The sequence below is a fragment of the Mugil cephalus genome, chromosome 7 (assembly GCF_022458985.1).
Source record: "Mugil cephalus isolate CIBA_MC_2020 chromosome 7, CIBA_Mcephalus_1.1, whole genome shotgun sequence".
Classification (NCBI taxonomy): domain Eukaryota; kingdom Metazoa; phylum Chordata; class Actinopteri; order Mugiliformes; family Mugilidae; genus Mugil; species Mugil cephalus.
Window position 1 is genome coordinate 11,202,373 of NC_061776.1, and position 134,156 is coordinate 11,336,528.

A 134,156-nucleotide genomic window follows, 5' to 3' on the forward strand; every position below is an offset into this window, starting at 1 on the left:
TTTATCAATTGTTTTTCATGGAGTTGATGGGGGTCAGCGTGGGGTAAGCAGACCTAGGGGAAGGCACAATATGGCTGGGAAGGGCACTTTCATTTGCAAAGTGAAATGTTTTTTTGACCATTGTGTATCAGCCTCGCATTAACAATGTAATGGGAGAGGGGCAGGGAGCTTCGCTAGTCATGTCTGGTCAACTGGTTTCGCTTGTTAAAATTCTCACTTTAAGTTTCTCTGGTGAAAACCTTTAATGCAAATTTTCCTTCGGGGTTCAATTACAAGGGCCGAGAAAGCCTTGTGTTTGTGTGAAGTATGCTAATGGCCATTTGGTTTAGTGGTCCATGCTAACAGCCATTGACCTCTTCAGCCCCCAGCAGGGACGACATAAAACATTTAAGCTCCTTATGGGCTCTTCATGCTCCACAACTTCTTCTGATGAGATCATTTAGCTTACCTATACAGGAAAGGAATTGTTTATTTATAGTTTAATAAGTGACTTCATGTTTTATTTTTCTGTCACACCCATTTTCTGAATTCCTCTTCTTTTTTTTTTCCCTCCTCAGGCAGTGGATCACGACATAGAAATCTTCGGTAACCATCATGCACGTGTCTAACTGCCAGCAGATTTGTGTCATTTGAAAAGACGTGAGGAAGAAAAAGAGACTCGGAGGAATACAGTAACTCGGTCAGCAGACAGAAACGACGTAATCCAGTGTTTAAAAATGGCCAGCACCCAGACCAGTTTGAAAACCGCTTTCAAGGACTTGAACTCATTCAAGGGCAACATGAAGCGGCTTTATAGGGAGAGACTCGAAGACGCGCCGATTAAGAAACGGGTGATGGCAGAGATCCACCTGAAGCGGCGCAGCCTGGATTCCTTCCCCAAAACTCCCAAGGTGAAGAGGGAGCACATCGAGGATCTGTGCCACGACTCTGACATGGATGTGGAGGGCCGAGCGGAGCTGCACGTGGTGGGCTCTGCTAAGGCCCTGGACCTGAGCCCCGGGCTTAAACACACACTGGCCCAGTTCACCCTCAGCAGCCAGAGCTCCCTCGGGGGCCCAGCTGCCTTCTCGGCCCGCACAGGCCTCGAGCCTTCCCCCGCTGGCATGCCCCCCCTGCCCTCCCCTCCCGTTTTGGGAGGGGGCCCTCTGCTGGTGCCCTGCGACAGCTCCACTGAACTCACCCACTCGCTGCTGGAAGGGGAGTCCATCTCCTGCTTCGTCGTTGGGGGTGAGAAGCGACTCTGCCTCCCCCAGGTGCTCAACTCCGTGCTCCGTGACTTCTCTCTGCAGCAGATCAACACCGTGTGCGACGAGCTCTACGTCTACTGCTCGCGCTGCGACGCCGAGCAGCTGCACATCCTCAAGGTCCTGGGCATTCTGCCGTTCAACGCACCTTCCTGTGGCCTCATTACACTGACGGATGCGCAGCGGCTGTGCAATGCTCTGCTGCGTCCCGGGGCGGCCTTGCCTGCCGACCCCAGCGGTAAGCTGTCGGCCCACGGCCTGCTCAAGGAGAGCGAAGCCAGCTTCCAGGTGGAGCACCAGTGTTTGGGGAAATGCCAGGGTCTCTTTGTGCCCCAATTCTACACCCAACCCGAGGCGCCCTGCATCCAGTGTGTCGAGTGCCAGTTGCTCTTTTCGCCACAGAAGTTCGTCATGCATTCGCACAAGTCGCCCGATAAGAGAACCTGCCACTGGGGTTTTGACTCAGCCAAGTGGCCCTGCTACCTGCAGCTCGCCAGGAAGTATCAGGGGACCCCCGAGGAGCCCAAGCTCAAGCAGATGCTGGACGAGGTCAAAGAGAAGTTCCACTACCAGCTCAAGAGGTCGCTAGACAAAGTAAGTCCACTTCCGAATGACACCTGTATCAGCTGTGGCTTTGCCCTAAAATGCTGCAAAAAGCCACTTTTCTTCACCATTCTTTGAATAAACGTGTTCAAACGTTTATTTAACCAGATAATAACAAATAGTACGTTTCAGTAAGTGGCTGTCTCGTTGCCAGTTGACACGTCTTCTCTTCTGTGTTGCTCCTTTCCCGTGTTTTGCATACGCAGCAGGTTTTGGATAGACTACTTTACGCCTGTTGTTTTCTTAAACCTGCGCTGACCTAGTGGGTGTATCTGAGGCCTGGGACAGGTGGTGACATCTGCCTGACCAGGTCTGATCAGATGAGGCGAGGCCAGCTGGCCACAGCTGAAGGGGAAGTGCATCATTTGTCCCCTCAGGTCACACGGAGGTCAGTGGGAATGTCACTGGACAAAAGGCCAATATAGGAGGCTCAGGAAGAGACACTAAAACTCTGGTTGGAATTACATGTCAGCAGTTGTGTTTTTTTACGCCTTTTAACTAACAACTAATATTTTTTTTTTTATATTTCCCTGGGTAACTGGAATTTGTCTCATGCTGTCCAAAATTCATGACATGTTGGACTGGTTGGATTTACGAATCCTGCAAAGAGTTTCTTAGTACCTTGGACAAAATACAGGCGCTGCTTGAAATCAGAAAATGTCTAGATGTAGTAGAAGTCAAGGCTCCACGAATGGAACATTGTGTTAGTGACCCTTTTTACCTCCAGGCAAGTCTGAAATTGAAATTGCTTCACTGCTTTACTACTAGTTATCTCTGAAGGCCAGAATGCTGCAGTTTTCTAAAGAGGATGGTTTTGCTGATTCTTTTTATTATTCCTACGTGGAGGAAAAAAAAAATCATGTCAATGCAATATCGAAGCCAGAAGGGCAGCGAGCCTATTGAAAAGTCAGCATTCAGAGGGTGAAAAGCTCTAGAACCGGTTTATGTCTCATGACCTCCCTCTGACCACAGTGAACCGCCCTCTTTGTATTGTGTTGTGGGTGAAGGTGGGGTTGTGTTTTTGTCTGCTCGGTGTAGTTTGTTCACACACACAGATCCACAAGTGCAGATAATATAGAAAGCTGCAGAAAAAGGAAACCTCTGCTGTTGATATTGATTTATTTGATCAAAACAAGGGAGCTGGCTACATGTCTGCACAGGTGTGAGAGTGTACATTTCTAAGACACACACACACGCAGAGTATACAAACTGTTTATGTAAGATAGGAAAATTATTTCCCCTTTCCTGTCTGCACAACTTGCTGTGTGAATGTACCGGAAATACCGTCTGGTGTCTAGTCTGGCGTCCTGACCACATTCCCGTCCCGCCTCTTCCCAACTGTCCTCCTCTTCTTCCTCTGCCTCGGTTTAAGGTATGCGTCTTGGAAGACGCAGACATTCTTTTCTCAAAGACATAGACATTTTAATACACTACAGGAGACGCACAAAGCACACAGCAGCGTGTGCAGACCACAGACACGCACACACACGCGCGCGTGCGTATGAAAATATATGTAAAGTCAACGTGGATGAGACACCTCCAGTCTATGTTTTCATGTGTGATGCATTGCCTGTCTGTTTGCGTAATGAGCAGCTAACCGGAGGCCTGTGTGACACATCTTCTTCTCTCTCCTGTCTCACACTTTGCCAGGCTCTCTGGAGCCTCTGTCTCACTGCAGTTTCAGGTGCTCTTTTCTCTTCGTGGTGTGATTTCTCAGTCGCAGTTTTCTTTCCGTTCTGTAGTTTTCTTTTTAATTTTCGGTGGAAGTGACTGGATCTTACCTTGTTCTGCTATTTGCGAGGCCGCGACTCTGGTGGAAAGTGTTGTCAAATCCATTGCGACAGACAAATTTCACACGGGAGCTCGGCTTGTGTAGACACACACACACACAAAGTCACCAAATTCCTGGAAAGATAACTGCATGGGAGACTAAAGGAAGCAGGTGATTTTGGCATTAAAAACGGGATGAGTGGCGGATGTGTGAGTGTGTGAAAGGTCAGCGGCCAGAGAACACTGTGACCTTGCAGTGTCCTGCTTCACTCAGTCAGGACGCAGTAGTTCCCCCTTCGAGCCCAACCACTCTCTGTTTGTGCATTTGTGTAATGAAAGTGTGTGTTTGACAGAACAGGAAGTGAGGCAGACGGACATGTCTCTCACCCTGAACATCCTCCAGACTCTCAGTGTCCAGCCGCCTCCACTGCACTGCCTGTGTGACTCATACTTTCCACATCCCAGTGGATGTTAGTGGAAGGCCGGCCAGGCAGCTTATAGTCACACATGCTTTTTAGAAAGATGGCTCGCCTCAGTTTGTTGGTCTAACCCGGAACGCAGACCGCTTTCCCAATGGCTCTTATTTACACACAGTGTCAATGTGCACATTTACAAGCCGTTCATAGTTTTTTCCCGAGAGCTCTGGGACCCCCTAGAAGAGAAGAGACACAAACAAGGAGAGCCTTCTGGAAGTTTTTTTCCCCACTTACTCCAATGGCTTCGAGTCCCATATCCTGTTCAGAGAGTGTTTGGTTTGAGAAGGCGCAGTTAAAAACTCCAGGACTAGTTGCTCTCCATAAACGGCGCTTTGTGGCTGGAGGCACTGCTGCCCTGTCTATTGATCCCTGCTGTGTAAATACAGTTTGCTAGACAGACGCCACCAACAGACAGCAACACGCCGAAAACCTTATCACAAGATTTACTTTAGCGTTCGGCAGACAATGAGTTCATTTTGCCTTCAGGGGTTGATACAGACACTTGTACTTTAGACTGAGACATCGCGTGTCGTCATATTTTTTTAGTAGGTGATTTATTTTTTCCCGACGAGACGGGAAATGACAGCAATTTAGATATCATGATCACCCCCGCCGACTTGTGAAATCACATTACATGTCATCAGAGGGGGTTAGCAACAGTGAATTACAAAACATCTCAATGAAAAAAATCCCCTGTTATTCTGAACAGTTTGTCCTGTAGTGCTTAAAGATACAGGGGTACGCATGTTTTGAATTTAAAACACAGATCACTAAGGACCTCTCTCGAATTATTGGTTTCATGTAAAATTCATAAATGTGTCTTCAAGTATACGTGCACGTACATGTTTGAAACTGTTGTCTCAAACTGAGAGAGGCGATATTTTAGGCATGTTTCTGAACCCAGGCAAACACAGCCCTGACTTTGTGAACATAGCAGCATGTTGCTTATTTGCCTCATCCTTGTTTGTGGCGTTGATCTGGCCCAGAGTCAGAAGTGTCAGACGGAGAGAACAGCCTTCCTCTGTCTGTCTCCCTGGCCAGGCTGACACAGTGGCTGCGGCACAGACGGCAGACAGCTGCATCTCTCTGGCTTCCTCTATTTGCTATTTGGAAACCAATGACTTCATTACCACAGACCAGTGCAGCTGCGCTCTCTGGCTGTCTCCTGCTCTGTCTGCTCTGTCTGTCCGTCTGCTTGTCAGTCATTCTTTCGGGCTGTATCTAATTGGATTTTGCTGGCGTGCTAATCACTCTCTGTGCTTCTGCCTTTGCTGTTTCCTCCACTTGCCTCTACTTCTCCCTCTCTATTTTGTTTCTATCGTCCTCAATCATCCCACGTCTCTTGGGTTCCTGTATTCACACATTTGACTTGTGATCTTCTGCTGTTGCTGCGTGCGTCTATAGGCGTTCAATGCCCACCCCAGGCCCCAAACAGTGAACAGTAACGAAGTAAGCATTCAAATGACCCAATAAGTCAATCGTTACATAAGCAATAAGACCACTTGTGCGCGTCTGCGAGGCAGATGAGAGGAAAGGCCAGCGGGTATTGATTGGGTCTTCGACCTTGATGGATGTGGCGAGCTGCTGGGTGACACGAACGCTGAATAGAGAAGGAGACAGGCGCGAGAGAAAGAGGAAACAGAAGAAGAGTGAAACGAGGAGATCGGTTACAAGGGCCACAGCCGATGTTACATAAGTTCCTGTCTGTGTTCAAACATAACTCTCCGAAAGTTAACCTTAACTCTACTTGCGCTGTCTCCTGCTTTCATTTTTGTCTGCCCAGACGAGCTCAAGTAGAGTCGGGCAGACACAAACACGGTGTCTGTGGTCAGAAAAGTCCCCCAAGGAGGCACTTGGGCAAATGAGGAAAGGGTGGAGAAGAGAAGTAAATAGCATGAGTCTGAAAGGAGAAAGATGACAGGGTAAGGTCAGTGTGGAGGGGGTCTGGATGTTGTTTCAGCCACAAACTGCTCCACACGTTGGTCGCCTTCCATGAAACAGGCCTTGTCCATAGCCATTAGGTTGTGACAGGGGGGCTTGGGCCCCAGCTCTTTCCCCCCCGAGTTGAAAATTAACCTCCCCAAGACCTGAGCTGAACCACAAACCTAGCCTGTAGCAGCCCTCTTGATTGGCCAATCACATGCCTGCTAGGTCACATTTCCCCGGCTAACACTCGTTTATTTGCCCCCCCCCCCCCCCCCCCTTCCTCAAACCAAGGCACCCATACACATATTTCTATGTCTGTTTGTGCATTTTCCATAGAACAATTATCCACTTATACTGAATACACAGCCACGTCTTTGAACGCTGGCCCGGAGTAACCTACAGACTATCGTAGCGGCACATAGTTTGGTGTGGGAGACTGTTCGTGTTCCCAGTTCACAACAAGCCATGCCTTGGGCAGTGTGCGCTGCCTGTTGTAAAAGGCTAAAAGGGGCCCCACAAGGTAGGAGGGGCTGAGCTGAGGGGCCTCTGGTATGTCACCATCAGGTCAGTGCCAGTATCACAGCTCCATAACAGCAACGCAGTTCACTGGAGGAACGCCAAAGTCATTATTTCTCTGTCTTTGTCTTAAATAGATAACAATCCTCACAAGTTTTAAGTTTCACACGGCCAGAGGCCCCAGCTCCAGTTCGTTTTACCGCTTAGATCAGTCCGGCTGCAGCTCACAACCTATCTTCTCTGCTACGTTAACAAAAAAAAAAAAGAAAAAGAAAGAAACGTATCATTGCTCGAGCGGTGAGAATTTCCCACCACAGCTGCACCTTGTTATTTCTGACAGTTTCCTTGTTTGGGTTCTTTTCTCACCTCACCACCAGAAGAAGAGGTTAATGTGCTGCTATGGGACTGATGTGATATAACCACAGGAGCACAGATAGTCCTGTCCAGATACAGTGGAGCCTCAGCCACGTCTGCCAACAGCCTCCTAGACTAAACAAATTGCCTAAGTCCCTCCCAGCTAAATGTCCTGCGGACTTTAAAAAGGTCCTGGAGGCTGACGGCGTGTTTGCATGTTCACTACGCTCAGACTCACCACCCCCTCGGGACGTCAAACCAGTTTGTTGCTCGCGAGGAAGACGCGAGTGGGAAAAGTGAAAGAGAGGGGTATATAATGGTCTACGAGTTCAAACAAGACTGAGTGAAGAGAAAATTGCTCGGATTGTAACACGTCTGACTCGCTTGCCTGGGCTGTTTTTTCGTGAGAGCAGAATAATGAGGAGGCTTGGTATTAATTAATCGACGTGTTGATGAGAAGATTAACCGTCCAGTGTCTGGTCTCCATGGGAGACAGTCGGACGAGCAGGTTGTGTGTGTGTGTGTGTGTGTGTGTGTGTGTGTGTGTGTGTGTGTGTGTGTTTGGGGGAAGGGTATAGTGGGAGGTATACTGTAAAGGAGCTGTGGGACACTGCCAGCCTGTGCATGTTGTGCGCGAGCGTACAGAGAGAGATCGCGTTTGCATTTGAAAGACTCCTTCTGTGCCGCCTTCCCGGTGGGAACGGTGATTAATGAAGATATAAATGGAGAAACCCAGAGACAGCGCTTTCCATAGGAGCACCGTATACACACAGCGGACTCACACACACACACACACACACACATCATATAGGCACTTAAACTCCCTCTCTCATATTTTCTCCCACAGCCCCAGTGTCCCAGACAAGGAGATAAACACAGGATATCAAAGGCGTGTCATGAGTCCCACTGGGCCGCCACCCGGCACATCCACAACACATTAAGCCCAGTCACTACACTGATCAATTATGCATGTTGCAAACACGGGGAAAAATCAGGGGAAAATAGTCAGCCCTTACTATTAGACGAATCCCCATCTCTACGCTTTTCTAGTAATTTGTTCGTCTGTTTGGTAATGGCTCGTCATTTCCATATGGAAGCGATTCTGCTTCTGCCCTTTGATTTGTTGCGTGTTCCTTTGTCAAACGGCCACACACGCTCAACTGCGCACGGAGTTAAGTGCCGCCGTGCCTATGACTAGTCCGGACCTGCACATTAAATGGAAAAAAAACGTCTGCACCGATGCAAACCGGCTAAACTTGGATAGGCGATCACTTGCCCTGTCAGTCCTCTATTTTTCAGTCTCACCTTTGCCCCACTAACATCAAACAACCTCCGACTGTTTCTTTCCCTTCCACTGCTGGCAGCCTCTATACCCTGTAAATCCTTATCTCACCAGGAGTCTGAGAGTGATGTTGCTCAGGGCAAGGTTGTAAAGTTAGCAATTGGGAAATGGGCCGCACCGCCGAGGCTGAAACAAGTGACATTTTGTGCTTTGCCCAGTCATCCGTCTTTCTGTGTGTGTGTGTGCGCCTTTGCCAAATGTGTTTATCTCACCGTTATTCCCACCTGCAGTGATGCCGCTCATGGGAGTCATCCGTCTCCCTAATATTTCTTAAGGCAGAGACACACATGCAAACGCGCTGTCTTCTTTGCCTCATATCCCTCAGGGAGTGAAACCAGCTCATCTAGATTCTGTAAATAGAGGACTCCTGGATCTGGATTTCCCTCTGGATCCTCGACAGCCCCACTGCAGCGCTTCACAGCATAAACTAAGTAGTAGGCACTCCGCAAGGTCATTGACCTTCAGATGCAATTCATTACTGAACAACTTTCATAAAATATATGACGTGTTTTTTTTTTTTTTATTTGAGTATACTTCAGCTATGGAGGACTAATTAAAGGGTTGTATGTGCTGAAAGTGGCGACTGCACTTCAGCATCCTTGCGTGCGAGCTACCAGACAAGTCTCTCCTCAGCCATCCCCAAGCAACAAAGTGGTGTGTGTGTGCGTGCGTGTGTGTGCGGCTCTTGTTGAGCATGTGGCACTTCTTCTCTGCGTGTCCAGCTCTTTTCTTTTTCTGGCTTCAGCTACTGCTCTCATGTTAAAGCGGCCTTGCTGCTGGGGGAGACTTGGCCCTCACGGAGTCTTATTGCCCTTGACTTTATCCTTTTGAAAAGTGCAGCACTGCCTTGTGGTTTACAGTCTGGGTACAGTTTAACTAGTTCCTATGACAGGCCCTCCTCGCTATGCCAGACATTTTCTTTGTCATCACTTTCAAAATGTCTTGGCTGGAACACATCCTGATTCCTGATGAGGCCATATGTAAAGTAGATCTTCGTAAGAGTGACTCACGTAGAAGGAAGAGCTCTAGCCTTCGGTCTAATGATGGTTCATTTTGGCGAGGATGCTTTTCGTTCTGTCTCATTTCAACCAGGAAAAGGAAACTTGAAATTGTCAAATCTTTTTCTGAAAAAATTTAGATTTTATCCTTGTGTCATCAGAGGAGGATTGACGGGAAAGGCCGGCGTAAACGATGACATCCCCTTATTAGAGAGAGGACATGCAGAAATTCACACAGTAGCACGGGACGCAGATGACACAGTCCAGTGATTAAAGGACAGCAGAGGGTCAAACACACCCAGACAGACACACACATACACAAACAAAACCGCTGCCAGCCACTTCCTCCCCCTCGCCACGCCACCCCTGTCCTGCAGCGTGAGTCACGGTGCTCCATCCGTGCTGCGGTCTGATCTCCACTCATCAGCGTCACCGTGGAGCCAGGTCAAAGATTTATCACCGGCCTGGTCTCTCGCTCAGTCTGTTTGATCTACGTCCAGGTGCGTTCACTTAGAGCTCTGACTCAACCGTAATGAGATTTACCAAAGCCAAATGTCCTTTTTGTGGGCTGTTGACGAGCTCGCCTCAGACTCGTGTGTGTGTGTTAATGAAGGAAGTAGTCTGGTGATTAAGTTGGCTGTAGCTTCACCTGTCGTATAGACAGGTGAAGCTGATGCACCGATGTCAGCACAGAAAGGATGGAAATGAGTGACAGCCTCGGGGCCAAACGCTGGTGGATTTCTGTGTATGTAGGTCTCATCCAAAGTTTGGGGTTTTATTTCAATAATTCACGTTGTGCAAGATTAAAAGTAAATGAAACCAGTGAAATTTTCAGTCCGAGAGTCATTGCGAAAGCAGAGAGAGAGCGACCATCAGAGACTTGCTTTGAAAACCAGTGCTTGTGACAGTGAAAGAGACGGAGATGGAGGGAGAGTCATGGTAGTTGATGGATTTGCATTACAGGAGCTGTGTGTATGTGTGTGTGTGTGTGTTTGTGTGAAGGAGAGACAGTCAAGCCTGAGGGGCTAGGACTGCAAAGCCAAGCTGCCCGTGCAGAGAGGAGCACTAGAGGCTTCAAACAAGCTCCTGCATGTAATATGGATGAGACCGGAGCTCCCTGCAGAACAGTCAGAGGACCTAGGGCCTGTTTGGATTTAACTGTCTCTCTGTCCATGTGTCTGTGATAGATTTCACCCCGCGGGATGATTTGGCCAGGTGGAGGTTCCTCTTTGTAGTGCTGTGGCTGTATCATGGATCACCCTCCTTACCCTATCTCCCCCCCCCCCAAATCCTCGCCTCTTACCCTTCTCTTACCCTCCTCTGGCCTCATGGCAGACAGGGCCACCCAACCGAGCATTGACATATACTGCATTATTCCACAGTAAAACAGAGGAAGACATAAACAAACCACAGATCGATATATGGCCGCGTATACGGTCCAGTAACGCAGGGTCTTTCTCAGGGGCGGCTATTAAACCTCTCAATGAAACACCCCTCCGACATTCGGAGCACATTTCCTGTCTCCTTCCCACTAGTTTAGATTGTTTAGACTTGTTTCGGTTTCTGTTTTTCAACTGCAGACATTAGCCCGAAACTAGTCATGAACTGGTGAATTATGTTGAAATAATCGCTCTAAACGACGGCGCTTGTTGATGCAAGGTGTCTGTGAAGTATAATTAGCGGTTGAGTAGCTGTTTGAAGCAGGCTTCAACGTGCATTTTTATTGGACGTCGTGTAAATTATGGCAAAGAAAGAGGGTTGGGCAGTGTCTCCATTTTGTGTTTCTCTCTGCGTAGTGATAGCAGTGCATTGCTGGCTTGCTGACAGCCTCTCTCAGCTTTCAGTCTGCTTAGCAACGCTCGTCCTCTCTGCAGCTCTCTCACTCCCCTCTGTCTCCAAGCACTCTGATTTGTTTCATCCATTTGGGTTGTAAGCCAGGTTCCCTCAAATTGAAGGCCAGGCAGCTGTGTTTTGGTGGTGGTGGTGGCGGTAGGTCTGCACGTCTGCCCTTAATGCGGATCAATACCCTACCTCCAAACATGCATGCAGTGGTAGCAAGAGAATAGATTTACATTATCCCGCAAATAAAAATCACGCATGCACACACGCCACGCATGCATCCACTGACCCAAATGAAGCTCACATGACGAGTACAGTCATCCGCAGACAAGACGAGGGCCGACTGGCCTCATTCTCGGTTGATGCGTCCTCCCGGGAGCATGAAGTGTGCCTACTCATGTCTGTGTGCGTATGTGTTGCACGGCACTCTGCTTGTGGTTGACTACGTCACCCTCCTCCTTCATCGCTGTTTGATGGAGCCGTTGTTTGATGGGGGGTCTGTTTACTCTCGTGTGCGTCTACGCATCCCGGGCCTGGCTGACTCACATAGGTGAGCCACAACAGCTTTGGTAATTAACGATGCGGAGGGGCACTGGGGAAGGAAAGCGGAGCGCGCACACACCAACACACATTGAGCTGCTGGGATGGAGAGATAAATGTTCGGATAGTGTCGCCTTTTGAATGACAGGAAATATGTGCACATGTAGGACACTTATGACAGAGGCCTGGGATGTGTATCATTCATCTGATGTCGCCTCTCATGCCACCACAGTGTCACTTTAATATGAATCTGGTGAGAGTTTGTTGGAGTATAGCTGCGCGGAGGCCAATTAGATCACATTTAAGACATCACAGAGCCTACTCTGCATAATATGTCTGTCTCGTACACAGCTGAATCATATTTCCTCTCTCGTAACGATGTGTGATTATGGGTTAAAATTACATTATTTAGCAATACGCTTTGTCTGTTCAGGGCTATTAATCAAAGAGCTGCAGGCTGATGATTTGAAGCGTGACATAATTCAGCTGAATTTCCTGCCTCTGATGCAACGTCTGTAGGATGTCCAAGTACAGAATGTTTCATCGTTGGTGGTGCAATGGTGTCCGATGGAATCGCTGATCTATTTGTCATAAAGTCGTGTCAAATGTAAAGTGAAACTTACCACTGATTACTCAACTTTTGACCACCAAATTCTTTTTAATTTCATTTGTATTTGAGAGTTTATTTTGAGGTTATCAGTAGGTAAGTAGTTTGACTCATAAATTAAGCACAAATGAAAAAAAAAACATTCATCTTCTCAAAGTGTCAAAGTGGATATTTACTTATTTACTAAAAACAAGGAGTTTATTAAATTGGATATCTTTGGGATTTGTCACCGGCAAATTAATCAGTTTGAGCTATCCGACAACCTTAATATATACTGTTTTATAGATGGTGTATATGTGTGTGAGATGTGGGGTTGGGAATTAACTTAAGTCTGCGCGACTTCCCCGGCATATTCCAGTCAGACAATTTGTCCATTCATGAGGTAACATTATTACAACCCTCCATACACGCGGCTGTGAACATAGACTGGAAGCCGCCACCTGGGAGTTGACTGTGAAACACGAGAAGTGGAAGACTGCGAGAGGGAGATGAATAGAAAAATTGATCGGGGCGTCTTTCATGTGAAGGATCCCGGAGAAATACAGTTGCCGGTTTCCAAGTGAAACCCCCCTGTCTGCCATAAAGCTGCAGTAGGTGGACAGTAGATTGTGCGTTTATTAGGAGGGTAGATTCCTCACCGTCGCTTTTATAACTCGCTTCATTTTTTTTTTTTTTTTTTTTTTGCCGTAGACTCCCATTAACTGTTAATCCGCTGGGTCCCATTGGTCCAAGCTATCTGTGGATTGTAAAATGGCTGACTGGAAGTGCAGCTAAGGAGGAAGGAGCTCAACATGTCAGCAGGGAGGGGAGAGGCTGTGTGTGTGTGTGTTTGACGTGCATGTGACGGCTGTCTAGACAGAGTGCCCATGTGGCGCAAAAATGTACTCCAGGCCTGAAGCCAAGGCAAGTCGAGAACGAACCTGCCCTTATCTGCCTGCGTGTGTGTGTGTGTGTGTGTGAGACTAGTCTGCCTGATGCTTATCAGTGGCTTGTCTGGCTCGGGTTTTTGTGTTTGGAAACCGGGAGGAACAGGTGTGTGCGCGTCTGGGGGAAGGCACAGTCACATGTTGTCTCTCTCTCTCCTATTTGCCCTGGCTGTCTGCCTTTTTTCATTATTATTTCCCGTTTCCCTCTGTCACCTGTTTGTCTAACCGTCCACCTGTCAGACCTTTTCCTCGTCAGTGCCGTGCTTTGTTTTATTGTCGGCTTATCTGTTTACTCAAAGTCAGAAGCGAAAGGAAAGTTAGCCAAGCGGTATTCCTGCGGGCGCGGATGAATCGATGAATTCAGCCTCAAGTATTCTTCGTTAATCATAGACAAAAAAAAAAGAAAAAAAAGTGTTTTAGCCGCCCCACTTTGCTGCCTCCTTTCCTCGTGGGCTGTTATTGATTTGGCTGCTGAAGCAAAGTGTGGTTCCTGGTCCACGGATAAATGGCTTATTGGATTAAGACCTCTAAAGGCCTCCGGTGGCTGTGTGTAGGGGGGAGACCACCAGAGCACTGGGCCCCAGTAAAAACCAAAAGACAAGCAGAAAGTTGAGGCTTTTGAAAAGGATTCGCCACAAATTCTTTGGTAAAAAAAAAATGTAATTTAAGAAACAAACAAGCGTCTGAATCACACCTTAAGGCAGCCGAGACTCTTTGATATCTCGCTGTTGCTTGGTTCAACCAGGAAGTATCTGTGTCTCTGTATCTCTAGCTTGATCTTTGGCACAGACGACTGCAGCAGTACAGGATGTGGTCTAGAAACAGACAGGGTGTGACTGACTTGTCTCACTGAGCGTCTGAGCATGTGTGCTAGTTCGTTTCTCGCTCGCCGTCTGAAGCAGAATGAAAAGGCACCCAAACAAAGGCTGTTTACTTCCTCCTGTGAGACGAAAAAATGGAGAATAACCGGCACTATTCTGTCCTCCTTTGCTGCCTCCTGGTGTCCCCGGGAGGGCGGATGGGTGGTCCCTCAGATTCTGTGGTGCTCATCCTCGGGGGTTTGTTTGAGTTTTTTTAAATCTGGCCTCCGACACCAGGGTATCGAAAGACGTGTAGACCCACAAGAGTCAATGAGGGTACGACTCGATTTTAATGACGCGCACAAACACGCAGCTTTAAGATGAAAGGTCAGAACGAAACTTGCCACACTCTTTATTGTGCCCTAGATAAGGTTTGCGATTAGACTCGCCGAGCATAGTCTGTGTGTGTGATTCAAGTATGCGTTTTATATCCTGGGCAGGGTTTTACAGTTTTACCACATCAGTAGCCTTTTCTCTAAAGAGTCCTCACATGCCACCAGCTTAAGGAGGAGCGTTACAATCCTGCCGATAAACTCACGGCTAACGATTATTTGTATTATCCCGTAATTTGTCTACAAAATGGCGGCCGTTGGCGGTCGCCCGTAACCCAAGGTGAGGCTTTCTGTCGATAAATGAGCGGTGCTGTTTTACAGCCTGTTCTCAATCGTGTGATTCTCCAGCTCGCCGGGACAACAAGTTCAGGTTGAATTCACAGATCGCCCCGCTGAATGTGTTTCCTTTTCGATCCTCCATTTTTTAAAGTCTGTTTTATTATACATGCGTGGAGACAGCGCGTGTATTTATAGCCAAGAGTGGCTGTGTGTGTGTGTTTATACGCACTGAGACGGCAGTCATCTGGAGAGTCCACGTGACCATAGCGGAGGGACGGAGGGGAGGAGGAGACCTTGACCTTAGACTTGTTTGCCCTCTGTGTGGCCGTGAATGAGTCTGTGCTGATGGTGACGACGACGAGTCTCAGGTACATATAAATTACACCAAGATGAGACTAAAAAGAAAAGTAGACTCCGCTCGTTGTCTATTAGGATGAGCAGAGACTGGCAGGAGCTGAAAGAGACTCACTTATATACTCCGCCGTCTTCTGCTACAAAGAAACTGGATGGCTGTCAACTTATTTTCAAGTTGAAAGCCTCGAAACCAATCTCCATGAATGATATGGCGGTGCTTTGCCAGCGCAGCCAATTATGAAACCTCGCGCTCTGAGCAGAATTTAAACTAATGGCAAAGTGATGAAGCTTAAAATAACTTTTATTTCAGATTCCCATCTGACACGACAACGTCAACCTCCATTTCGGTTTTAAACTTAAAAAAAAAAAAAAACAGAAAAGAAGCAGGTCATGTTCCTGGTGTAAAGTGGATGTCAGTGGTTCGCTATAGGAGGCACGGATCCAGCTCACTGCAGAAACACGGGCTGAAGTGCATTTACACTCTTCCTGTGTTTACCAGACTGTGTATGGTAATGTACGGCCGCGGACGTCTGTGTAGTAGAGTGTCTCTTGTTATTGTTGGATTTAACAGCACTCAGGCTACACACACACTGACACACACACACACACACAAAACACTCTCTCTGCTCCATTAATGCGTCTGCTGTAGAAATGTCACGTGTGCTAATGGCCGGTGGACTAAACCGAGGCTCTGGAAATGGGTCATTGTAAAAGTTCACTTGGCTTTTTTTTACACGGTGCGTCTAGAACGGCGCGTTTCGTGTAGTGGTGGGGTGAGGTAGCTGCTGCTGGTGATTAGGAACAACGGGGCAGAGTTCATCCGAGCGAGCGTGTGGAATGCTAATCCACATTGTCATAAGGCGAGCTTCAGCCTGACAAAAGGTTGGAGACGTAGTGGGGGTTAGAGGCTGTTTGTGTGTATGTGTGTGTGTGTGTGTGTGTGTGTGTGTGTGTCGTTGAATCACCCCAGATAAGAGAGGTGCTTCATTATTGCAGATTAGGACCAAATAGCAGCGTGGTGTGTGTTAATAAAGCAAGGTGGGGAGTAGGAAGGTGGAGCAGACAAGACAGGAAAACAGCATTGAAACATTTGCACCCGCGCACATTCATTAAAGAAGAGAGACACAGAACAGAGGGAATAATGAGCAGGGGTGAGTGTGTGTGTATATATATATATATATATTTATTTATATATATATGTGTGTGTGTGGGGTGGGGGGGGGGTGTTAAGCTGTCAACTGTCAGGTAAGCAGAAATTACTGGAAGAGACGGGCGACCATTAGTGGAACACACACATGTATGTATGATGTGTGTGTGATCGATGTGTGGACGCACATGCACATACACCCATAAGCATTTTTTAACACCTTCTATTCTTCTATCTGTGTGAGGTCCTTCCTAGATCCTGGCTTATTTTCTTTCACCTAAACCAGGTCTTTAAACCGTGGGACGGCCCAATTTAAGACACTTATAAATACACTGACAAAGGTCTGACTGGTCGTCACAAATACAGATACACACAGTACTTTTACATGCACGCAAAAAAAAAAAAATAAAAATACTGCTTAATAATAATAATAAGAAATAGTTCTCCTTATCCGATTAACACACCCAAATAATTGGAAACTGATTTTCTCCGACGTGTATACACCTTAATTGGACTTTAACTGGACAACACGTGTGCGCATGCGCCACGACCGCTGCATTAGTGTATAACCCCGGAGCAAAAACCTCCAAGAAAGTCGGTCACAGAAGAACAAGGTAAACAGAGTCGGCAGAAGAGCCACACCATCTTATCTGCACCATAAGTAGCCACCATCTGGTTGTTGTTTGAAATGCCGCTCTACCACACTCTTGTTTATTATATGACATATTAGGTCAACCGGAAAAGGGGGTTGTATTAACCTGCTAAAAAGACTCATATCGCCACCTAATGTTCAGTTATTTGTTGTTTTTTTTTCCGTTGCATGTAAACTGGGACAAGGGCCGCATTCAGACAGTCAAATGTTCGAGCTATATCTCGATTGTACTGTGCACGGAAACGCACTGACAGATGCGGCTGCCTTTTAATGAGCTGTCAGTCGTCTTGGTAGCGGAGCATCTGCAGTCGTGGGGGTCGAGCAGATAAAAGACCCCCGCATGACCTGGTGTTAATGTCGGGTTGGCCCTGTGCTCCCTCCATGTGTGTGTGTGTGTTTATCTGACACATGAACAGCTGGGGGGGATTTGAGATTAGAGTAATTCTCCAACACACATATTCCCACATAAAGTGATAACCTTTACATTGGAATTAATCCAGACTCACCTCCACACAGCGCTGCAGTGCTTGTATTCTTGTTTCTGTCAATTCTCCTCCTACTTTTCTGCTCCTTCCTTTCTAGCTCTGCCCCGTACCACCACCACCATCATCTCCCTCCCCCTCCCTCCATCCTCCTCCTCCTCTCTGCTAGCCCCTCACTCCCTCCCTCCCTCCCTCCTTCCTTCCTTCCTTTCAGTGCTGCAGTGCTGCCTTCTGGAAAGAGGAAAAAAAAAAAAAAGGAAAAAATACCAACCACAAGCACTCGTGAACGGACGAGCCCCCTTCTGTATACGCACACAGAGACACACCTGGCTACGCATATGGCTCCAGCCTTTTAAATTTACATCTACGCGCTCGTTGGCCTGCATCCTTACAAATAAGGGACTGTCCCGCTACCTACAGCGAATTCACACACAAATCAGATGCACGGGATTTTGCACGGAATTTTGATCTTCGCTAAAGCAGATACCTACAAATATTGGGAGAATTTATAGTTTAGTCTGCTGAAACCGGAGACGATGGCCGCCACGGGTCTTAAAATTGCTTGTTTTGTCTGGACACGACAAAAACGTGAAAGATATTCAGATTAGAGAGGCAGACACAAGTGGATATTCGGCGTTTTATCGTTGCATTATCACATAATGAAAGTAAAACAAAACGCAAAAAGTATATCAAATCACAAACAATCTGGATGACCACGTCTCTACAGTTTGTTACCGTAACATCTGTATTTCATTCCTTATCTTGTCAGTAATTTGTGTTTATCTTGTGTGGTTGGATCCGGCTTCTTCCAGCTCCCGATTTTAAACGAATATCTTCTCTTTACACAACATTTTTAACTCAATATTACCAGAATATTTAGTGTTTTCTTGTTGAAATATAAAGATATTTTAGTTAGTAGTACATAGCTGATGAACGCGATTGCTAATATGATGATACGTGGCTAATGCCTGGTTGTCATAGTAATTTGCCGCTGTTGTTGTGAGGCTGCTTTGGCCTTCTAATTATGGCATTTCTTAGCGAACGCGGCGCAGAGAAAAATCCTTTAGTCCGGCCGATGAAAGGTCGTCTGTTTAGTATTCACTGTGTCTGACTGTGTGTGGATAAACGTTTATATGGCTTTAAGAGGCTAGTAAGTCAATTATTGATGCTTTCTACCTTTTCTGTCTCGCTTCTTTCTGCTCTGTGCTTTTGCAATTTTCTCGTCACTGAATTCTTCTGCTTCTGCATTCCCTCTCCGCCTTCTGCCGGTCGCTGCGTTGTGCTGTATAGCAAATTGCGACGCTAGAAATTCTCGTTCCTTTGGTGCCCATGCTACCCGTCGGTTCAGTTGAAGGTGTGTCGGTGTGTGTGTGTGTGTGTGTGTGTGTGGAGTCAGGCCCGTCTGTCACAGATAAGCATCAGCTCCCATCAGCCTGTGGCCTCTCGCTGAGCGTGTCACGGATTTGCTCAAAAACAACACAGACGCACAACTAGAGGCATCATCCGCAGTATTTACCGAGCGCACCGACGCTGAGAGGCTACCAAGCTGACAATGAATCATAAACACACTACTTGCACATATATATATATATACACGTTCGTGTTGAGGTTGAGGTTAACTCTAGCTGTGCTGCATGTATACAAATGAATCACACACATGCATGGAAGTGCATAACTACAGACCTTCTCCTTGTGTTTTATTCATAGGCCGGCTCCAGCGGGCTCATTCAGTCCCCTACTCATAGATTTTCCCGCCGCCCTCGGTTTCCCCAGCTCTGTATCACGGCCATAGCTCACTTAGCGCTGTTCGCTTTTAATGCCATTTGTCTCCATTTTCTATCTCTGGGACGTCGTTCGTCTTTATTTCCTATCGTTTAAATGCCATTTGTCTCCATCCTTCCCCTCTGCGACCGCGTGCCACTTGTAATTTTTCTCTCTCCTCTTTCTTCCTCCTGTTCCCACGCTCTCTGACAGAGTCGGTCACTTTAATTGTTCGGGGGTAGTCTAACAAATGTATTTTGTGGCGGCGCGCTATATCATCACATCTCTCTTTGCTGCGTCGCCTTTAACCTCGGAGGGGCGTGTTTTTTCGTCTGCCCGTCTAACCGCTGCGTCGTCTTCTCCGTGCGTTTCAGAAGGCCGTGGAGGAGGAGGAGAGCCAGGTGAGAAGATCCTCGGTGGATCTCTGCTCTGCTGGCGACAAGTTGGGTGATGCCGACCCCGCGAAAAAGGTCAGTCCCCCTCCCCGTGTGTGCGTCCTCCTGCCACTCAATCATTCCCTGCTTCCCCTTCCCCCCTCCACTACACACAGGTCAGCTCTCAGGGAACGGAAACACCTCCTGCTCACCCATTCACAGTGACACGCTTCTCCCCTCCAGCCTGTCAGGAAACAAACTCATATAGCTGCTCACGCTCCCCCCAAAGCCCCACCACCACCAACTTTACATGCAGCTCTTCATCATGATTATCTTTTTCTCTGACTCCCGCCTCATCATCCTGGTGCCTGATAGATGATCCCTCATTCACATGCATGCATGCATATATTAGCTTTATTAGATTACAGTACAGCACATTATCATTCTCTCCTGCTGTTTCACTCCAGGCTTCCGTGTGTGTGTGCGTGTCCGTGCATCTGGCTGCTATAAGTCATCTATTGCACTGTAACGTTGATGCAGATCAATAGATGCTGATGCAAGATCTTCTTCGCCATAGCAGCACCTTAAAAAGACGACAGCGTTGTGTTTACGAGTTTTGTGTTTTTTTTTTTCCTCAGGGGAAAACATCTCCACCTACTCTGATGTTCAATCGTCTTTTCTCGGACATCAAGGAGGAGCCAGGACACCCCACCCTGGTCCATCCCAGGTACTACACCTTAATGACCTCCTTTTAACTGCACAGATACACCATCAGACTGTCTGAAAAATGGAGAAGTCTGTACGTACATGTCTTCCCCACAACCCAAAGACATTTAGATGTAACTATTCTTTAACCACAGAAAGCGACGATAATTTGATTATCAACATTGTTGCAGGTTGCATTACTGTTATAATATTAATCGGCCAATTAACTGTTTCACCTCTACATCGTTTTCACCTTATCAGTCTCTGTCATTAGTTAAATTAAATTCTGTTAAGTGTGTGAAATATAATATGCGGATTTGGTTCAAGCGCCCTGTCAACGATCAAAAATGTAGTATTTTGCATTTTTACTATTTTCTTTTATAATAATGCATCTGGCCGCCTCTCGCCTCTAGTTTTACTCCCTAATTCCTGCGTCCCTCATTCCCCGCTCCGCCGCCTCCCTCCCTCCGTCTCTTCCGACTCTCCGTTTTCTCCCACCGTCCCTTCCGTCCCCGGGCGGTACCAGCCTTTGTTTGAATATGGCCCTTTGACGGCAAACGCGGTAATCTGACCCAGATTAAAAGTCTGGAATTAGATAGTTTATGGCGCCGTAGCTGCATGTGACCGCCTTTGACGTGCTGCCCGTGCGGAGGCTCGCAGACATCCAGCCAGACGAACCGGGGAAGATTAGAGCCCCGGTCACCTGCCGGCGTCACATGACGGCCGCACAGACTGCGCAGACCAGTTTTTTGGAGTCTGTATTTTGCATCACAGCATCAGCAAACGAAGAAATCCCCAACGCTCGGCACCGTGTTTGGGTTGTTGCACACATCCATTAGCGTGTACGCGTGTCGCGTACAAGGCACGCCTGCATTATTCAATCGCTTGTGAGGCGTTTAATGTGAAGGAGTCGTCCCATTCAGCCGTGCATGTTTAATTTTCGTCCGGAGGAGAGGGAGCAGCAGCAGCAGCAGCAGCAAGGCTCGGTCGGTAGCGCTGTAGTTTTTTCAGTCCCACTGAGCTGTCGTGCTTAACCTAGTTCACTGCTGCAGCCTCAGCCCTGTCTGGAGGGGACTGTTGGTGGGGGGAGGGGTTCAGAGCGCCTCCTCCCTTCTCCTCTCCATCCTTTCACACCATGCAGCCAGGAATAGGCAGATAGTGTTGGCTGAGAGGCTTCAGAGCGTCTCCAGGCACTATCTCTTTCTCAGTTGTACTCACTACCTGGACAATCATGATAAGCCGAGTGTCTGTTTGGGCTGAGATCCTGTAAACACACGATAAGAAATATCCATATTCCACGCTGCGTTCTCAGCCTCTCCCCTTCAGCTGGTCCCATTACTTTGGGCCAAAGCTGTTTTATTTATCGTCGTAAAGGGTCCTTGTGTTCCTGCGCACGTCGCTTTATGTAACGCACTTTAAGATACTTTATGTTCTCAGCACTGAGAAGTCCATAACCCGTTTTATGGGCTCTGCTGCAAAAAGATGAGGAAGTTTACCAAAAAATAAAATGAAATATGTCATCTTACATCTATTCCAGCGTTAAAACGTCGTCCATCTCTCTGTGTTCCTCTTCCAGTTTCTACATGTATACATACGATAAGATGGTGGCTCCCAACGTGTCGCTGCGGAGGGAGGCGGAGATGAGCCCCGAGATGTTCGGAGCGCTGCTCAAACACCACTACAGCCGCAGAGTGCTGGGCCACGACGAGCCACCTATGGGTTAGTAAAGCTACACACATTTTCCCTACACTGAGTGAACATTTATTGACTGTGCTCACATGCTGCAGGTATGAAAATTTAAACACATTTATCACACACTCCAGACTGTGAGTTTGTTGCCTTTGAACTTCGTTGACGTCGGTGTGAATTTGTCAATACTAGACAAAAGTCATCTCCTTTTCTTGTTTGACTTTGTTGTGAAAGCGAAAGCGTGGACTGACACAGTGTAACCATGTTTACACAAGTCGGAGAATGTGAAAATGGCAGAGCAGAAAGTGGATGAAAGGGCAGGAAATGGTTTCCAGTTTATCCATTTACTATCAGGCTGTGTGTGTATTAACAGCACACGGACTCTATATAGATTATCCATCATGAGATGGCAGGTGAAGCACAATGTTATGTTCAGAAATCCAGTTTGAGAGAAACAGTTCTTCACATTTTAATCACTACACACATAATATATGCATTAAACCTGTCCTCACAGATGGCACTTTATTCGGGGTTTATAGGATTTAATCATTTGCTAAATGGTTTTATTAAACAGACTTATGTGTAAAGATACAGTATGATAATATAGTAAAATGCAGCCGTAGTAATATCAAGTATGTCTTGATGGAATACTTGCTAATTGGTGTATATTAAATGTACATTATTAAACTCCTCTTCATTAGTCAGTTATAAATTAATTTAAAGCTTAAATTGTGTAAAGTGTTATGCTACTAGCACTTTATTATTAATGACCCATTTGATCCCTAACGACAGTAAACCTTTTAAAATAATGAGCCCAATGAGTAAATAATAAAATAAAAAAATAAAAACTGGAAATAAGATTGATTCGATAAGCTTCAACATGAATGTGCTCTTTGTCTTAATTCAGGGATAAAAGCATTTCAATCTGATTTCCACAAAGGGACGCCTGTGATGTCTGATTATGAGAAACGCGTTATTCATTTATTTATTTCTTTATTTATGAGTTAAAGGCACTTGTTTATGTACAGTAGACACAGAAAACAGGGCTGACACACGCCGACTATAAATACATGACACACATACATCGGGATGTGGCAATTTGCATAACATATAACATAAGCAGAAGCGACATGCAGATCATGTTCCTCCACAGCGGGTAGACACGCGCTTACTGTACACATCCAGCCGACGACGCACGCACACATTCTCACGCACACACTCTAGCAGCCTGCAGTGATGCACATAATCACGCACTGACCTTCAAATAAAGACTCTGGGGGCAGCTCCCTATTGATGAACAAGAGGGGTGAAAATGGCATTGACCTCCTCTTTGCATCGAGTGTGTTTTTTTTCACATGCACGTTCAAGTGTGTATTATGCATTAAAAAGATGTGCGTGTGTGTGTGTGTGTGTGTATATATTCATAGAGAGAGAATGAATCACAGGAGTCGTCTGCCATCATTACTCCACGTCTGACTGCCAGGCTCTCTGCTCCCCTTTTTCCTTTTCCAACCAATCTGTCTCCCTTTTCCTGGCAGCTATCTCTACATCCTCTATGTGTCGTCTCTCCGTCTGCTCCCACACTTCCTCCTCCATCCATCCATCCATCCATCCATCCATCCTGACTCTTTCTCCTCTCCGTCTCCCTTCATCTCCCTCTCTTCTACTTTCCACTTTTCCATCAAGGCCCTGTCTCCCTCTCTCTTTACGCGGCTTATTTTTCGTCTAATCCACCACCAAAAAACGACTCGCTCCTGTTCGTTTTCGTGTGTTATCCTCCGTGTGTTCGTGTGGGTGCCTTAACAGTGCGCACACGCGCATTTGAGAGCCGGCTCCGCTCGGTAAATGTGTGTCCTCCCCGGTGTCAGACATGCTGTGTCGAGAGCATGCTGTTTCCTGTCACACTCATACTGTATGAATATATTACGCTGATAAACAACCCAGCGGTTCTCATGCTCCCTTTATCCATCTTTCACTTTTTCTTTCTGTATGTGAGGTTGCGCTTCAGACGCGTTACTAGTCTAAACGTGCCCACACGTGTTTTAACGTCGCACTGATGGTGATTATCTTGTATTTTCGTGAGGGTAGTTGAGTATAAAAACGCACGAGGCAGCTTCAACTAACCAAATTTATTCGTTTCTTTTATAAACCCATACAGCGTGTTGGATAATGATGGATTTCACAGGCAGTCAGGTTATACATGAGCACCTCAGCTGGCCTCCTGGTGTTCCTGGTCAGCAAAGCTTCGTTTCCTTTTCAAGCAGATTGTGAGCTTCTTCAAAGTAAACGCAGGTCATTGAAAAGAAGTGATCCTCATCAAACCAGCTCCTTTCTAACAGCATGAATTGCAGGTCGTTTTGGTGAAGGACGGCGAACTAGTGCTATAGACAAAACGCGGTGCCTCTCTTTCCTTTCACCGAGACGAGAACCGCGCTGAATAGAGAATCAAAACACCACCAACATGAATTAAATTGCGACGTTGCCACAGATTCCCACCGTACCCTTCGTTTGCCATGATGCACACCTTGAAAGCCACAGCGAGGGAACAAGTTCGAACCGAGGAGGAGCCCACGCAGAGCAGCGCCGCTCCCACACACCCCTTTATTCTTCTCTGTTCTCTCTGTGTCTGAGGGCAAACGCGCAGAGAATTTGTGGGCGAGTGTTTGGTTCCTTGGCTGTTGCCATGCCGTACTTCTGCGTGTGTGCGTGTGTGTGTGTGTGTGTGTCCGCTCACGCCGAGGAAGACGTGTGAGCTTTTTATGAGGTTGTGCGAGGGTGTTACTAAGCGTGGGCAGGAGTGTGCACCAGCACGGCTCGCACTTCCTGTCTTTCAGCCACCTCCTCTTCTTTTCTCCTTTTTTTTTTTTTTTTTAAAAAAAAGAAAAACTTCTTCCTTCATCCTCCTGTCTCTCCTCCCTCCTCAGATCTCCACGCGTCGCCTCCCGTCGCTGCTGGCGCCGAGGAGGCCAAATCCCAGTGTGCCGCTGCTGCCGCCGCCGCCGCTGCTGCCGCCGCTGCCTCGGCCACCGAGCGGGAATGCCAAACCCAGGCAGTTTCCATGGAGACAAGCAGCCCGGTCTGCAAGAAAGCAGCCCACATCCCGGCCCACTCCTCTCCTCCTCCTCCTCCTCCTCCTCCTCCTCCCGCCCCGTTGTTGTCATCGGTAACGGAAGTAGCAGCTAAGGACATGAGCTCCGCCGCGAGCAGCGCCGCTGCAGCGTTGGGGGGGCTGGAGGACGACAAGGACAGGATTGTTGTGGAGATCATGCAGATGTACGGCAGGCAGCAGGAGAAGCTCAACTCCACCCTCCACAAGCAGCTGCAGCTGGAAATGGTGAGTCGGCGGGTTGGAAAAAAAACAAAAAAAAAACAAAGCCCGAGATAAGTGAACCCAAGATAAACTAGAGCAGATCTGTTCCCGCCTATTAAAAGTGTCCTTGACGTAGATGTGGAGGTGATGTTCACCTTCCATCGACCGCTTCATCTCTCCCTCCTCGCGCGTGAAACGTGTTGGTGTGATCTGACTCCACGGAACAGTTCAAGCAAATCGAATGATTAAAGCTGCAGAAAGAGAACTGACCTACATTTCTACTACATTCACATCAACCACTAAAACGATGTCCCTTTTATTTAATGGGAGTTGGAGAGAATTACTTTTTAATGTTTCGTGGGAAACATTGGTTGAAAAGTGTCTGATTATTAATGAATATAGTGTCTCTGTGTGTTTACACAGAGGCTTTTTCCACTTTCTCTTTTGGCCACTTATTTCATCCAGAGTGTGTTGTTTCAATGGCCAATGTTTACACACGGTCTTCATTCTTCTATCAAGATGTGGGGCAGCGTAGTGGACTAAGCATTAAGAGGCTAAACTCAAGCCTTCTGGTGTCAAACCTCGGACGTCCGTAATATGCTGCAGGGTATCACATTATTATTACTATCATTATTTTCCCTTGACTTACCCTTCTCTGTCTCTCCAGGAGCTGGAGGCATTGCGCGGGGGCGAAGTGGCGAGGCTACGGGAGCTGAGCGCCGAGCAGCGAGAGCTACGCTGCGAGCTGGAGGCGGTGCACAACGAGCAGGCGAGGCAGCTCAGCCAGGCCCGCCAGGAACAGCTGGAACTGGAGGCCCGTCTGGAGCAGCTCCGACAGCAGGCGTGCGCCTGTGAGCCAGGAGCACAGCGCAAGCAGGAGGCCCACTACGCTGCTCAGGTACGGGCTGAGAGAGAGGGGGGGGGGGACACATGTGTGCACGTCACAGAAACAGTCAGGCAGTGAGTCACGGTGACGTGTGATGTTTGTGTCCCGTGTAGAAAACATCAGCGCACTTTATCAGCACCTCCTTGACTTTTCTGAGCATCGTCCCATCAGTTAAATCATAAATAATACCACAACGAATTCATTTAGTTTTCATTTTATTACCGTGTCTTTAAACCTTTGACCTTAAATTGTTTGGAGTAATTAGTTGAATCAGTTTGTTGGACAAGGAAAAATGTAGTAGCTCTGTGTTTTTAAATATGGGATTCGTCTGTGTGTGCGTCATTGCGCTGCTGAAAGGAGTAAAAATACTCTCACACATATGCACGCGGGACCTTTGTTTGGGTTTCCACCAGACTTAATCTTGAGATAGGCTCTGTTATGTTGGCCTGAGCTCAGGGCTGCAGTATCACCCCCCCCCCCCCCCCCCCCCTGTCTGTTATTGAAGCTCCGGCTTCTCCTGCCCCCCTCCTCCTCCCTTCCTTTGCCTCTATTGGCATCAAACTCAGACTCTGTGCCAGTTAGGGAAGGGGGTGGTGTGCGTGTGCATATGTTTGTGCGCTTATGAGACCAGAGCGGGTCTGACTCCAGAGAGTGTGAAGTCATTTCACGGTTAAACGTGACGACACCTTGTTTGTGGGTCTTAATTCACCTCGTGATCACAAATATTTACAATCGCACTTCATCCAAATTTCAGAAATATCTCTACTGTCATGGAAACGGAGCTGGTGTGACTCCAGGAGTTGGAGCGTAACTGTCAGACTGCTGTTAAATGTGAGACTAAATGTCCTCTGATGTGCTGTGGCCATAACTTGTCCCCGCCCTCCCGTGTCTCCCCGCAGTTGTCGGAGCTTCGTCACCGGCTGGAGCGAGCGGAGAACGACCGGCAGGAGCTGCAGGAGGAGCTGCGCAGGGAGCGGGAGGCGCGAGAGAAGCTGGAGCGAACCATCTCCCACCTCAAGCAGCAGATGGCCCAGTCTGGCACGATGGGAGGCAGCCCGTCTCCTCCTCTCACCCCTTCCACCGGACCCCCGAACGCCCTCTCCCCGCCCTCCATCTCAGAGGCCCCGCTGGCCGGCCAAAAGTAACTGCCATCCCTCCCGGGCCTCTTTCCCCCCCCCCCCCCTCCTCCCTCCCTCCCTCCCTCCCCCTCATTCCTCTCCACATCACCCGCCAACTCCACAGACACAAACAAATCGGCCCTGAAACAGAAAAGGAGCTTCACGTCTCCTCGGGCTGTTTTTACGCCCCCCTCCCTCCCTCCTCCTCCCTCCTCTCCCCCCTTTTATTTCCGTGTAGGACTGACTTTTGTTTTTTTTGTAATTTAACATCACTTAAAAGAAAAAAAAAGGTTTATGTTATGTTTTTACTATTCATTTTTTTTTATTATTATTATTTTTGCTTTCCTCTCCTCTTTAAACAGTATTTAATGATTTTTGGGCATGTATGTTTGATTTAATTTATAGTTTTTACTGAACAAACAGCTGCTTCACAGACAGGAGATTGGTCAAATAAAGACCAGCTCAACCAATCACTATTTCCCCCCCTTTTATGGTCTTCTCCCATCCCTCCTTCTTCTCACTCTCTCGGCTTCTGGAGCTAAATCTCTCGGACATTTTTTTGGACACGCGACGTCTCTTCACGCTACTACTACTACCTGACGCAGCAGCCGGTGCCCCCCCACCCACAAACGTTCACTCCTGTCTTTCTGTACGCGAAGCCCTAATGAGAACCAGCGACTGCAGGAAACTGCACGGACACTTAAACCCAGTTTTTGTTTGCTCCTTATGGGAAAAAAAAAAAAAAAAAAAAAAACACACACACACACAAAAAGAAAAGTGTAACATGTTAAAACATCGAGTCTTTACGAAGGAGAAGACCTTCACTGTACAAAGATGTAAAACCTCATGAAAATAACGCCGGACTTGAACGTGAGTGTTTTTCGAGTGTGACCCTGGAGCCTAACACAGACTGGTTTCCCCTCTTCGCTCTGCTGGGCAGCACCTGGACTCTCCTGTCGTAGACCAAACAGTCTGTTGGTTGATCCACCAGCTGCCCGACGTCTCCCCCCCGTCCCTCCCTCCCCCGTCCCCCTCGCTGGAGACCCCACACCTTCCATCGCTCCACTCTGGCGCCACTACCCTCTGCTGGGAGACTCCTTAACACTGTGGCTTTCACCCACTTTGGGCCAGACAGGAAACACTGTGCTCGATTCAGACTCGGCTCGAAGAAGCTCTCATGCAGTGTTATGCACTTAACACACTCTCCTCCTCCTCCTCCTCATCCTCCTCCTCCTCCTCCTCGTCCTGAATCCCCTGGGAAAGGAATGTGTCTGGACACGGGGGCCGGTTGAGCCGCTGTAGCTGTTCTGAGAAAGAAGAAAGGCTCACGTGTGCGGTAGCTGCACCGTGTCGTCCCGTAACGCATACGACGTCCTTACATGTGCGAGCGCAGTGCGGTGCAGTGGAGGCATTCAGGCAGAACAATGGCCCCGGCGTTCCCAGCAGACGATCAAAGCTGCAGTCTGTCCCTGTTTTTCGGGCTTTTTTTTTTTTTACCTTCTTTGTATCATTTGACTTCATTGTGAGCAGACGGTTTTTATGCCCACCCTGTTTCGTCAGAGCTTTTTATCGAAAGTATGTGGGTCGCAGGTGAAAGCGGTTAGTCCGGGTTGGTTTGGGTCCCTGCTTCACTTTATTCTGCCTGGCTGAACAAACAGCACCGGGCACGTCTGCACACTCTCTCCCCCTCGGCAGGCTGGGTGGCCCGGACGCCAGGGGTACCGAGAGAGCCCTCTCTTTTTTTTTTTCTTTTTTGTTTTGTTTTGTGCCGTCAGAATGGGGGCAGCTGTTGTTGTCTGGGGCCCTCTGCCTACCCTCGGGTGAGACTGTACAGGATCTCCCGGCTCCCGACAACCTCCCTCCCTTCCCTCCCTCCATCCCTCCCTCCTCTCACCCACACATGCTCATCCATCCATCCCCGGCACCAGATCAGCTGAGGAGGGGCGTGCACAGTTTTGTAGATGCCCAGGAGAGCGAGCAGTCGTCCAGCCAGAGGAAGAGAGAGGACTTTTCATTGTGTCAGTTGCCAGGCAAAAAGCGCTTTTTATCGCCACTACGAAGATCCCTGCAAGCGAGTGTGTGCGTGTGTGTAAATAATTGTGTTATTATTGGGATCGGCCTCGGCTAAACTCTGAGCTGTTTCTTTTTTCTTTTTTCTTTCTTTCTTTTTCTTTTTTTTTTTTTTAATGCATCTGCTATAAATGCAAATTGATAGACATTCCACTGTGCTCCATCCTGTTCGATGCAGATTTTCTTACACAGCTTCCCTTTACAATAACAGACCTTAAAGACAAGGCAGAGTACAGTTGTGGTTTGTTGATCGACACAGGTGCAGGTGCAGGTGCAGGTGCAAGCCAGAAAAATCGAACCCATGCCGCAAATGTAAACTCTACTGTTGTTCCATTTAAACCTTTATTGAAATTATAAAAAAGAAAAATATTTAACGTATTAACTAAAGATTTATATTCACTTTGTAAATACAGTAGTCATTAATATATTAACTGTTCTTATATAAATAATCTTAAAAAGGTTATATCATTTGGACCAGAACTAAGGCTTCAGACGGCCTAAATGCTTTTGCTTTCTTTTCTACACACACACACACACACATATATATATTGATATATATATATATACATATATATATACACACACATATATATGAGTGTGTATGATCTTTGCAGATATCAGAACTTGACTTTAGTTGGGTGGATGTGGGGGAGTGAGACGCACGTTTTACCGAGACACGATGCAAGACAGCGACAAAATTGGAAAATAATACTTTGTTACACACTCCCCCCCTTTTTCTGAACTGATGCAATCGTTTTTTGTGGATTTTGGACTGTTTAACGTGTAATGTAAGCTTTTTTCCTCTTTGTCAACCCAACCTGGGCTAAAAAAAAAAAAATTTGTTTAACAAAATGCATTTTGGAAAAAAAACAGACAAAAAAAAAAACTAAGAAAAAAGTTTATTTTTTCCTTTTCTTTTTGTGCATGTTTTGCTGCCCCCTTTACATTTTGTGTCACCGGGCCACTTTATCAATCTGTTTATTGTTATATATACATAAAAAAAAAAGAAAAGAAAGAAAAGTTTCCCTCCACCTAATGCACAGACTATTGAGATGGCTCATCTGCATGAATATTGAAATATTGAACATGTGCAAGTTTTATATGAGTAATGGTTCAGAGATTGGCCTCGATATAAAGTCAGATTATGAAGAATATAAACAGTAGCCTGATTTGATTTGGAAAGTGTGTGTGTGTGTGTGTGTGTGTGTGTGTGTGTGTGTGTGTGTGTGTGTGTGTGTGTGTGTGTTTGCCTCCCACGTCTGATTGAAAAGGGAAAGACTCACTCATGTAGCTCTGGATTAGTTTTTCTGATTTAAGATATCATATATTATCCTCGCTGGTGGAAGATAATCAGTATTAGTTTATATTCACTTAATTACCTCTTCAGCAGAACAAAAAACAAAAAAAAAAAACACAACTAAAATCCGCTTTTAATCCAACACATGAGCAGATGTCTAATGGAAAGTCTGTCCTTTTTACTTTCTGAGTAGTTTGCATTTTATACGCAAGGGGGCGCTGTTTAGCTTCTTTACTTGTACACAACTATTAAAAAGAAAAAGTACTAAATAAATAATAATAGGAGAGAACGATCCCCTTTGTGACACGGCGTGCTGGGCCTTTTTTGCATTTTGCAGTGTTATGAGAACTTGATTTGTACAGAATTTTTACAGGTGTGAATTTTGCCCAACCCACTAAAACGAAGGGTACAAGGAGCCGTGTTGTTGTTGTTGTTGTTGTTGTTGTTTTTGTTTCGTTTTTGTTTTGTTTTTTTCTTTTTTCACCACATGAAACACATTTGAATGCGAGGATTTATTTACATAAACATTTGCCTCCTTGTTTACCTTATAACTCAAAAGTCCGAGGGGACCTTTGAGGTGTCGCAGGTGACTTGCTTTGTGGTTTTGGGTGTGTAATTTTCAGCCGGTAATTATTCTCGGGAAAGTAGAGCTGCAGCGGTGACGGATCTCACTGAATACGTATGATTTTAATTTACACACATCCTGTTATAGATGGGAAAAAAAATAAAAAAAATAATAATAATAATAATAAATCTATGGCTTTTGCTGGAAAAAGAACCTTTTTTCTCTCTCCTCTCGATGCTGAAACATGAAACGCAGTGTCCGTGTATGACCATTGCATACTACGTTGCCAATACTACAGTGTGATGAGACTTTTGTTCTTGCATGAATCGAGACACTGTTCTCCTACCTCATGTTGTGATATAAAAAGATGTTTTTTAAGCAGAAAGACACTGCATCTCTAACTGTTTATCATCATTGATATTTACTAGTAAATTACATACCTGTAAATGCTTTTAGCTAATACCTCAGTTGTATCTAGTGTTTGTTTCTTTCTGTTTTTGCCCCCTGATTTCAGATCTTGTAAATAATACCCTGTATAGACAATGAACTTGGATCAAATTCAAGTAAAGTTCTGTAGTGTCAAAAAAAACACCGTGGTGTCGTCTTTTTCTTGTCTTGACGTTATTTGGTTGCATAGACACTGATATTCCTCTAATAATCTGATTAATAATAGTAATAATAGTGGTTCAGTAATCTGATCAGTAGCTATAAATATTTCCACAGACGTCTTCTTCTGTTATATTTCTGGCAAATTTGTCGCCAAACAACTGAAAGGAGATTTAATTTGATGCTCATCTGAACAGTAGCAGCTGAAAAAACACTGTAAATATAACTAATATCATCACATACATGATTAAAAAACATAAAGATGCATTAACGCCTCCACCAAATAACACTTTCCGTTCATTAGAACCACAGAGCTGATCAATTACACAATCAACACAGTTCAGAGGTTGGTTTAAGTCGCTTTTAATGTAAACACAACACACTTCCCTTGTATTTTTTTAATCTCCTATATGAAGGCAAACAGAATATTTTAACTTTAAAACAGTTGGACGGCCCTTAAGAGTACACTCACTCGCCATTTTATTAGGTACACGAGTTAAAATTAATGCATTTACGTAAAGTTGCACCAAAACCCCGACTGCTACGAAGTTTACAAGTTTGCATTCGGACAACGTAAGAATGTGTAGGATCGTTTTAGATGATGCAGTTTGTGTTGCTGTCCACTCAGCAAAAACTCATCAAAATAGTAGAAAACACAGGTTATTTTGAATCAATGCTGGACACCACAACCCTCATGACGCTAAGACTTAGTGCAGGATTGTTATGTTAGAATACATTGGTTTCTATTTGTGTACCTAATGAAATGGCAGGTGAGCGTATTTTCCTACACCAACCAACACGCAGATAATTACACACACAGTTTTCACTCTTAATGCGAAGCTGAAACACTTTGAAGGCACATGTTCAACATTTACTTTCTTATTCTTCTGCTTCCTGCTTTTCATTACAGATTAATAATTGAATTTCCACACAAGGCTTAACTTGTGTTAGCTTTGACACTGGGACCAAACCCAGACAAGGTTCGTTCTTCCCTGAGGGAAGTTTACCTGGCGCACTTTTAAAAGTTTACTCACATTTTTATCTTTTTTATTTATTTATTTTTTTCCTCCCTGCAGTTTCTGGTTTCACCCGCACACAAAGATTTAAAGCAGCATGAGGTCAGACCGAAGTCCCAGCATAACAGAAACAGACAATATCTAACAGTTTCTTTCGTGCACATTAATAAATAGAGACTAAATAGAAAATAGTAAAATATAAATCAGAGTTTGGCATCTGGTATTTGGCTGAGTCCTCACAATATTACACAATTAAATCTGGCTACAAAATGTAAACATGAGCTCAGAGACTATACAATCATTGTCCCATCACATCCATATACATTGATCAGCCACAACATTAAGACCACTGACTGAAGTAAATCACACCGACCATCTTCTGACACGGCGTTCATTCATGTGGATGTTACTTAGACATGTAGCACCCATCCAGACCAGACCAGACACCCCCACTACGCCATAGCAGTGACACTCCCTGATGGCAGCAGACATCCTCCAGCAGGACACAGACTGACACAGACACACACACAAAAATGATTTAGGCAACTACAAAAAAAGAAATAAAATTCACCAGATCTCAAACTAATCGAGTATCTGTGGGATGATTCACAGAGGCCCCTCCCCTCAGCTCAGGGGGGACTTGTCTCGACAAGAACCGGATGAGCTGCCCGCTAGCATCAGTTTATTTGCATATGTGACCAGTCTGATGAGTCTCTGATGAGTCTAGAGGCACAGTCAGCTGTAAACAGACTTTTAATTAAATTTCTTTTAATAATGCCAACATGCAGATGTTTGAGGGATTAGGTGTTCCCTTAATTTACAGTTTGTGTACATTCAGGTGACGTTTTAAACTCCTCTGGATGAAAAAGTATTTGTCCATTGACTGATAAAAAGAGAACCTTTAAATCAAGTCAAATCAGTACAAAGATGTCCGTCGGCTAATCACCGTCCCACTTGGCAAACTTGGCAAATAGGCCAAGTTAGTTTGTTTATTATAATCAAACGTAACAAGATAATTAGCTTTGTCAGGTATATGTTAGCATGAACTTGGGCTAACTGTTTCCTCAATCAGTGCAGCATGTTAGCATGCAATCAGACCATCAATGATGAACTGAAATAAATTAATTCCAGAAAAACTGCCTGTGAATTATGTTATTACAGTCAGATTAGACATTTATTTAAAAAATTAGGAGCCGGAAATGTTAAGTCTATGATTTCTAGCACTGAGTTGTGATTGCGTCTCATGCCTTTTACTCCACAATATGCAATAATTCAGGGGTCTTCAACGTTTTTCAGGCCAAGGACCCCAAACTGATGGATTATATTATATTATATGCGTTCTATATTAAATGTGGCTAATTAGTTGAGTTAGTTAACTTAGCTAATTTAGTGCTATTTATAAATATACATTATTATTATCCTTTTGCATTCACCATTAAGCTACCCCTTACCTCATTACGAAAATATGTTGGATTCACGTTAAAGAGATTTTAATTTGTGGGGGAAAATTTAAAAAATATATAAAAAAATTTCTAATCAACCAAAGATTTTGAGACCCACGTGCAGTACCTCCGTGGACCCCCTAGGGGTTGCGGACCCCCTGTTGAAGACCTATGCAATAATGGTTTTGAATCAACAACCACAGACGGACTAAACAGGGTTTTACGGTTCGCAATCTGGGGAGCTTGCATGTCTGCAGCCACCTCTACTCGTAGCGCTTAACATCATCTCTTGCTCCCCTGAAAGAAATCTAAACAGCTCTTTTGTGCAAAATATTCAGCTCTCCACTGTCAGTTGCACTTCTTCAAAGGTGCATTAAAATCGCTTTCTGCAGTCATGCTTTGTCCTCAGCAGCCGGGCTAAAATTAAACCTCCACTCACAGAATCTGTCGGGAGGAACGGCTGCCAAGCCCTGCCACGTTGGACAGACTGCACATAAAGCAACAGCTATCAGAAGGCTGTTGAGGAAGCAGAGCCAGGCAACGTTCAGATCTAGGTATGTGGGTAATCCCACGGGCAGCACGGTGAGCGCAGCCAGGAAAACCAGGAAGAGGGTCCAAGTTTTGAGAAATATACACAGGACTTGGTGAACGAAACTTCTCCTGGAGTGAGTTCGACTTTGGTCAGTGATCTGGTCTTTCGGGGGAAGACAGCAGCTAGCGCGCAGAGCGGCGAAGGCCACAGTCAAGAGGAGGAGGACGGTAATTTCCAGACTCAGAGGGCTGTAATAGAAGACCCAACACCTGTGCATCTGTTGGATGGAAACATCCTCGAAGACAGGAATGAAGTTCGACAACAGGAAGACGTAGAGAGCGGCGAGGTACCACAGGAAGCCTGTCAGAAACAGGTACACAAACCACTTTGCTGTCGAGAAACCGGCGTATAATCCCTGAGACACGGTGGAGAAATGGTCCAAAGCGGCCATGACCACGACGGGCCACTGCAGCGCCCTGTGAACCTGCGCTACGATCTGAACCAGCAAACACGCGTGATACGTGGTCAGCCTCAAGCCGAGGAGGGCGACGCCGTGGCCGTCGCTGCAGACGTAAAGGGCGGCGACGACGACGGCGAGGGCTGTGTCCACGAGGGCCAGGGAAATGCTGAAGACCCCCAGGAAGCTTCTGTAGATGTGGTTTCTCTGGAGGAAAACCAGGAACCAGTTGAGCAGGCATTTCCCTCCGAGGCCGGGTAGGATGGAGGTGATGGCGAGGTACATGGTGCGTCTTCCGGAGGAGCCTTTAACCGCTAGTGCACAAGCAACTGGTGGGGGTCATGGTGGAGGGAGATGCTAGGACAAAAAACGACAAAATAAATAAAAATCAAATCACAACAACAGGGCATGTGTCTGCTGGTTGATGCTAAGCAGGTAGTATATAGTTTCTTAGAGGAAAGAGTGAACCAAAGCAGTAAAATAGTGATTATAGCACAAGTTTAATCTGCTCCTTTTGGGATTTTATTCAAATATTGCTGATCGGTGCATTGAAATACATTTTATTCCCTTTCTTCTAAAACAGAAACCTGACCTGTAAAATAATAAAAAATAGTTCATGGAAGATCCTCCACTCATAGGACCCATATCAATATGCTACACTGAGAAAATACAAAGACCAGAATTAGGTCGGCGTATTTTGGCATAGTGTAAGTAAATGTGGGTAACGTATTTATTCATTTTAACTTTTTAACACTTTTTAACATTCATTTAAATGTTAAATCCCCCCTCCCAAAAAAAAAATCAAAACACAACAACAGGGCATGTGTCTGCTGGTTGATGCTAAGCAGGTAGTATATAGTATTTTAAAAGGACAGAGTGAACCAATGCAGTAAAGTAGTGATCATAGCACAAGTTTAATCTGCTCCTTTTGGGATTTTATTCAAATATTGCTGATCGGTGCATTGAAATACATTTTATTCCCTTTCTTCTAAAACAGAAACCTGACCTCATGGAAGATCCTCCACTCATAGGACCCATATCAATATGCTACACTGAGAAAATACAAAGACCAGAATTAGGTCGGTGTATTTTGGCATAGTGTAAGTAAATGTGGGTAATGTATTTATTCATTTTAACTTAACTGGCCGTGAAGCCAGTTTCCCATGGTAACCAGGCCGCTTCTTCTTTTCAACCAACTGTTTTACACTTCTGCTTTTCCTGTCTATATACCCACAAAGCAGACGGTGACAGGGATATCCTGGATAAAGGGACCCTGCTGCTCACAGAGGACATTGTTTCCTTGTCCTCGATGACAGATGCTGATGAAATGTTTACAAAGACATTATATTCCATGACCGGTTGTCCTCACACGGAGCCGCTCAGGATCAAACAAACATTCACGACTCGATTCTTTTCACACCGTGTCACCAACTGAACGCTCACCAGGTTCTGTGTCTCTCCGCGTGCTGGAAACTTTATTACTTTATCTTGGCTGCATTGCTCCTGAAACTGTCATCGGAAAAGTAACACCAGAGGAACAGCTCTTGAACCTGTGCTTTATCTAGCCTGTTTTCTTTTACTCAATTGTCTATACAGCATGTACAGGAAATGACGGTTAACCACAAAGTCTAGTGGAGAAATGATGAGGAATCACCTCCTACAACTGAGACCTTTGACTGATGTTCCATTTGCGTTTGAAAGACGTGCAGCACTGGACGGATCATTGTAGAATAAATTCGAGCTGTGCTTTAGGGAGGAAAACTTTGTCTGTGGTAAAGGTGAGTGATCTCTGTGACTGACGACTCAACACACCAACAAGACACAATGGAAAAAACTAGAGCCACAGAGGTTAACAGCCCTAAACTATAGGGGAGGCTGAGCCGTGCCCCATATATCACCCTAAGGTTCGACTTCCTTCCTAATGTGCATGTAGAGATTGGCTCACATGTTCATTTGAATAACTTCTGTTTTTCACGACTCTGCATCAGCTTTTCTTTTTTCTTTTTTTCTTTTTTTATATACGTAACACAGTTTCACGCCAGTTTTTGTTTGTCTCTTGGACGAGGGAGAGCTCTAGCATCAACTACGAGTTTGATTCACTTTGTTTTAGCTCTTCTATTTTGTGACACTCAACTCATCATTTTTCAAAGAAAACTAGTTCTTCTTTTACCGTCAGTGGCCTTAGTCACGAGTTATTGAGCCTGCTGAGCACAGCATAAACTATCCACCACTTTTCAACTTTTTTTTTTAATGTTTTTTTTGTACTTTAAAAACTGTGAATGCAATTGAGCACTTTTGCATTTTACATCTAAGTTAGAGACCCAAATATTTTCATCAACGGTCATGAAGGAAATACAGAAAGTGTTAATTTTTCAAATTCTCTTCAAAGCTCTCCAGAGTCGGAGGGACTGAGTGATCGTCTCATATCCAACCCGCAGCCCTGTGTTGTCTTCTCCTTTGTTTTCTTAGGTGGCAGTCACTTTGTTAGTTAATGAGTATTCAAATAGACCAAATCCCTTCCTATTTGACTATGTGACGCAGAATTCTTCCCTACGCTGTCCTTGTTGACTGAAGCCATACAGCTATAAGCTGAAACATAAGTCAGGGGGCTTTTTTCTATTCTGTCCACAAATGGTTAACGGCACACAGGTAGAGCTGCTGTTCCCGCCGCACAAAGGGACGTTAACACCAAATAAATATTAACATGAGTAAGGAAGGTCACATTTTACACTCCCAACGCTGCATTATCATTGTGCAAAAACACAATTGTCTAGCAGAGAATATTCTCATGAGCTGTAATTATGTTTCATTTTTGTTCCCCACAAGTCCGTGAAGTTGCTTACTTCTATTTAAAAGAGTGAGAATGATCATATATATGCATATGTGTGTGCATGTGTGTGTGTGTGTCTGTGTATATATTAAAAAAGAAAGCTTCCATTAAATGCATTACCTGTGTGAATGCAGTGATCTGATGTGAAGAGCGACCTGGTGAGCCTGTGTCGGTTTCTTCTGTGAGGTTAAAAAGGCGTGGTTCAAAGACACATGTAGCTAACAGCTCTGACAATAAGGAAGTTCACAAATTATTCACGCGCAGTCTCACAAAAGGGAGCTTTGTGCAGCAGATATTTAATACAAAGAAGAGCGGACGCTAGGCAGAGTCTGTGAGCTGGACCCGGAGCAAACAAACTCATACTTTGACGAGCATTACATGCAAAACCAGCAAAGCACGAGTAATTCCACCATTACTTGCAAATATGTGAAGCTCGTAAATTGTTGAAGACTAATATTGTATTAGTCGTACACCTGCCGTTACGTGTGGTCCAATGTATGTGTTACAAAAGGAGCTTTTTGATTTAAAAGCTTTTTCTTGCTTTATGTTTGTTCTGAGGCTACAATGAGACTTTATTCATTCGGGACCAAATGGTTGAATCGCTGTGTCAAAGAGGCTCAGCATACAAAGGAAAATGAATACTCTACATGACATGCATGCATTGAAAATTAAAGAAAGAAGAAAGACACATAGAATAGAATCAGGACACAGTGTCATGGCAAGTATATTTAGAAAGTGTAATGAAAAAGTGGCGTAGAAGTAGTCACGCATCAACGGATTAATACTTTTAAGATCGATATGTCTGTGAAGATTTTCGCCTTCAGGAAAACTAAAGCAAGTCTAGTTGCCTCTGTTGTAGCTGCAATAATCAGTATGTTAATTAATGAGCGCCGATCAAATGTCCAGATATTAAAAGTGTTGCACTTTGTGTCAAACCCACAGCCGCAGAGAAGCTGTTGTGCACTTTGAGGTCAACACCAAAAAATAGTTAGTTATTAGTTGGTAGAGGCCGTTAGAAGTCTCAAAATGTTTTACATTCGCCTCCTTAACCTCCTGAGACCTCAGCTGTTCCACATTTCTCTTAATTTGGGATTAGCAGGACCTAAGAACTATAAAGACTAAGCTTCGTCTTTGAACGGGAAGTATTTCTTGGGGGGTGGGGGTGGGGGGCGTCCTCATTATAATAAAAACACAGATATGTAACAAAATATGTTAATTTTCATGTCTGAACATTGCTGTGCAAAAGCAGAATTGCAGATAATTAAGTCCCAACGTCATATTAAGCTGTAAAAGTTAATAAGCGTAAAGAAGTTTCATGAGGCTTTGTACCATTTTTGTTACGTAAGCGGCTGCAGAATGAAGGCGCTGAAACGCCCGCTATCGTGTTTTCACACCAACTAGTATCTAGTCATGAGGATAAAAGTTTAAATGGAGCAGAATAAGCTGCCATAAACCTAAAACTTAACGTCCCCATATGAGGACGCAGGGTCTCAGGAGGATACATTGTAGTGCAGCTTACAATCAAAGTGCCTGTTAACTCTCTTAATCATAAACCTTTCACATGAAAAAGAAAAAGACTTTTTAAAAGAACACGTCCTAAAAATGTGTGAAATAACAGTAGGGAGCACGTTCACAGCGAAGTGTGTTGTAAATTCAGTGCTGTACAAGCGGTAATACTTAAAGGTACACTAGTCAATATGCGTGTGAAGGTTTTTGAAAGCTAAGGTGACTGAACTAGTTTTATCAAACACATTTCACCACTTCCTTTGTTGAACCACTTGGTGCAACTCAGTTCATGTTTCACTAGTGTGCTCTTTGTAATCAGGACTTTCAGTATCTGGTTATGATACTCAAGGTCTCAAGGTAAGCCCTGTGCCCCGGTACCTTTTAGATATGTGAAACAAACGTATTCCCTGACATTAATGGTGTCAGTGTTGCTGTGTTTGTTCCTCACCGTATTTTTTAACCCTTTTATTTCTCTAGTGCACTTACCTGAATTGTATGTGTATGAAAATGATCTCTGTGCTCATATTTTTATATCTGGGTCGATTATATGAACATGCAGAGACGTATATTAGAGAGATTCTGGCCAACTCAAACCACGGGTACCATGTTAGATTCATCGGAGGGAAGATTCTACTGTGTAACCCGATGGGGCGGATGTGCTATGTTGAAATAAATCACTTATTTTCAGCATTAACTGGCCTAAAAATGTTCTTGCCAACGTCTAATCAATATGTAAAAGGTCTTCGCTTACATATCCCAGGTCTGCATATAAATATAAATACTCAGAAATAGTGAAAATTCAAATAGTTTTACTGTTATTTAGTATTATCATTATGGCATTAGCACGCTAGCCATAATAACTTAGTAGTAACCAACGCAAAGTTACGTGTCAATTAATTTTGTCTGTCCACATGGACATAAATTACATGCACATGACTAGCTAGCATGAGGCTAGCATGAGGCTTGGTTAACTTCAAACTTCATTCATTTGTAAAGCTGTGTTTCCCTGATCCTGTGCTGGAGCTGTAGGCTGAGCATTGTGGCATATTTTAACTTTTAATCCAACTTTATTCTCTGTCAATGCCACTTCTCTATGAGTGAATATTGGTTAGACGTATCTAACATGGTGCCCATGAAACACGTGACCAGCTCAGAACCAATCAGCATAGCGGGATAACCAAGACGGTCCATTCCCTAGTTTACCAGACTGTCTCTAATATATGGGTCTGTGTACATGTATACATGCACCTAATGTTCAAATATGTATTTTATTGACGGACTTCATTAATACTGTATAATTGTAATCATATTGTTGGAGCTGGATAAAGTTGTAGGGTCAGGTAATAAAACAGTTCTTGTACTTGAAGTATTAAATGTTTGTAAATTGTTTAAATGTTGAAGACATGTGTGAGTGGGACATTACTGAGCAGTGCAATGAATAATCACTTCATGTCATCATCACAAAATAAAAGGTTTTTATTGATTCCCAAACAATTCATGACGTTGTGTGACAGACAGAATGTTCTGTTTTGTCATACAAATCTTTAATAGAGTTTCATATTTCAAAGACACTTGCCACTTCATTAGGTGCACAGGTGAAAACAGGTGGGGAAAAAAAAGCAGCCTTCATGAAGATGAGATCAGGTGCAGACCTGTTATAAAAGAATGCATTCATTTTCACTGGTGCGCCTAATGAAGTGGTAAGTCACTTCTTTCCACTTCTGGATCTTTGTATATTTGTTACACAATGTAGCATAAGGGAATGTGGTCTGAGACGTCCACAGGTTATAACAAGCTGTTGATTTGCAGAAACTCATATTCTGAGCACGCTAACACTGGTGCGTCAGAGTGATCATACAGACAGGCACCCATGTCAGGTCCAAAGTTCACCGCGCTCTAACGTAGCCTATAATCTGTACATGCAAATATCTGGAAATGGCGCCAACGTATGTCTGTAGAATACACTCGTAAAAAAAATGTTGAGACCACATTATCCATTAGAGGAGGTTAAACAGGGCAAATGGACAAAGAACAAGTGCTTTAACTTAATTTGACGGCTCCTGTTACCTCACTCCAGTCTGGATCATTGTATCTGTCTTGATGAAGACCATGGAGATGATGAATCCTTGCGTCCTGACCATTCAAACCACAGCCAGCCGCACAGGAGCGCAGGGATAAAGAGAGAACAGAAATATGAGCTATTGTTTGACAGAACCACGTTCCTACTCTCTCTACTAAAACAGACTTGACTGTCTTTCCCTGACGACCAAAATGTTTCCATCTTCGCCGTAACAACTTGATTGAATTATCTGACCAATCTAATTAGGTGGGACAAAGCAGAGAGACACGGAAAACATCAAAGTTAATGGGCCTTTGGGAATTAACTCTAATCCTAATCCTCAACCGAACTGAGTCCCACAGAAAGACAACGAACACAGTTACAAATTATGATTAAAATTCTACAAATTATGATTAAAATTCTACTCATCAACAACACAAGACCGACCTGTCCTGAGCACCACTGTTAATGTTAACATCATATCTGTGTTAGTTATGTGAGGCAGCTACCTGAGGCGGATAAAAATAGTTGCTGGTTATTTATAAGTCCCACCACACTTAGAAAATATTTCACCGCCTTCAACACAAATATTATAATATTATACAAAGTGTGGTGGGACTTGGAAAATATTCGGTGAACACGAAGGAAAGAACATAAGGACAGACAATAGGTTAGATACTGTTAGCATAGTGGGCTAACATTAGTTTGTTATTAGTTGGAATCACACACTTACAACACATTTTTAATTGTAACACCCTGCTATCATTCCAACTACTTATTGACTTATTGATAACATAATCAAGACAAAACTAGGAACATCAAATATCCATTTACAACAACCACCATTATATTGGACGATAACAACACTGAGAAAACACATCATATTCCCATAACTAAATGGGATTCAGAGATCTCCACAGTCTTCACCTCCCGATGCCTGAGGCAGGTGAATAACATCCTCCAGGACCAGCACCATCCAGCACACCTTCAACAATAACTGTGAACTGGACTTGCATCCACTTACACCCCTTTATCCCATCCCCATTTACATTATTTACACCTTTTGCACCTAGGGATTGCACTATTTATGATTATTACCACAGCTGCGCTGATTGTGAATGCTCCATTGGAATTTCGTTGTGAGAACAATGACAATAGAGTATTGAACTGAATTGAAGTATCCCTAACTTTTGGCAAGAAAATAATACTACTCAGCTGGAAAAATAGTAAAAGACAGATGATCAGACAGATGACCGTTTGCAGCTTAAGTTTCTCCTATTTTGCGATGAAATGCTTCTTAAAGAAATTTAACTCTGCACTGAGGACCTTTCAGTGACTACAAGGCTTTCACACACTTTCTCAAAACAAACCCAGTAGCCACAGTGCCACCTTCCTTAACAGGGGACAGAATTTAGCAATTTAAATGATAGGTGTCTTCACAGATAATAAGGGTCTGTAGTACCTCACTGCAAAAGGTCCTGTATTGAAATAGTTAAATACATCTGAGTATAAAAAGGTACTATTTAGATTATAATCATTTATTAATTGGTGTAATTGCAAGTTTTCATTGTTGGTTGGGGCGGAGCTTGTGTATAACTTTCGGCAACTAATGACTATTTTTTATTAATTAATTAATTATTAATTTGGACCTTTGTCACGTGAGTGAGTAACGTATTGCGTGACTTCCTGTTTCTGCTGTTTTTATTGCTCACAGACCTAAACCATCAACTTATCTAGACCCCATCCTGACTAAACTGCTCAAGGAGGTTTTTCCATTAATTCATACCTCCATACTAAATCAGATATACTTATCTTTATTAACAGGATATGTGCCCCAGTCTCCTATAACTGCTGTAATTAAACCTTTACTTAAGAAACCCACTCTTGACCCAGATGATTTAGCCAACTATAGGCCAATTTCCAACCTTCCTTTTATCTCTGAAGTTTTAAAAAAGGGTTGTTGCCAATCAGTTGTGTGATCACTGAAACAGGAATGGTTTGTTTGAAGAGTTTCAGTCAGCGTTTTTGAGCTCATCATATTACAGAAACAATGATCTCCTCATGGCTCCAGACAATGGACTTGTCTCTATACTTGTCCTGCTAGATCTCAGTGCTACATTTGACACCATTGTTCACAGTATTCTACTACAGAGACTTGAAAGTGTGATTAAGATTACAGGAACTGCACTAGACTGGTTTGAATCATATCAGACAGATTCCAGTTTGTCCATGTAAACAATGATTCTTCTATTTATACTAAAGTAAGATATGGAGTTCCTCAGGGTTCTGTGCTAGGACCAATAATACTCACATTATACATACTTCCCTTAGGCAATATCATTAGAAAGCATGGCATAAACTTCCATTTCTATGCAGATGATACCCAGCTATATTTATCCATGAAACCAGATGAAACTAATCAGATGGTTAAACTCCAAGCATGCCTTAAACACATAAAGGCTTGGATTACCTGTAATCTTCAATTTTTAAACTCAGACAGAACAGAAGTCATTGTATTTGGCTCTGAACATGTCAGAGATTCAATATCTAATCACCTGGTTCGTTTGGATGTGTGAAGGCAGTTCTTGTTTTTCTCAATAAAGTGTTGTTCAAATGACGGCTGTCCAGTCAGCTGTTCTATATGCAAAGCAAGGTTTATTCTTACCTGGGGAGAGCAGCTCTGTGTACAACAGGAAACAACTCTGACTCTCGTCCGTATTCACATCTCTTCATAACAGTGCACATACATCTAAAAACGATGAACATGTGAGCGCATTCTTTCTATGAACTCTTCACCTCTCGAATCACCAGGTGAGAAGACCAAGAAGAAGTGTAAGCGACGTCACACAAGACAGTTAAAGGTCTTCAGTCTACATATGTATGCATAGAAAATCTCACATGATGTCTCACTTATTATGAGCTTTCGGTGAACTTCTGCTGAACTTATTGTTATATTATATTATATTATATTATATTATATTATATTATATTATATTATATTACATTATATTGTATTATATAAGATTAAATTAGGAACATCCTGACTCAGAGTGATGCTAGTTCATGCATTTGTGTCTTCCAGGCTGGATTATTGTAACTCATTACTTTCTGTCTGTCCGAATAGCTCTTTAAAAAGCCTCCAACTGATTCAGCGCCGTAGTAAAAGAACTGACAGAAATTAGCAAGAGAGATCATATTAATAATTGAGTTTAACATCCTCCCCCTTACATACAACGCCCTCAAAAGCCCAGCTCCATCATATAAAGACCTCATAATACCACATTGCCCCAACAGATACTATACTTATACTCTACAGAAGTTTGTTTATCTTGTTTCTCCTGCTCTTCATTTCTCTCTATCTTCTCTATTTCTACCCGACTGGCCTTCGGCAGATGAGTCCCTACATATGAGCTGGGTTCTCTCAAGGTTTCCTCCTGTTAAAATGGAGTTTTTCCTCACGACCGTCACCCTCAGACTTGCTCTGGAGGTTTCAGGCTGGCTTTTGTAAAGCGTCTTGAGACAATTTGCATTGTTGTTGACACTATATAAATAAAATTGAATTGAACTGAACTGAATTTAGAAGAATAATAGAAAATGTAGAAAATAAATGTCTGTGTGAATACACCTATGTTGGAGTATAAACTGTATATGTACGGAGAAAATTTGTGTAGAAACTGTGAAAATGTGTATAGAAATATGCCACCATACACATTCGCAATGCTTGTTTTGTCCAAGTAACTCACAAAATAAGAATAAACTTAAAATAATAATGAAAGGAGAAAGCAGCAAATCCTGCATTTGTGAGGCAGAAATGATTAAACTATAACAATGAATTAAACACATATTAAATGTAAAAACAGAGAATTAAACCTGTTTTGAACCCAACCCGTTGATTTAGACATAAAATCAGATGATGTGATTCTCATAACAAACAGGTTGCACATTAAAAAAACAAACAAAAAAAAACAACAACAAACAAAAAACACAAAATATCTTTTTTCTCTTTAATTATGAGTTAATAATTACGGTTTCTATATAGAACTTTGTGTTAATAAAGGTAGCGCTGGTCTCATTGTTATAATTATTTAATGGCCACACCTTGTTTTTAATCAAATGGATTTGAGTAGGCTACTCACTGAAAACTCTATATCTGGCTTTGAGGTAGGTACAAAACTGTTTGTCTCATGAAATATAATACAATGATGATTGTGCGATTTACAGTCTAATTGTATTTTTACATCAGATGCATTTGTGATTAATGTACAAAACAAGCAGTAAGGTACGGGATGTCCAGTAACTGTACGTTGCTGCGTACATTAAATATAAATAGTGAAATTTCGGTAATAATAGAAAAGGTTATTCTTACCGTAACTTTTTCAAAATAAATACAGATTCCTCTGCCAAAAGCAGCGAGCCACTACATGACAGCAGACATCTTGGGCATCTTAGGTCCTCCGTTGGCTGCAGTGCTCGGGAAACCCACCAGAGGACGGAAGACATTAGGTCAAACATGATCTAACCGGTCTTAATTGAAGCATTGATCAAGCTAATGACTGCCTCATGAGGCAGGTCCTTCAATTGAGCTTTTACCAGACGTGCTCTCATCTTGCACATCTCTTGTCTCGATTTTGTATATTAGCTTCCTTTCAGGTTTTTAGCTTTTTAGGACTGTGTTGTCTGTGTTAATTGCTTATTTGTCTTATTTGTCTTCAATATGGTCTTAAAGTATCTGTCTACGCTGTCCATTTTTCACACTGCATGCTATTAGCCTTACATATTTTTATTTATTTTTTTCATTACGTTTTTTGTTTGCATAGTCATATAGACATTATACTTCATAACTAATTAATCAATTTGTGATCAGGGAGGAACAGCACGTCAGTAAATATACGCGGCTACACTGTGGGTGTAGTTTTACATCTGACCACCAGGGCTGCGCTGTAGTTTCAGCACTCACAGCTGCGCATGCGCAGAAGGTCTTGAAACCGAAATAAACGTCACTTCCTCTCTGGTCCTGTTCTGTTAAATAATGTCTGTACACTTTGACAGCAGCTCTGGCTTTAAATAATCCTCCAGCAGTGTCTAAATGCACCTGACACTTCGTGAACTAGTATCGATACAGGCATGTTGACCTGTTTGTGACAAAGTAAGATTTCATTTAGGTAATGTCTGTGCTGTTTCTAATCGCTAATAGCTAGTTAGCTATTGCTAGGTAACGTTAGCTGTCAACAAATCAGTGCTGAGACAAATTATTACTGAGCTGTTTGTGTTTTTTGGCTTCTTTTATACCATTAGAATATTAAACTCAGACTATAGTCTCACAAGGTCAGTGCTATAGATAAAGTGTTAACTTTTAGAGGTAATTTAATTGTGCTGTTCGTATTGTATTATATAATGTGCAGATATATAAACAAATCAGTGAAATATCTGTCGCGACGTTGAACGATAAAACAATTTTATTGCATAAAAAATAATAATAATTTACAGGGAATAATTGGCAACTATGGTGACCGTCAGTTGCAGCTCTCTTTAAAAGCCTGTTTTTTTTTTTTGTGTTTGTTTTTTACTTTTCATTTATGAGTCAGTCCTGTGTTTTAACTAATTACACTGCTGCTGTACCTTTTAAGACACAAACAATGATATATTTTGGAGATAAAACCGACTCCTATGACAGCTATGAACTTTAAACTAAGGTATGTTAGGTTAGGTTAGGTATATTTTAACTTTATAAATTATAACTCAATTATCAAACTAAATATTCATACCATCACCTCACAGGTAGCTTCTTAAATTGTCAAAATATTGTTTACATAGGTTTCAATGTCGTTTCATTGCAGAATGGAGAATTCAGAAACCAGTCCATCTTCGAGGCCCCTGGCAGTGCCGGACAGAGGCATGGTGCGACCCTCAGGACCCCCCGGTCAGCTGCCAGAGTCAGCTAGACCCTCCAAGCACAGGGAGCACCCATCCAAGTCACCAAGGAGACGGCGGGAGGGGAAGAGGTTGCAGCGACGGGGGGGTGGTCATGAACAGCTGCTGTGGGAGATTGAGCGACGGAGGTTGCCAGGCCAACACGAGCACTCAGAGCCCTCTGGTTCGACGAGCGACACAGCGGAAAGCTCTCCTAAGAGGTTTGCACTGCAGGTTGCCAGCTGGTCCGCCGTGCCACTGTCACAGCTCTGCTGCTGAGGACATGACGTGATATTAACTTGACTGCACTTTTTTTTTTTCTACTCACAGAAGAGCACACTTTCTACATGGACCATATCCAGCCACTCACTTCGGACCCAAAGCCTGTATTCTTCCCAACCCAACTTCAGTCATGTAAGCATGGGGGGATCTGAATGAGTCAGACTTTATGTGTACAAATTGTTTGTTTGGACATTGACTCAGAAAGATTGGTGTATCTGTGAGAGATAAGACAAACTGTTGTGATTGGATGTCACATGAAATGGGAAGGCTCATGATACAGACTGCAGATGCTTGTCGTCACCTGATCTCAGAGAAATTTTTTAGGACTTGATCTGATACAAAAGTCAAAGTATCTGCACAATGCCTGCCGTCCACCACGCAAAGAAGGAGAGGAACAAATGGTAAAATGGGAAGAGAGGAAGGCAAATTTCTTTTGTGTTCTGTCTTTGGAATTTGACCCGCACTAAACAGACGTTACATCGTCGTGTCACGGCAGTTAATGAATGACTCAGCTAAAAGAATGTGGAATACTCTTCATTTAATTCGGGCATGAAATCAGTTTGGGATTTGACTTCATTTGAAGTCTGTAAGGATTCAAACCAAGTATATTGTGATTAGATAAAAGTTGACCCTTTAAATTTCATTTCAGTGTGATTTTTAATTTCCATTACACACTGCTGAGATACAGCGCTGTGTTTAAGTGTTGTGCTTGCATTTCGCGTTTGTCTTCTCAAATCTGTGTCTGATTTTGGCTGTTGTATGTGTCCTAGGCACATCCAAGACCCGGCCAGCCAGAGGCTCACCTGGAATAAACCTCCGGTCAATGTTCTGGTCATCAGGAAAATCAGAGATGAGAGTCTGGTTGAGCCATTTAAAGAGCTCTGCACATTTCTAGTGGAGGTACAGGACATAGTATAAGAAGTATTTCACGTTTGCATATAACATATGTTTCATAGTAAGTCTGTGTTATGATGTAATGTGTGATGTCAGGAGGAAGATCTGAAATAATACAAAAACAGTTCACGACATAAAATTGTTTATACACGTCTCATACAAACATCAGTAATACATTACTTCTAAGAGGTTTGCACATTTACATTTATGTTTGTCCGCTGTGTTATTAAAAGGAGAGCAGTGGCTTTGAGCAAGTGGATAAAACTGGGAGTACAGTGTCCTGTGGGAACTTAGCGGAGAAAAACAGTAGATCACATGAATCCAACAAATGAAAACACAGCTTCCTTACATAATTATAGGTAAATTTAAACCGTTTATAATGTTAGTGAGTAAGCTTTCTGCAGCAGTCTAGACCTGAGCACTGCGTTTACTGTCGTGTTGAACCAACAGCTCTGCATTAGCTTTGTTTGAGGGCGCGATAAACTAGCTACTAGGGCTTTATGCAAATATGTTACATGACGACAAACAGATGCTATCTAAGTAATGGTGGAAAAGACCGGAGAGGAAACACGCAGATGGGAGCACTATTATTTTCTGTGGTTCTTTGCAGGCACAAAAATCTCTGATATAACATAAGGGAAATCTGCGTCAGAAGTCAGAAGGGAAATCCCCAAAAGCCTGATAAGGCCTCTGCAAAGGCTTCTTGGTTCACGGGGAGAACAGGAAAACTTTTTTATGGATTTCGTATGTCCTTGTAATTGTGAATTTTTTTTACATCTTGTTAATTATTAGTCTAACCCAGATGTGTGTTATCACCATCTAACATGCTTGGCCTGAAATCTATGTGCATGAAGTCCTGGTGTGCAGACATGTCATGATTTTACTTTATGAAGCAACACCTACAGAGCTTACAGTGCTTTTTTTTTCATAGTATAATAAGTATAAGGTCTCAACACAGACACAGTTTGTTTAAGTTGAGTTTAGGACATTCAGTTTAAAATCTTGATCTGCAATCTGCAAGTCATAAATCTAAGTTTTTGTTAAAGGAACAGAAAACAAGATTTCGTTTTTCTGATTTTGTTTTCTGGAGCACCTAGAAACTTTTGTGTTCGTTTGCTGTTTGTATCTTGGACACTTTTCCAAGTGATTTCCGTCACAGTTTAGTCCCCAGAGTGTAGTTAAGTAAAACCATGTTCCAGCTGAGATAAATATGCCAAAGAACAGAGTGTACACTGAAACATTTGTGGTACTGACCTCAAACAAGGTTTGACAAAAAGAATCCAGGAAATTGTCCAGACACGAAGGGGAGAGTTATAGTCTGGTCTCAGTTACGACACCTTTTCACCACATGTTTTCAAAACAAGCTGTACTTTGTGAAGCCAGACTGTCAGAGTTGGCCGGCAACATCGCATATTTGCATTCCACGCAAACACCGTCATACTAAGCTACACATGTTTGGAAAACCCTCAGCTTCATTTTCAAAAGCATACTTTTGAGAGATGTGTGTTCTGGCTGCAGTCGCTAAATCATGTGCTTGCGTGTCAGGAGAAGCAGATGATGGTGTACGTCGAGAGGAAGGTCGCCGATGATGCTACGCTGTCGAAAGACGAAGCGTTCGGCTCCATCCGCAATCAGCTCTGCACCTTCAGAGAGGGTGAGTCTCCCGAGTGTCCTGCAGTAAAAAGACACTAACATTAATGTTGACATAGACATTTGTACTTTAAGTAAGATACATAGTAATAGTTTAATGTTAAAACAAATCATTAGAATTAAAACTTTGCATGTGGGGCACGTCTACAGGCAGCCCCGGTTTGAGGCCCCCTATCGGGCATCCTTTCCTGCATGTCTCCCCCTTCTCTCTGCCTCCATTTCCTGTCCATCTCTCTACACTTGACTGTCAATAAAGGCTAAAATACCAAAAAAAAAAAATATATATATATATATATACTTTAAAAGTTTGCACGTGATTATACTTTAAAGTAAATTTCAGATTATTAAATGATTAAATAAAGCATATACCTGTTGTCTTGTTTATATCCATGAGTAAATAGAGGTTATAACTAGAGGTTTGCCACCATGTGCTTTGGTTTCCAGTATTTTTTAGGGCCAGCACAGTGTCAACAAAGACAACAGTAAACAGAGCGATGTGTCGCTGTCTTTATTTGGATGGGAACATTTCATTTCCACGTATTTATAGATGAATAAACATACTGTGGCTCCCAACAAGGACTTTTTATTGAACAGAAAACAAAAAATATCACATTTTTAGATTATTAGTGTGAAAATAACAATGTAAAATGAAGCAGAGACTTTGTGTGACTTCAGGTTACGATGATATCTCTGACTGCATCGACCTCATTATCTGTCTGGGTGGAGATGGGACTTTACTTTACGCCTCCTCTCTCTTCCAGGTATCATGATTCTTTTTTTTTAAGCTGTTGAACTTCTTGAATAGTTTAAACAAGACAAAAAAAGATAAAACTATATACCCAGAGCGGTTGAATTGAATTCTTGTTTCTGCAGGGCAGCGTGCCTCCGGTCATGGCGTTCCACCTCGGCTCTCTGGGTTTCCTGACGCCCTTCAAGTTTGAGTCTTACAAGACTGAAGTGGCTAAAGTGTTTGAAGGTAAATTGTGAAATAACGCTGTGCTCTTCGTCTTCCTTTTTTTTTTTGTTAACGTGTGTACCTACGGGCTTTCAGGCAACGCGGCCATCACTCTACGCAGCCGTCTCAAAGTGAAGGTGGTGAAGGACATGTTGCAGAGGACCGGACAGCAGCCGCAGCAGCAGCAGCAGCAGGAGCAGGAGCACAACGGGCTCCCTCCTCATGGACACACCAACAGTGAGGCCGGGAAGGTCACCCTGCAGCTGCAGGTGAGGACAAGGTGTTTGTTGAACCGGTCAGATCATCGCGCTTTGGGTTTTGTGGATGTACAGTTGGGTTCTACCACAGGAGCTACTTAAAGGACAAAAGATGCAGCAAGTTCATTTTCAGTTCACAGTGCCAAGGAAGTGTCTATTATTAGGGAGGGGTTTCTGATGAACTGATGAAACGTTTATGGTGGAGTTTGTAGTTTTGGATGTTGCAGATTTGTTTGTGCAACAGAGGGAGCCACTGTTGGAACGAGAGCCAGTCATGGGTAATTAAGTTAACTGAACATAGGAAAACAAAATTATGTGGTCAAAGAGAGAGTGTGAGAGAGAGAGACTGTGTGTGTGTGTGTGTGTGGAGCAACTGTGATTCAGTGTGTTTATGGAGCAGATCTGCTTTGGAGAGTTCAGACTTCTTTTCCTTCCTCTTTCAGTGTCCTATCTCATCTCATCTTCTACAACCGCTTAATCCTCAGCAGGGTCGCGGGGGTTTGCTGGAGCCTGTCCCACCAGTCTATCGCAGGGATAACACAGAGACAAACAACCATTGGCACTCACACGCACACCTAGGGTCGATTTAGAGTCACCAAACAGCCTAACGAGCATGTCTCTGGAGGTGGGAGGAAACCGGAGTTCAGTGTCCTATGTTTAACTTTATTAGATTTACTCGAAACAAAGGGTCACGTAAGAGTAAATACAAAGAACAACGCTGTTGTTTTCTTAATCCGTTCTCCGACTGATTGGTGGTTCTGAAGATTCGGCGGCTGAGATCTCTTAGTCCCATCCTAAGTTTTTCTCTTTCCACGTTTCTTGTAAATATTTGGTCAAAGTGGACTCGTGTGACTGCACTAACTGGGATCGCGTTCGCGAAGTGATGCTGTAATCCATTAAGGTGATGGAGCTCTGACTGCTCCGTGCGCCGTTTCCTCTCCGGTCGCGGGGCCGGTGTTTGTGTGTGCATACATGCGTATGGCTCGGCGAGGGAACATCAGCTGGGTTGCCGTGGCGACAGTCATAATAAAGCTGCTTGGGCGCAGATTCGGGAGAAGAAGGTCGGATGTTGTGAGGTTGTGTTGAGCCAGTTGCCATGGAGACTGTGGCGTCAGTGATGGAGTCAGCGGCGAATGGATATTAATGATTCCTGACGCTCTCAGTCTGACACACTGTGTAACCAAACAACATGCCACACTGCAGCAGTCACACACACACACACACACACACACAGCGCAGCCCTCTCTTCTTTCCTCTCACCCCGAGGTTTTTTTGTCCCGTCGATAAAAGACAGTGACGGATGGTTGTGGTCCCCTAGCCCAGGGTCGACCTCGCATTACATCACGTCTGCTGCTTCCAGCAGGAGGTTTGCGTTGGGCTCAGCTGACGTCAGTACATCTGCCAGACATCACAGCTCGGCGCTGTGTGACAGACTGAAGTGTGGAACATGTACGGTGGAGGTCTGCTCGTAGTTTCCACTTGTCATGTGGGACGGTGATGCACCGCGTCTGCTGGAGGATGATTGATTGCGTTTATCGAGTTCATTAACTGTTTAAGAAAGGGAATTATACACAGAGGGCGTATCCATCAGAATCTATTTACATGTATATTTGATTTGTGGGACGGCTGTAGTGTTGTGTAGTTATATAATCTGGATCATGTTCAGTATTTTTTAGTTTTTTTTTTTAGGTTCAATTGTTAATTAGCTCTTAAATGGGATCTTAAATTTTTGTTCAGACCACGAGACCGTGAGCCAGGAGAGACTGATCAGTTTAGATGTAAATAGCGCCACCGTGTGGATGTTAAAATACATAGAGGCACAGTCTTAATGCTAAATGTTAAGTCTTACTAGAGTTATTCTAACTCCACAGAAATGTCTACTTTTTATTAGTGTTTATAAACATTTTCCATTTCATTAAAGTCATTCAGTTATATGTTAATAAAACTGAGTTTTCTTGTTACAAGTTGCCTAATTCACATTTATAGCACATGCACCATATGTCTGTGAAGATTCTCAGTCATGCAGGTCATTATAATCCATGAACTGATGGGACAAGAACTGATGAAGCAACAAAACGTCTTCTTAAAAACTACAAGCCCAGTTGCCTTTTTTAAACGCCTCTTTGATCACATATACTGTGCACAGCCACATAAACACATGAGAATATTTGTGGCGTGTGGTGACTCTACAGTAATATAAGGACATAAACAGAGGATTTATGCAAATTCCACGTGGTCACATATCACCATTACACACCCAGATTTGAAGGATTGTGCAGCTTTGGTGGAGTTTTGTTTCCTCAGAGCAGAGTTTTAATCTTAATTGAGGTTCATGTGTGCGTGTTTGTTTGTGTGTGTGCAGGTGCTGAATGAGGTGGTGGTGGATCGAGGGCCGTCCTCCTACCTGTCCAACGTCGACTTGTACCTCGACGGTCGACTCATCACCTCGGTGCAGGGAGACGGTAAAGCAGACCGAGCCCTGCGCTTAGACCTGCCTCGACGTGCTTCAGCTCCAGCACAAACACCGAGAAGCGCTGTCGTAGCTTTCGTAGTTTTACGCAAAGGAACTAAAATATCAGTAATGTTCCCCCTCCCTGTCTCTGTCCTCCAGGTGTGATCGTGTCCACGCCTACGGGCAGCACAGCGTACGCAGCGGCAGCGGGAGCCTCGATGATCCACCCCAACGTCCCCGCCATCATGGTCACTCCCATCTGCCCACACTCGCTCTCCTTCAGGCCGATCGTGGTCCCCGCCGGGGTGGAGCTCATGGTAAGAAGGAGGGTGGAACATAATTTAGTTACTTAGTTCAGGCCATTGTTTTTGCATCATGATTGAGATAATGACGATAAGAGAGGGCTTCAGTAAAGCCGTAGGAAGGTATACACAACAAAGTAAATGACAGTAAACACAGTAATAATTACATGGTTTTAGCAGCAGAGAGGAGTGGTTCACTGGTTCTGAACAAAATACGCTGGTGCAGCATTATGATATTAGACATGGTGTTAAGAATAAAATGCATATGATACTGTTGCAGTCAGTGATTAGTTTCAGCTGCTTTAGAAGCTCTACACTTTTATTTGTTCTCATTTTTACCACCCTGCAGTACGACAAGTTGCTTGGGCTGCATCTTCTGTCCTTCGCATCCCATGAGACAGTTTAGTGGCTGCGTCCATCAGTTAGATCCGAACTGAAATATCTCGACAGCTATCAGACGTTTTTCTGTCGTCCCTAGACTTGTACGCGAGTTCTGGACGAGAGGTTCTGGATGAAATATCTCTACGATTTTTATTCCCGTCAGCCCGTCCTGATGAAATATAATTTCCTTTGTTTCATCAAAGCTCAGCTTCATGAGAAAACTAGTGACATTTCCATCAGCTGTACTTTGTTCAGTGCTGTCGATCTAATGTTTAGCCTTCAGCAGGGTAAAGTAGAACTGATTACGTCTATTAACCTCTTATTCCAGTCTTCTTAAAAAACAAAACAAAAAAAAAACACCTATTTAGGACTTAGTCAAAGTAAACTGAATGCTGTCCATGAACATTTTGGAGCTCATTCACGGTCTTTGTCTCTTCTGAAATCCAAGAAGTTTCTATCACAAAAGTCAGAATCACTCTAAGTCGTATTCAAGAGTCACCAAAGTGGCACACAGTTAAAAAAAAATAGGAGAAAAAATGTGTTGGTTGAACCCTATAATGGCTTCTATCGATGAAATAAGAAGAAAGTTATATATTTATGCCGCATAAAGCCTCTGGTTGGTTCCCGCTCCCATATACGACCCGGAGGAATGTTAAATGGTTTAACAGCGACGTTCAGCTCAAAGTACGACACCTCCACTCTGGAGTCTGTGGCCATTACTGTTTCGTTAGATCACTTCTTATTGTGGGGAAACGAGATCAAAACAACATCCTCCAGTTACAGGTTAACCCTTTAATTATCCTCTGGGTCAGATGTGGGACGGCAGCAGCTTTTTTGAACCAATCAGGACTCTGTGCACGAGTTGTGTTTGTGTAAATGCTGCATAAAATATGTCATTTTATTCTTATTTCATTGATAAAATCATTACACTGTTCAGCCAACACAAAAATTCAGACAGACATCTTATTTTTTAACTGTGTACAAACTCAAGAACAACACCACTTGATTCTGACTTTTGTGATAAAAACTCCAGAGTCTTTACTTTCAAAAGAGATAAAGACCATTAATGAGCTCCAAAATGTTCATTAACAGCATTTCATTTATTTTGGCCTAAATAGGTGTTGTTTAAGTTTGTTTTGTGTTTTTTCAGAAAGGCTAGAACTCAAACTGATAAAGAGCCAGTGATGTTGTAGCTTCAACACTGTGGAGATTTACAGTCTGTCCTCGTGTCCCCTGAAACAGATCACCTTGTCCCCCGACGCCAGGAACATGGCCTGGGTGTCGTTTGACGGACGGAAGAGACAAGAGATCCAGCACGGAGACTGGTAACGATCATCCCCCGCCATTATTTGTTACTCGTTTCAATACAGATTCTTTATTTTTTTTTTTTCAGATCCAGTTAAATTCTCCCGTCCATTTGTCTCCCTGCAGCATTAAGATCACCACGTCCTGTTACCCGGTGCCGTCCATCTGCTGCCACGACCTGGTGTACGACTGGTTTGAAAGCCTGGCTCAGTGTTTGCACTGGAACGTACGCAAGAGGCAGGCCCGGCTCGCGGACGCCTCCGACTCCTCGGACACGGAGAACTGACGACGGGGATCAGGTTTGAGTTCAGGGAAACACCGGACTGGGACTCATCGGCTTTACGCTGATCCCATGACGAGCATGGACAGCAATCATACATTTAATTTAGTAGTTTAGTCCCATTACATTCCAGTGCACACACGGGGAGAACGCATGCGACTCACCTAGAAATGGAAGAACCTGACCACGTAATAAAGCAGTTTTAAGGATGAGCCTCTCCACGAAAAAAACGTTTGACTCAGTCGTCAGAGCAATAAGATGAAGATGTTACTGTCAAGAGCTCATTAGGAGGAAAAACACACTGATGAACCTGAAATCCAACCTTAAAGTGTAAATGTGTACATATAGAAATGTAGGACGGCTTTATTTAATGTGATATTTATGTGATATTTATGTATTTCCCCGAGTCAACCAAAGACGACTGTTTTCTGCCCCTCAAATGTTGCGTCTGTACGTGTTGTGGCTTTTTTTTTCCTGCCTGTTTGAATTCCAGTCATGCATGAAGTAGTAACGAGTAAAAACAAAAAAAAATCTGCCGTTTTTTTTTCATGATCGATAAACTGTCAGATTATCAAAGGATGCTGCAGGAAGCAGTAAAATAAATCAGTTTTTGTTTGATCTTTGTGTGTCTGATACAATGAACCAACCCCGGATTAATTCCAACACAAAATAAGAGGCGCCGTCACAACACTCGTGTGCTTTCTATATTTTTATTGCAATGATAAGATACAGATATATTTCCAGACATCCAATTAATTTTTTTTTTTATTTTATTAAATTATACTCCAATATTACAGGAGACAGTCTCGAGAATGATATCGATCCAAATGTGGACAACTAGGTGATCAAAAGACACAGTTTTTTGACCAGAGATAAAACATCGACGTTTTAACAGTTTCATTTTTATTTCCCCCAAGAAACATGAGATGAGAAGCAGCAGCAGCATAGAGAGTAATAATACTACAATATACAACAGACCGATACTGTGCAACAGTCAAGAACAACTGGGAGAATCTGTTTTTGTGTGTGTGTTTTTTTTTTTCCCCCCTCTCTCTTTTGTGAATAATGCTTATGCAGACGTTGCCACTGGCAGCTCAGAAAACAGAGGAGTACTTTGTCTGTTTGAGGAAGAAGAAAAAAAAAATAAAAACAAGACACTGAAAAAAAACAACGCTGTGGCGCAAGAAACTCAACGAGAGCTACAAGCCTTGGTGAGGTTACAGCAGACAAACGGCTTAAAACAGACAAGAGAAGTTTGGTTTTAGGGGGCGAAACAAAACAAACAAACAAACAAAAAAAAAGCTGTACAGAAAGCTGCGTGGAATATATTAAAAAATTATTTTATCATCGTGTGTGTGTGTCGGGGGGGTCGACGTCAGTGTTACACAAGCCGCTGGTTTCCTAACTTCAGGTTAATGACTGACCGCTGTTAGTGAGAGGAACACGGATGTGACACAACCAGACCTTTACATTTGGAAAAAAAATAATAATAATTAAAAAAAAAAAAAAAGCTGATATCTAAGAGGGTCCTAACTGTTTCCTAATCCCAGAAGTTTCCTTTAAATAACCAGGAGATGAACATAGAAAAAGAGAAATAGAGACTCTGGGGAATAAAATAATATCTAACAGAAAAGAAAAGCTTCTTTTGTAGTTCCTTAAACTGCGAGTACTGTATGCATATATTTGATATATCAATAGAATCCATATATAAATGATACATTTCTATACTTAAATATAATTCTTGCTAATACTAAAAAGAGCATCTACGACGTTTCTAGCCGGAAGGAACAGCTTGGACCTCGGTTGCCGGACGTCGGCTGGATTCAGAAAGTACGTCCGGTTTGTGCGACACTAGATGGGACTGACTGGAGTCTGGTGCGAACATTTTACTTTATTTATTTATTTATTCATTTATTTAAATCGGTTTCATTGAGACCAGAAATCTTTTTGTTAATCTGCACACTAACAATGTTGTGCTGTGCTTTTTTTTTTTTTTTTTTTTTTTCCTTGTCTTTTTGTTTGTGGAAGGTTTGAGGAGTTTTGACACTGCGGTAACAAAATGAACGAATTTAAAAGAAAAAAAAAAAACAATAAATAAAAACTTCTTTTCCCCTTCACGCTCTCCAAAATGAATCCACATGCATAACGATAGCTGTGTTTGGCACTAGAGTTCGTTTTTTACTTTATATCTCGTTCTTTTTTTCAGGTCTTGTAGCTTTAGTTGTACAGCCATCTTTTTTTTTTTTTTTTTTTTTAATATATACACAACCAGTCAACAGTTTGGACACTTTCTCACTGAACTGAATGAGAAGGTGTCTTCAAACTTTTGACTGACAGTGTTTATATGTGTGTAAAAAAAAAAAGAAAAAAGAAATTACGTACGCCAGCTGTGTCCCAGTTGCTCACATTTACTCGTAAAGATGAGTCCCACATTAATTAACATGAACTAGAAGTACTTCACACCGTGTGTAGAGGATTGCACTATGATTGTAGCCGTTATAAAAAGAAACTGAAGATGGCGAGTACCTCAAAGAGCCGTACTGCTCCGCTGTCCAAAACACTCGACGCAGCCGCCGTAACGTGGTCGATTTCTTTTTTTTTTTAGTTTCCTTGGAGTAAACTACAGGGTTTGGTCCATCTTGCTACGTTCAGGGTTCAGAGGCGACACGTTTTCGCTTTAAGCGCTGCCTGAGAAAACTATCAGACCAGCTGGCGTTTCAGCGGGATGTGAAGCGAGCTCCACAAAAAAAAAGTGAAAGAAGAAGATCGGGCTTTTACTGTCCAGAACTACAATGATTATGCCAGCACCATGGAGCTGAAAGAAAAACTTAAAAATAGTTCTTCTGAATCATCTTTTAGTGGTCAGGTGGACGTCTTTGCTCTCCTCCATCTTCTTGATCTCACACACAGAACATCCAAATAAAACTAATGACAGGGGACATAAATAAACATATTGAGTCGAACAAAAAAAAAAGAAAGAAAGAAAGAAAACAACTTTATGACACAATGAACCAAAACGAGATCCTCCGTCAGAGTTGTTGTTGTTGCTGGTCTGATGGGTTCCTCAGGCGAACGGTTTCATCTCTGACATAAATAACATTTGGGTGGGAGGAATCAAATCCACCATAAGGCCTAGTTTTAAACTTTTTTTTCTTTTCTCCATTGTCGTAGCTGTTAACGTTTCAGTGTCACGTCTATCCCGGTACTGTTTAGTGGAAGATCTCAACAACAAGAGATGGAGCCTCTCTGGTGGAGCCTCGGACAGACCGGACTAGCAGGTCCTGGGATCACAGCAGGGAGGGAGGGTAGGACAGAGAGAAGTCGAGTGATGGGGCTGGAAGAAGTTTATGTTTCAGCAGTCTGAGCTTTAGTCTCACTCCCACCCCTTTCTTCCCTCTCTTGTGTCTCCTCCTCCTCCTCCTCCTCCTCCTCTTCCTCCTCCGTGTGCTGCTCCAGCTCCTCCCTGGTGATCATCTCAAAGTCGTTTCCGTTGCTGTGCTGCGAGCCCTCGTCCTCCCGGCGGTCGCTGTCCGTGTCCGATTGGCGGTCGTCCGATCCGTCCCCTTCTGCCTCTTTGCTCTCCCCCGGCCCCGCCTCTTTGCCCTCCTCCTCTTCCTCCTCCTCCTCGTCGTCGCCGTCCTTTTTCTCGCTGTCCGACTTCTCGTCGCTGTCCGACTTCTGAGCCTTGGCGGAGGCGGCGCCGTCGTCCTTTTCGTCGGCCTTGTCCGAGCCCTTCTTGTCGTTGGCTCGCGGCCCCTTGTACTCGTGGGTGTAGAGCGGCCGGAACGAGTCGATGAAGCCGACGTCCGCCGTCAAGTTGGGCAGGAACCAGAAGTGATGGCGCCCGCCGGTCACCAGCCAGATGATGAGGAACAGGATGCAGCGGGCTGAGGAGAGATGAAACCGTGGATGAGGCCGAGTTAAAAATCGAGCAGAGGCTCGTGCTACACGCTACTCACCGACGGCCAGAAGCAGGATGCTGGCCACAAAGCAGCCGGCCGCAACGCTTAGGTAGTACACACCGACACGCATTTCAGCCGGCCACAGCGGGAACAGCGTGGCCGCTATCACCGCAATGACTGATGGAAAGAGAATATAAATCGTCATCAGATTCAATTCGTGTTCAACAGCACTTTATAAGATTTCTCCCCGGTGACTCACCGAGGATCAGACCCATAGCAAACGTCTTGAAGTGAACAGGATCGTAAATCCACACGTACACCTACGGGAGAGGAGCATGAGTCAGAGGTTTTCTTGGTTTTCCAGGATCATAAACTTCAATTTCTTTTTTTTTTCTTTAACAACTCACCTCGTTTCCATCCAGGAACAGCTGATCCTCATGAGGCTCCAGTTTAAACTTCTTCTTCACCTCCTTCTTCTTCTTGGGGGACCCAGGACTGTCATCCTGTTGGGTCAGATTAAAAGAAATCCAATCTGCATCTTAGAAAACCTTTCTGGACTATTTTTGTAAAGTGTTAATTTGCTATTTTTTTTCTTCATGGATGCAGAAGCACACATGTTCTGGGATCTGTCTCTACACTCGTACAGAAAAATCAATATCCACCTATTTGCTGTCAGGTTAAAAGGCCGATCAGATCAGCTTAGGTCAAGGCTTCAATTTAAAACAAACACACAAAGCTTCGGGCAGCCAGGGCCACTTTGTTTAAAGCTACAGAGAAAAATGATCTGACGGCAAAGCAGAAAGGGAAATGAATCAACTAATGAGCTGAGAAATCTCAGTTTCCTCTTCAGAGGTTCAAAGTATTCAGTCACGTACACTTTTCTCTTTCTTGGCTTCAGCAGCATCAGACTCCTTCTTCTTCTCTTTCTCCTTCTTCCCTTTCTTCTCCTCCTCTTTGCTGCTGTCGCCCTTAGCCTTCTCCTTCTCCTTCTCTTTTTCCTTCTCCTTCTCCTTCTTGGTGTCTTTCTCTGGTTTTTTCTTCATCACCTTCAGAGCTCGGTGGAAGAACTGTTGCTTGAGGAGTCTACATGGGAAGAAAGAGAACATCCATTTAACCTCAACTTCCCACCAGTCAACAGAACAGAAGAAGCTCCTCGGATAAGTGGCGAAACGTCTTCAAGACAATTCTACAAGAAGTCCAGTTGCCCTTATTCAACGCCTTCTGGGTCCATTTATAAAGGCAGATAAATGTTTTCACATGTTTATCCATCATTTTTTACTGCTCATCCTCTAGTAGTGGCATTTAACTAAAGTTTGATGATCTGTATCACATCTCGACTCAAAAGTCTCAACCAATTTCACAGAAAAGTAACTACACTCGTCTGTTTCTCTCTTCCTCTGTCAATCAAGCTCACCTTCTGTACATCTCTCTCTCTCTCTCTCTACATAAAAAACAAACCTTTGTTTGTTACTTGTAGTTTGAGATCAACCACTTTACCCCCTCCTCCTGATTTGTCCCAGTGTCTGAGCAACAAACTATGCATGAAAGCAGCCTGAGGTACGAGTCATTAGCCTTCATGCTTATCGATTCCACGTATCGATATTTTTCATGCCAAACCTTTACGTCCCAGCCTGGTAATGCACCCAAAAAGTTGTTTGCCCACTGCCATAAAATGTAACACGCGTCATTCACATCACGTGATGACAAAGAAGACGCAATGGCAGAGAGACGGATACGGGCCAAAGTTATAGTGACTGTAACAGCACAACATGTAATTTGGTGGTGAGGCATTTGATGACGAAGCACAACATTAAATATTAAATAATAATATGAGTGCCATGTGTTAAACAATCAGTGCTAAGGTCCAGTGACCAATTTCCTATTTGTTTTCTTACTTATCTTGTTTAGAAACCACGAACGCCTACTTTTTCTAGACCAAAAATTCACAGGAGGGATTGATAAGGGAATTGGATCGATAAGCAGAATCTCGTCGGTATCAATAAAATCTTATCGGTGCACATCCCCAGCCACGAGTAGAGGTTTAATCAAACACTCTGTAATCATCCTGTGATCATTCAAATAATTTAAACATTTTATTCTGGTTCCAGCTTCGACATTGTGAATATTTTCTGGTGTCCTTTTCTCTGGAAATGATAATTAATTGAGATAAATAAATAGCAACCACATTCACTATAAATAATAATTAATGGTTGGTTTGTTGCGGTCCATGGGATACCTCCTTTATGAGAAATACCAGAGGTGTAGCAGAGCGTGTTGCACAGCTGACCTGTTGCAGTACTCCACCACCGACTCCCTGGTGGTGAACAGCGCCTCCTCTCCCTTCTTAGCTTTGGCCCACTTGGAGTCCAGCAGACAGTCCACAGCCTTCGAGGCTAAATATAGAGACACAGAAAGGCAGTGATTAGCGCCGGCCTCGGTATCAAAACGTGTTGTCATCAATCAGCATAAAACGCTTTGCATTAAAGTTTAATGTCTAGTGAATTAATTCATGAATGATACGGGCGTTAGATGAAGTAAATGTGCTAACATTAATAGAGCAGTAATTAATTTTCTCCCCCCTCAGAGGCAGCGGTAACTAGACATTATATATATTAGGTGAATGTGTTGCTCATTTGCAGCAGTTAGAGACTAACATCACATTTACCTCTGGAGAGTAATATCTGTTTAGCTGCAGAACCCAGTGTCCCCTCTGAAAACTAAATTACGCTCTGAGAGCAGAGCGTGAACTGTAACTCTGGAGAGCTGAGAACAATGAGCTGACACAAATTATAAGGTTGAAACAAGCCAAAGATTAATGTGAGATGCCTCTGCAGGAGGAACAGTTTTTTTTTTTTTTTTTTTAACAATAACTCCCTTCATTTAGAAGTCCTACTTTAGGGAGCGGTTGTCAGGTCATATGATGGTGATGGTGATGAGAGGAATAGCTGACCTCAGCAGTCATGCCCTGTGCCACCCTCAACTACTGAGTAAACATCACTTCCCAAAACTGACAAGCTGTGCCACAGAACAGGACAAATATAAATACTGTGGGGGGGGAGCGGCAGCTCTGCAAACTGCAGCAGAAACATTTGTTGTGTGCGACAGCGACAGCTCTTCAGCGACGTGGCAACACCGGAGGCAGTGATGCAACGCGCGGCTGGTTTCACTTACGGTGATAAAAATCAAACGCACCATCTGCCCAGTAAAAAAACACAACTGTCTGGTCTGCGTTCTGCTGAGCACTCACCGACGAAGTAGTCGACTCGATGGCCAATCATGTTCGTGGACTTGGTGGGGCAGTTGAACCGGAGGTACTTCGCCACCGCCTTCTCCTCCTTGGTGGGCTCGCTCACCTCCTGCACGATCGGGCAAACACACACAGAGACAAGCATCGGTCGGTGAAGTCCTCTCATCTGGTGACGTTTATGCTTTACCGTTTATACGGCTCGGCCACAACGTTAAAACCACAGAGAGGAGAAGGAAATAACTCTGACCATCCCGGGATAATTTAATGTTCCGGTGGGAAACTTTTGGGCCTGGCATTCGTCTGGAAAATATTTTTGCCACTGAGTTGTTTTTTAGCAATATTTGGTGTTAGACCATTTGACATCACACCATCTTTTTAAAACTAAAACTATGAATATACACATCAGCCACAACATTAAAACCATTGTCAGGAGAAGTAAATTTCACCATCTTGTGACAATACAGAGTTCTGCTGGAAAACGTTTGGACCTGGCATTCATGGTGATGTTACTTAGACATGTAGCACCCAACCAGACCACAAGCACAAGGTGTTGACCTGTCCTCCAAATTCACAAGACCTCAAACTGATCAAATATCTGTGGGGTGAACTGGAACAAGCCTGATCCACAGAGACCCCTCCCTTCAACCCTACAGGACCCAAAGGCCCCCACTAACATCATCCTGTTGCCAGACACCAGGACGCCCCCGGGACAAGGCCCGTGTCCATTCTCTGATGAGTCACAAAAGTTTGGGGAGACCGTGACAATATTAGGCGGGCGGTCATAATGTTATGCCTGATCGGTGTATACTGGCTTTACTCAAATAAGTCTACCACACATTTTAAAAAAGAAAAGTAATATTAGTACGGATCAACTGAACAGTGCGGGGGCCAATCGAACGTGACTAAACATGTCTGCAAATACTTTACAGTGCTGCCAGTTTTTTTTTTTTTTTTTTTGTAATAGGAGCCAATATACTTTGTACTAATTTACTTTTATCTATTTTGCACAACGAAGGCGGCTCTACTGAAAGGACCAGACTGGAGGCAGGTACATTTGTACTAATATACTGCAGAGTCATTCAAGCGCCAAACCTATCGGGTTACGTTGGTTTGATTTTTATTGCACCTAATTATTTTTTAAAAATTGGATTGGGACATGGATGACATTTTGGTGAGAAAAAACTTGACAGAGCATCTCTGATCTGAAGCGATGTTGGCGTCTTCGACACTGAACTTCAGAGAAACACTAATAAAGATATTATATTGGCCATCTTCACTAGAGGGAAGATAAAAAAAATGTTTGTCTACGTGGCAAAAGCAGCTATATAAAGTGCAGACAAAGAGTCCTCTAACTCTTCCCTCTAACAGTCTGCTGCCCATTATCAACACATTGAGATTCTGTGTGGCTTCATCCAGTCGACCTGGCTCTGGCCCGCAGCACAATGAAGACGGAGCCAATCAAACGAGCCTTTGTTTAAAGAAGCAGGTATCAGTCACACAGCTCGGTTACACAAGACCACTAAACGGAAAGCCCCCCTGTCGCTGTCCATGCGATCTACCTGTCTTGATTGCTGAAGGATTAACTGCGCAGGACCTTTAAATCTACAGTCCTCTGCAAAAAAAAAAAAAAAATGGAAAACCCGCAGCAAACAAACTGCTCTCTGTTAAAGCCACGAGTCCAGAGCACCTGCTGCCATCGCAGTTCTCCTTGAGGTTTTCGTGCACAGGTGAGTCACTTATAGCTTTGTTTCCACATCAGAGGAACAGCTTCCATAGAGACTACCTCTGTTCTGACCCCACTTCCTCGCCCATTTCTTTGTGCTTTGCAGAAAAGCTCGGACAGCTGGAACCTGGAGGCAACCATCTGCTCGGTAAATTTCTGCCCGTTAGATGCGACGGACCTCGCTGATGCAGGATGACCACCTCGTGCGTCGTTGCTGCGCTCACACTTACCACGTTGTGAGAGTTTTACATGAAACCGACGCTTCTGAATCAGTCTCACCTCTCACCGTGTATTCACTACCAAACTAACTTAGGTAGTGAAAAATGCTCTGTTGCTTTCCTTCAGCGCATACTAATTACTTTCTATAACATTTCACTCATTGCAAAATTGAATCTGCAATCTGAATTTAAAAATTACAAACCCCGAGACAAAGTTTTCAAAAGAAAACGTTTCGGCATCGACTGCCACACGTTTGCCCTTCAGGGTTGGAAAATTATGTTTGGATAATCAATAATCATGTCACAAAATGAAACAACTCTAGTGTAATAACGCATGGCGATCTGAGGAGGCTTCTGAGTTGTTATGCAAACTCAAGCATGCAAAGAGCTGCAGGAACACGTCAGTAAAGCAAACACACATGCAACAGCGCTGAAACATTTCCTTCCCGTACGCAGGATTTAAAATTTCATTTGCGCTGATTAAAACTCAAGATCGGCCTGGAAGCTCTAGACCGACATGTGTTTCTGATAATGTTTAGTCCAGCTTCATTGATTTAAGGCGTAAATGTTGAATCAGGCTGTTGGTTCACTGTGTACATTCACGCAACAGCTTCAGGCTTGTTTCAATATTTAAATGGTATACGTAAAAGAATAAAACACACAAAGGGACGACATCAACACAGGCGACAACTGTTTCGTAATGTAGGGAGTTTGCTGGTTAATGGTGGCTCATAAATGACATAACAGTATGTGTTGCAATTAAACTGAACTTAAACACACACTTGGCACACGGAGTAAAAACATGGACATGATGGGTTTGCTTGTAGTGCAACATAAACTCTGCTGTTACACAAATTAAGTAGCAAAATATTAAAAAAAATTCTTAATATGAGGTTATGTGAGGTAATACGTGGTTTGTGTTCCTGTTATTTGGAAAACCCTATTATAATCAGTAGGTTTAATTTATGACATGCACATTACATCCTTCAAAATGATCCAACATAAACTGAACATATTAAAACGCATTGATTTTCAATAGAGGGCCTAATGAACTGTAAAGTGTGTGTGTGTATCACCACATTGGCCTTAGAAAATTCCACACATTCAGTCATTTACAATTTCAGCACATTGGACGGAAAACTGTTCAGCTTACGCCACAACTTTGGCTGCGTCCAAATTCCAGGTTACATACAGACTGGGTAGATACAGTGTGACAACTGACATACACAAGTGTTTTATGCTACCAGGAAATTATACAATACTCGCACTGCTTGATGCCAATCAAACTGCAGCTTAAAAACTGCTACAGCAAAGAAAGCGAAAATGTCACAGACATAGCCTCATCTTTCAACATCACAGGTCCAATAATGCGTTGTTTTTTTTTTTTGTTAAGCAATACTGGTATTTTGAGTATTTGTTCTGTGTCTTGTCCGATGCGATCAAAAAAAAAAAGCATCAAAATTAAAACTGGATCAGACTGGGCCTTAGCTACTGTCTGAACAAAAACCAGGAGCACACAATGAATCTGGCACATACACACATTCAGCTTCAAACAAGAGTCTGACTGTCTTATTGGGCTGAGTTTCGACCACTAGTGTCTAGCTATGAAGGCTAAAAACGCATCAGAAAGTGTATTATCGTTTTGGCTAAAGTTTGGGATCCACACATCAAACAATTAAGACTGTTGTTTTGATTTATAAGAATATATATATTGGAGAGAAACACAAGTCGAAGGGACCTGTAACCACTTCATAAACTGTTGCTTTGCCCGAAACCTAAATTCCCGCTGGCACAGTGCATTGGCTACTAAAAGCCCTGGGATTTATATCGCAGATGATGCAGTGTGGACTCATTAATTAAATTCCCTCAGATTGCCACACGTTATGTAAACACGTCTGAGTGAAGCTGACGCAGCTTAGCCACCAAACCTTCACAGCACATCAAGATGAACACTTAAAAAAATAAATGACAAAAGAAATAACTCAGTAGAAAAATATTACAACGCTGGCATATGCTCTTAACCGATTTTGGGTGCTGCTTGTAGTTAAGCCAATAATTAGGTCGGAAAGGAGTTACTCAGATGCAAATAGTGGACATTTGTTTTCCCTAGCCAGCTAATGCTAATGCTAACTACCGTTAGCCTTCATCTGCCGCGTGTTAACGGCTCCATACGCGGATGCCGCCGTTAAGAAACATCCGGCATCAGGGCTTGTTTTTTTTATTTATCTCCCTTCGACTTGCAGGGCGAGTATTTCTCCCACTATATTCAGTGATGTTACCTGGACCCGTCTCTTGTGCCTCCTGCGCTCCGCCATGATCCTCCAACTCAGCTCCTCCGTACTCCAAATGTAATCTCGCGAGACTACAAGAATGCCGTTTGCCATGGACCAAAACTTTTAATTAATTTATTTTTTTCTTCACATGATTGTAGATTGGGAATGATAAATTGAAATATACTGCCTGGTCAAAAAAATAAAATAAAGTAAATCGTGACCTGGATTTTACTGAGCAAACAGGCACGACATTCTTATTGGATTATTACTTTTTTTTCACTTTTCAATGATACAACATTTTTGGAAATTGCATATTAATTTCAAATAAATCTATTTTTTTTTTTTAAATTGTGGCCACCAAATTCCTGATTATTGAAAGTTTTTGTATGCCCCACATAATAGCTGGGGAAATTACATAGTTGTGTCAGTTTCATTATTTTATGAACATAAAATTGTTGATTTTGTTTCTTGGTTGTCAGTAGAAAACTCTTTCTTAGCATTTTTCTTAGCCCTGGGGACATGATATCTCATCCATGAAGGCTAAAAAAAATCTTAATCCTATTTATCCTTTATCATGATAAAAAAAAAAAAACACACAGTACAGTACAGCTGGTTCCTATATAGAAAAACACTTTATTTACAATCCAACAGATGCAAAAAAAGTATTAAACGTTCAAATGCAAAATACATAAATATTTCATATTTATAAAATATTTCTAGTAAGATTTTGATGGTGCTTTGATGCTTTTTTTCCAGCCTACAGGAGAAATGACACATAGCAGCTTAAAATAAAATTCAGAGAGCTAGTTAGACAGAGACTAAAGTCTGTAATGAAAAGAAGGAGGAATAAGAAAAATGTAGGACTTTCTTAGCATCTCATGATTCAAGATTCACACCATTTTCATGTCACTGTCATTAAAAAAAATATGTACATATGTGTAAAACGCAAAGGTTTTGCAGACATCTATGTTATAGTAAAAAAGTATCTTCAATGCAGTATAAAAAGAAATCCACTAGAGTGGCAGCAGCAGTTCAACGGCAGTAGGTGCAGCAGGTGCAGACTGGGTTTGGTTAGTTTAGTCCACATGTTCAGGCCGTCTCGCTGCTGGCAGACGGAGGCGAATTGTTCTCTGCTTCATTGAGGTGCTCGGTGGATTTGAGGACATCGGGATCTCTGGGACTCGCCATCATCTCCTCGCTGTTGCAGTTGACGGGGGAGCCGATCTCTGACGAGCGGTGCCCGGGCTTCTCCGGCGTGGCCTGCAGGGTGGCGGCAGACAGCGGTAAGTTCATCATGTACAACATGCTGCCCAGACGTCTGGACACCTGGGGAGGAGTGAAGAGAGCAGACAGACGTTTAGACATCTACAGTGTTGTGGGTTGTTGCGTCAGAGTCTAAAGGAAATTTGGCAGAGACAAGAGGAAACACTGAAGTGTGCATGACACAGCTTTCCTTTTCAACATTAAATGGCTGACTCACTAGAAACCCTAAACACCTCACAACTATTGTTTATTTTATTACTTTTAAACACAACTGAAATTTTCCTTTTATAACTGAATTGATATAATATATTCAGTGGCCACAGGCTTGAGGAGAGGAAAATGTGTGGAGTAAACAAAGACTACAGGTAAAGATTTACATAATAATCCATTATCCCTTTTATTTAAGCCAAACTATCTCATTCATATTACCCTAAAGGTCGCTCTCCCATCACGTTAATATAAATTTTCAGTTTTGTGTTTCTGTACCTGTGAGCGGATCTTGAGGGCGGGCCCCAGCTTGAGCCCCAGAGTGTCCAGTAGATGCTCCTCTGAGAGGAGAGGCAGCGTCTCTCCGTCAATCATGTGGTCCTTGAATGTCTGGAGAGAAATCATCTCACGTTTAACACAGTGAAGACGCACAAGAACGACTGTGGAGGAGTCAAGCACGGAAAGAAAAGAGCCACCCACCTGAGCGTACTCTGCACACGTGGGTATACTGTTGACGAAGTTGTAAACATCATTCACCGTCCACTTCCTTATGTCCTCAGGCACCTCCTCGCCGTTCAGAAAGAGATTTGGAGGACCTTGAAAACATCAGTGCATGCGAGTTAATTCAAATCCAACAGAGCGATTTCACGGTTTTGGTTGCCGTTGTTAACTTTCATAATGTACTCCCCAAACTCACCAGGTGGAAGAAAACCGTTTCCAGGGACTGGGAACATGTAAGGCATCCCTGCGAGGGCTCCACCGGCGGAAGGATACATGAATTTCTCCTGGAAAGCTGAACACTGGCTGGATATGTCTTTTTCATTTCCACCGTTGTTGGCCACATCTGAACATCCATCTTGACTGTTCACGCAGGCTTTACGAAGGCCGGGCTCCCCCTCTTTGAAGTTCTTCCTGCTTCCCGCGGCGTGGTCAGAGTCTATTTTGTTTTGATGGTGCGCCTTAGTGGGAACACACTCCTCCCCAATGTCCCCCTTCGGTTCCTCCTTCTCCTCCCCCGATGTGGCCCCTGGGCTCTGCTCTACACTTTTATCTTCGGTTTGGCCCTTCAGGTTGGACACGTGGCTCTCTGCGCTCTTGTGGGTGGTTGGCCTCCTGCCGGCCCTGCGTCCCCTCTCTCTGTGCAGAGTGCTGATTGGCGGGTAAGGGCTGGCGGACATGAGTATACTGTTGGAGTGCAGTTCGTCCAGGGTGGGTCTGTGGACAAAGACGTCGTGGCCGTCCGGCATGCGCTGGCGACCTCTGAACACCATGGGGTTGGAAGGGTACGACAAAGGATTCTCAATTCCCATCAGTCCTTTCTGGTGAGCGTTCTCCAGCTCCTTCTGGTGCAGGATGGCGTTCATCTCCATCCTGAAAAGGACACAAATATTTTAAATATGTATATATATTTTTTAATCTGATGCAATGTGGATGGAATGTTTTTGTGTGATGCTTGTCATAGTCCGTAACAGCTAATTACCTGGCTATATTTTGCTTGTGAATGAGCTCCTGTCGACGGGCAACTGTTTCCATGGGCTCTGAGGGCAAGAAGCCATAGCCAGCTAAGAAAGAGAAAGAGAGACATGCTGTTAATGCTGATCCTTGTACTGTTTAGCTATTGAATCCTTTCTGGGAATTCTCTAGGGCACAAGTCTTCAACAGGGGGCTCGTTACCCCTTAGGGGTCCGAGGAGGCACCTCAGGGGGGTCATAATCTTTGGTTGATTAGACATTTTTCATATATTTTCTTTAAATTTTCCCCCACAAATTTAAATTTCTTTAGATACACATTAGGGATAAGGGACAGCTTAATACTGAATGCAAAATGATAATGATGTATATTTATAAATAGCACAAGGCCGAGTTTAACATAGAACAGTAGTTTGGTGTCAGTTTCGGGTCAGTTTGGGGGGGTCCTTGGGCTGAAAAACATTGAAGACCTCTACTCTAGGGGCATGCTCACCTGGGCCAGGTAAGCCTCTTCCAGACATGACATTGGCGTGAGGGGGTAAAGGTGGACCAAGGTGAGGTCCCATGTGCATCTGCCTGCCATCAGCAGCTACCATCTCAGAGGGGGGAACCAACTCCCTGGCAAGAGAAAAGTTAAGATAATTCACTGGACGTTCACAAACACATAATCTAATATTATAAAATTAGATTAAATTACTCATTTTAATATTTTCTGGGAAGCTGATGACCAAAGTAGATTCTGGCCTTAAATATGCCAATTGTGCAAAAGTAACATATTAGCATCAGACTTTCCACTGCTACTTCCAGAGCTATTGTTTTCAGTTCTGAATGTGGATTCAGGTACAGACCTCTCCATGAAGCGAGGGTCGAACTGTGTGTGGACTCCCTGTAACCTCTGCTGCCCCTGCGCGAGGATCTGTGGAGCCATGGCCATCTGGTTCCTCATTATCAGCTCCTGCCTCTGCCTGAGCTCTGCAAGAGGAGAGAGAAGAAAAAAAAAAGAACCACAGGTCACCTGGAGGCCACTTTAGCCAGAACCAGCTGGAACATGCACTGACTGCTAAGGCTGGAGCACCACTGGAGTCGTCCACAGAAATCAATTCATGGCCCGGTGTAAGGTCACAAAGTTAGTTTAACCCATCTAAGGCTCCAGATTTGGACCAAACCCATTCAATGTGGGCATTACATTTGTTTATTTTTACGTTTTCTTGGATTCCCGCCACAGTTTCTATCACTCAGCATCCTCTGGTCTCACCTCCAGCCGACATGCCGTTGACCAGTCGGTACCAGTGCTTCTCATCCAAGGTCCCCTGCTCTCCCAGTGCCGTCATCTTCCTCAGCTGCTCCCGTGGGGTCATGACACGCCTTTGACGTCCACGTGAATACTGTTAATAGAAACCAAGGACTGGATTTATATGAAGTGAAAAATGTAATTTGACACACCAGTGGAGATACGGGCTACTTGGAAAAGCGTGTGATGTTATATTTAGAGTTTAAATATAACCGGTATATTGAAAACTTGACACGCTGCGTATTTTTTTGTAATTCCCTCTCACTGCCACTAGAGTGCAGCACTTACTTGACATTAAAGGAGCATGTAATTAGCTCAGTGTGCATGGTAAAGTTCTTGCATAAAATGCATAAAATGTCACATGCCAAATGGTGAACCTCACATTTCTAACTGATGCAATATCTTCTTAGGGACACTTGTGTGTGATCCATTCATGCACATCACAAACCATAACCTCTAACCTTTATTTTCACCTTTCCCATAACCCCCAAACCTCACCGTGATGCACAATAATCCTGCACCTGTAAATCCTAACCATCTGCGAGCACCTGCAAAATTAGCCCCTGAATGGAAATGATTTAACCTTCGTCTTTTGGGATACTTGGTATTGCCACAAAGGGACACACACTTGCACGCTCACACCACGTGCCCACATTGTTCTTGGCTGAGCCAGCAGCTTGTGTACAGACACACAATCGATTTAGGACACCTCCAATTAGCCTTCTACAGTGCAGAAATCCCATTACAAAATATGATACTGTAAACGACAGCATGATAATCCAGTTCTGTTAATCCAGGGCGAGCGTGCCACATTCATCTGAAAGCATGAATATTAATGCCCATCGCACAGATCTTCACCAGCCGCCACTCTGCATGATTTTAGCTCGTGCTGATTAAAATTGATTGATATTTCTGTCAGAATAAAGGACATTTGTGAAGAGTTCACGCGTGCTCGGTTCTATTTCCGCCGTCCCCTCCCCCAGGCAAATGCTGCCATAAGATTTGCCCCGAGGCCTTGTGCATTATCCGCAGTCCTTCTAGTTCCCTCCGAAGCCCATCTAATCTGAGGGCTGTAATCCTCCTGTTAGCCCTGCAACAGTCTGCTGCCTACATCTGCTGACCTGCCTGCAGTCCGCCCCGCTGGCAAGTCCAACCCCCCATCCCCACCTTCCCAGGCCCCTGCTACCCCCAGGATCCTATTAGCTAAGTCCTGGCTATACAGCACTTTAAAGGGATGTGTTGGAGGTAATCCGCACGTTTAGAGTTTTACCCTCAGCAAACCTTGCCTGTAAGCATCCCGGACAATACACCCTAAGTGCTAAGCCTATTAGCCTCCATTAGCTTCCAGGATGTCCTAAAAACACCTTGGGGATAAATCTGGTGGATGCAATCGGTTTATGTGGAGCTATGTGGCGCCGACAAACACACCCTCTGCTTACTTCTCTGCCAATGTCACAACAGCTAACATCAGCAAACGAGAAAAAAAACGTATTTCAAAATTTACGTCCTTCTAATTCCCAAGTGGGCACTAAGCTCCAGGCCTCGGGCCTTTGTGCAGTGTGTTATCGCATTTACATACTTTTAGCTGGGTGTTACCGATTTACACATTCAAACTGTACTCGATACAGTAAACAACTTTTTTTTTTTTTTTTTTAAGCCTTGAAATTTGAGTGGTTGAACAGTTCATGAATAAATCTCTGTGGTAAATCAGTCAGGATGTCAAGCAAAGTTTGAACCCCGTGAATCTGAAATTGCATTGGAAAGTATTTGCAGAAAGTAGCGCACTAGAAAGTAGTTTCTAGTGCTATTACATTTAAATCGCAGAGGTGCAATCATCTACTTTTCAATAGATGCCCAGCGATCTTTGACCAACGCAGAAGGTTGATTAAACCACTTACAGCTACTTAAAGAATCCTCAGTGAAAACACTTACATGCATGTGAAAATACAAGTGTGCAGGAAAAATATTCAGTTTTCTTTCTGTATTTTTTTTATTTTTTGCTGGAAATGACGCATGCGATGGTTCTTTTTGTAAAATTTAGTCCTATTGCAGCATTTTATAATGTCGGTTCAGTTCATTTAGCTTGTTTAATTCAACAGCCTTAAAGTGAGTCAGTTTTACTCAGACGGTCACATTTCTAACTGAAGATCAACTTGTGCTAAGACCACTTTGAATTCCTGCATATCTCTGGGAAATCCTTGGATATTATTCTGAACTGTATTTATTGTGCATCATCCAGACGGTTTAAAAAAGACTGTCAGAATTCTGGAAATACCTTCAGAGTCATTTTATCATTTACAGCATTAGCGGATCAGTGCACTGAATGCAATTTTAACACCTCAACGGTGCAAACATCACTTTTTTGAAGGGATCCTTCGTAACGCCTTTTCAAAACACCAAACACTTTGATAATGTTTAGTCTCTTAAGTGCAGCCTCAGACCCGGAGATGCTGCTGTGACACATGTTCAAACCTCACACAGTTCGCAGCTGGCGGTTTAAAAAGCCTCATATGTGAATCTTGAGCAGTTCTGACATTTTTGTGAGTGAAACTGTTCGGCAAAAGGTGAACTAGGAGAGCTCCTGTCATATTTGTTAACGAGCAGAGGCCGCACCGCAGCTGCCAAATCCGGGGATTGGTCTCCTTGGATTTTCTGTTGCCTGGTTAATCTCATTACAAGAATGAATTAAAGGGAAAAATTGCTGACAACTTAGATGGGGCCCTGAGGAGGTCATATCAGACAAGACAGAAGTATTGTCTAGCCTTTCCTAATCCCCTTCGCACAACACACCCGGGCTAAAGCCATGCATATTCTGTCATTTGCATGAGGCAGATTAGATTTCATGAGACTTGTACAGTAAGGGGCGAACTGCAGGTAGTGTTCATTTGAGAATTACTCGTAGTCATACGCTCACATCACAAAATGCTGACCGCAATTATGAATACAAAGCATAACGTGAAAAAATAAAATTGCATAAATATTTGCAGCTGAAAAAGAAAAAACTGTATCAAATGTATTTTAGCAGCATTTTCACTTCACTTCACTTCACGAAACTGTCATTTGCAGAACTTGAGTTAATTAGTAGGTCAATTAGATGGATTTCACGATACTCCTGTAATCGCATTGGCCTTTAGTTTAATCACTGACTGAGGCATTAGTAGCCTTTTATAGAGTTCACTGCTCACACTACTCAAATTAAGGTTTACCATGTAAACATTTTGCACTTTCAGTTAATTGCGGTGCACGTTTCTCACATTTTCCTTTGATCTAAAAGCTTGTTAATCTAAAATTTAATCAAAAATGAAACAGTTAATGGGCACCATTGTTGCTGCAGATAATGCAGATTTGATTTGATTTAAAATGCAAGTGCAACAAGTCAGACACAGGGAGAAGCACAGGAAAAATTAAAAGAAACACTGAAAGATGATTGTTTCATTGACTTACCTTCAATTTGACACCCGTAAGCAGAGCCTTGTCCTAATTCAGGTTAAAAAAAAATACAACAACAACAAAAATGTAACCAAAAAGCCTCTGGGGAGCTGAAAGGACTGGTCTCTCTTCTGTCCCTCTTTCACTTCCAACTAAAACGGCCTCCCACTAACCAGCCAACTGGTTGGAGTGCAGTCTGCTGCCAGCTAACTGCCTTAACTAAAAAAGACCTTTTAAATACCGATTCATTTCATCTCCATTAGCTGGCCTTATCTCCTGTGGTAAGCCCTCCCTGTCCTGACATCACTGTGATCTCCCGTCCAACTGCTTGTTGCACCTTGCAACTGATGTGTAATTACTGAAGCAGAACTGGTACTAAGCGTGGAGTGCTAAACCTCTTTCAACGTTTACCTCACTAATCCCTTGTTAGCACTTTAGGCCATGGTTAAGACACCCAAATGCTTAGCTTCCTTTTCCAGCAGCAAAATGGTCAACCCCGCCTGACTGCTCTGCGGCCACATGCAGAGAAACTGCACAGTCCTGGCTGTAGACTTTAGAAATCCTGCAGATCCGTCTTGTTTTTTCTTCCTCACATGTCTAGTTTGGGTGTCAGAGGTACCGCGCTCCCCAGGGTGCCGAAGAGTTGACCCAAACACGCTTGGTGGTAATTTGCCAGAAATCCGACTAAATGTTGGACGGATCATCCTCTCAGACCTCTTAATCTGACAGTTTGTGCTCACCAACCGCTTACGGCACATGGGCCCTGCACTTCTTTCAGTGATGTTTTCCTTAATTCCACGGTGGCCAGCTAGGTGAGCTCAGTCGGTGGGCTGGCAGGAAATTTTACTAAACAGCAGACATAATCTGGAGGGTCTCAACAGTCTGCAAGAAAGCATGGAGCCCCTGGGGAGCTGAGCAAACTGTTCAGTAAACGGCTGTTTTGTTATGTGCGAACTCAGTAAACACATCATCAGGTTGTGGGACAAGAAGCTTGAATGTAGATAGAAATATGGACAAATCAGCTCAATAAAATGTTCTATTTTGTATTCCTTTATTCAGTCAGTTAGCAGAGAAATACACAAATTGTACCCTTGACTTCCACAAATATATGATTAATTACGATTAAATATCATTCATTTTAAATCCATATTAGCAGCATGCACTACAAGCTGAGTATTTTGACATATCATTATAGAATGGGCAAATTTGTCTATCTTATAAACTTACTGGTTATCAGTGGATAGAAAACAGGTACAAATTGAGAAATTAAGCCTTTTATTGTCTTCTACTACTACTACTACTACTACTACTACTACTACTACTACAAAAAAGACCGTGTGGTTACAATGCCAGCCAAAGCGTTAATCACATGAAGGGGACTTGCTGCTGTGTTCCTGTCAAATGTAAAATTGAAAGAAACGTGCTTTATATATTGTTTAGCTGCTGAAAAACAGTGTATTTGCTTAGCTTTACCTGCATTTTTACCACTCATGTTTTCATGAATCATTCATTCTGTTTCAGGTCAAACAAAAAAAAATAGAGCTGGGATTGATTTCTTCTGGGAACCGGAGGAAACGGGAGCCAGGCTGTGCTGCATAAAGTTGTATTTGGTTGCTTTCTTACATGAAGACTTAGCGATAATGCTCAGTGGCATCCAAATGATGTTTAGACTCCATAGGTGCAGGAACCACTCGCTGCACCACTTAAGGAAGGGCACTGTGCCTTTGACAGGAGGCAGGATGGATCCATTTAGACTCCACTGTGATGTCTCATTGATGTTTTTTTTTTTCCTGCTGCTGGATGTGTGTGTTTGTGTGGGTCTGTTGAGTCATAGCCCAATCATTTTCTGCTTGGGAAGCCAATAGGATTACTTGTATGTAAGTAGAGTCACATTCACAACAATTTTTTTTTCTAAATGTCACACATGATGGTAGATAAACTCTGACTCTGTTGTTTTGTAGCTGCTGTACGGAAGCCTAAAAGTCTTAATAAAAAAAGGATTATAACTTCCTATTAATATTTACAACTAATATATAAAGTATATTGTATCACTTCAACTTTATTGTGTAGAAACTTCATACATTTACTTTTTTGTACACGAAAAACCAAGGAAGTTCTGCACAACAGTACAGACAAGAAGTTTTTAAATCAACTGATGTTGACGTGATTTCATTAGCATTAATTAGCAACTGTCTGGACATGATCAAGTTAAGTAGTATTAAAATATCAGGATTCATTGCTGATTTCCTTTGGTTATTGCTATTTTCGGTAACACTTTCTATGAAGGTTGTATTTATAATGCCCTATGAATGCACTCATAATGTTTTATAAGGTGTCTATAAAGCATTATAATGGTCATTATTACCATCTATACATATTCACAAGTCGTTATAACCAACTTCATGATGCATTATGACAACTGGTTACGAATGATTATAATTTTAATCTGAATAGTGCATTATAAATATGTCAATATCTGCCTATTCACTTGTTAGTTTTATAATGCATCATAAGCATTTATTGAATGCCGTCAGATATTATTTTGATATCGTTTTTATTTATATTATTATTATTGTAGAAGTGTCATTCCTTAGTCCATGACCCCTGACCTCTGACCCTACCCACCCACCTCCGTCCCCAGCTCCTCCCACTGTCGTAAAGCATTGACTGTATGTACTAGTCGTAAAGCGGCTTTTCTTTCCTTTCTCCGCTGAGTCCTCCCCAGGACAGGTAGGATGTGTCTCTGTCCTGCTAGTGTTTTGTGAGCTAATGCCTTACTTTGCTTACATGAAGCACATCGTTTACATATTAAAGCAATGATTTCGAATGGTTTCAATCATTAAATGCAAGAATATGAAAACGATCTAATTTGTGAGTTAAAACTAGCCGTGTCTGGTAACTTTCGTGTAGCTAGCTTAAGCCACCTACGGGTAATCTGCGCTGCCTGCATGATATGCGGTAACATAATGTCTCATTAGGCTGCTTTAAACAAAAAACGTGATCTGCTTATGTGTTTTCATTCAAACCTTTCTGCATAAAAACAAACCCAGCTAGAGCACTAAAGATTTGCCTCTGTTCTTCTTGTAGTTGCTGTCAAACCATCTCCTGACCTCTGACCCTGAATCACCTCACCAACCCAAAGGCACTTTTAAGGGCCACATCTCTAGGACCACGCCATGCCACATTTGTGGCCTGTTTCACGTGTTTGTGTAATGTGCTCAGAGCGTTGATAATCATTCTGATTATGTGTGTTGGTTTAAATGAAAATAAAGTGAACTAAATGCATTTCTTTTGTCTTTACTGTCCAGGCATTTCATTTGCTCTAATTTACCTAAAGCTGACAAATAACACCTATGATATTAACACTGTGCATATGGGGTAAAGATGCCAGACTCAGGACTTAGTTCATTGCACCTTTTAATTACTCATAGTAACTTATATCTGTTAATAATAGTGTCATATTCTTGTCACTTTACTTAGCGCTGACAAATAGCACTTATGATATTGCATAGCTGTTTATAACAGTGTGCTGTAGGGAGATGCATAGAATTATTATAACTTTATTACATATACTTATAACTACAGATATAAAGCACTTTAGGCGAAGTCAAAACTCATTATGCATCACTATGCACATTTAGCAAAGCAAAGTAGTTATGATGCATTATAAAACTAACAAGTGACTAGGCAGATATTGACATATTTATAATGCACTATTCAGATTAAAATTATAATCATTCGTAACCAGTTGTCATAATGCATCATGAAGTTGGTTATAACGACTTGTGAATATGTATAGATGGTAATAATGACCATTATAATGCTTTATAGACACCTTATAAAACATTATGAGTGTATTCATAGGGCATTATACATACAACCTTCATAGAAAGTGTTACCCTATTTTCTTTGTATATTATACATATTATACAGGCTATAAGCCAAACATTGAGCACTAAAAAACAAGCCACGTTTTTAGTACTTCATACTAACACACATAAGTTCCTTAAGCAATATTTTAAATGCAAAATTTAAACTTATGAATATTGACATTTTTATTTATTTTATTATTTTGATCCATTAAAAGATTTGAAAATGCTCTATTTATTGGGTTTAAGTTTAAAACGACCTCTTACAGTACATTTTAACCAAAAGGTTTATATTTTCTTTTTTTATTTCATAACATGCTGTAAACCTTTCATTTGTACCCGTAGCATATATGCAGGACTTTACAAAGGACAGAAGAATATTAAGCAAGGTTTTGCTTTGACATCAATTTGTTCACATAAAAACCACAAACCAACATTTTTAAGGTTGGATATTTTATGGCTCCAAAATAAATTCAGAAACAGACGTACTGTACTCGTAATACTTCTAATGATATTATAGTATTATTCATCCTTTTTATTAACTTGTGTTACAGCAGAAGCGTGTTTCTTGACTGAAAAAAAAAGAAGAAACCCCTAATCAAGGACTTAGGAATTAAGAGAAGAGAGCATTAGGGCATCTAAACCTCTAATTTAGGAATCTCCTAGGTGTAAGCTTTTTATGAGGGATTTCTCACCGTGTTGCTTGCACCCAGTCACAGAGAGGTGATGGGATCAGAACAGGTTTAACGTCGAGAAACAGGCCCGGCTATAAATTCACTGGGTCAGCACAGAGCCGGACGCTATTTCATCTTCTAATTACAGCAACAATCTGGTGTCCGGATCACGCGCCTTTCCTGTATTCCTCCTCATCAAGACACGACTGTCCCCAAAGCTGTAATCCCACTAAATTGGAAGCATTACCTCTTTTATGCCCGGTGGAAATCTTGACACCGTGGCAGGATTCTTCGGGATCAGGAATCCCTTAAATAACACTTAGTTTGAAGACTTGCTGAGCAGAGACTGAACATGAATTTAATCATGAACGCCGAACACAAAGAATTAAATTGCAGTCCAGTGAGTGAAGGCAATTCCTATTTATTAAAGGCTTTCTCTTGTCAAGGGAATACATCTCATTTTAATAGGTTTGCAGGTAGTCTTTTGCATCAATAAAAGAATAATGTTTTACCCTGTGACCTTCTCTGTCTGTGGTGCTGAAGAATGCTCAAGAATCCCTGCTGAAAAACGTTTCCTGATTTTCCTGTAAAGAAAATAACAAAACGAAGAAACGAATAGAGAGATGAAATGAGATGAAATTTATCCCATCTCTTTAACATATTCCCGGTTTCCACAAGTCATTTGCCGGAAATTTGTTATGCTGCCTTCAAATGGAATCGTAAATCGTGAGGATAGTGTTGCTAAGCAACTGCTGGTTATCACTGAAGCTAACAGTTAGCAATCTTAGCAAGCTAACGACAAAGCTAACGTACGAAGCACCAGTGGGAAAAGATCCCAATAAACATTCTGTATACTAACTCAGTACCATGGCTACATAAAAATACATGACTAAATTATGTTATATTAACCATATACCATACAGTAATTTCTGAAAATGTCAGCTACTCATGCATGTAATTCAATTTCTTTGTGTATGTTTGCCTCTTCTTGGACCCATATTCTAAATATAAAGAAACATTTTGAACTTTTACCTGTTTTCCTGAGGGATCCCTGCAGTTTATTAGGCGGTAGCATGTTAGCATGCTAACTTACGTCTGTTAGCTGTAAATAAAAAATAAGGCTAAGTCTAATGGGAATATCATCGTAATATATTAGATATGTAGCATAAATGCTAACGTCGGAATGCTAATACACTAGTGCCGAGCAGGCTTAATCAAATGAGACAGAAAGAGTCGGTATTTAGTCAGTAATAAATTATTATAAATTATCATACACTGTGATTTCATTCTATAAATACAGTAATTACACTGTTAGCCTCTGGTCTTGCAACTTAAAGCCCCCTCTTATGGTACTTACAGCCTTGTAAGTGGAAAGCTTTGGTCTTTGGATCACCAGTTTATATAATGATGCATAAAATGCTATTTGGCTGTTATATCATATGGAAAATATGGATTGCCGGCATCCTCATCCTTTCATCCTTTCAACTTCCTCATGTTGTAACCATGTTTTAAAATAATTAACTTGTTTGATGTATTTTTAATACAGTGAATAACAACAGACAAGAGAAACTGACAATGTATAGAACAACATCCTCCACATAAAGAAAACATTACGAAAATAACATTTGTATAACAAACACATTACAAACCAGTAAAATATGTGAGAACATATATAATATATCCTCAAAATACTACTGAAAAACTACTGAAAACAGCAATCTTTTACACACACCAGGCGATCACATCCTTTTATGTGTTCATATACCATATATGAATGCTAACAGGTGCCAAAAATCTCACACAGCTCTCTCAAAATAACCGTGACTGCAAATAGGTAGGAGGGGCTGTGAACTGCTGTCACTGTCTGACAGGCCTATAAAAAAAACCCATCCCCACTCTGAAATGCTACTCAGTTAAACAGGTAAAAGCGCCGTGACTCAATCCTGTTTCATCTCTTCTTGCAAATTTATAACTGATGACTTTTGTTGATGTTGTAAATAACTACGGAAAGATCTTTTTGTTCCTAACAGGGTGTGGAGAAAAATGAATGCCATCCAGGTGTTTTCGCTCACTCTGCTGTCCCTTCTGGCGGCCAACGCTCAGGTCATCATGCCTGGAAGATGCCCCAGGCCTGCTGTCCAGAGCGACTTTGATGCCGCGAAGGTGAATATCGAGCTGTCCACAGCGCGCCAGGAGAAACCACGGCGGAATTTTAATCCACCTTCTTAAGTTTCAGTGTGTCTTCACCGGCATTAAACGCAACTTATTGGGTTTCATCTGCAGTATCTCGGTAGGTGGTATGAAATACAGAGGCTGCCGCACACTTTCCAGAAGGGCGAGTGCAGCACTGCCACCTACAGCCTGAAGAGCCCTGGAGTCATTGGTGTCCTCAACAGGGAGCTGCTGTGAGTCCCCTCCCTCTACATCTCTTTTGTCATTCGATCGCTGGACGAAGTAAATAAACAAGAATGTTTTAACTTCTTACTTTTTAGAGATGACGGGACCATTAACGCCCTTACCGGCTCCGCCAAGAGTTCATCTGAGCCTGCCAAGCTGCTTGTCTCCTTCTTTGAGAGTATGGATCATTTATTTTTTTGTTTTTTTTAACAAAGATTATTAGTTCAACACAAACACACAAACATGTAAAAAAAAAAAAAAAAAAAAGACTAACGAGGCATCTGCTGTTAAAATACGCTCAAACGTGAAATAATGAGGGAATCTTGTCCGTTTGGAGGTGGGAGTGGGCGGCATGTGTGCATGAATGTTTGTTTGAGTGTTATAGTGGATCAGTGTGTGTGGAATGGACTGTGGGAGAGTGGGAAGTTTGACAAGGGTGATAAGTTGGTATCTTGGTGGATTTATAGTGTATTTGTACTATTGTTATGTATGTTATTTATATCTGTGCCTGGGCGCCTCCAAAAAGCTCTGGAGCTTCAGTGGATGTCTTAAACTGATATATTATATGAATACGTGATACGATGTGTAAATAAAAGCAAAATGGGTGCAATGTGAAACCTTCAACATGTTTTTTCCCTCTTCATACTTTCAGACTCTCCCCCTGCCCCATATTGGGTCCTGTCCACCGACTATGACAACTACGCGCTGGTCTACAGCTGCACTGACCTGGGACTGATCCATCTGGAGTTCGCCTGGATCCTGAGCAGAGAGCCCAGCCTCCCCGAGGAGACGATCGAAGAGCTGCACAGCACCCTGTCCTCCATCGGAGTCAGAGTGGACAAGCTGCTCACCACAAACCAGGATGCGGCTTATTGCAGGACCATGAGCGAGTAAACACCGTTTTCACTGAATGTCTCGAGGCAATAAACTTAAATGCTTGAAACCAACGTGCGTGTTTTAGTCCTTTAAAGTCTCTGTGGTGGTTTGAGTAAACGGACCAACAATATCATCAAATGTCCAAGAGGTTACACTCGTTTTTAGGTCGATATTCAAGTATGATATATAGTATAGTATTAGTATAGTATCAGCAAATATGAGCAATACCCATAGTTTTTTTCTGAGTAATTTGCATATGATTAATACTGTAAAATGTAACAATTAAGCTACTATGACCAATTAATTTCCCTTGTGGATCATTAAAGTCTGTCCAAGTCTAAGAAGCCCAATTAGACACTTTTAAAATGGCCGTGCTGTTGATTCAGCACCACTTTAAGGACTACTGCGTTAGTCTGGATTAGCTCTTAGTCTTTCAGCAGTTAGTAGTTGTGCAACTAATAAAATGCAGACACTGTCATTTTATTGTTGTATCTTTCTGTTTTGTGAACTTCAGACTTCAAACAATGGTTAATGAAGCTTGATTTCTTTTTTTCTTTCTGTCCTTGGCTGAGATACCTCAAGAAAGCTCCAAACTCCCAAACGGCACCGTGGGCAGCACACAGGTTAAATGCAGAGAAAGAATTTCCCCACGAGAGATCACTACAGAATTACTGATTTCAAATGTACTGTGGACTGTGGAAAGAAGCTGGAGCATGAAGAAGACATGTTAAATATGTTTTTTTTGTGTGGGTTTTCTCCAGGTACTCTGGCCTTCTCTCACCCTCCAAAGAAATGGTAGTTAAGTTGACTGATAATTCCCTAAATTGGCCGTAGGCGTAGAAGTGAGTGTGAATGGTTGTTTGTCTCTCTGTGTTAGTCCTGTGATGACCTGTCCAGGATGTACCCCCACCTCTCACTCAGTGATATCTGGGATAGGACAAGAGGTTTTGTTTAATGCAGTTTCTCTTGTTTAATAATAACCGTTGCATCCAGACTGACCAGATCTTTGAATCATCCTACTGACTGGTACCCAGTAACATTTTACTGACATTTAAAGCATGGAGTTTCATGGTTCCTCCTATACAGCTGAAGCGCTTTGAGCCAGAGTGCAGCCTCAGATCGTCCAGCCAATCTCCTCTGGCTGTCCCTGCAAGATCAAAACTAGCGAAGGCCGAGGGTTGTGCTTTAGAGCTTCTTTCTAAAAGATGTGAGCCTCGCAGACTCATGTAACATCCTTTAAAGTGTAAATTTAAAAAGGATCTTGTAGAAACGTCTGCCTCAGTCTGTTCTGTTTGTTTTAATTTCTTACTTAATATATTTAATCTAGGACAATTTATTATCATGATCTTATAATTTGACTTGAAATACTGTACACTAAACTTAAGCCAGAAAGAAAACGGAAAACACGTTTGTATAAAGATTATGATCAACAAATAACTCTCACAAACGCTTCTTTAATCAGTCTGTTTATGTTCCAAAATACACCAGGACATTTTTACAAGTTAATACTGTATCATCCACTTAGCCACAGCAGTGTCTTTATTCTGAGCTTTTCAGTATGTCGCCGTGTACTGGTGCATGGGGCTGCAGTAAGCCTCGTCCTGGTTGGTGGGGACCATCTTCTCCACATTGACTCCAACAGAGGTCAGGATGCTCTCCAGCTCCTCGACGGTCTCCTCGGGCAGGGTGGGCTCTCTGCTCAGGATCCAGGACAGCTCCATGTGGAAGAGGCCGAAGTCTGTGCAGCCGTAGACCAGAGAGTGACCCTCGTAGTCGCTGGACAGAACCCAATAAGGACCAGGGGGAGAGTCTGCAGGAGAGACGAGTGGAAGGGTGAATGATGCGGGAAAATATTAGGGGCTGAACTCGAATGAATTCATTTGAAAAGACTCAAACGTCCTTACTGTTAAAGGAAACCTGCAGCTTGGCAGGCTCAGCTGGGTCCTTGACCTTGGCGGAGCCGACGATGGAATTAATGGTTCCATCATCGCTGAACAAAGGAAAATAAATAAATAATACAGCTCCTTTCACTCAGGGTCTAATCTTGAATTAGTGAATTTTTAAGCAGTCGCGTGAGTGACCCTGTGTGGACATTTAGTCGAGAACATTCAATTCCTGATTCATGAGAGGTGCAAAAAATGTGCACGACATGGCTGCACTAACCAACACCAACAGACATTCATATATGAAAGGACTTCTCTCTCAGTGCTTTGTAGATTTAGACACAAATTCTGAGAATTAAAAGACATTTACTCAAAGAGAACATGTAAATATCCTCACAGTTAGACCCTAGATAGATGTGAACCACAACCTTTCATGCAGTGAGACAACAATGCTAACTACTGGCTTCCTCTCACTTTCCAAAGACATGCTAGACATGACAGATATGACATTTCTACGTGGCATGGTCTACTCACAGCAGCTCACTGTTCAGGACCCTAATGACTCCAGGGCTCTTCAGGCTGTAGGTGGCAGTGCCGCACTCGCCTTTCTGGAAGGTTGTTGGCAGCTTCTTTATCTCATACCACTTACCAACGTACTACAGAGGAAGCACAAGAAAATTAAGAAACAAAACCTTACTGGCAGATAACTCTGTAAGTATGCAAAACAAATAAAGAGACAAATGTTAAGGAGTTAAGAATTCACCCTGGTAACATCAAAGTTCGCCTGAACGTCAGGTTTGGGACATCTGCCGAACTTCAGGACCTGAGCGCTGGCGGAGAGCACACACAGCAGAGTCAAGGAGATCACCTGGACGGCCTTCATCTTCTCACACTGATCTACCAAGAACAGAACAGACAACAGAGTTTACTGACAGGGAAAGAAAGAGAAGGAGACATGGATGGAAAGAGTCGGGATGCTCACCTGTAAGTAATAGGCTACCTCTTTGGACCTCTGGCGCTCTTTTAAAGACCCAGACACCTGCAGCTTCCTCACTGATCACATTCCTGAGCCCCTCCTTCCTCTGTGTGACGAAGACGTGGAGAAAGAGAGAGAGAGAGAGAGGGAGAGGGCGCACCTGTTCAAATAAAAACACAATGTGACGACGAGTATCACCAATGGCAGCTTAGTGATGTAACCTGAAAGCATCTAATTCATTTACCTCAGTCCATTGATCTCAGCGAAGCCGTGAAGGTAAATGCAAAAATGACAAGAACGTATCTAAATATGGCTGAGTGCTCCGGTAGACAGAATTCAGGCAAAAAAGACTGTGAACTGAAGACAAACATTTATTTAAAAAAAAAAGGTTTGCAGACTTAAGGAACCACATTTCCCCTTAGGTTTGTTTGACTTTGAGACAAGTAACTGCTTATTTACACTCAATGACACACGAATATTACACAAATATGACCACAGATGTCAGCAATTTTGGTACATAATTAATATATTATTATAAATACAAGAAATATTGCAGGAATAATAATTGCTGATATCTTTTCTTTATAATCTTTACGGTTAAAAAATGACATTGTGAGCTCAGTTTATGCTAATTACATAGCTACAGCTAGCGTCTGGTTAGACCGGTTAACTAACGTTGCTTCTGAAGATCATTAAACTACACACAACCACCTGTTAAACCAGCAAGTGTCAGTTTTGTCTATGGGGGACCAAAAACTACCATAAAAAATAAATAAATTAACCAAAACATAAATGTCGGCATTAATTAGTTTGTGAAATGTGACAAGTTGAAATACGAATTAAACTCAATTCATGTTCTAAAAATGTTTAATCCAGCTCAGTTAACGTGTAATCTGTATCCATAACCAAAACAAGGTGAGGTTTCCCCCTGAGAAATGACCTCTGACCTTCCAATGTGACACATTCTCACAACGATCGACCACAACGATGATAGTAAAGGTTGTTATCTTAGCTGAGGGATCACTACATGCTGTATCAGCTTAACCAAACACTCCCCCTCTCTCAGTGTGGTGATAACATTCACCAGTTGTGGGGAAAATAAATTTTACTCATTTCATGAATGAATACAGGTTCAATAGTATCTAACTGAACTGATTAGATACTACTATTTATTATCACTATTATTGATCAAACCTCGCCCGCAATACAATTCTATTCTAATGGGCGGCATGTGTGCATGAATGTTTGTTTGAGTGTTATAGTGGATCAGTGTGTGTGTGGAATGGACTGTGGGAGAGTGGGAAGTTTGACAAGGGTGATGAAGTTGGTATCTTGGTGGATTTATAATGTACTTGTACTATTGTTATGTATGTTATTTATATTTGTGCCTGGGTGCCTCCTAAAAGCTCTGGAGCTTCAGTGGGTGTCTCACACTGATATATTATATGAATACCTGATATGATATGTAAATAAAAGCAAAATGTGAAACCTTCAACATGTTTTTTCCTCTTCATACTTTCAGACTCTCCTCCTGCCCCATATTGGGTCCTGTCCGCCGACTATGACAACTACGCGCTGGTCTACAGCTGCACTGACCTGGGGCTGATCCATCTGGAGTTCGCCTGGATCCTGAGCAGAGAGCCCAGCCTCCCCGATGAGACGATCGAAGAGCTGCACAGCACCCTGTCCTACATCGGAGTCAGAGTGGACAAGCTGCTCACCACAAACCAGGATGCGGCTTATTGCAAGACCATGAGCGAGTAAACACCGTTTTCACTGAATGTCTCGACGCAATAAACTTAAATGCTTGAAACCAACGTGCATGTTTTAGTCCTTTAAAGTCTCTGTGGTGGTTTGAGTAAATGGACCAACAATAACATCAAATGTCCAAGAGGTTGCACTGGTTTTTAGGTTAATATTCAAGTATGAAATATAGTATAGTATAAGTATAGTATCAGTAAATATGAGCAATACCCATATTTATTTTTTTTTATATATAATTTGCATATGATTAATACTGTAAAATGTAACAATTAAGCTACTATGACCAATTAATTTCCCCTGTGGATCATTAAAGTCTGTCTAAGTCTAAGAAGCCCAATTAGATACTTTTAAAATGGCCGTGCTGTTGATTCAGCACCACTTTAAGGACTACTGCGTTAGTCTGGATTAGCTCTTAGTCTTTCAGCAGTTAGTAGTTGTGCAACTAATAAAATGCCGACACTGTCATTTTATTGTTGTATCTTTCTGTTTTATGAACTTCAGACTGCAAACTATGGTTAATGAAGCTTGATTTTGTTTTTTTCTTTTCTGTCCTTGGCTGAGATACCTCGAGAAAGTTCCAAACTCCCAAACGGCACCGTGGGCGGCACACGGGTTAAATGCAGAGAAAGAATTTCCCCACGAGAGATCACTACAGAATTACTGTTATCAAATGTACAGTGGACTGTGGAAAGAAGCTGGAGCATGAAGAAGACATGTTAAATATGTTTTTTTTGTGTGTGGGTTTTCTCCGGGTGCTCTGGCCTTCTCTCCCCCTCCAAAGACATGCTAGTTAAGTTGACTGATGATCCTAAATTGGCCGTAGGCATAAAAGTGAGTGTGAACGGTTGTTTGTCTCTCTGTGTTAGCCCTGTGATGACCTGTCCAGGATGTACCCCCACCTAGACAAGCGGCCTTGTTTAATGCAGTTTCTCTTGTTTAATAATAACCGTTGCATCCAGACTGACCAGATCTCTCAGTCATCTTACTGACTGGTACCCAGTGACATTTTACTGACATTTAAAGCATGGAGTTTCATGGTTCCTCCTATACAGCTGAAGCGCTTTGAGCCAGAGTGCAGCCTCAGATCGTCCAGCCAATCTCCTCTGGCTGTCCCTGCAAGATCAAAACCACCGAAGGCCGAGGGTTGTGCTTTAGAGCTTATTTCTAAAGGATGCGAGCCTCACAGACTCATGTAACATCCTTTAAAGTGTAAATTTAAAAAGGATCTTGTAGAAACGTCTGCCTCAGTCTGTTCTGTTTGTTTTAATTTCTTACTTAATTTATTTAATCTAGGACAATTTATTATCATGATCTTATAATTTGACTTGAAATACTGTACACTAAAATTAAGCCAGAAAGAAAACGGAAAACACGTTTGTATAAAGATTATGATCAACAAATAACTCTCACAAACGCTTCTTTAATCAGTCTGTTTATGTTCCAAAATACACCAGGACATTTTTACAAGTTATCACTGTATCGTCCACGTAGCCACAGCAGTTTCTTTATTCTGAACTTTTCAGTATGTCGCCGTGTACTGGTGCATGGGGCTGCAGTAAGCCTCGTCCTGGTTGGTGGGGACCATCTTCTCCACATTGACTCCAACAGAGGTCAGGATGCTCTCCAGCTCCTTGACGGTCTCCTCGGGCAGGGTGGGCTCTCTGCTCTGGATCCAGGACAGCTCTTTGTGGAAGAGGCCGAATTCTGTGCAGCTGTAGACCAGAGAGTGACCCTCGTAGTCGCTGGACAGAACCCAGTAGGGACCAGGGGGAGAGTCTGCAGGAGAGACGAGATGAAGGGTGAACGATTTGGGAAAATATTAGTGGCTGAACTCGAATGAATTCATTTGAAAAGACTCAAACGTCCTTACTGTTAAAGGAAACCTGCAGCTTGGCAGGCTCAGCTGGGTCCTTGACCTTGGCGGAGCCGACAATGGAACTAATGGTTCCATCATCACTGAACAAAGGAAAATAAATAAATAATACAGCTCCTTTCACTCAGGGTCTAATCTTGAATTAGTGAATTTTTAAACAGTCGGTAAGTGACCCTGTGTGGACATTTAGTCGAGAACATTCAATTCCCGATTCATGAGAGGTGCAAAAAATGTGCACGACATGGCTGCACTAACCAACACCAACAGACATTCATATATGAAAGGACTTCTCTCTCAGTGCTTTGTAGATTCAGACACAAATTCTGAGAATTAAAAGACATTTACTCAAAGAGAACATGTAAATATCCTCACAGTTAGACCCTAGATAGATGTGAACCACAACCTTTCATGCAGTGAGACAACAATGCTAATCACTGGCTTCCTCTCACCTTCCAAAGACATACTAGACATGACAGATATGACATTTCTACGTGGCGTGGTCTACTCACAGCATCTCACTGTTCAGGACCCTAATGACTCCAGGGCTCTTCAGGCTGTAGGTGGCAGTGCCGCACTCGCCTTTCTGGAAGGTCGTTGGCAGCTTCTTTATCTCATACCACTTACCAACGTACTACAGAGGAAGCACAAGAAAATTAAGAAACAAAACCTTACTGGCAGATAACTCTGTAAGTATGCAAAACAAATAAAGAGACAAATGTTAAGGAGTTTAGAATTCACCCTGGTAACATCAAAGTTCGCCTGAACATCAGGTTTGGGACATCTGCCGAACTTCAGGACCTGAGCGCTGGCGGAGAGCACACACAGCAGAGTCAAGGAGATCACCTGGACGGCCTTCATCTTCTCACACCGACCTACCAAGAACAGAACAGACAACAGAGTTTACTGAGAGGGAAAGAAAGAGAAGGAGACATGGATGGAAAGAGTCGGGATGCTCACCTGTAAGTAATGGGCTACCTCTGTGGACCTCTGGCGCTCTTTTAAAGACCCAGACACCTGCAGCTTCCTCACTGATCACATTCCTGAGCCCCTCCTTCCTCTGTGTGACGAAGACGTGGAGAAAGAGAGAGAGAGAGAGAGAGGGAGAGGGCGCACCTGTTCAAATAAAAACACAATGTGACGACGAGTATCACCAATGGCAGCTTAGTGATGTAACCTGAAAGCATCTAATTCATTTACCTCAGTCCATTGATCTCAGCGAAGCCGTGAAGGTAAATGCAAAAATGACAAGAACGTATCTAAATATGGCTGAGTGCTCCGGTAGACAGAATTCAGGCAAAAAAGACTGTGAACTGAAGACAAACATTTATTTTTAAAAAAAAGGTTTGCAGACTTAAGGAACCACATTTCCCCTTAGGTTTGTTTGACTTTGAGACAAGTAACTGCTTATTTACACTCAATGACACACGAATATTACACAAATATGACCACAGATGTCAGCAATTTTGGTACATAATTAATATATTATTATAAATACAAGAAATATTGCAGGAATAATAATTGCTGATATCTTTTCTTTATAATCTTTACGGTTAAAAAAATGACATTGTGAGCTCGGTTTATGCTAATTACATAGCTACAGCTAGCGTCTGGTGTGTGTCAATTGTGTGTGTCAATTCTGTCTATGGAGGACCCAAAACTACCATGAAAAATAAATAAATTAACCAAAACATAGATGTCGGCATTAATTAGTTTGTGAAATGTGAAACTTAATTCATCTTCTAAAACTGTTTAATCCAGCTCAGTTAACGTGTAATCTGTATCCATAACCAAAACAAGGTGACGTTTCCCCCTGAGCAACGACCTCTGACCTTCCAATGTGACACATTCTCACAACGATCGACCACAACGATGATAGTAAAGGTTGTTATCTTAACTGAGGGATCACTACATGCTGTATCAGCTTAACCAAACACTCCCCCTCTCTCAGTGTGCTGATAACATTCACCAGTTGTGGAGAAAATAAGTTTTACTCGTTTCATGAATGAACACAGGTTCAAAAGTATCTAACTGAACTGATTAGATACTACTATTTATTATTACTATTATTGATCAAGCCTCGCCCGCAATACAATTCTATTCTAATTTACTAATTTCTTTCAAAATAAGAGTCTCTTATGTTGTGACTCGGGTGTTGCTGTGGCTTTAGTTAGTCCATTATTGAGATTATAAGTGCGTGTAAGATCCAATTAATTTATCCAGAAGAAGTGCAAAAACGTTTAAAAAATAAAGGAAAGTATTTACCCATTCACGTGAGGAGCTATTTTTCCGCCTTTAACATTGAGAAATGTGCCAACATCCGTATAAAGCAACTGAAATTAATTTTAGTCATAGGAATTCAGGAAGATTGCAAATAAAGTTATTTGACAACTCAGGAACGTCTACGATAATACCAATAAAAAGAAAACATAATTTCTAATATATGATATGAAAAACAATACAAGAAATAAATATACACGTGAACATAGAAATCATATATATTTAAATACAGAAACTGAACGGTTGTTGCATTATGACCCTTTGTCGTAAACTAATGTTAACTAATTAATAAAGAATGGTTCGAAATTTTACGTCTTTCTCATTGAGAGCTAATTGTGAAGCCACAGTTAGCATCTAGTTAGACTGGCTAACAATCATTAGCTCGAAAACATCACACTTGTACTGGCCTGTGGCCAAGAAATACCATAATAAATGTTTTGGGAATTAAATGTGCCAAATTAACATTAACTATGAATGTAACTTAAACTCAAAACAAAACAAAAATTAGCCTAAAGTGTATATGTACACTTGTAGCTCCTGCGGTTTTTGTGCATTGTGTAACCTTTGTCTCAGCCAGTGAACCGTCGTCATCACTTCCATGAACGCAGCAGTAACTCAGATTCTGAGAGCTGTCAGTTCACTTTAGGTAAAACGTTCCACATATAGTCGTGACCTTTGTTGTCCATCAGCAGCAGGAATTATTCTCAAGCTCGGTGTGTGTGTATGATTTACAGCACACTATACGGTGTTTTGTCCCACACACACACACATGTGTAAACAGCTGGCCCAGCTCCAAGAGCAGCAACATGTCAGTCTTTGCCGTCGCTGTCACATAATATTGTTATCAACCACGTCCACGTAGTGTAACATGAAGAACTCTTCATGCTTTATGACATACAATGTCTTTTTTAACACGCAAAAAGGCTGCGCTGCATCTTTGGTCACATGATGATTGATTAACATATTTATAGATGGATTGTTTGTATTTTTTGGTTAAAATGTCTGGATTTCTACGGTTTATCATTTGGGAATTTTACATACGAGAGGATGTTGCCTCCGCAGATACAAAAATAACATTAAGGAGGTCTAACACACAAGTTAACATACTGTACAAACAGAAACGCAACTATCATATGACCATGATTTATTTAACATGCGCAGACATGAGTTAGGTTAGATTGAACAAGTATGAGAGACTTGTGTTACTTCACGTGGATATTATTTGTCTGACCTAGCAACAGTAGCATAGGAAGTCTTGACTTGACAAACGGTGGGAGCCCTCAGACCGATCAGAAAACCAACAAGGAGGCAATGGAGGAAGCTGTTCAGATTAACCAAGGTGGTGTAATGTTTGGTGGAGAGATGTATTCATTAACACACAGGATAAGATGTTACAATCCCTTGATCCAAGATGCCAGGTGAAACATGTTTAGAAACCCAGTTCAGCTGAAAACAACATGAAGAACTCTTTATGCCTCATGACAGACAATGTCTTTGTTAACACGTAAAAAGGCTGCGCTGCATCTTTGGCCAGAAATATCGATTGATTAATCAATTTATAGATGGATTGTTTGTATTTTTTTGGTTAAAATGTGTGAATTTATCATTTGAGAATTTTACATCCAATAGGATATTTGCCTCCGCAGATACAAAAATAACATTAAGTAGTGCTAACAAAGAGGTTAACATACAAACACTGCCATCAAGATTCAAGAATCATTGGCTGACATGTGTGTACATACATTACATTAAAGTGTACATACATTAAAGTAGTGCAAATATAAAAAACAGTAGAAAGCACTATGAGTAATATAAAATATAAAATAAATAAAATAGAGATGTACAGATATATACAATTAAGTAAGTCAGCATATCGAACATTAAAATCTGAGTTAGGCTTCGCTTGGTGGTAACACAGTAACCCCTCTAGTGGCATCCTAAAAAGGGTCAAATAACTACACGCTACCATCAGTAGCTATTAATGCAAGTTTAAGTCTGTCCTAAAGCCACTCTGCACGCTTGTTCTGTTCAGTACAATGATCGTCACAACACAAAGTTCTAGCATAAAAGTAGCAGCAGGACTGACTTTGTTACAGGCTCCTGTGTTTCCCTCTGTTGGTCAACAGTGGTAAAGACTGTTTGATTTTTGATTAGGGCTCAGTTCGTTATGTTTAGGGGACTGTCCTGAGTGTCTTCTTCTTTGTTTAGTCTATTTGACCAACCCATCTTGTTTTTGTTTTTTTTTGTTGTTGTTGGTTTTTAAGTTATTTAATCTTAATAAATTATACTTTGAAGCAACTTCTTCGATGCTTTAAACACATTCGGTAAATTGTTTAAAAGGTTTTTCAGCTTTACGTTGTGGGAGACTAGTGAGCATAAGAGTGAACAGAATTCAAATGAATTTGAACTGCACCAGTATCAGAAACAAGCTTTAACTTCCATGTCAGAGGTCATTATTGAGTTTTTTTTTTTTTTTTTTTAATTTAAGATGTTTCACTCCTCATCCAAATGGCTTCTTCATCTGACCCTTTGTTGGCTTCCTGTGTTACTGTTGCTAGGTTACAAACAACGGCAATGCCTAGAGTCCTTCACCGTAGAAAACCAGTGAAAACCTGTAATAGTATAGGAGGTGAGACACTAGAAAAAATACTGGTATTTTCAAAAGTCTTAGTCTTAGTTCTCCTTCTCTATTGAAAAATTAGAGGTGTCCCCCTTTTGTTTTTGGATGAGTGATTAAAAGACTTCAAGAAAACTCAACATATGACTGGCTATGATTGACTGGTTAAAGTGTAGCTTTAGTGTGAGTATGTGGCATCTATAAAATTTATATTTATCACTTTATTTTCTACAGAAAATCCACAAATATCGTAACAATGGACTCACTGTTTCACGTCTGAAAGCACCAAAAGACGAGACAAAAGGAGAAACTGAATTATCTGACTCACATGCATGCAATTGAAACAAGTAAGTGCTAATTACAGCCTTTGTCGTCTTCATTGTCTGAGTCTGTTTCTCGCTCCCTTCGTATTTTTGTCCACAATCATCTGACCACTTGAACTCATTGACTCCATCCAGAGAAAAATCGCCTCTGCTTAAACCGAGCTTTGATGTTTGCATGTGCAGCTAACAAGTAGTTCCTCTCTGAAGCGTGTTAGCAAGAAATTGAGCCTTTTGATCTTTTTTCTTCTTCCATTTAGCCTGTGTGCTTTTGTCTGGAAGCAGAGCGCACTTGACAGTCTTTGCATGTAACTGACAGTGTTTGGTCCAAGACGTTTCATTGTTTATTTAAATGCGACGCTGTGGGCTGAGACGCTGCAGTGAAGATGCTTCAGTTCCTGCTTTTAATGCTGAAGTATTCTGTTAATTGAGTCACGTGTCTGAGATTTGGGGTTTGTGCATATTTGATGCATCTAAAGCAGAAACACATTGCTTCGGTTAAACACTAAAACCTCTTTTAGCTCAAGAACAGCCTCACAAAGCCAGGAGCCTTGCTTTAAACTCCTTTCATCCATCTCATTTGGGGTAGCTCTTTCGTTATCTTTTCTCTTTTATGGTTATTCGACATAAAAGAGACACAATTCACACGTAATGTGACTTAAAATACATGCCGGCGAGAGCTAATTCAGAAAGCTGAGACATTTTAGCGTAGCAGTCCATTGCTCTCCAGATGTTTCCCACTAATCAACGCTTCCTGGAGTGATGTGTGAATATCCTCCCCTTCAGTCGTCTCAAGGGGACTCGGAAAAATGGTGGCTTGAAACAGGAGTAAAAAAATGAAAGCAAAGGAATCAAAATGGCCTGTTTCTGGGTGTCAAATGTATATAAAAAAACACTGACATTAGAAGAAACATTGAATGCACATATTGTCTGGTATTGTTGACGTTCATTTTACCTTAACTTTTATTCAGGCTAATTTCTGTGATTGTTCACTGCCCCTCTCACTCTCACTGTTTTTATTCCCAGACGAAAATGGTGGATCAGCTGACTGATGTTGACCGTTTCTGGAGCTACACCACCTTGATGTAAACAAGACAGTATATAACCAGATCGAATGTAATTATTCTTTACATAAGCAGGTCTGATTGTGCCCAGTAGTTCTTTACACGTGTATATCAACTATTCTCCTCAGCTTTAAAAAAATCTTTAAATAATTCAGCTGCTGGTTGTTCCTTTTAAGGTATCACGCAGCTTTGGAAATTGTTAAATAAATCTTCCAATAATGAAGAACAAATCCCTGTCCATGCAGAGCAGGAGAACATGTTTTTTTTCCTGCTGGTATGTCCCCCATGACTCCAATTAGCTAATAGCTTACTTCATGTCTGAAATGAAGCTGTCGCCTACACAAAGACGCCCATTGATGACACAGAGTCACAGAACGGCAAAACCTCCCGAACTGCAACGTCTCTAACTCAAATACCAGAAAGAGAGAAAGAAAGAAAGGCACATATCTGAACCTCCGGGAAGCAGAGGTTTGGGAAAATACTTTTTTTTTTTTTTTTAGTTGCAGCATGTTTTATTTTCTTGAAGTGATGTTGCCTTTTCTTTGGTTAAATAATTATGTTTCGTGGTTTCGAGGTTTCGAGGTTCGAGGTTTCATGCTATTAAAATTCCGGCTTATCTCTATGTGCAGGTAACGAAGGCCCATCTTTACCACGATGTTATCGTTCGCTCTGGTTTTTGGGCTCATCCTGCCGGTCATCAGGGCCCAGACTCCCCACTGGGGCCCGTGTCCAGAACCATCGGTTCAACCGGCCTTCACCCTCAAACAGGTAGGTGACAATTGGTGGAGAATATGTTGAACAAAATGGATGAAATGATTTCTTCTTCTATTCTTGCACAACTTGTAATAGCACCAGTGTCTGATTTGTAGCGAGCGCACAAGTTTACTGGCTCTTATTTCATTAGAAATGCATATGGGCCAATAGCAAATAGGCATTAATTAGTAAACCTCAGCACAGTTATCATGCAAATATGACTTAATAATGATCTTAAAATAATGACGGTGACGGAGTATTCAGATCATTCACTTAAGAAAAAGTACAGAGCATTATTAGTATTAGTCGTGGTATTAATAAACTTCTACATGTGGCATTATGACATATTCCGTGAAATATATGACAATACAACAGACAACGTTTCTTATATGGACACAATTAATCATACACAATCAGGAATTAACTGTAAATACATAAGAGTGTGTTACAATAAGCTTATTTGAGCAATGTGTGTCAATGAGTAAATAAATGTAATGTTGGAGTGAAGGGTGGCTTAAAACAGGAATACATGAGTAAAATATCAATAAGTCTGAATTAAACATACGTTCATTAGTTCGGGAAGTAGGATGCATTTCATAACCCTGAGGGGAAATTTGATTTGGAGTCCCACTGTTGAAACAAAAAGGTTTGATTGGACACCTGCCATGCATATTACAGAATCCATTTAAGCATGTAGATTTATTCATAGTGTCAGCTCACATGTCTCTCTCAATTATCTTTGAACTCACATGTGTGTGCACTTGCCCTCACAGTTCATGGGGAGATGGTTTGAAATTGCCAAACTGCCGGCCCAGTTTGAGAAGGGTCGCTGCATCGAAACCAATTTCACACTGAAGACAGACAACTCCATCCGGGTGGTCAGCTCTGAAATACTGTGAGTCCCGCGATGCAAATGCAGAGTCAGGAGGTAAAACGTGTGCACGCTTTGCATTCATGAAATTTGTCTGTCTGGGATGAAACAGAAAAGGAGAGCTGAGGAAGATCGAAGGGACCGGTGTCATAGAGGACATGAAGAATCCTGCCAAGCTGGGAATAAGTTATTCATACGGTGAGGGGGACAGTAAATGCCTGTGCCTGTGTTAAGCCATATATCAGACGGACTCTCTCAAAGATCTGCCTCTTTTGTGTGTGTTCACCACAGTCCTTCCCTATTCCCCTTACTGGATCCTGTCCACCGACTACGTGAACACTGCCCTGGTGTACTCCTGCACGGACGTCCTCAGGCTCTTCCACGTCGACTTCGCCTGGATCATGAGCCGAAAACGGACCCTGCCGGACGAAACGGTTGAGAAAGCCAAGGAGGTGTTTGCCAGCAACAACATCGACGTGAGCAGGATGATTCCCAGCAGGCAGCAGGGCTGTGAAAAAACTCTGTGAGCGGCGACGGAAACACAACATAACGCGGCGGCAGCAGGAGGGAAATGATTCAAGAATTGGTTCCAGAAACACCTTTGACTAATATTTTAACATGAATTAAAGTTTTTCTCCTGGTTTGTGTGTGGAGTTTCTCTGGATAGTTACGTGAATGTTAACAGCAGTGTAACTTTATGCTTCGACATTTTAGGAAGTAGTTAGTGGTGCTGTTTTAAGTTTAGCGCCATAAATTAATGCTAAGTCATCATTATATTAAACAATGTTCATGATATCATAAGCTGGAAGAAATTCTTTCCTCAGACTTAGGTTTGTTGTGTGGAGAAATGTTGCGTTTGTGTCACACATTCGTGGAATTATACTGGAATAAAATGATCACAGTCATCTGGATATTTATTACACAAAGTGGAACCATAAGGATCTAATCAGGATTTATAAACGTCACTGACTTCATGTGACCTTTGTTGGCTCCAATGTTGATTTTTTTTTAATAAGACATCAGTGTGCAGTGCAGGAGCAGCTAATGCACACACACTCTCAAAAGATGCTTGTGAAAGGAGTTTACTTTACTGGTAAATCTATTTAAAGGAGATGATCCGTTTAAAATTTGTTTACAAAACATAATCAGACTATACCCATAGTAATCTGCAGGGAACAGTGTAGTAAAGGAAGACGGATCAAAACTAAAGGCTCTTTTAGGGAACTGCGGGATATAGAAACCCTAACCTACCACATTGTAGTGTAGTAATATATGAAAAGCCATGAAAGTGGTTTTAATAATGCAAGAAAAACAAACTTGCTGTTAAATATGCAAAGTGTTTTGAATTACATGCTCCATAACACACAGGAGGTAAATTTGTATATATAAAAAACATGAAAATAAAAAATAAAATTAAACCAGATATTTGTATGAAAGCAACATATAAAGCATGCAAATATCTGTAAGTGTTATTTGAATTTTTACACAATTTAAATAAATATTTAGCGGAAATCTCAAAGCGGAACCTTTGTTTCCTGACTCGACTTTGAGGTCGGATTCATTTTTACCTGGCCTCACGCTAGCTTAGTAGTTGGTCTTTTTGTAGTTTCTCCACCAAAGAACAGGTTCAAATTCCAACGAAAAGAGGTTTGTTCATGTATGGACCTAACATTTTGTGAAATAAAAACTGTGTAGAGCTCGTATATGCTAGTTTTATACCACAATGATCGTAGCAGCTTATGGCTTCGACTAGCAACGGTCCTAGCAACAGGCTGAATGACGCGTTCGCTTACTGCAGTACATAGTGAAATCCACTTTAAAAATGATGATTCATACACATTAGTTCTCTTCGATTAGGGTAAAATGTCAAATAGGAACGGGACCAAATGCTTTTTTATCGGTACAATGGGTAAAAGGTGTCCTGAGATCGTCCGTTGAGAGGCGGCTTAGACGGCGACTTCCACGTCCTTGCAATAAAATAAAAACATAGCACAACACAAACGTCCCATGGGGTGTAAATCAGAAAAACACAGAACAGAAGACAAACATTAAGTTAAAACATTAAGAAACAAAAACAGAGGATACACGTCTAAAAGTAGTCTACTACCGACCTACCTTGTAAATAGTTTGAAACACTAATTGAACATCATTCATACTGTTATATGATAAAATAAACGTGTTGGATAATTGGACTTAAGTGGGAAGGACAGGGTTTAAGTTGTTATTGGCCTTCTCTTACGTCTATCAGCCTTTTCGATGTATAAGATATATCTCTAATTGTTTTTCACATGTATCCATACTAATATGTACCACGTTGTTGTGGCAGTTCTCATTGTTCAGTGTGAGAACAAGCGAAAAAACTGAAAGCAAAGACAGTTGTTAGCATAAATCAGCACCGTGGAGAAGGTATTCACAGGTCAGCATGTACGTGACTGTTTCCCTTCTGGGCTTACTTTCATTAAAGTTTCACAGTTTTTGACATCATATAACTGATTTGGATAAAAACTCGCAAATGCATCAACTAAATTAAAGCATGATAAATAAAAGTGAGGCCCAGTTTTTCCACAGGAGTTTACAGTCCATTAAATATAAGCGCCAAGCATATTTTATTTGCAGATTTGCGTTTAACTACAGTGAAATTACAATAAAAAAAGAAATCACTGATTAATAATTGAATGTGTTTTCTGATTGCCCAGTCAGTAACTTGCTGACTGGTTTTCTTGGGTAAAGTTTGTGCCTCCCAGCTGCATGTTTGCGGTCTGGCAGGCTGGGGGAAGCACAGGACTGCTGTTGGAGCAGACAGCCAGTAAAATGCACACAACTCAGCACGCCTTGTCTTTGGAAAAAAACTCAACACAAACCATATTTTTGTTTTGACAGAATTGGGTCTGCGTGAAGTTTGAAATATCTTTTTATGCATGTAATGCCATACAAAGTATGCTTGTGTATGTGTGCATCAAATAGTTGTACATATACAAAACTAACAACGTTAAACGTCCTTTTATAATCTTTTAAATGACATAATTACGTGTAGAATAGTCTGTACACCGACAAGAACTGCTACAAACCCCACAGTTTAATCAGATGGACCGTACGGCTTCTTCCATCTGACTGATTGATTGAAATGTTTTATGCTGGATGTCAACAGGCGGCTCCGGCTTTGTGCAGCATGCATATTTAGAAAATCAATACCTGGTTTTGTCTTGCTAAACAAAAAACTGTGCAGTTCCCAGAGGAGCACAGGAAGGACAATAGAAAGTTAGGCACAGCAGTAAACAAAACTCCAGTTTGCAGCAGTTGGCAAAAACTCAAATAAATTGGCAAATAAATGATATTCAGCATTGTTTTCACAACCATACTGTGTGTACTGTATACTGAAGTGTGTCATTATCTGACAGCGGAGTGCACATTTATGATCTAGGTTGATTTAGAAACAAATAAACCGACAATCTGATAAACATCATCCGATTCATACAGGCACAAACTGATCAGGCATAACATCATGACCACCTGACTAATACTGTGTTGCCCTGTGTTGTCTGGTAACAGGATGTTGTTAATAGGGGGCCTATGGGTCCTGTGGGTGGAGGGGAGGGGCCTCCGTGGATCATCCTACTGATGATGGATCAGTTTAGGATCTAGTGAATTTAATGGTGATTTGATTGAATATATTCTGGATATTGAGTTTATTTTAAGTTGCATCCAAATTTTAAAGTTGAGTCCGACCAAGTGAAGTCTGACATTTTTGTTTGGGTGTTGCTGTTTTTTTTTTTGTTTCTTTTTCAGGAAGTAGATGTCTTGAAGAAAATATTTGATTGGGGAAAGAAGGTGACACAAATGCAGAAACCCCCCCAGCATATAACCAGACCAGACTTAACTTTTCCCAGATTTGGATTGGAGCTCAAATCCACAAGCAGACCACTGTATCTCTGGATAGATTTTTCTGAAATGGTTGAGTTTGTGTGCGCACCTCTTTAACTGAACCTTGCAGCACTTCCAGCTTTAATGATCCTCTTAATCCCCCCCATCAAATGCAAGACATCTTTACCAGTCAGGTAATTTGAAGTGAACTGAGGAGGAGTCTGTCATCTACAAATGGGAAACTGTCAGTCGGGGCAGATTGAATCTATTAGCGCGTGTTGCTATTCCACCCCTGGGCGTCAGAGCGCTGCTGGTTCCGCAGCAGGAAATCCCTTTACTGGTCTCAAAGCATTCCTCGTGGCCCCGCCCCCGTTTACAAACTGTGTTTTATAATGTAGTGTGATCTCTGTCCCGAGGCGCTGCTACATCAAACAGCCTGCGACTTCGTGCCATATGCGACACAGATTCCACGCAGCCTTCCCAGCAGGAGCCCTGTGGATGTGCTTTACACGAGGCTCATTTAGGGTGGCAGGTTTTTATTCCCCTCTGATAGAGACGTGCACCACTTAACCGTCTCCAGGCCCCGTTGAACCGGCTCCCAGTCCGCTGGCCTACATTTATAAAGGGATTTTAGATGTTCATTTATTTAAACAATCAGTGTCATACTGGCTCAGTGCTTTCACGGTGACAAGAGGAAAAACTGATTTGACAGTTTGTGCTAATTTGTGTAAATCCACTGCAGAGACATATCCAGGCTACAAGATGGAAAAATAACTTTATTGTGCCGTAATTGTTAAGAGTCCAGCTCTGAAGCTTTGGAGGGCTTTGGTGGGGGTAAAAAAAAAATAGTTTTTACTTATTAGTCTAATTTTGAAACAGCAGAATCGGGGAGATTTCACTGTGAGTGAAACAATAATTAATCCCTTTGGAAATCGTTTTGTAGTCTCATGCATTTCTAAATCCAGTATGTTCTCACGTTCTTTTTTTAATGCATCGTTACCGCTTATGTAAGACACTCGAGTTAATTCATGTTCACAGAAGATTTACCTTTACGTGCAAACATGTTTTTCCAACTTCTAACCTAAATATTTTCTGTGACTTTTTGTCTTTTCAATATATTGATTTACTTAGTATTCTACTTTTAATGTATGTAGCTGACAGTGTAAACTGAAATAACTGAATGTGATTCATATTTAATATATTCATAAGCTTTCTATTTTAGAAAAGTAAACTGATGAAATTGTATGTTTTGACATGCAATGGGGTGTAATGTACTGTATGTAAGTCATGGACCCCAGGAAGACCAGCTGATTGCCAAAGCATTCAGTTAATGGGGGATCCTTTGTATGTGCAGCGTCCACATACTTTTGGCCACGTGATGTCAACGGCTATTGTCCCACCAGAGACAACAGGAACGTAGTCGCCTGCCTCATCGTTGCAGATGATGTGTTTAGTCTCGTTTGCGAAGGCTTTAATTAGGCTCAAAAATATTGTTTTCTTCCATGTGCCGTCCGAGATTTCTATGTGCTGTGCGTTTGATGACATGTTTGAAGACAGCACTTTGTGTACAAATAGGAGCGTGCAGTCTACACAGACTATAAATGTGCGAATGCAGGTAAGTAAACAAACTTTGTGCATGCGGCTCAAAGTTTAGTCTAGTTCCTGGGCTCTGTCATCGTGGAGTTTGGAAATCTGTGATGATTTATTTCTAGCTTTTATTTTGCCAGGAAATCACTGGCCCTGCAAGGTATTAGTTTGTTGGGTTTTTTTTTGTTTTTTTTTATCAGCTACACCCACCGGACACTCTATTAGGAACACCTGTGCAACTGGATGCAATCGAATTCAACAACTCTACTTTTACGACACAGCATTTTTATTTTTTTTTAACACAATGACAGCAAGGTGTTAATTTGACATTGTATTTGAGGGGTGCTCACAATATCAGGAATACTTCCGTACACCTGTGGATAAGGTCACTCGAGTCCGCTGACCATTTGCTCCTGGTTTGTCTCAACAACAACTTTCAAACGATGTGTAGATTGTGCTCCGCTAGTTTCCCATGACGTGTTCGACTTCACACGAGAAGGGCTAACATCAAACATGCAGCGCATTTCATTTATTTGCGCATGACAGGAAATGGCTATTCCTAAATGGAATAGCATCCACAAAAATAAATCTTTGTTTCCTTGGTGGTGGATTTTTAGAGAGTGTTAAATGCAGGCTGCCTGCAGAAACAGAGGATGTGGCACATATTCCCATGCATGTTCATGCAGATCTCCTGCCTGACCTCTGCCCTCACAAACCGTCAGAGCCACGGGAAGGCCCCTCTGCAGACTCCTCAGCAAGTGCATTCCCAGATCCTTTTACTTTTATCGCCCCGAACCCCTTCCACCCTCCAACCTCTGAGATTTATTAGAAAATTCCTGGTTTTCAGGAACAGCTGAGATACAGCCATCATTGTGTTCTGTTATGTAACTTAATTGTGTCGTTGCTTCCACGGATTTTGAGGATCTGTGTCACGGCGTTCTCATCCAGTCACTAACTCGTCTCCAGAGGTATGGTGGACGATATTTTTTTCCCCTACATTTTTTGTTTTTTGGGGGGTAGGGGGACAAACCAACCATTTACTGTCTAATAACATATCATTTCCTTTCATAGTTGCCCTACTTTCTGGTTTTTTAAAACATCTTTAAAAAAGTTATCAGCCCCCTTCCAGATGTTGTGAAATTCTTCAGATCCCAGGGATATGGTACGTTAAAATTATGAGCTTGTATCGCACTCATGTCTCCGACAGCTTCTGAGCTGGATTGCAGGTTTGAGTGCACTGGAGAACACCTGTTAGGAGTGTAATTATACATATACTGGGCAGGGGCTCCATGTGCTGTCGCCCTGAAACATTCTGCAGATGGCATGTGATAAATGATGGTCTGCTGAAATAGTTTAAAATATTTGTATGACAGCGTGTGATAGTCACATACAGCTTGTGTGCTTAGGCTTTCTCTCTTATTGCACCTTATATTTGTACATGCAGCGTGTGTGAAGTAGAGGCAGAAATCTGTATTAGTCATGCACAACAATACACCAGTAGTAGTCTGAGTGGATTTTCTTGATTAACGTTTTAGGAAGAACGGCAGATTTCCTAGAAGACGCAAGAATGAAAATATGTTTTCAAATGTTCATATATTATTATATTATATTCAATATTGTTTGATGTCTCTCAGTAATGTCGTGATTAGCGCCTTCAAACCACGGCTCCCATCTTTAAAACTTATGATCCTGACATGGAGCTCACGCGTTTTATTTTTATGCCACAAATGAAGGAAAACCCACGAAAACCTGCATTGTTTGGCTAAAGTTTAAGAATGAGATACGTGCATCGTATCATCAGACGAGATTATTTGCTAAATCAGTTTATGAGTTGATAATTAAAAGGGTTACATTTTTGTTCTTGTCCTAAATACATCCAAATCCTAGACCTGCAGGATGCACACACTACCTTGAGTGGAGGGGAGCTGGAGGTTGTACTGAGGGTGAATGTGATAAACTCCAGTACTGCATCCAATAAACACAATGAAATATGGGATCTTCAGGAGACGAGCTGTAAAATAGAAACCAGCACATGAGAGTCAGGACAGTTTTGGGGATATAATGTGAATACTGTGGGCATCCGGCCATCAGCCTGCAGGTAACCAGCCCACATACTGCAGTGTGTCCGTGGATTACATCACAGCGGTCCAAAAAAACCTAAAACATTGGAAATGTATTTTCTACAGAACATGTGAGAGACCAGAATATATTAAGCATTTGAGCAAGGATGTATTTTCTGTCCTGAGCCTTGACTGTCGGTGAAGCTGCCACACGGATTTGATCATTTCCAAATTTTAGAGACCTCTTCGGTATCAGCACCAATAAAACTGCTGATCTAAGGTATACTTTCAGTTAGGGGCAAGAGCATGTTAGAGGCTTTATTAAGATTCAGCACAAGTTGGAGACTGATAAGAAGCTTCTGAAGAACACAAAATGCAAACTGCAGGTTTTCAAAAGCTGGATCTACAGATTCAGCAAAACAGGGAAGTGTGCAGTCAGCAGAGAAATGTCCAACAGTTATAAAAGACAATAATATTAATTACGCTCTTCTGTGCATTAACCAGCTGTATATGGCAAATGGGAATGGGGTATTTAAAATGAAACATGGGCTCAACTATCTGGGACACTAGCACAAATCTCACTTCTCTAAAGGAAGCTGTAGTTGTCCTTCCCAAAAAAAAGTTTAAATTATACTGAAGCTTAAAGTTAAATATAACGACTGCCCCGAGGGATAGATCTCAGGTTGCTAGTGATCTGCTGAGGCATCACCCTCCTTCCTCAGTTCTGTTCACACTCGATCCGTTTTTGAGTTGGGTGGAATCCCTGCCTCGACCAAGATGTAGTGACGTTCGACACCACCGATTTCCTTTCCGACCTGATCTAAAATTGAGGCTGGTATTGGTGATACCGATCCGATACCGATATGATACCGATACTTGGTGTAAATACACCCTAATGTGTCTGGTAGACCTAAAATAACAAACAGTGTATTTAAAATCATAGCGTCATAAGGAATTCAAGACAAAAGATTCATTTATTTATTTAAACTTGGAAGTATATTGAGGTAGTGGCCTCATTTATTATACATCAGGGCTAATACAACAACAGAAAAACCACAGAGAGGACACAATCATATAGAATATGTGAAAATGGCGTTTCAAACACTAGGAATAAAGGAATAAGTAAAATAATAAGACCATTAAAATAAATTATTCTTTAATTATTAACTATTAAATGAACACTTTCATCTTATTTGTGACCTTGTTCTCTCCTAATCATCTTAAAGGCCTCATATTCTGTGTTGTGGTTTCACAAAATTTGTTGTCTTGCTACAACTCAATAGTATAGTTACTTTCCACTGTGTCACTACATTACCTCAGATGACTGAAGTATTGGAAGTATCGATATTTTGATTTGAGAATAGGTTTTCGATCGTAAAGATCGGAAGTATCGATATTTCAGTATCGATCTGCATGTCATTACCAAGATGGCGACGGGTAGAGACGTCTACGGTGAGCTTCAAAACTGCTCTTCACATGACCAATTAGTGACGTTCCTGAGGGACTGTCTATCCTTAGATACAGACTGACTTTGGTCCAGCAGTGCTTTAAGCTGACGACTAAAGGTGTTTTCAGAGCTGTAACTTAGACATGCAGCCTGCGCCGGTGCCAACCATTTACACTTGCACTATACTGCACTCGTCAGTCTGACTCGCTCTGTAACGACTCCACCCAAACACTAGACGGCGCTGTGTCTTTTTCGCCAGACGGGTAAATTTTTGTTTCTACTTCCGGCTTCACTGTGACTTCTTGCTTCACTTTCAACTATGGCGACTGAAACTTTCCCCTCAAATTTCCCCAACGACGAGTCATACAAATGTTTGTATCTCCGAACCTCCTCAGTTAATCTTTCCTCAACGTGTTCCTTCTGTATTGATCCAAAACAATCAGTTTGATAATGACATTATATGCAACTAATATGCTCACAATGATAAATAATTGTGATGTTTGGCACGTGGGAGGGAGGACATGCAAACACACAGAAATGGCCCAAGATTTGTTAATTAACACAAAATCAAGTGGAACTGTTGTGAATGTCCTTGTTTTTGCAAGTATTTGGGTATAAATCATGTTTGTGAGTGTAGCTAAAAACGCCCCAACGTGAATGCATCTGTTTTAAACCACAACTGAAGAGCTTATGTTAAAGTATTTGCCAGGTGGCATCATTTTGCAGCATTTAACATTACCGATGAACTTTTCTTTCAAGCAGAACGAGATACTTCACGGCTTTTCTCATCCCAAATATCTCAATTTGCAGTGTTTCCATGCACAAGGAGTGTCAGACATCTGCTCACGGCAGTTACATTTTAAATTGAAAAAGACAACAATCTGTCGGCTGTGACAGCCTCAGTAATTCAAAAAATGTGTAAAATGCAGGGATCCTGGCAACATCAGTCCTGAAAGAGGGTCACACGTCTCTGGGGACAAAGTACACGTCACTGCAGAAAAAGAAGCGTTTAGTAACCGAGTGGCAGACGACGGCTGAGGAAAATATTAGATTTTGTTTGGGTTTGATTTTCATAGAAATCCACAGGGATTAAAATAATGTGAATCGCAAAACCGTGATACTTATACACCAGAGAGCACATCAACAGCAAGCAGGAGAGATTGTTGAAAGGTCACAACTTTGTAACAAAAAAAAAAGAAATTTAACGGAGAAAATAGAACGACACGCTTTTTGAGTGAACTCAGAAATCAATGAAACTTCAGTGAAGGTAAATGTTCAAGACGGATGGTTGGAATAGTGCAGTAATAGTGTAGATGATTAAAATGCATTCAAAAGTGGTCGGACAAGGGCTAAAATAAACATACAATCTGTCAAACTATTGGCCTGGATGAATAGTTGAATGAAAACAGTAATAGATCATATTTGAAATAGTTTGCAAACAATAAAGAGGGGAAACCTTAAAATGAACTTCATAACGATGCTACTGTGCTGCACTATACTCTATATTTTATGTATACAGTGTGTTTGTGTGTTTTTTTTTTAATGGCAGGCGTATCCACGAAGGCTGACTGCGCTGTCTGGCTTGTTGCGGCTCACGTTTCCACATGTGCTGTTCCACTGACGCAGGCTTCAGGCTGCGCAGGCTACGTGGCACAATCCAAGCATCAGGATCATGTACCAGACAAACACTGCTGCTTCTGATGGCGGCTACAGCTGCAGCAGTTTGCTTCATTAGCTGCTCTCTGTGTGAGACCTGTTTCTCCTAATGATTCGAGCTCCCTCCTTTGCAAAAAAACAAAAAAAAAAAAAAAAAAACATGCGGCGAGAAAGTGAGACTCTTCACAGCCCGGTAAACGATGAGCAGTTTTTCAAAAGTGTTTAAAGTGAATAATCCTTATTCTCAGTCGACTAAATGCATTTCAGCTCCCGTAAAAAACAGCTACTGGCAGCAGACCTTTTTTTTTTTTAGAAAACATTATCAAATGAGCTTGTGCATTTGCAGCTTGGATGTAGCGTTGCATCACTGAAGTGAAATGAAGTCATGCTCCTGTCATCCTGGACAACAATGCTCACACATTTGTCAATACACTGACGCAACACCGTACTTATTTCAGAAATAGTTTTTTATCCTCCGCAGTCAATGTCTGCAGAGAAGCTGTTCTTTATTCCTTAAGTTCTGCTTTGCAGCAGTTAAAGGAAGTTATTGCTGTTTACTGATTCTTGGTTATTGTTGAGGAAAGAATCATGCAGACCAGGACTAACTCTGAAGTTATATAAGTGACACTCGAACCGTTTAATTGCTGCACCCAGCTGTGACGTGTTTATCTCAAATGGCAAAATCAACCATGTCACCTCACATGATGACCCTGGATTCCAAAAAAACCTGTGAGAAAAGAAACGTGGCGCTAAATGGCACCTTGTTAAATGGTCTTCCACTCAGAGCAGTCGTGCTGCTCACCTTTCCTAATTACAGGACCGCCATTGGTCGGACGGATGGCAGCGCAGGAGCCAATCCTGGAGCGACTAACAGCACGCCGGAGCTGTACGACATGCCTTTTTTTGTTTTTAATGATCAAGAGGACTCCTTAAAAATGTTTCCCGTCGTGTCCGTCCCATACACGGGAGCAGAGAGGTGCAGGGTTTAGACAGCTCCAGGCAACCGCAGTGCAGCAAGTCCTCCCACCAGCCCCAAGAGAGCCGCCGGATCCGGAGGTGATCACAGGAGGCCACAGCTTCTGCACCTTTTTAGGTAAGGACGACGATGATGATGTTACCCGGAGTTTATATACTTTCAGGGTGACTTTCTGCAGCTTCTACTAACTTGTATTGGTTTGAAATGTGCTCACATTCAGGAGGCAGAGGGAAACTTCAAGGAGACAATTTGTCGTTTTGAACCTAGCAGCTGTAATTCAACATCCATTTGTGTAGCCATAGAAAAGGAACATCTCTTTTTTTTTGGTTTTGTTTGATTGTTGAGTTCAGTCTCTTTATTTGGTATTCTGATATTCAGGACTGAATCCTTATTTTTCTCAGTAATCCCTGAAAGGCTCTATTACAGCATGTCCTCAATCCTCTCCATTGTCTTGGCAACAGCCACTTCAATAAAAGCGCTTGCTCTCTTTGTTTCAAGTGCATTGTCTTCTCAAGGATTTCCATATCTAACTCACCACAATAGACACGAGACACGGGGATCCACGGAAGTCTAGTTGCACTGTAATGTTACAGCGTACTGCTCAAAAACAAATCCTGCAAATATACTGAGTTATGTCTTATGTCTGTTCCCTCAGGAAGGACGAAAAAACGAAAATGACACGTACTGGACGACCGTCACTGTTCCTGATCCACTCAGGAGTCGTGATAGCGATCGTTTTGTTATCAGGTGGGAGTTGAGTCACAGCCACACTGTTGTGTTAATGTACTCCAATGTCATAGTAGTTCATACCGAAGTTGTTAACTTTTAAAGAACTTACAGCACCATACGATTACAAATGACATACATTTCAATTTTGTTATTTCGCTACAAAATCTTCTTTTTTTTAAAATGAGCCTGAATTTTGTGGGGATTAAAACAGGATTGTACTTTTCTTACATGGTTTCAGTCAGTGTAAAGATGGTTTTAAAACATCATTCAGACTTAGATCATTCAGTATTAACCAAAATACTTGATTCACGGACCCCTTTGAAAACAACTTGTATAAACCATTGCCAGGTCATTCCTTCTCTTTTTTAATAATAATGATTTTTACTGATTGTTGATGAATATGTTTACTATACTCTAAGAATTGTGCATAAATGAAGTTTAAAAAAATCCACCTATATGAACTGTAAATTGTTATTTTCATAGTATTCATCAATATAAGAATCCAATGCTCCATTCGTCTGGGTAATAAATGTATTTGCTTGTTCTGTTGCATGAACATTTTTCATTGTTGTATTTGCTATGTTGTTGCTTTCTTTAATGCTTTTTTATTGGAAGAGTACTAGAGGACACTGGTGCTTTAATGTGTGCCACAGCGTTATAAAGACACAGTTACCCTCATCTCTTTAACAGTGAAAATGACCCGTAGTAGCACGGAACCTTTCTGGACTCGTAAAAGCTCTTCTATCCCTGCTCCTCTGGGACATTTTCCACATTAATAAATTAGAGGGACCGGATTTCTCTACGATAATCAGCTGACTTGACTGTTTTCTCATAATCATAAACCTCTGCAGGAAGCCCCTGCTGGAGCAGAAGACACCCAGACACGTCCTCTCCCTCCCTCCCCCCAGCCTCTTTTTACAGTGTATCTGTAATTGGTTTGTGTGAGGGCCCGCTCTTTGTAGTTTTACAGGTTTTGCTTTAAGGAGGCCCCCAGTAGTTGCATAAAGCCTTGGCTCGGGGTCTGGTTCAAAGCTGAACGTTGCATGCGTGGGGCTGGATGGGAGGTGGCGGAGGGGGTGCGGGGTGTTTAATCTGTGGGATGCTGCCTGCGCCGGGGCGCCAGGGCCCCAGCACCTGCCGCGCTCCACCGAAGGGGCTTATTAGTGTGGGTCAGCGTTTTCCCCCCGCTAATGTCGGGGGAAAGCTCAACATCTGGTCCTAGTCAGTGAACGTCCCTGCTGCTGCTAATGTGGCTGCTGCTTGTGTTTTTACAGACTTTCTGGGGGCCGTTCCTGTGGAGCAGCACAAACAGGAGGAAGGTGAGGAGGTGGGACGTGGCGTGTGGGTCTCAGTGGCTTCAACAACAACAACATCATCAACACGTTTATTTTTGAAGACTAGAAGCTACAGCCAGCACATGCTTAACATAATAAAGCATTAAACACTGGAAAGAAGACTCTAGATGTCTTAGAGTTATAGTACTGGAGAGAAATTTCCTTTTATCTAGTCCTAGGATACAAGGCAGCTTTCATCTTAGAACGGTAATATTTTAAATGAATGCCACAATACTAATATATAGAAAACAATACTCAAGTCTTCTTTTTCTGAGCAGCACAGTGACCTTAGTTTCATTTCTCTCCCTCTCTCTCCCACCCCGCAGTGACTGCGGTGTCTGACGATGTGAAAACCGAGGCCATGGCCAACCTGAAAAATCTGGTTCGCAACAAAAGGAACGCTGCCGTCTTAGCTGTGCCCCAGTTCAAACGTTTGCCTGACTTCTGGGGATGGTACAAGTACTTCATGGACAGCCACAACCAGGAGGGAGTGAGTGGAGCTCGTCCCGCATTAATTATTCAGTCTCTCCCAGTCATGATTACGAAACAGTGCCTGTTTTTTTTTTCTTTTTTTTTAAAAAAAGGCAACAGTTTGCATCACTTGCATTAAAAGGCAAGTTTTAAAGACAGATTCGATTTTTTAGTTTTTAAGTCTGCAGTCCTCGAGACAACAATAAAAGATTTCTTGCTCAGATCATGCTATATAAATGCATTAATATGCATTTTACCATCTCATTATGCACAGATACGCTCTAGTACTCTGTACCCAGGAGAGCTTCTGAATCACACTTCAAATTTCAAGAAACAGAAAAAGCGGAAAAAAAATACATGTTTTCCTCCACAGGGGATTTGTGTTCAAGAGCTTCATTTGAATTCTTTGAGTTCAGCTTTTGAAGGCACGGAGAGGATTTTGAATGAGAACATGGTCATTAATTTTGTTTCCTTTTCATCAGGTCGAGGACCTGGACCGTCTGTACATGGCCTACCTGCAGAACAAGCACAGGTCAGAGGAGGGACCCACCTTCAACCACTACCTCAAGCACCTGAGCGAAATCTACAAGACCTGCGCCGACTCTGACGACCCAGAGTGCATCGCCGAGTTCACTAGCAAGCCGAAGGCGGCCGTGGTGATGCCTGCCCCCATCAAGTCTGCTGCCGTCAGGCTGTGCAACCCCTACCTCGACCCCTACTGCCTCTTCCCCCTGGTCCCCAAGGCTGCCATTCCAGAGCCTGCGCCAGCTCCCGTCAAGGTGCCAGCTCCTATCCTCACCCCGATGCTGCCCATGCCAATGAAGAGCCACGCGGGTTTCTACTACTACGCCCCCGTCCTGGAGCCCTTCCTGAGCGCCGAGCAGAAGACCGAGCTGCTGAGAATCTGCAACCCCGAAGACGTGGAGTGCCTGCAGTACCACCTGAGAGCAGCGTACGGCTACCGCCCGGCTCCCGGTCCGGCTCCGTCCTATGCTGCCCTCAAATGCGACCCTAGGGACCCCTACTGCAAGCCCCTCCTGGTCCAGAAGGCTCCCACCGGCTTCTACCACCTGATGTATCCCGGCTGTGACCCAGCGATGGATCCTCTGTGTGTGAGCAACGTCGCGGCTCCCCTGGCCGCTGAGGAGGCCCCGAAAGAGCAGCAGTGCAACCCTCTCTTCGACGCAGGCTGCAACCCCCTGACTGCCACCAAGCTGTCCGGTCTCACCAAGCCCGTCCTGGAGTACGCCCCCAACGACGAGCCTGCGCCTCCCGCTGCTCCTCTGTCCTGCGACCCTCAGAATGACCCGTTCTGCATATTGGCAGCCGCCGCTGCCCTGCGCAAGCCCGCTCCACAGATCCCCGAGCACCAGGTCTGAGTTTGAAGTCATGTTATTAGATTTAAGTAGTTCAGTGTTTTTTAACTACCGTAATGTAATCCTTCACATTGAATCATTCTCTTTAATTTTCTATCCTTTAAAACTGGGTTTATCAAATAATGTAGTAAAATGAAACAGGTCTTGAATAATGCTTTTGCTTGCTATCTTTGATCTGCTCTGCGTCTGTTTTCAACCAAAATCAAACAAAAAAAATCAATCAATCAATCAATCAATCAACCAGGTTCGCTACAACCTCGGCGTCCGTGGCAAGACCAAGGAGGGCCACGACTGCTATGTGCACTATGACAAAGACTGCACCCCGGTCAAGTCCGGCCCCAAGGCCAAAGCCGACATCAGGGCTCCAGCCAAGCCCTTCTGCCATCCGTACGATCCCAACTGTGGCAAGTTTGCTTCACCCTCCGGTGCTGAACCCCCTAAGGATGGCGTAATCCTGCCCGATCCTGACTGCGACCCCGAGTACGACTTCAACTGCCGCCTGCGACGCGCTGAGCCTGCCGCCGCTGCCGCTGATGAGCCTGCTGCAGATGAACCAGCCAAGGAGGCGCCTGCTGCTGCTGCTGTCCCTAACTTTGAAGATTTCCTCAGGGGCGTCATGAGGCAGCACAAATAGATTTTAGAAAAACCAACGGCTGCCTGCTAATCTAACCGGTGAAAACTGAGCTTACTCCACAAGTCTCTGATCTTTATGGACCATCATGGACCTATGTGTGGGCGATGAACATCATCACCGCCCGTACAAACCTGTCAAAACGAATTCAGCTTCCTAAACAATAAATTCGATTTTTCCCAGAGAATCTGAAGGTTTCCTAGTCTGTTTGGTCTGTTTTCATCAAGCAGGTCAAACGAGCAACAGAAAACATTACGTGAAACTTGTTCATCATTTACTCCATGTGTGTACGTTTGTAGAAAAATAAAGTCGTATGTATAGATGTGTGATAGCGTTAGTCTGAATTTGCAGTAGCTGGCGAGATTTTCCCTCTGTTGTACATTCTTTTTACCCGGGCGTGTATTTAACGTTGTTTTACACAGCTTCCTGTAGCTCTACGCCTTGTAATGCCTCATCTGTTTAGAAGTTTTTTGAAGTTCTAAATAAAATTAAAAAAATAGATCTATTGAACTCCATTTCTAAACAATTTTCAGACTGAGGCCACTGACACATTTCCTTGGCAGCCAAAGGTAGAAAATGACAGCAGCTAAAGCGGAATCTCACAGTGTATATCGTTTTAAACCCTGCTGTAAAGAGCCTACTCTGTGAATGTACACATAATTATAGTCCTCAGCTGTTGCATCTAACATGGAGCATGTATTTGTGCCAGCTGGCGTGTCGTGTTGAGCTTTCACCACTTTGTGTTCCGCCATTATCAAAACAGCGCATTGTTGCTACATCTGCACAGTTTATTTCCATACATAATCACCTTAGATATATATGTTTTTCATGACAGCACATTACATCGCGGGATCCCAGATGAATTAGAGAAGCAGCCACAGCACAGGTTCACATAAAAACAATATTTTTTCACAGAAAATCCAGGAGAAGCTGGTGATGACATACAGCGGCTACTCGCCTGTTGTCTCCAGTATTTTCGTATGTATTTGGATTTTTAACCACACATAAAAGAAAAAAAAAAAGCTTGTTTAATTTTCATCAAAACTCCTCCACATGGAAGAGGACAGATCATTATGGTACTCCTAATTTGGACTGATTAAAAAAACAATGTTGTAAACTGTATTCACATAATTAGTTTGTCAATAATTATGTCACAAATTGGGTAACGAAAGAACAAGCGCGATCAAGGAAGCATCCTCTCCACTATCGGCTGTACAGTATCTTTTAGACAAATCTATCATAATTACATACTTCTCTAATCTTGACACTTTCTATCAAGATAGGTGGTGAAATCCAATAATGTGTTTGTGTTGTCACAACCATACACGAAGTGTCCTGCCTGTACACAAGGTAAAATTAATAATTGAACATTGTTCCTGCAGCAGATACATGTGCACCTAATGTCTCCGTTTGGAACCGAATCAGAAAGACAAAGCGCAAACTGAGTTACTAAATTATTGTCTTTATTTAAGAAACACTTAAAAGACAAACTGTGTTTTTTTCCCCTCTCCAAAGCTGAAACATTATATGTAATTTGGAAATTGATTGCAGCTGTGGACTACCAGGGCCACGTGTCTGTCTTTGAATAAAAAACATTTCAGTGTTTCCATTACACAGCCGTCAGAAGGCAGAAGGCAAACACTGACAGCATTAAAAGGCCGCAAACACAACAACCCGACCCAGTAATGACTACCTGAACACAACATGCACTCAAGAAATGCCCACGTCTTCCTAATTGCAGCTTTTCCGGCCTCGTGCTCGAGCTCTCCAGCTGTACTGGAACTGTAACAGTCAGAGGAGTGACTTCAGGTCTGACATGTTCCTGGATTCTGACTTTCCTAAATGTGGTGAAGAACGTGATGTATCCATGACTTGTTAGTGTGCAAGTTGTAGCGCAGTTACATGAATCACCCAGTCAATCATTTTCTCATGAGGTCATGTACATTTTTGTTGCTTTGCACACACGTCAACGTGCACATACCCTCAGCATCACTGTACAGTCAGTTAAGACTCAGTTACCATAGCAACGTGCTCAAATGTTAGCGCAGGTTGTCACATGTTCCAGTAAATTGGGTTTAATGTGCCACACATGTACTCCACCATGCCCTGCTGTACTTCTGCGTCTAAATTGTTTTCAACAAAGTGTATTTAATGTTTTTTTTTTGGTACGTAATTACACACAAAAAAAAACAAACAGGCACAGTTAATCTGACAGCAGAGTGTCCCGACTCGTTCGATAATAAAAAGACATGGCAATTTTCTCAAATGTTCTGCTGTGCTGCACCGGATAACACTGATGCAAGTTTTTTTTTTATTTTTTTTTTATTGTCTTTTCAGAAAATGTGCTTCAGCGTGTGACAGAAAAAAACAGAATATTATCCTCAGTCAAGTAGGTTTGTGTTTCTGCGCATTTTGCGCTGATGATTCTGATTTATGCACATGAATGAATTTGTGGATGAGGCGACGCACTTCTTGTACCTTGGTGTTTTTTAGTTTGTAGCCTGAGCTGCAGTGACCAGCCGTGTTTGAGCGGACTCTGGCTGCAGCCTGTGTGTGGACGACAGTAGGAGCAGGATACCCTGCATCTAACAAAAGACAAGAGCAGATATGTCAGGATAATTTACACTGCTGCAGACACAAACACCCGAACAAAGACCTTGCTGTGGTTTTAAACACTGACTGAGAGTAAACTATGGACGTTTCTCAACTCCAGCTGGAGTTTCTTGTATGTGGTTGCTAATTGGACTTAAGCAAACACAGCATGTGACGGGTGTTTCTGGTCCTTCAGGGGGCTGACTGTTTAAAGATAATCTACTAAGGAAATATCCTGCATTGTTTCTAGACTGTTAATAACCAACTATTGTGGAAGGCGTGGTTAGGGCGGTCCTATTTCACCTAGCAAAGACAAATACTATTTTCTGATTGGTTGCTGAGATCTTCTGATTGGCTGATTGAATTTACTAGATATAGATGCCAAAATGTACTGTACAACCACAGAGGAGCCGTTTCAGTTCATTAAGTTTTACTCCTATGTCATTATCCATTTGTTGGAAATGTCCAAATCATAATTTCATTTCACTCTTTTTTTTTGGAGTGCGAGGCTTCATGTTCATTTGCATCTTCCAGCAGGTGGTGCTGATCTCTCAGAGCCCATCGCTTCAAGTGTGTGCAGATCAACCAGCTGTCTGACTGGAGCTGTCTTCATCTCAGCCTGGTAGTCATGGCTGCTTCACGAAAACATTCACAGTCAACTAAAGCCTCCCTCTTAATTAAGCAATTTGTCCAGTGTCAGTTGAGTCAGCAGGCCACCTTCTCGCCGAAACCAGTAAAAACCATTTTTTTAATCCGAGGCGCACGCAGCAATTTATCAAAGATGCTAGATTAATACCTTAAGGCCGAGATGTGTGAAAGCTGCATGAAGTGTCGTTGCTCAAAACTGAATTTCATTAAAGGTCGTCTTGGGGGATCAAAGATCAAACACTGTGGAGAGGAGGAGAAAAAGAAAATGTTTGGAATCAATTTCACGCCTCTGTGAAGAATAATTGCTGTGGATTTTAAACATTATGATATTAAGATAAGCGTCTTTCAGCCTGTCACAGCGGAACACATTTAGTCTACTGGTTTATCACGGCTGCCTGTTTGGTGGTAATTACCAAATATCTGCCGTGAAAAACCTTTTTTCCTCCTACTTCTGCCTGTGGTTGTGAATCTCAGATAGATAGATAGATAGATAGATAGATAGATAGATAGATAGATAGATAGATAGATAGATAGATAGATAGATATATAGATAGATAGATAGATAGATAGATAGATAGATAGATAGACAGATCTGCTGCGTTTGTAAATCCACATTGTGGAGCCATGCCAAATGTATATATGTACTCTATGAGTCCAGGAATAGTTTGGCATTTGGGGAAATGCACATATTGGCTTTCTTTCTAAGAGTTAGATTGTATAATTCATCTTTTTCTGAGCTGAAAAAGTAGTCCAACTGGAAGGAGTAAACAAACTATTTTGTCGATCCGTCCGTCCACCCCGACCTCCTCTTTCAGCCTCATTGAACTGTCGTGAAACAGCCGACGCAGAGTTTCTTCTCAGGCTCACAGTCTCTCCGGTCTTTCTTAAATTAAACAATTTCCTGCTTGCAAGGATATTTCTTTTTTTGTCTCGGTTTACTTCATAAGCCTTGTTTTGTGCTTGAATGCACCTTCAGACACGTCCAAGAAACAAATAACTAATCAAAATGTCCAAATAATTTGTTGAACTCAATTCTAAGAGGGAGACAGTGGAGGTTTCTGAGGACCAGTGTGACATGCAAGGTTTTTAGTTTGCCCCTGTTAGCTTCAGCCCTTAAACCAAGAGGGTTTTTGAAAAACCTCACAGGAGCTATTTCACAACCCTAATGTGATTTTTAAAGCTCAAATGAATTCAGACGACTCCGTGAGCTTAGATAGATAAATAGAATCTAGAGTTCACTCCTCAGAGCAAGTATGCGACTATGACTGGAACAAAACCCGCCTATATTCCCATTTCTCTAAATTATTCACATCTGAACATTTATATCCATAGATGCATTATACATTATACATGAACGGCGCATGGTCAGCTTAGGTATTGGGGACATCGGTTTGATAAAGAGCTCGAGCTGAAGTTTTACCGTCGACCATTTATAACTCAATGCCATCCTGTATGGAGAGGTAGGCTGACAAAGCTAATGTTGCAACGTAACTTGCAAAAAAATATACTTTTTGGTTGAGCAGAATTGAAGTGGTGCACAAAAGGTCCCCGAAGCTGGGAGATAAAGGGGTCTGCTTTGCAGCCAGCTGCTTGAGGTTAGTGGCCTTTTCAACCGAATAAAAAAACTCCAGTGGATTCTAAAGTAACTATACGAAGAATGGGATTTCATTTTCTTTGCCTACCCTGCTGTATTGCTTTTTATGTGAGTGAGGAAATAACGTGAAAAGGTACACTATGGCCATAAACTGACAGGGGCTTGTATCTAGCAATCTATAGGGACCCTTGCACTTATGCCATGGATGATAATTATGTTTTGTGGGCTGCTCTCTGCTCACTGCATTATGTTGCTATTTCAGAGAGATGATGGAAAATGCAAATGATTAGCAGTGTGGGAGACTAAAAGTTGTGCGAGAAAGTGAGTGTGACAGGCAGAGAAAGAGAGTGAGTCATTTGAAAGGTCAATACTGAATTAGCTCTCTGTGTATTTTTGAATTAAATAATACGACGAACTTTCCGCACATAGATTTGTTTTTCTGCTGCGACTGATTCAGACACTCCTCCACCATCTGCAGGTTTTTAGTTTGGAATGATTATCTATTAAATTTACAAAAAAATAGCCTACTTTAGCTTAATTCATTTGATTCCCCGAACTCTAATAAGCTAGTTGTGTTTTTAATTTACAATTTTATGCGGCAGTTTAATGAAAACATTTTTTCACCTCCCGTCAACACTCACTGTTTTCCACGCCAGCAGTAGGTCACAGAACATGGAGAGAACCCCCACGGCGCTTCGCACAATACTGCTTCTGTCCTTTAATCTGCGCTCCCATGTAAACATCCACAGTAATAAATCTATCCTTATTTATTTTTTACACAGGAGGAAAAAAAAAAGCCTGAAGCTCTCTAGAGGAGTAACTGCAACAAAATATTTTATGGCTTCTTCTCCCGCTACCCAAGGCCTGCTCGGGCCTGTTTTATTTCTGAGCTGTAAAGCAGTGGTAATTTCACTTGTTTCATTTGATTAATTAAAGTTTATTGTCTTACATGTGTCAAGGACCAGATGGAGAACAAGGTAAAGAGTCTACAGTCAATGTAAAGGACTTTCAAATATTTTTGGCTTTAAATCACTGAGAGTGACAAGTGACACTATTTGAATTGACTTACTGGGCTATTTGGTAGCTAATAAAAAGGGCAGTCAACAACAACAGTCTGCTAGGCTAGCTAGCTAGTTATTTGTGGCTGTAATTAGTTTTGGAGGCCCATGAAGACAAGACTTTCATAGCACAAACAGTCTGCAATGAGGATTTTTGTCAAATAATAATAATAAAACGTGATTGCACACAGCTAAACATGACAGTCTGAGTGCAAGCTAGCTAGCTCGATTGCTAACTGGACAGTGAAGAAGTGTGCAGTGACTAGTATGGCTGGGCGGTATATCAGTTCATACTCAGTATAGAAAAAAAAAACTTTTCTTTCTGTTATCATATACATTTCTGATAACATTTTTTACACGTTTGATTACACTGTTTCAGACCGGACCATTTTCAATGTAGCACTTCTAACATGCATGGTGTGACTGCACCACTGCGAGGCGTGGTGAAGATGGAAAACATGGGTGATACTAGGAATTTTTGGTATTGATCTGACACCAAGAAAATGCAGGGCTAGTATTGCCGGACACCGATACTGATACTTTTTGCTTGACTGAATAACTTTGTAACTTTGCCTTTAGTTAGTTAATCATGATAAAATACAGGACAAATACTTGAGTCAAATAAATCTGTTTCCATTAACTAATTGCAATATAAAACAAGCTAACAGCATGAAAAATTAAATAATTCCCCTTTTACTACACAGAATTGTTTTAGTCATTGCTGTAAAATAAGAAAAACGAACAATGTAACAAAAAGATAAATATAACAATGTTAACAACACAACAACAATGAAAATTACGTCTAACAAAGTCAGTAGAGTAAATAAGTAAACAAAAGCAATGATGTACCAATAAATATAAAAACTGCTCAGAGAGGGAAATGTTGGCTCATTAATTTTCCACCACAGAAGCGAGACAGCATCCCATGTAGTTGTCTTCTCTTCCGAATACCGACGCATTTCCAGCTGTGCGATGCTGCTGTGATGCTAGGATTCGAGTGTCAAACTCTGTCTATATCCATCTTTTACTACAGGTGAGGATGGAGAAGCTCCTGCAGCGCACAGACTTGGAGAAAAGCTGCGCTCGCATGAACTGTGTGACGAGTAATTTGCTGGACGTATAGAGACATAGCGACAAAAGTATCGATCTCATCTCGCTAGTATTGATCCAGAACCGATTCTAGCTTTGGTATCGAAACAATTGATATTTAGATCTATGCGACCAGCCTTAATGGAAAAGTCCGAAAAATTAAGCGGCAGAATGAGAGGACTTCTGTGTAGGTGGTTTGTTTTGTTTTAGGGTGACCAGATGTCCCCAATATCTGGGGACAGCCCTGTTTTGGACGGCCTTTCCTCCGGCTATAGCTGTCCCCGAAAGTGTCTGTAATATACCTTTATGAATGAGAAAAAAATGTTGCTCACAGACTATAGTTATTACGGTATTACAGTTATTACGGTAGCCGGTCGCGATGCTATTGACATTACAGACATAACAACTTAAATATGTTTAAATATGAATAAGTGAAAACAAATTAAACCATTTCTTCATTTCATCTTGATAACATTTTATTTATTTATTTAATTTTTTATCTCCAAGCTGTAAATATCCCCAGATTTCCACACCAGCAGGCCATGTTAACACGGGGCCATGCAAACCTGTTTTACTACTAGTGTGGGACTTTTTCAACAATATTTACTCATCATCATTCAAATAGTCCATCCTTAGTCAATCTGCTTAATTCCTTCCTGCTTAATTCCTTTCTCAACCATGTTGTGAACGCGTGATTACTGTGATATACATTTTTGGTCATATCAACCATAGTGACCAGTAGCAAGAGCTGTAATAGAATTGAGCAAATTGTAGAGATTACGGGGAAACAGCTTTTTGACAAGTGAGCACCGAGCTGAACTAACCTCAGTTGTTAGATGCTGTGATTGGGGCAAAGACCAGTGAGAGTGTCTGAAATAGCTCACTGACAAACACAGAGCTCCTTAAATGTTTAACAAAAGGCAACACCATCAACAACCCATATGGAAAGGAACCATAGTGAAAGGTATCCTTCTTTTCCAACAGAGCAGTGACAGCAAAAAGAGCTAGATCTGTGCATTTTACTAACGATATTTTTATGTTCTTATTGTTTGGGGAATATGCAACGATGGACGACAAATAGTCTGCATGCCTTTAACTGGAAAAGCTCCACATAGTCCTGTTAAATTGAGTTTATTTAAGTCCAAAACGATCATTTTATCCACTTCTATTTGTTGCTAATAAAACAAGAGTCAGTCCAGCAAAATTCCAAAACAGGCCTTGGTTACATCCCTCACAGCCCCCATAAAAAAGTTAGATGTCGATGGTTGTCAGCTGATCTGATCAATGATGGCTGGCCACTTCTTTAATTCATTAACCGCACGGTGCATGGGCTTTCAGATGCGATCTAGCTTTGAATAACAGTGAGCTGCACTGACAGGCTTTGTCATCGATCTGTCGCAGCTCGTCGGCTCTGCCAGCAGAGATCAAACCCATGGGTAAACCTGGAGACGCCTGTCGTTCGTCAGCATTGACTCACACCAGGAGGAGCGGGAGATGGAGGTCGGGCGGAGGAGACGGAGCAGGAGTAAGGAAAAGCTGCGGTTTATGTCGGATGTTTGCACGGAGATACAGTAGGCAGGGAGCGGAGACTGGCGATGGCGAGACGGAGACAGACGAGCACACATGGACAGATGGAGACTTAGAGGGAGGTTGTGGGGGGGAGTGAAAAAGAAAGTGAAGGATGAAAGTTGACAGACGCACAGACAAACAAACTGTGATCGGGGGCAAAGGAGCGAGGCCTTGGGTGTTCAGCGATAAAAAAAAAATAAAAAATTAAAACTATTATTATTATTATTCAGCTGGCATTTCTCTGAGTCTGGCAGACGGCAAGTTTAAACCAAGCTGCTACAAATACGGCCTCGTGCTAAGTCTCGGCCTTGGAGGCGGAGCAGGAGACCTGGACCTTGTGGGAGTTTTCTCTGCTTGCTTGAGTCAGCACGGCCGAGGTTTGTGCTGACTGTGCCTCAGTCTATGAATGGCAATGAGGGTAAAAAAAAAAAAAAGAAAAAAAAAAGAAAAGAAAAGAAAAAAGAAATTAGCTCCTCTGTACATTGATTACAACCTCCACACAGCGGAGGGAAACTGTTGCCCTGCCCGAGTCTATACGGCACATTCAGGATTCAAGACACGAAAGCGTCTGCAGTCTGTTCATCAAAAGTTTGAAAAGAAAATCTTTAGTATGAGCACTACTGTTTCAAAGTAAAGTTTTCAAATACTCGCTGTCTGTGTAACCAGGAGAATTGGATATATATATTTATATTTATATTATATATATATATTTTCTTTTACACTGTTTGTACAAGGAGCCCTACAGAGATTGGAAAATCTGCAAATATTACGTGCAGACATTCACCAAAGACAGCAAACCGTGCATTACTGTCGCATTTGATGTGGTGCTTGTTGAGTGAGCCACAGTCAACAGCAGATAGCTTGTTTGTTTGCAGAGACAGCCAGGGAGAAAAAAATAGATATTCTGTAGCTTCTAAAATCCCAAAGTTGCTCTTCCTTCATGCATCTAAGTTCACATAATTTAAAGGACAACAAAGTTGAGCCGGAAATCTCCAGAGACTCGTTGTCGTTTCTTTTGTTTTTAAAGAAGCTCATGGAAATATCCTTATCTCCGCAAAGATATCAACTCCAGTCTTTTAAAATTAAACGCCAAGTAAAGAGAAACATCACATGGCACTTTTGAAACATTTAACGGAAATGTGACACGCTTCTTTCAAGTGTGAAGAATGCTTTTTCAATTTTTTTTCTCATCCTGCTGATACAAATGTTTTTGTGTTCAAAGGCAGTGATGCCGTCAAAGTGCTTCTTTGCCTCGGGCTTTATTTATAATTTAAGATTTTCCTACTTTTTTTTTTTTTAACAAAAGGATCCTCAGCAGAACTATTTTAATGCTCCTTCTCAAAATTCACATACCTATAATACTGAACCACGTTTAGAGTGGATTGCAAGAACAAATATTACTTTTTTTTTTTTTTTTTGCTTTAAATTTAGCACAAGGACGGAGGTTATTTTTCCGTTTTTAAAGCTTGTTTTAAAGCCGCTTCCTTTTTTTTTGTGCTTTAAGTGTTTTAAAAGCATGCAAGGACCCCACCAGACGCAGAACCCTGTGGAGTTCAGTGGTATCGACCAAATAATGGATGGAAAACTACACACACACACACACAGACACAGAGAGAGAGACACATGCATCACTGAGCATTTGCTCTGAAGCAGCTCAGATTATTCCTTCAGAATGAATATCTAATAGTTGCTACATCTTTAACTCGTGTGCTCTTCATGGCGGATGGAAGTCGACTTCACAGGTCAGAGTCTAAATCTCTTTGACCCAAATACTCCCAGATTTCTGTCAAACACGCCACACATCTGTGCTGAACGTACTCTGGTGCGGTGAATCCACCTTCAGGGCTTTCAGGGATTCGACTGGAAGCAACGAATCTGAGGCCTGGTTTATTACACTGTGTATGAAGGAACATTTACCTTGGATGGTTCTTTTGTGTGATAAAGAAGGATTTTCTTTTTCTCACTCTTTAGCCACACGGACCTCTTTGATGCTTTGTGGAGTTCACAACATATTTGCTGAAGGTCGGTAGTTTGCGGCGGCGTAGTGGAAGGGAAAGAAGAGCAGAGGCACGATAACATATCCTTTGTCAGTGGAAGCAGCAAACTATCGTCTCTGTGAGACGAGGATAACTGGCACAGCCATCTTGTTTTGCCTTGTACGTGTCTCTGGCGGCAAAACCGCAGAAGAACAGGCTCCCAGTGGGTTTTTTTTTATTCTCTTTCACTCACAGCGGGACGACTTGTTCAAATCCCCTGAGGTGCACACGGACCATGTATCTTGCCTTTTGTTGTCTGCTGATAAAAGGTTCCTCAGTAACACGTTCTTCAATAATACACCATGCACATGTGCAGGATTATTATTCTTTGCTTCTCACATGGGTTTGAGGTTGTTGGGGGCGTCAGAGACGTGGTTCAACATTTTGGGATTTTTGTGTGAGCGTTCGATGAGACGACTGATGCTACTCACATATTTGTCAGCTGTATGACAAAATTATGTCTGGTTCATATATATGCTCTTTCTTATTTTGGACTCACTTTGGGCAAAACAACTTCATGTGGGGATCAATAAAGGGATCTTGAATCTTGAATGTTAAATTGAATGACCTGTAGAGAAGCTAGTAGCTAGTAGTATGTATTTGATACTTGGACAGAGCCAAGTATTTATGCTAAGCTAAGCTAAGGTAACATAATTAATGTACACATCTTCTTTGAACTTCTTTTGGACAAGAAATTGTTAGGTGACTTGTTGCCCTCTTTTGGTTTACTTTCATGTCTGCTTTTCTCACCTCAGGTGTGTGGAATGAGCTGCTGATTGCTGCGCTGGGGCTGGGCTGCCTTCCCACCTGTTTCACATCTCTCGTTATGTTGAACCATACTTAAGGACTCTCGTCTCTGCCAGTTCTTCCAGTTGCCAGTCTAGTCCAGCTAGCCTCCAGAATCGTATTATTTGTATATTGGACTTTTTGCTCAAGATCTTTTGTTATTAAAACTTCTGTTGAGCCTGAACATCTGAGTCCTGCACTTGGGTTCATTCTTTCCCATTTTGCCACAGCACACAACAGAAATAATGCTGTGTTCATGAGTGTTTTTTTAAAAGCACTGGCAGTAGATTTTTCCACACCAAAACTTCCCTCATTTTAAGTAGCTATGCTAAGCTAACTAGAGTGTTGCTGGAGGGTTTGTATTTAACATGCAGTGGTATTAATCTGATCTGGGCAAGAAATACAACAAGACAGATTGTTAAATATAATGTACTGTACATGTGTAAAAACAAAAGACTGTGTATGTATGTAAAGACACGTTGCAGTGGTTGCAGTGCAGAATCTACAGGAAATATAATGAAGAACGAAGATGCTCCCCCCACCCCCACCCCCACTTATATTGACAAAATAAAGAAAGAAAAAAAAATGACCATGAAGGATTATTCAGCAGTGCTGTCTGCATTGATTCCTTCTTCATTCTTCTTTTCAAACACTTGTTTGAACATCTCATAGATTTATCTACCTCCACGTTTATGTCCCTCCTGGAAACTTGTCACGACACCTGATGTTGCAAGAGGAGTGGAGGTACTTCAACCACAGAGAAGCAACTGGATCATGTTGCATGTTATTAACCTCCTGAGACCCAAGCTTTTGTTTGCTATGCATTTTTAAATTCTCCAAGATATAAAAACTAAGCTTCATTTTTGAACCGGAAATCCATTTAAAAAACAAAACAAAACAAATAAACAAACAACAACAAAAAAAACAAACAAACACAAAAACAGACACATGGGAATTATTTTATGGGATGTTATAATAAAATCACCATGTTTATTTTAATACCTGAGTAAAAGCAGAATTATAAACAATGAAGTCCCAATGTCCTCAAACAAGTACTTTAGCTAACTAACGAGCTAATTGGCTAATTAGCATAAATAAACAAGTTCCAGTTGTAAAATTTGATGAAGTTTTGTCTCTTGTCCACTTTTGTCCTGTGATTAGCTGTAGAATGAATCTGCTGAAATGTCCCCGTATGAGGACGCAGGGTCTCAGGAGGTTAAGGTGCTCATATTTTTCTGTTAAACAGATTATCAGCTGGTTTCACTGCCCTTCTCATTCCAAGCCGTTCTTCTCCGTTTGAGGAATTTTTGCACTGTTATTCTATTATTCTGATTATTAGGGAACTATAGTGTCCACGTATATCGTACCCAGAGTTGGTGGCATGCAACCTTTGGACAAAACCAGGTTTGCTGTTCCCCTTGTGTTATTTATCATAAGCTAAGCTAAGTGGTTGCTGGCAGCTTTTCATTTAACATGAAGATTTAACAGCAGTAGAGAATTTCCTGCAAAGTAAAATTTTGTGAAAATATCCCTTAGCCAACAACTAGTCCTGTATAAAATACATGATGTGCTAACTAGTGAGTATTAGAGGTGCTGGTAGGCATCTTTTGTAATATCCCTTGTAGTACAGCCATGTTTTTCCATCATGTTCTCTCACAGAGAAACATTTGGCAGTTTTTCTAATGTACTCTCCATGTTCAACTTATTTTTGTCTTGGTCTTTTTTTGTTTATTTTGGTTTTTTTCAAAATCACTGCACCATGGACTCCCTGGAAAATTGCAGAACTGATCATTATCACCAGTCTGACCAGTCTGCTGTTGGGAGGCGGACGTAACGAAACAGATGCTTGGCAGATGTCAAGGTTAAAACATTCTGGGAGGAATTCACTTTGTATTTAACAGGGTGCCGAGAACATGCCTTACAGCTGCAGCCCGTGGAAGCGTTTCTTATGCGGTGTGCTTATTACGCTCACATTCAAAGCTCTGTTTTTTTTTTTTGTTTTTTTTTCCCCGTGGGTTCTGAGGACGGATGAGAAAAGCAAAGCTTGAGAGCACGGCGACAAAGAATCGTGAAATGAGACGACACTTGACACTTGGCACTTGTTGAGGTTTGGCTGAAGGCTGCTGCCGTTTCCTGAAGACGAACGTTCTCAAGCGTCACTTTAAGATGGAGTCGTGCTGCTTTTTGAAACTCATAAAACACCAACTCTCATCTTTTCACAGGCGGCATGCTGGAGAGAAGCGCCAGTAGGAAAAGAAGAAGAGCAATGATTGCTTGTCTATTGGTGTTAGAGGAAACACGGGGATTTACACTGACCAGGCATATCATTATGACCACCTCCTTAATATTGTGCAAGTTGTGACTCATCAGAGAATGGACATGGACCTTCTGAGGGTGTCCTGTGGTGTCTGGTAACAGGATGTTTTTAGTGCCTTTAGGTCACATGGGTTGAGGGGAGGGCGCCACTGTGAATTATCCCAGTGCATCCCACAGATACTTGATCAGTCTGGGATATAGTCAATTTGAAGATCTTGGTGGGTGCTACATGTCTAAGTAACATCCACATGAATGAATGCCAGGTCCAAAAGTTTCCCATCTACTTCCCCGGCCAGTGGTTATAATGTTATGGCTGATGGGTGTATTTCAGGACCTGCCGTACGCTCTCTCTCAGCTACATTATTCAAAATGCGGAGGTTAATTTAACACATTAAAAGGGAACTCAGCTTCATTCAGTGGAAGGCAACAATGCGATGGTGTGAACTGTCTGTCGGAGGCTGCTGTGAGTGATGCTCTGAGATTTATGGCAGCGTGGATACAGAGGGGAGGCCTCAGCTACTTTTTCATCTGTGACAGTAACTACTTCTCAGCAGAGCCCCACCTCCCCCCTATTAGTGCAAGGCCTGCCATTACCTTTCAGCTTTTCTTACATGCACAAACTGGCCTTCAGTTTGCTCTGTAGTCGTGCATTTCTGTTTGTGCCCCCTTCCCCGGGTCTTTACGTAGGTGGGTTTATTTTAGTTTTTGTTCATTTTTATTTATTTTTTTTTAGTTTTGCTTCTCTGATACTGCAGAAATTTACCCACCTGACGCTCGCTGAACACGTTACATTCACATACACACACACACACAGAGGAAATTGTTTAGCTCTTTCAGTATTTCATAATCAGCTGCAGCAACAACGAGAGCGGGAATCGAGAAGCCATAGAAACCACTTGAGCGCGGCTCCTATCCTCAGCCAACCTTGCTGCGATGCGAGTTTTAACTGATGGTTTATTAATAATGTGTCCTCGCTAATACCTTCAAATTGTGCCCCGTATCGTCTGGTCTGCGGGAGGAACGATTCACTGCGGCTGCCTCTCATACTGTTTTCCCGCTCCGGGTCACCGTCAGGTCAGTCCAACAGAACCTGTTCAATAATTCAAGCCCCAGACTGGAGACCTGGGACCCACATGTCACATGCAATGAGGGAGCGGAAGACACTAAACTCCAGGCAGACACTCAACAAATCATCATCAGCTGCTGACGTGTAATGAACCTAAATGACCTGACATGAGCACAGAGAGATAAATTAAGCCTGGTGGGACCGAAGGGAGCAGGAGCGGGAGACGTCTAGGTTTAAGATGGCACTTTTGTCTTTATTTAATCTTTTTATAATTCATTCAGCGGAGGAGCTTGACATTTTGGAAATGATGCGCTTAGTCGCTTGTTTGCCAGGTTGAATGAGAAGACTGATCACCGCTCTAATGTTTGTATACAAATCTAACAGCAAGTGAGTCAAGAGAGTGTGGTTATTTTATAAAATCCTCAGCAGTTGCATGGGAGCGAGATACAGGGTCTGAATTCCCAAAAACACTTAAATGCAATGATCCTGCACCGATCAGCCACAACATTAAAACCACTGACAGGAGAAGTAAATAACACTGACCGTTTTGTGATGATGCAATGTTCTGGTGGGGAACTTTTGGACCTAGCGTTGGTGTGGATGTTACTTAGACATGTAGCACCCACTTAGACCAGATCAGAAACCCCACTTCCCCATAGCAACGGATAACAACTGAAATAACATGAAAAACAGCATGAGGTGATGACCTGGCCTCCAAATTCACTACATCTCAAACTAATCAAGTATTTGTGGGATGATCCACAGAGACCCCTCCCCTCAACACACAGGACCCCACTAACAACACTGTGTTACCAGAAGACCCATGTCCATTCTCTGATGAGCCACAACTGTTTTGGAGACACAAAAGAGACCTACACAATATTAGGAATGTGGTCATAATGTTATGCCTGATCTGTGTGTGTAGTAGTTCTAAAATCCTCCATCTACGACACCCATAAGCATCAGCTAATACTGCAACAGAGACAACAAATCAAACACAATTGCAATCTAGCAACAATGTTATAGCTTCATTGTGACAAAATTGACCCATAAATGTAAACTCTGAACACTCCTGCCCTCCGTCAATGATAAATGAGGCATAATTTCAAATTTAGCGGCTTGATAAATCCCAAATGGGATTCATGGTTCTTCTTCTACCGTGGAAATGTGTTTGTAAGTGAGGAAAAACGCCTTCTCAAAGGGGAATTTATTTGGTTCGGTCAGGCTGTAGCATTGCAACAAAACAAAAAAGGTGAACTTCAAATTAGCATACTTGGAACTATTGACAATTTTGACTCTGAATTACAGACTGCAGAGAACTGGAGGACACCGTAAGGACACCCGCAAAATATACTGTCCCAAATCTACATAATTTATCTCCAAATACATCCTCAGTGAAGCGAGAAGGACGACCGCCCATTCGGGTTTTCGGACTCTTTGAACTGGAACAGCCCTGGTCCATGGTCCTGGGTCTTAGTTTTTTGTATTTTTCTTATCACAACCTGTTTCATTTTATAATCTGTTGTCTCCACATTTCGGTCAGGCCTACTTCCTGTCTTTGCTTGTGTCCCGCAATTTTTCCTGCACCACCTGCGCCTCATCATCTGACTCATCAGACTTTTTGATGAATTGGCCTGGTTGTCTGTTAATTACCTGTGGTGAAGCTTTCTCACCGTTCCTCATGTTTTCCTGTTGCTAGCTTTTCCTCTCGCGTCTCACATGACTGTTCCTTGGTTTTGTCTTTTTCCCGCTGACTGTGGTTTATCGGTTGCCCGGGCATTAGTAAAGGTAATCATCTCACTTTTTGTTCTTTCAATCTGCCTCCTGTGTCCTGCTTTTTTCATGCTTGGATGAGGAAGGAAAGTTGTCATATTATTTTCTTCTTGGCATTTTCCTTGAGATTTGATGACATTTCTTTTTATTACATTTTGTTTGTGTTACAGTTGGAAACCAAAGCGTTATATTTAGCCTTTGAAAAAGAAAATGAAATATAATACGTTGTAATTAGTTGCCTTTGTTTTGTGATCCACACTGGTTTTATACACATTCAAAAAAAAGAGCCAGGGTGAGTATTTCCCTCTATTCAGATCTTTGTGCTCAGCTTTCTCAACAGCAAGTTGCTTTCATTCTCCTAGCAAACATACTTACCATCAGAAAACAATTCTCCAAAATTTGACCTTTAATTCCTTCCTTCTTCCTCTAATGCAGCTGCTACTTGTTGTTGTCTCTGTTTACAGAAAACACTTTATGTGTACGTAACGTCAAGCTCTCTTACTGCCAAGGAAACTGAGTGAAGAGAGAACCTTTAAGTGGTCATAAGTATGCACTAAAAGGTTTTGATAATTTTTGAACATTTTATATCCCCACGGCGAAGCCTAATAATCACCCCCCGAGTTTAAACTAACAACAGAGGCAAATGAGCGAGAGCATCTAACTTCTCCATCAGCTGAATTAATCAGGAGGCTGAGAGTACTCTTCAGAGCGCGGGCCAGCGTCACGTATAATGACTCCAAGTCTGAGCACACTGTGTCCCTAATTGAACTTTAAACACTTGAGAAAGACGAGGGGAGAGGGCAAGAATAACACTGTGTACCCATCACTCTGTGCGTAGCAGAGCAGAAGTTCGCCACGGAGTCTGGGTGGAATATGGAGAGATGAGCTCCCACTGGGGTTTAAGTTGCGAATGCAGATCTCCTCTGCAATGAGATGTGCACAGCTCCTCAGCATCTGTACATCACACTTCCGTTTTAAGAGAATATGCTGCGTTTTTGAGTGTGTTCTTGCAGATCGGACACGTGCCCATAAGACCTTTCTTTGCGCCGTAAAGATATTCCCAAGTGTGCTGTAATACATCATGGAGTTTGCATAGCGGGCAAGTCAGCATAGCTTCACATTTGCAATTCATAGCAGCTCCCCCTCACACGTCAGCTCACGCCGGAGTAATAGACTCCTGTCACTGATGAGTCTCCAGGGGTGCACGGAGTGAATCCTTTCTCGCGTCTGCATCGATTGATTCAGGAGTCCTACCTGATTTACATTGACAAGCGCGTCGGGACTCAAATGAAAGTAAGCATGTTTTCCAAATTGGAAACACAAGGGACACATTGCTCGGCGAACAGACAGCTGGACAGGTAATCACTGGCGTTTGGCTCGAAAGAAGGCTGACTTAGCCACTTTTGTTGTGTTCCTTTGCAGGGGCCGTGGTCACTTCAGACAAAGAGCGAGCTCAACCTTTAAAGAACAGCCTATTCGATTTGATTTTTAAACACGGATTAGCCTGCTTTTCAGAGCTCACGCTGCTGTGGCCGTGAATGGAAATTATCTAGTGACAACTCAGTTTGGTGTATTGCAGGTATAACTCAGGGTTCTGCACACAATGCCATGACAGTGAGTCAGTTAAATAGTTGGAGATTAAAGCTGCAGAGAGGCACAGCAGAGGGGAGCTGCAGAGTTTGTCATTATGACCACTTCCACACTACTCAGGTCATCTCCTCTTCATAAACAATGATGAAACTGTAGAGTACAAAATGAATACAGCGTAATATTGTAAGCGAGAGTGAATTCATTGCAGCTTCACGTTTGGTCCTTGGTTCACACAGAATCATAACATCCCGAGGTGAATCCGCGAGTCTGCCAGGTTAATTCACAGTATGATACCGAGGCCCCGCAACATATGGGCGGCCATGCTGAGAAGCCAAATGAACAGATGGATTAGAACCCACAGAGTCTTTTAGATTTCAGGGCTCATTTAAGAGTCAATATCAGAGGCTGTTTTTGAAAGGGCAGCTTTTTAATTGCGGCGAGACGCAGCCGAAGTCTGACGCTCACAGGAGGGTGAACCTTCGATTTGCACCAAACAGCCACAACATTAAAACCACCGAGAGGAGAAGTAAACGACAGCGACCATGTTTTGACAAGTCAATGTTGTGCTGGGAAGCTTTCGGGGACCTGGCGTTCACACGCAGACAACGAGAGGAAAATGGAGCTTAAAGCAAAAAACATTAACAAGAATTCAAACGTAGATGAGCAATCACGTTGTTGATGGCTGCTCTGTGTGGTATGAGAGCTGACAGACCCAGCAGCTCAGGGAGATGTGCGCCTGAAGAATGTCAAGGGTTTTAGTGTCCCCGAGGAACACGACAGATCTTGGGAAATGTCAATGTGTAAACACATTAAAAGGTTACGCTTCATCAGGCACGTGCACGTCAGCAGGAGCCCGGGCAAAATGCACAACGCGCGAATGCTCACTCTCAGACACGACAGGCTACAACACGCGTGTACAGTGAGCGCGGGCAGCCCGAGCCCGAGCTGACTGCATCAGTAAATGACCTTTTGTCTAATCATTATTTTTGAGTAAGCTGCTCAAATGACGTTTTCATGAATGGCACCCCAGATTGCTTTTCTTTTGGGTAGCAATTTCTGCGAGAAATAACAGTGTATGCAAAACCGTGCCTTGAAAAAAAGATGTCGAAATGAGCAGAAATGGAAAAAAACGTAGCGGGAAAAAAAAAAAAAAAACAGGAAAGGACAAGCACTCAAACTTTCCTCAGAGCTGTAATTTAGATGCCATTAAAATGCAGAGTTTTTTTTTTCCAAAGGACCTTGAATAATGTTGGCAGCATTACACCAGGACAAACCTTGTTTGGTCTACATACATACACCACTCAGCCACGCTCTTTCTGCATATCCTAAATTGTATTTAATAGCTTCAATCAGTGTGGGGAAAGTGAATCCCTGCTGCTAATGCACTATTTGTGTTTGAAGAGGGGACATTGTGGGCAAAGCGTCAGCCCCTTTTTGCCATTAGCGTTGCATTACATGTCCTGTTCCCCGCTATAATTACAGCTCTCGCTCTGCCTGAGTCTGGACTCATGTCTTGACCTCAGACTGGGTACGGATCCACGTTATATCAGGTGTTACGAGGAAGACGCTCGACAGAGGAGGACACAAACCTCTCCTGCCAACACGCATGCAACCTGCCCGCGACCCCCTCTTCCCTCCGCATGGCTCGGAGCCGGCAGCGTCAGCCAAAACTGTGAGCTGCGTAAGACGAGCTGCATGCCAGATATTGTTGCACTATCCACACAGGGCTTTGGGATCCTAGCCAGAGAATTGCAATGCGTGCTGGGGCGGGGGAAGGTGGATACAGATGAATAGATAAAGAAATCCCTGGGCGACTATGCTGGAATGGCATGGAATGGCATCTGCTCTGAGGTTTGTGTGTGACGCTGAGCAGAGAGGAGGAGTGGTGTGCTTTTTCACTTTTGCTTTTGACCGTTCAGATGTGGGTCTTATGTCCTGTCTTGTATTTTAAACTGTAGTACTCAGTTTTAACATACACACATTGTACATCTGTGTTTAAATTAGGGATGTTCCTGCTCATCTAGTGACATTAAAATATGCTGTAAGTGTATCTTTAGCTAACAAAGAGGCAGCGTCTGGCTCATTTGCCAGGGAACATCTGTAACCTTGTCAAACAACAACAAAAAACAGTCAGTTATGAGAACATTTATGAAATTACTTTAACATCACAAGCCACAAAATAAACTGATTTGCTTAAAGGGAGATTAACTTCCACTCAGTTCAAATCAATCTTTTTGATGTTATGTTTTGATTTTTTGTTTTTGGTCCATTCCAGACACGATATCCTCCTTAAAGGTGTCTGAGAGATGATCTGTGCTGAAATACTGATGGACAGTCCCGTTACACCGAATTCAGACAACTCAGTGTCAAATAAATCCTGGAAGATGGACGATGTCTGGACACACAGTGGATAATTTTATCTCTTGAAGCGCACCATCATTGAAAATAACCAATGTCACAAAAACATGAGCAGAAAGAATTTGTTTTACCTTCTTTCCAGTCATGTGACAGGAGTATACAGCTATTTTTTTTTATTT

General features: G+C 42.4%; 10 protein-coding genes and 1 long non-coding RNA gene across 14 annotated transcripts; 6 read left to right on the plus strand and 5 right to left on the minus strand.

The window, feature by feature from the left end:
- Positions 1–557: 557 nt before the first annotated feature.
- Positions 558–31,611, plus strand: skila (SKI-like proto-oncogene a). Its single transcript, XM_047588761.1, has 7 exons — positions 558–1,838; positions 19,383–19,478; positions 20,021–20,109; positions 21,664–21,806; positions 24,701–25,110; positions 25,754–25,984; positions 26,872–31,611. Exons 1-7 carry the CDS (start codon positions 717–719, stop codon positions 27,115–27,117), a joined length of 2,337 nt encoding a protein of 778 aa, XP_047444717.1. The 5' UTR covers positions 558–716; the 3' UTR covers positions 27,118–31,611.
- Positions 30,343–46,332, minus strand: gpr160 (G protein-coupled receptor 160). Of its 2 annotated transcripts, XM_047588762.1 has the most exons (3): positions 45,837–46,332; positions 41,479–41,544; positions 30,343–35,432 (listed from the first exon to the last, which is right to left on the minus strand). In XM_047588762.1, exon 3 carries the CDS (start codon positions 35,358–35,360, stop codon positions 34,479–34,481), a length of 882 nt encoding a protein of 293 aa, XP_047444718.1. In that variant the 5' UTR covers positions 35,361–35,432; positions 41,479–41,544; positions 45,837–46,332; the 3' UTR covers positions 30,343–34,478. The 2 variants fall into 2 exon arrangements, with proteins under 2 accessions (XP_047444718.1, XP_047444720.1); XM_047588764.1 differs by lacking the exons at positions 41,479–41,544; positions 45,837–46,332 and adding an exon at positions 38,026–38,086.
- A 136-nt stretch (positions 46,333–46,468) lies between these two features.
- nadkb (NAD kinase b) lies at positions 46,469–57,613 on the plus strand. Of its 3 annotated transcripts, none has more exons than XM_047589007.1 (12): positions 46,469–46,632; positions 47,308–47,601; positions 47,711–47,794; positions 48,433–48,562; positions 50,102–50,210; positions 50,882–50,967; positions 51,080–51,182; positions 51,258–51,430; positions 53,781–53,880; positions 54,030–54,187; positions 55,796–55,878; positions 55,985–57,613. In XM_047589007.1, exons 2-12 carry the CDS (start codon positions 47,309–47,311, stop codon positions 56,142–56,144), a joined length of 1,479 nt encoding a protein of 492 aa, XP_047444963.1. In that variant the 5' UTR covers positions 46,469–46,632; position 47,308; the 3' UTR covers positions 56,145–57,613. The 3 variants fall into 3 exon arrangements, with proteins under 3 accessions (XP_047444963.1, XP_047444962.1, XP_047444961.1); XM_047589006.1 differs by having other exon boundaries at positions 46,469–46,616; XM_047589005.1 differs by lacking the exon at positions 46,469–46,632 and adding an exon at positions 47,132–47,163.
- sec62 (SEC62 homolog, preprotein translocation factor) lies at positions 56,835–67,581 on the minus strand. The gene is made up of 8 exons (XM_047589008.1): positions 67,508–67,581; positions 63,288–63,396; positions 62,328–62,433; positions 60,916–61,123; positions 60,448–60,543; positions 60,300–60,360; positions 60,098–60,217; positions 56,835–60,025 (listed from the first exon to the last, which is right to left on the minus strand). The coding sequence occupies exons 1-8, from the start codon at positions 67,541–67,543 to the stop codon at positions 59,484–59,486; spliced, it is 1,278 nt and encodes a 425-aa protein (XP_047444964.1). The 5' UTR covers positions 67,544–67,581; the 3' UTR covers positions 56,835–59,483.
- A 534-nt stretch (positions 67,582–68,115) lies between these two features.
- On the minus strand, positions 68,116–75,472 carry samd7 (sterile alpha motif domain containing 7). Its single transcript, XM_047589692.1, has 9 exons — positions 75,176–75,472; positions 71,696–71,825; positions 71,289–71,412; positions 70,934–71,058; positions 70,452–70,533; positions 69,669–70,342; positions 69,452–69,567; positions 69,251–69,361; positions 68,116–68,827 (listed from the first exon to the last, which is right to left on the minus strand). The coding sequence occupies exons 2-9, from the start codon at positions 71,796–71,798 to the stop codon at positions 68,591–68,593; spliced, it is 1,572 nt and encodes a 523-aa protein (XP_047445648.1). The 5' UTR covers positions 71,799–71,825; positions 75,176–75,472; the 3' UTR covers positions 68,116–68,590.
- Positions 75,473–81,694: 6,222 nt separating this feature from the next.
- On the plus strand, positions 81,695–83,047 carry LOC125011238 (apolipoprotein D-like). The gene is made up of 4 exons (XM_047590346.1): positions 81,695–81,866; positions 81,987–82,108; positions 82,196–82,278; positions 82,753–83,047. Exons 1-4 carry the CDS (start codon positions 81,747–81,749, stop codon positions 82,992–82,994), a joined length of 567 nt encoding a protein of 188 aa, XP_047446302.1. The 5' UTR covers positions 81,695–81,746; the 3' UTR covers positions 82,995–83,047.
- Positions 83,048–84,410: 1,363 nt separating this feature from the next.
- Positions 84,411–85,961, minus strand: LOC125011237 (apolipoprotein D-like). The gene is made up of 5 exons (XM_047590345.1): positions 85,842–85,961; positions 85,623–85,756; positions 85,394–85,515; positions 84,881–84,966; positions 84,411–84,786 (listed from the first exon to the last, which is right to left on the minus strand). Exons 2-5 carry the CDS (start codon positions 85,740–85,742, stop codon positions 84,530–84,532), a joined length of 585 nt encoding a protein of 194 aa, XP_047446301.1. The 5' UTR covers positions 85,743–85,756; positions 85,842–85,961; the 3' UTR covers positions 84,411–84,529.
- Positions 85,962–87,116: 1,155 nt separating this feature from the next.
- On the plus strand, positions 87,117–87,652 carry LOC125011239. The gene is made up of 2 exons (XR_007113148.1): positions 87,117–87,254; positions 87,358–87,652. It is a non-coding gene; the product is annotated as an uncharacterized LOC125011239 (long non-coding RNA).
- Positions 87,653–88,999: 1,347 nt separating this feature from the next.
- On the minus strand, positions 89,000–90,344 carry LOC125011236 (apolipoprotein D-like). The gene is made up of 4 exons (XM_047590344.1): positions 90,211–90,344; positions 89,982–90,103; positions 89,470–89,555; positions 89,000–89,375 (listed from the first exon to the last, which is right to left on the minus strand). The coding sequence occupies exons 1-4, from the start codon at positions 90,328–90,330 to the stop codon at positions 89,119–89,121; spliced, it is 585 nt and encodes a 194-aa protein (XP_047446300.1). The 5' UTR covers positions 90,331–90,344; the 3' UTR covers positions 89,000–89,118.
- A 5,764-nt stretch (positions 90,345–96,108) lies between these two features.
- apoda.1 (apolipoprotein Da, duplicate 1) lies at positions 96,109–98,015 on the plus strand. The gene is made up of 5 exons (XM_047589530.1): positions 96,109–96,218; positions 96,380–96,518; positions 97,277–97,398; positions 97,487–97,572; positions 97,666–98,015. Exons 2-5 carry the CDS (start codon positions 96,405–96,407, stop codon positions 97,899–97,901), a joined length of 558 nt encoding a protein of 185 aa, XP_047445486.1. The 5' UTR covers positions 96,109–96,218; positions 96,380–96,404; the 3' UTR covers positions 97,902–98,015.
- Positions 98,016–108,919: 10,904 nt separating this feature from the next.
- Positions 108,920–114,003, plus strand: and2 (actinodin2). Its single transcript, XM_047590437.1, has 6 exons — positions 108,920–109,078; positions 109,617–109,708; positions 110,965–111,009; positions 111,351–111,514; positions 111,978–112,868; positions 113,116–114,003. The coding sequence occupies exons 2-6, from the start codon at positions 109,636–109,638 to the stop codon at positions 113,503–113,505; spliced, it is 1,563 nt and encodes a 520-aa protein (XP_047446393.1). The 5' UTR covers positions 108,920–109,078; positions 109,617–109,635; the 3' UTR covers positions 113,506–114,003.
- Positions 114,004–134,156: the final 20,153 nt, after the last annotated feature.

Coding starts and splice junctions, on each gene's coding strand:
- skila (XM_047588761.1), top strand. CDS start 717: ATGGCCAGCACCCAGACCAGTTTGAAAACCGCTTTCAAGGACTTGAAC. Junction 19,479..20,020: donor ATGCCGACCCCGCGAAAAAG/GTCAGTCCCCCT, acceptor TTTTTTCCTCAG/GGGAAAACATCTCCACCTAC. Junction 20,110..21,663: donor CCCACCCTGGTCCATCCCAG/GTACTACACCTT, acceptor TTCCTCTTCCAG/TTTCTACATGTATACATACG.
- gpr160 (XM_047588762.1), bottom strand. CDS start 35,360: ATGTACCTCGCCATCACCTCCATCCTACCCGGCCTCGGAGGGAAATGC.
- nadkb (XM_047589005.1), top strand. CDS start 47,138: ATGACAGCTATGAACTTTAAACTAAG. Junction 47,795..48,432: donor CCCAACCCAACTTCAGTCAT/GTAAGCATGGGG, acceptor TATGTGTCCTAG/GCACATCCAAGACCCGGCCA. Junction 54,188..55,795: donor CCGCCGGGGTGGAGCTCATG/GTAAGAAGGAGG, acceptor CCCCTGAAACAG/ATCACCTTGTCCCCCGACGC.
- sec62 (XM_047589008.1), bottom strand. CDS start 67,543: ATGGCGGAGCGCAGGAGGCACAAGAGACGGGTCCAG. Junction 61,124..62,327: donor GTGGTGGAGTACTGCAACAG/GTCAGCTGTGCA, acceptor CTTCCCATGTAG/ACTCCTCAAGCAACAGTTCT. Junction 60,026..60,097: donor CATCCTGCTTCTGGCCGTCG/GTGAGTAGCGTG, acceptor ATCTCTCCTCAG/CCCGCTGCATCCTGTTCCTC.
- samd7 (XM_047589692.1), bottom strand. CDS start 71,798: ATGACCCCACGGGAGCAGCTGAGGAAGATGACGGCACTGGGAGAGCAG. Junction 70,534..70,933: donor AAGAGGCTTACCTGGCCCAG/GTGAGCATGCCC, acceptor TCTCTTTCTTAG/CTGGCTATGGCTTCTTGCCC. Junction 69,362..69,451: donor CGTGTGCAGAGTACGCTCAG/GTGGGTGGCTCT, acceptor ATTTCTCTCCAG/ACATTCAAGGACCACATGAT.
- LOC125011238 (XM_047590346.1), top strand. CDS start 81,747: ATGAATGCCATCCAGGTGTTTTCGCTCACTCTGCTGTCCCTTCTGGCG. Junction 81,867..81,986: donor GCGACTTTGATGCCGCGAAG/GTGAATATCGAG, acceptor TTTCATCTGCAG/TATCTCGGTAGGTGGTATGA. Junction 82,109..82,195: donor GTCCTCAACAGGGAGCTGCT/GTGAGTCCCCTC, acceptor CTTACTTTTTAG/AGATGACGGGACCATTAACG.
- LOC125011237 (XM_047590345.1), bottom strand. CDS start 85,742: ATGAAGGCCGTCCAGGTGATCTCCTTGACTCTGCTGTGTGTGCTCTCC. Junction 84,967..85,393: donor GTCCTGAACAGTGAGCTGCT/GTGAGTAGACCA, acceptor TCCTTTGTTCAG/CGATGATGGAACCATTAATT. Junction 84,787..84,880: donor GCTGCAGGTTTCCTTTAACA/GTAAGGACGTTT, acceptor TCTCTCCTGCAG/ACTCTCCCCCTGGTCCTTAT.
- LOC125011236 (XM_047590344.1), bottom strand. CDS start 90,330: ATGAAGGCCGTCCAGGTGATCTCCTTGACTCTGCTGTGTGTGCTCTCC. Junction 90,104..90,210: donor CGAACTTTGATGTTACCAGG/GTGAATTCTAAA, acceptor CTTCCTCTGTAG/TACGTTGGTAAGTGGTATGA. Junction 89,376..89,469: donor GCTGCAGGTTTCCTTTAACA/GTAAGGACGTTT, acceptor TCTCTCCTGCAG/ACTCTCCCCCTGGTCCCTAC.
- apoda.1 (XM_047589530.1), top strand. CDS start 96,405: ATGTTATCGTTCGCTCTGGTTTTTGGGCTCATCCTGCCGGTCATCAGG. Junction 96,519..97,276: donor CGGCCTTCACCCTCAAACAG/GTAGGTGACAAT, acceptor TTGCCCTCACAG/TTCATGGGGAGATGGTTTGA. Junction 97,573..97,665: donor GGGAATAAGTTATTCATACG/GTGAGGGGGACA, acceptor TGTTCACCACAG/TCCTTCCCTATTCCCCTTAC.
- and2 (XM_047590437.1), top strand. CDS start 109,636: ATGACACGTACTGGACGACCGTCACTGTTCCTGATCCACTCAGGAGTC. Junction 109,709..110,964: donor AGCGATCGTTTTGTTATCAG/GTGGGAGTTGAG, acceptor GTGTTTTTACAG/ACTTTCTGGGGGCCGTTCCT. Junction 112,869..113,115: donor CACAGATCCCCGAGCACCAG/GTCTGAGTTTGA, acceptor TCAATCAACCAG/GTTCGCTACAACCTCGGCGT.